At 36.9% G+C, this 111,353-nt stretch overlaps 1 long non-coding RNA gene across 1 annotated transcript; it reads right to left on the bottom strand.

Moving 5' to 3' along the window:
• Nucleotides 1-34,686: 34,686 nt before the first annotated feature.
• Nucleotides 34,687-102,828, bottom strand: LOC116666414. Its single transcript, XR_004323252.1, has 3 exons — nucleotides 102,762-102,828; nucleotides 47,982-48,032; nucleotides 34,687-34,743 (listed from the first exon to the last, which is right to left on the bottom strand). It is a non-coding gene; the product is annotated as an uncharacterized LOC116666414 (long non-coding RNA).
• Between the last annotated feature and the right edge of the window lie 8,525 nt (nucleotides 102,829-111,353).

Genomic DNA, 111,353 nt, shown 5'->3' with positions numbered 1-111,353 from the left:
GCTTTCAGTCGGGTGTATTCACAGTCTGTTGGTCACCCAATGACCAGAGTGAGCTTGTTAAAATCTATGTCAGCCACTTTTCTGCTGAAAACTCTTAAATAGTTCCCTCTGTTACTTAGAGTAAGAGCCCAGCTCCCAGCAATGGTCTTTAGCTGGACGTGATCTGGCTCCTGCTTGCTTCTTGCTGCCTTCTCCTATTATCCCTCCCCTTCACCCCTGTTCATTCTGCGCCAAACCACACAGGGCCATTCCTGACACTTCAGGCGTGTTTTTGCTCAAGGTCCTTCCATAGGCCAACCCCTCTGCCTGCAGTGCTTCTCCCCAGGTATTTACATGTCATGCCCCCCTTTGCCTTCTTTGTTTGTTTATGGCAACACGTCAAGGAGAACTTCCCTTGATTTTAAAACTACAGCCCTTTAACTCCAGTATCTTTATTCTCCTTCCCTGCTTTCTCTCCTCCCAAGCATTTATCACCTTCGGCACATATGATTTTTTCCTGCCTCCTTGCCAGAATGTAAACTCCATGAAGGCAGGGTTTTGGGGCTGCTTGCCCACTGCTTTATACTCAGTGTTTACAAAGGTAGCTGATCTATCACAGACACTCTAACAATAGGCAAAACATTTTCTGACATAAATCTTAGCAATGTTCTCCTAGGGCAATCAACCCAGGCAATAGAAATAAAAATGAAAATAAATAAATGGAATCTAATTAAACTTATAAGCTTTTGCACAGCAAAGGAAACTATAAGCAAAACAAAAAGACAGCCTATGGAATGGGAGAAAATATTTTCAAAAGATGAAACTGATAAGGGTATATTTTCCAGAATATATAAACAGCTCATACAACTTAATAAAAAAATAAACAACCCAATCCAAAAATGCACAGAAGACCTAAACAAGCAGTTCTCCAATGAAGACATATAAATGGCCAATAGGCACTGGAAAAAATGCTCACAATCGTTAATTATCAGAGAAATGCAGTTCAAAAATACAATGAGGTATCACCTCACACCAGTCAGAATGGCCATCATTCAAAAGTCCACAGACAATAAATGCTAGAGAGGTGTGGAGAAAAGGGAACCCTCCCACACTGTTGGTGGGAATGTAGTTCGGTGCAGCTGTTATGAAAAAACAGTATTGAGATTCCTCAAAAAACTAAAAATAGACTTACCATATGATCCAGAAATCCTACTCCTGGGCATATATCCAGAGGGAACTTTAATTTGAAAAGAAACACGCACCCCAGTGTTTATAGCAGCACTATTTACAATAGCCAAGACATAGAAACAACTTAAATGTCCATTGACAGATGACTGGATAAAGAAGTTGTGGAATATTTATACAATGGAATACTACTCAGCCATAAAAAATAATAAAATAATGCCATTTGCAGCAACATGGATGGAACTGGAGATTGTCATTCTAAGTGAAGTAAGCCAGAAAAAGAAAGAAAAATACCATATGATATCACTTATATGTGGAATCTTAAAAAAAAGGCAAATGAATTTATTTAGAAAACAGAAACAGACTCATAGACATAGAAAACAGAATTATGGTTACCAGTGGGGAAAGGGGTGGGAAGGGATAAATTGGGAGTTCAAGATTTGCAGATACACACTACTATATATAAAATAGATGAACAACAAATTTATACTGTACAGCACAGGGAACTATATTCAATATCTTGTAGTAACCTATAATGAAAAAAAGAATATGAAAACAAGTATATGTATGTATATGAATGACTGAACAATTATGCTGTACATCAGAAATTGACACAACACTGTAAACTCACTATACTTCAGTAAAAAAAAAAACTTACCAAATGAACAATGAATTAAATAAAATTTGGTTACTTTCACATGTCTGTCTACTATCATGTGAGCTTCTAAAACCATGAAATATTCTATTTTAATCATTAGCCCAGAGCACACAACTTGGCTCTTTGTGAGGTCTTAATAATATTTCGGACATGAATGAAGGAGAGAACACTGAGTTAACTTTTAGCACTTGTTACACAGAAACGTGTTGTTTGAAGACAGGTTCCAAAGGAGGTGGGTGACAGAAGAGGGAGGAAACAAACATTTGTTGAAGACTTGCTACCTAATCTGCATACATTTTCAAAATAACCACTTGGGATAGAAAGCAGTGACTGCCCAGGTAAGAGATGAGACACCTCCATGCCAGAGGGTTCTGGTAGCCTGTCTACAGTCTCACAGCTGGAGAGGCAATGCTCTCGAACATCCAGTCTGTCACATGGTGCCTGTGTGACCTGATGCTTACTGCAAGCCTAACGCTTGATTTGAACAAAATGTCCCCAAGGATAAACTAGCCTTCACTTTGCCTTAATGTTTAGACTGATCATTTCTTCCCCTTTGTGGGTTTTTTTCCTCTCTACTGAAGGGAGTCGATTGTGTGTTAAGCCCCAATTTAAATTTCACTAGATAAATGTTCAATTCTCTTAAATCACTCACTTACAGCCCAGTCTTTCCTGCTTTTCCGGTGATTTTACCTCCACCACCATCAAAGATCCTTCCTCAATTATTTGCATATTTAGTTATTTATGATTAAATGAAATCATCATCTTTATTTAATTTGCAAAGGCTCGTGGGATCCGGTAGCAAGCCAGATGTGTGCAATTAGGCTGGGTACCACAAGGAACACCCCAATCAGCAGCTTGTGGGCTGCAAGCTTGCTCATTAATGTTTCTCTTTGCTTTCTACAAGTTTGTGCCTGGCAGTTACTCTGCGGGAGAACTGACCTGGCAAAATGAAGGTCTTTATTTATTTTTTAATCCCAACTGATCTTTGAAGTTTTCTGTCTCAGTTCACCTGGTCAGGAATGGAAAAGTCACTGGTTCTGAATTAGAAATTGCTTTACTTGGGTTTTGCTTTTGAATGAGACATAAAAGTTAAACTCCTTTTCCAGCACACCTTTTCCAGCTCGAACAGTCACAGCTAAGAAAGGAAGCCTTGAGAAATCCAGTTATGTGCCTGAAGATTACATCACATCACCTCTTAATGCAATGCATGTAGAGATGTATTTAGGCAGAGGGACTCTTGATCATGATCAAGGCAGTTATGCAGAAGAGAGACATGCAAAAAGGGAAAGGTACTCCTAATTGCATAGGAAATAGCTCAGATATAACTAGAGCATCTCCCTGGAAAAAAAAATCAGAATTAAACAGGCCATCTGCACTATCCCTGATTAGAGAAAAGGAGTAAAATTCAATTTACTTTTACGAGATGACCACGGAAGCAATAACATTGTGAAGAAGCACCTCATTCATAACATGAGTAAGGCAACCCAGCTTTACAAGTTTCTGTGTTTTCATAGACTTAGTGGAGAAAAACAAAAGGGGCTTGATAATATAATTTGTGGCTTATTTTCTCCATGAACTTGTCATTTTTCTGCAAGTGGCTGGGAGTGCTTAGTTGAAGCACTAGTCAGTGGGTCATCTCAGGGACTGGATTATCTCAGAGAGGCTGGAAGATGAGCCGGAGTGAAGACAGCAGAAGAATTAAAACTGCCTCAGAGGTTTTAAGGAAAGTTGAGAGGGGATACCAACAGCAAGCACTGAGCCTAAAAGTCACATTGGGATTGTAAAAAAGGACTATGAAACAAACAAGCAAAAACCCCAGACACATAGGTAGGGATAGATTAAAAGTAGTTAATGCAACAAAAACACAAAGCAATTTTTTAATGCCCCTTATTATGTTAAATATTCACATTTAGAGTAACCTCTCTGTACCTGTGGATGCAGAACCTGGAGATAGCAAGGGCCAGCGCACTGTGCCATTTTACATAAGGGACTTGAGCACCCATGGATCTGGGTATCTGCAGGGGTCCTGGAACCAGTTCCTGGAGGATACCATGGGATGACTGCATTAACATATGTTAATCCTCTGAGGAAATTTATCAGCCACACATATTAGGATTGACCAAGTTATAGCTGAGGAGTTAGGAATTAGAGATGCTAAATAACTTGCCTAAAGGTCATGCCGCTCTGCAGTACCCAAAATGGGATTCCTCCTCAGATTTATTTCACACAAAAACACATGTTTTCCTTCAGCATTTTAAACTATAAGGCAATCTGGGAGAGTCCTGAATAGTTTCTGGGAACACTATTTAGGTGATTTGATATGTCTTAATTTGTGAATGTGTATACCAAGATTGGGTGGGTTATTTTGGTTTAAAGATACATGGTTAGAGTCTACAAACATAAAGATGTTAACACATGGGGCATCTCAAAGGTTAAAAAAAACTGCTCATTTTTATCCCAGATCTATGACAAAAGTGTGTGAGTTTAAGGAATGTCATTTTCCCTTTCTAGTTCTCTGTTTCTCCATGTTTGTTATGATGGAAGTGAGTTTGTTTGTCTCTAAGGACACTTTATGAATATATATTCTATGATTCTGCTATGTGCACTTCTATGCCATGTTTCCCAGATCACTGGGGGTTAAAATAATTGTGAGTAGTCTAAGTGGCTTGGTTTGTCATAATATATACTAACATTTATTATCTTATATATATGACATTGCTTTAAATACTTTATTTAATCCTCTCAACAAAACTATATGAGCTGGAAAAAAAACCAAAAAAAACTATATGAGTTGAGTTCTATCATTACTCCCTTATAACAGGTAAGAATACTGAACAGTCAAATACTGAATAAATTTCCCAGTGTCATATAGTAACGACTGTAAACTCCAGGATTCAAATCTAGATATTTTAGTTCAAGAGTTTGTGTTTTTAATTATTATCCTTCTCTACCTCTGTCATCACGAGATGACTGTAGCCTGTATCTCCGCCAGGTGCTTACACATCCTAATGAGATCTGAGACACAGCCAATGGGGCTGCGGTGCTATTTAGGTGATCTCCTTAGAAAAAGGTACTCCTGAAACATTTTCGATGACTGATTTAAATAGTTATGTGAATTCTATTTGTATAGTCTGAATCAGCTTAAACCATATGCCAAAGGTATTAATATGGTGATTTCTGACCTAGAATTTTATTCAGTGGTAAAATGTTCATTTGTAACTCTAATCTTAATAAATATAGACATAAACCCTGAACAGAATACTAGGGAATTGAATCTAGCAATATGTGAAAAGGATTACATGTGGAATGACATATGGAATCTATTTTAATAATTCAAGGTAGGTAAATTATCTCAAAATAAGTTACTGTAACACAACACACCAACAGAATAAAGGACAAAAACAACATGATCATCTCAATAGACATGGAGAAATTCAACACTCGCTCATGATAATTATTCAACAAATTGGAAACAGAAAGGGAATTTCTCAACCTGACAAAAAGGCATCCAAAATAAAACCAGGGCTAACAGCAGGCTTAATAGTGAAAGATTAAATGATTTTTCCATAACATCAAGAAAAATATGTCTGTCTGCTCTTGCTATTTCTATTCAACATGGTACTGAGGTTCTAACCAGGGCAATTAGATGACAAAATGGAGTACGATGCATTCACATTGTAAAGGAATTAGTAAAATTATCTGCTTGATATAAATGTATGTGAACCCCCAAAATTCATATGTTGAAATCCTAACATTCAGTGTGAGGAGGTAGAACCTTTGGGGAGTGATTAGGTCATGACAGCTCCACCCTCATAACTAAGGTTAATGCACTTACAATAGAAGCCTGAGAGAGCTTCCCTTGCTTTTTATCCCATGTGAGGATGCAGTGAGCAGTCTGCCACCCAGAAGAAGACCTTCACCCCACCATCCTGTCTATAAGCTCCCTAGTATGTGGTATTTTGTTATAGCAGTGAGCAGATTAAAACACTACCTCTATTTTCAGATGACATGATCTGCTGCATGGAAAATCCTAAGGAATCTACTGCAAAAGATCAGAACTAAAAAATGAGTTTGAAGACTGCAGCAAGACGGGAGCAAAAGCGTAAGATAAAAGATAAGCATACAATAAAATCAATTATGTTTCTATACATTAGTAATGAAAATGAAATCAAAATGAATCTCAGAAAAAATTTTCACTAGAGTATCAAAAAGAATAAAATACTTTGGAATAAGATTAACAAAGGAAGTATAAAGCTTCAGTTTGAAAACTGCAAAATGTTGTTTGAAGAAACGAAAAAAAGGACCTAAAGGAATGAAAAGACCTCTGTATGTTCATGTAGCAGAAGCCTTGCTGTTGTCAAGGTGGCAGTACTTCCCAAATTGATCTAGAGATGCAGTACCATCCCTTTCGAAATCCCTGATGACTTCTTTATAGGAACTTATTTATAGGAACAGAAATGCAGCCACAATTTCTTCAAATACATTTTGGGTCCCCTTTCTCTTCTCCTTCTGGGATCCCTACTGTGCATAGATTGGCTCACTTTATATTATCCCATAGGCCGTATAAATTCCTTTCTTTTTCTGTTGCTGTTTCTCTTTCTGTCTGCTCTGTCTGTGCTGATTGGGTGACTTCCATTTTTCTGTCTTTCTGATCACTTATTTGTTCTTCTACATTTAGTCTGCTGTTTACTGCCTTTAGCGCTGCTTTTGTCTTAGCAATGCGTTTTCTAACTTTACTTGGTTCCTTTTTGTATTTTCTAGTTCCCTATTGTAGTGACCTGCATTTCTAACAACAGCCTTTCTTAATTTCTTCAGTATTTTTATTATGTCCTTTTTGAATGCAGGATCTGGTCGAGTGGAGCAGTCTGTTACCTTGTTTGTTCTTTCAGAGACTTCTCTTGATCTTTTAACTGGGAATGATTTCTCTGCTTCTTCATTTTATTTGTATTTCTCTGACTTTGTGAGTTTAGGAGAAACAGTTATCTACTGGGGTCTTGAAGGGCTGTTTCTAAGTGGGAGCATCCCTGTGTTGTCTGCGTGAGTCTAACATTTTTGGTGTGAGGGCTGCTGTTGGTACAAATGCCTGCTACATGTGCTTTCCTTAGTATGTGCTGGCTGTTAGCCTTCAACAGAGGGTGTGATTGGTGTTGTGGTGACCAGATGTTAGGCAGGGCCTCCTCTTTGCTCTGTAGTTGTAGCCCTGTCTGGGGCAGGGTGTGCTCCCCAGCTGTTGAAGTAGTTGTTCCCAGCTCTGTTTCTGAGCTGTGGTGTGAGGTAGACAGTACTGGAGTGCTCCCGCTGGGAGAGGAGCTACTGAGTATTCCTCCTCCAAAGCACTCTGTTGATGCCCCACTGGCGCTGGCACTGAGTTTACAAAGGTACAGGTGGTATAACTCTACCAAAGCCACTAAGAGAGGGCTCAGACTTCAGCCCTGTTTCCAGTGTCCTGTGGCCCCTGAGGATCTGCTCAGGTTTCAACCCTGCCGCGGCTTATGGGCCACGCACTGGGGCTTGCACACTCCGAGAGCCCCCACAGGTGGAGCCATGCCGCTGTGCGAACGCTGACGATAAGGCTGCTATGCCAGGGGCCCTCCCCCTCTGTTGTGCACTGTTGACACTGGGGCTTTCTGGCAGACCCTGGTTTTGTCTTGCACACTCTCCTAGCTTTGGCCTGGGCCACCATCCTTCCCCTTTGGGCTATCTCTGTGCAGCCAGCCTCGGTCCTTTCCCCAGTCTCTCTACTGAAGCCTGTGTGTCAGCACCCAGCCTTGCACACAACAGCAGACAGAGATCTTGGGCTGAGAGGTGCAGGTCAGTGACCAGGGCCACGTGTGTCTCCTCTCTCTGTTCTGCCTGCTGGAAGCTGGCTGCTGAACTCACTTCTGCATCTCTGAAGCTCCCTCTCTGTCCAGGCTGATCTCCCAGCTATTGACAAGGGTTCCCAGGGTGAAGGAACGTTTCCCCTTTCACAGCTTCCTCCCAGGGGCAGAGGTCCTGTCTGGATTCTTTATTTTCTCTTTTTTGTCCTACCTGGTTATATGGTGATCTTTCTTGCAGCTTTGATTGAATGAGATCTTCCATCAGAGTTCAACAGTTATTCTTGGAGAATTGTTCTACATGTAGATGTATTTTTCATGCATTTGTGGGAGGAGGTGAGCTCTACGTTCATCTATTCTGCCATTTTGATCTCTCCTCCTCAATTCTTTTTTGTTCAGAACTAGATCTCTATTTCCATTTCTTAAATGTAATTCCTGTCTTTGCTCAAAGAACTCAGAAAGTCTGGATATTACATGTAGGAGGAGTTAACAAATCTTTCATAGAAAAAGTTGCCCTTTTTAGAAATAAAATCACTCAACTAGGTAGAATTTCAAAAATAATTTCATTGGTCCCATTTTCTATTGACTCATTGTCAGAAGATATCAATTTACATCCCTGACACCAACTGACAATGTAGTGGTTTACGCTTACCTCCCAAGGTGTCTCACTGTCTTTTTGACTATTCTGTGGAATGGTTTGTCCTCATACTTAGCAGAAATCTCTTTCTCAATAATTTGAAACTTAAATGCTTCAGTTTTTATCCCTTAGAGCCAAAAGATCAGTCAAATTTCTCTTTTCATCATGACTACCCTTTATTGATTTGCAAGTATCTATCATGCCCAGAAGCAAGGAGGTGAAATGGAATATGATCCAGATAGACAGACTATGGGCTTTGGGCAAATTACTTAGCATCTCTGAGTTTCACCTTCACATCTGTGAAATGAGAACAATAAAATCTACCTTGTAGAATTCTTAATGAAATTTGTTGAATAGCTTTCATTTTCAAGTGCCTAGTAGACGGCAGGTGTTCTAGAACATTAGTTCTGTTCTCTTCACTATTGCCTGTTTCTACTTTTTTTCCCAGTAATCTTTTTCAGCTCTTTCGATCATCTGCAATGTACAAGTATTAAAAAAAATGTGTAAACTATGCTTGACCTGTAAGCATAGGTTAAAATGGAGAGTGAGCAGATGGGACTCTTCTGACCTCATGGGAATTTAGGCCCCCTACTTTGTAGGAAATTCACAATATTTTTGTCTGTCACATAGGCTGAACATCTATCTTCCGTCCTCTGGTAAGCCATCAGAAATTTTTGTTTTATAAACAAATCCTAACTTGTTTGGCTGAGAAATAGGTTTTTTTTTCTTTTTCTTTTTTTTCTCTCTGAATCCCTTCTAGTTCTAAAGAGAATTTGTGTATTGAACATATGCAGTTCATGTTTTTGCTTTTCTGGTAGTTCTTGCCTTTATTCATTCATAGGCAAGAATTTATTTTAGAAACAAACTTGGACATTCAAGTATGATAGTATGATATTTTTAGGAATAGGAAAAAACTAACCTTTCTCAAGCATGCTCAGTACATGTGATCATTGTACATAGGAAAAAACTGAGCCACAGCCTTGCTCATGCCAGAGAAGGGACTGATATTTCTTCAAGGTTTGCTACAGACATATGTGCTGCCCCACCTCAATGCAATGGACAGCAGAAAACCCTTTTATCCACTATTGCTCCTGTCTCAGTGAATTTCTACCAATTCCCCTATTCCAGGTAGAGGGCATTCACTTCTTGATCACTCACACATACTTATCCAGCACTGATTTAAAATTTCTTAAACAAACATGAGTCCAAACGTAAAACCTGATTAGAGGTTCTGAGAAGTAAGTGAGTTGAAAATATGAAGAACGTATGTCTCACCTATTTAGATGCTGGATTTTTTATATTTTTCTGGTTTTATATGCGGTGCCTAGGAGAAGAATCACTGACCATATGAAAGCCTAAAATTGCAAGCTTCTTTGATAATGTTCTCATTATTCCAAGTCCCAGAGATGGTTATTATGTTGGTAGGAGGAACAATAGGAAGATTGCTTGGAAAATATGATTCTTTGTTGCTTTAGCAGCCTCTAATTTGTTTATTCCTGCTGGTACCAGTGCCCTTACGGAATCCACAAATACTCTTGCTCTGGTTTGGCCACGTGACTAGCTTTGGACAACAGAACAATAGCAAATATGATGCAAGCAGAGACTTGAAGTTTTAACATTTAAGCTTGTCCTCTCTTGCTGATCTTAGAGCCCCAAGTCACCACGTAAACAAGCATGGGCTGGCTGGCTAGATGATAAGAGATATGTGACATATGACCCAGTTACACTCATCACCCCAGCTGAGAACAAGTCAGCTGTCAGATGTGTAAGTGAGGACATTTGGAACCAGCTAACACTCAGCCATTCCATCCGTGATCACAGGTGCATGAGTAAGGCCAGATGAAAACTCCAGGCATACCAGACTGCCTAGCAGAACTGGAAGCCAAATGAAGGGCTGAGGTTTTATGTTTTGGGCTGACTGATTATATGGCTGTGGAGATTTGATATCAAAATTTATTGTAATTTTAATGCTTCTAAAAATACTTAGAGAAACTTCTTTGATACAGGTTTAGTCTGTTGTATTTCCTGACTTCTGCAAGGAAGTAGAGAAGCCAATAAGATCTGTCAAGATTCCTCTCTTAATCTGTGTTACCCCTGAGCCTTTGAAGATTTTGTTGTGAATGTGTCAGTGGTGAAGGCTGTGGGCAGGCTGGGGGGAGGTGGTAATGCCTGAGAGTTTGGAGCAGATGCATCTGTTTGGTTAACTATAACAACTTTCTCATTCTCAGCTTTGGTTTTCTCCAATGAATAAGCTGAATGTCTGAAATTTTCATTTTGTTTCCCCCAAGAAATTTTGAGAGAAATTCTCTGCTATAGTACAGTAAATAATAATGATTGGACAAAGGCTACTTGATAATATAGAGATAAATGGCACATTAGGAATATCAAACCGGTAGCGGAACTTGAGGCATTAAAATGCAAAATGCAGCCATTAGAGAACTGATAGCAGAGATTCAGGCTGAAGATTCAGTGGAAGGAACTACAAAAGCTACTTACGTAAGTCTTCCTTAAGAACATTTTACGAGGGTCTGGCACGGCTGCAAGTGGATGTCCAGATCCAGAGTGATGCACACAGTGAATGCCAGTTACCTTACCCCCAGCCCGACACAGCCTTGTGCGATGAGGAACAGGGCCATTTTCACTCGACTCCTGTGCTTGGGCTTTAGAGATGGTGAGAATCAGAACCAAGCCTTAGCTTCACCACTTACTGGATGAATAATTTTCTCCAAGACATGATCTATAAAATGGGGTAATAAAAAAAGAAAAAAAAAAACCCTACATTTGAGAATTGTGAGAATGACATGCACATTTCTCTCTCTCTCCTTGGTGACAATACAATCTATGCAAAGAAGATGTAACTTCTTTTAGGGTCACTTGATGATGTTTTTGGCCCCTAAGCAAGTTTGCTTTTATGATCCCCTTCTGTCATAAAAACATATTACAAATTATATTTTATGACCACACTGGTATACAGACAAATATAATCTTTGACATTAAAGGTTAATTTTTTTCTTCTATTTTAAAGGAAATTAAAACATTTTTGTGGGGAAAAAAGCCCCAAGATATAAGCATTCTCATCACACTAAAAAAAGAAAAGAAAAGAAAGAGTTAATTATGTGAGGTGATGTGAAAGATATGTTAATTATCTTGATCTTGGTAATCATTTTACAGTGTATATGTGCAGTAAATCATCATGTTGTACACCTTAAATATATACAATTATATTCGCCATGTATTCCTCAATAAAGCTGGAAAAAGAAAAAAATGATTGAATTTCTAAGGACTTCTGTGAAGATGCTGGGAAGGAGAAAAGGTGGGAAGGAGTCCATATGAGAAGGAAATTTTTCTCCTTAGTGGAATATTTACGAAAAAAGAAGGAACCCGTTTGAGAAGGTCGTTGGTAAGTTTAAGGTTAAAGTATTTTAATCGCTCCTCAGCAGCGTGTGCATGCTTGTGTGTGAGGAGGGGGAGGATGAGCATGAGGAAGATGCAATCAGTTGTAGAAAACAAAGAGGCCAGGGTTGACACAGCCATTAGGGACAGCGGACACAGCACCCAGGAACCAGGCTATTTTTTTTCACAAATACTGTTCAGTGCAAGTGTCCTTGGACCCATCCTCCACACAGTCTTCATCTAGATTGTCGACATGAGGAAGTAAATAATAAAGACAAAAGCAGAAAAAACAACTTAAAAAGCAAACCACAAAGATAATAGTTCACCTCTTAAATACATATGGAAGATCTGGATCTTTGGAAAAAATTATTAAAACATGTATACTTCGGGCAAGTCTAAAAAAGAAAAAGAGAAAGAAATAAAAGGAGAAATTGCTGGAATGGTAATAATCATGCAAAAAGGATATAAAATTATACACTGTGGGCACTTACAGATGTGGAAACCTTAACAAAATGAGGGGGGTGGTTCTGTCAATCTATTAATACAAATTAGCAAAATAGGATAAAGTTGAAAAACCAAATATATGAACACATGAAAAGTATTTTAAAGGTTACCTAAGAATTATTTCTACGTCTTTTGAGGTCAGATTTTTTATTGTAGAATGCTTCCAACTTGTGATTCTAATTCCTATGCTATACAAATCTATTTTTTCCAGAATTATAAAAGATGTAAAGTCATTCCATTCACTTCATGAAGCAAGTACACAACTGATTTCAAAACATTACAAAGATGACACATAAAAGGGAACTGTGGATCAAAGGGACTTACAAGTACTCAAAATAAAATGCTACTGGATAAATCCAACAGTGCGTCAAGAGAATAATGTATCCCCCACAGTACTGCAAATATGATGTATTAACTTGGAATCTAAATCATATAAATAGGTCGAAAATAAAAACCCCAATTAATTATGAAAAATCATTTGATTAAGTTCCAACTCTTATTCTGATAAAAACATAGAAATACACACATTACTCTAAAATATTTTAATTATCTATCTGAAAATAATCACATCAAAGTTAAAGGAGAAACATTCAAGGACTAATCACTAAAAAACAAGGATAACTCATGCACCATTATTTTATAATGAAATATTTAATACACTTCAAACTATTTATAGCTAATAATGTAATATAATATAAGGTAACTTGTACATACAATACCACAAAAAGAAAAAGAAGATAGCTGTATTAAGATGATTTCACTCTGATTTAATTTCCCTTTTTGATTATCTTCTTCTCATCAGAGATAGAAGGTATCCTGAATTTTGTATTTATTATTCCATTGGTATTTGACTACATAACGTACTGGCTAGTTTTGCGTATGTTCTGGTTTTATATATAAATTGTATATACTATTCGCAATGTATGTTATAGCCTAATATCATCATGTGAGTCTCTCCTGCTAATAGTTATAGCTGATTATCTTTGTTTTCACTACTGTTTACTATTATAGTGTTTGAATCAGCCACAATGTATATTCCCTTCTTCTATAATGGACACTCAGGTTATTTGCTTGTATGTTTGCTTGATTGCTTTGCTACCAACATCCTGTGTCAATCTCTTGGTACACAATGTCAAGTATGTCTGACCAGAGAGGTACTGTTCAACACAATTTTCTGATGCATTGAAATATTCTATACATTTGTAATGTATAAGACAAGTTAGGGCAATTAAGTATACTATATGCTATATATATATATATATATATACACACACACATACACACACTAAGTATATGGTAATGTTGCACATATGGATTTTTTTTTTCTTATGGAACTACAAATGGATTTATGCTAAGCTTTCTCATTCTCACTTCTATGTGTCTTAATCTGTAATTTTCCATCATAAGCTTGGATTTTTTTGCCTTGTCTTTTCGATGGTTATTTTTTCCCCCTCTTTATTGCCTTCTTTTGGATTTCTCCCCTCATTTCTTTTTTACTTTTATTTCTTTTACAACTCTCTTTTTAAAGCAGTTATCTTATGAAATTTTATCACTTACACTTAATTTTACAAAGTCTAAAATGTATCAGTGTCTTTTGTATACTTCTAAACAATAAAAGGATTTAAGAGTCCTTTTACTCTGATTATCTCATTCCATCCTTACACTGTTTGTCATTGGTATTTCAGTACTCAATTTAGCATTTTAGTATTACTTCTCAAGTAGGCATTAGTTTTGTAGAACTGAATTAAACTAATGAAAAATCTAATTGTATAATTTTTTTGCATGTTGTAGGCATTTTTAGAAGGTTCTATTTTTTGGTGGGCATTAGGAAAAGCTCATTTACATTCATCTTGACTTATCTGTAAGCCTCAGTATAGCTGGATATATTTGTGTAAACTAAAATGAAATTCCCTGAAACTTATTTCAACTAATCCTCAGAATTTAGGAAAAATATCCATTTAGAAATCTTAATGTATATTATAACCTCATAAACCATCAGGAGAACTTAAGGATGATGATTCTGTAGAAAATAAAGTTACATTTTAATTGGCTTTGTCTGCAAAACTATCTGGGCCTTTATTAAATCCTTTTATTTTCCATGATAATGTAGTTGTTTACAAAGGTTCAATAAGAATTTGTCTTCATTTCCACCAAGATCTAATTGCATAAAACAAATTTATAATAATAACCATGCCAGAAACACCACATTTGAGAGTAAGTTATATTTAATTAGACAGGACAAGCCTGCTATTCAGAAATAAGAACTTCACTTGTTATGCGGAAAAGATGTGTATGAAATTCACGGAGGAAATTGGTCCAGTACCTGTTTTATGCTTTGGAGTTAGATGTAGTAAAAAATATCATTTCTTGCTAGACTAGAAATTTTAATAAACTTGGAGAACCTCAAAAATATGTATCCATTTAGTTATAAATTCTGTGGTTGAAGACTGGTGGAGGCATATTGGATAGTTCTTGCTTTTCAGCCTCAAAATAGATAATCAGATGAGGGGAAAAAAATTACATTTCTAGAAGAAAAAAAAAAAGGGATCAAACATCTGACCCTAACATTACCAAGCCCCTAGACAGACGTTTGCTCTCTTATTTGGTTCTGGTAAATATGCAACAAGGGGTTGTTTATATAGTAACCATCACCTCTTGTTGCCTCTGTGTAAATAAAATACACCAAACAGAAGGACAACATGAAATAAATGACAATCAGAATGTTTGTTCAACAAGCTTATTTGGTCAAATCTACTCCTGAGGTGTGGAGGTCAACTATGGGAGGTGGGAGTGAGGTGGGAGTAAGGTGGGAAGTGAAGGGTGACATTGACGTAAGACCAAAATATGAACTAATAATTTCCCAAGAGCTTAGGTCAGACAAGTCTGAGTGAGACACAATACTCTCCCTGGTCTTCTTACCAAACACCATAACCACAAGTAGGAAAAGGGAGAGCCTTCAGCAATGACACTTGCTCCAGTGGCAGGGGTGGTGGTGGTGTTCTTGATTTTTTTTTTTTATACTTGTGAGCTTTTGTATTTTTTGTGTCTTCAACACCCACCCATAACTAGTATTGTCCTGGGCATAACTAGGCATTTTAGCACTTCAGGACAATCTAATGTGGGAACAGAATAACTGACCTGTTTCCTCTTTTCTACTTAAATGATTTTTAGGTAATGGAAGGTCTAGAGATATCTTTGTGGGACTGAGATAGGAATCAGGGCAAATACTTTATCTGGTGATCACTGAGCCAGACACTGTTACAAACATTTTACATATATATATCCGATCCTCCAACCCAATAACCCTATGAAATATCAAAGGCAGATTTACTCCGGAGTAAAGCTTAAATTTCAGAATGAGATATGTGATTTCATATTTATAATTTTTGTATTCCTTTTTTTAAATGATACTTCCAAAATTGTATTAGCCTTTGGCCCCCAGTGCTAGATGAACCCTTGATGTTAAGGAGACGCACAGAAAGTTTAAGCATCTTGCCCAAGTTCATACAGCTAGTAAAGATGGCAGAGCCAGATCTAATCTCAGATTGCCCAGAGCTAGACTACACACTCTGTTTTACTCTGATTCTGCATGGTCTGGGAAAGCTAAAGAGAAAGAAAGCCTATATGTCCATGCCCAGCCCTTCCAACTCATTTTTCTGTAAGTCATTTATCTTATTTATGAATGTGACAAGCCTTAAATGAAATTGAATTTACCACCAATTCCATTTTAATGCTAAATACCTATATGATGATGATTATGATAAATCAACAAATACTACTATAATCCCATTTTTCAAAGTCTTTCTGGTGCTAAATAATTTTCTGAAAATTAGATAAATTGCCTATCTAGGAAACAGAGAATCTGTGATCTAAATTCAGGTGAATCTGACTCCAAAGCCCATGTATTTAGTTGCTATTCAAAACTGCCTCAATTCAAGATCTCAGAATTGGATTTATTACTAATGCTTTTATTTTGTTTTTATTTGCCATTTTTTGAATAACTTTATGTGTTACTTGTATTGTGTATGTTTTTTTTTTTTTTTTAATTGTAGCAACCCTTCAAGATAGTTGTAATTATCTTCATTTCACGGGAGTTAGCTGACATTTGAAGAGCTCAGTAACTTATTTGTTCCAGAGCCAGAAAGTGGCAGACACAGGATTCCCAATGAGGCCTGTTCACGTCTACCTCGTCACGGGGAATTGGCACCACTGACACTTTATGAACTATCGACAGAAACAAGACTCCTTTCTTGTGTCTGAGCCAAATCAAGAATTCCCTGCCCGTGAAATCTCCCTTTATTCTCTGTCTTTGGTTCCAAAAGACTTTGGCATTTTTCAAAAAACAATGAAATTCACTCCTAAATGCAAAAATTTACTCAAGGCTTTAAGGACCTATTCTCCAGTAGGTGTTCCAAAAACGTTTTGAGCACTCTTACCATCACTGGCGTATATGTAGAGGTTCATAGTGTGCCAATGTTGTCATGATACACGTGCTAATGATCACATTGCTGTTGAAATTTACCTTGTACAAGTATTTGCATCTCCCTGGGACTATTCTATGGAGTCAGATATGTTGCTAGACAGAACGGAAGGATTTTTCTTTGTCCCTAAGCATGGCTTGAATTGATTTTTCTAAATGGCCCCAAAGTGCGTGCTTTCATTCTATAATCCATCCTAAGTGTTTCAAAATAAAAGAACTATCAAATCACTTGGCAGAACGAGGCCTATGGATGCCCAGAAAGGCCAATTTATATTCAGTTGGCGCCCTGGTAAGCAGCATGATTGATAGCATTCAGATTTGAGACCTGGAGTGATAAATAGTTACACATGGCCAAGCGCCACACTTCAGGGCTCACAGGCCCCTGGTGAGTTATTGTTTTGTTTTGCCCCTGGTTCTTGCAGGCTGAAAACTTCATTGTCATAAATTAATCAGTGATAGCGTTTTGCATTTCTGATTTGTTGCCTTTCTCAAAGGCCTTTACTTGTGGTTTATAGTGCTGAGTGTCACAGTTTCAAGCTGCCCTAAGAGATATGAAATAATTGGATAATCAAAAGGCTTTCTGTTTGTTATCATGGCAAATAAATATAGGATTCTCTAAAAGCTTCTTTTTCAAATGCAAGGACATTTAAGTACAAAGACACTTAAAATGTTTTTTATTGTATGTTGAATAGATATGAAAGGATATTTATAAAATATACATAAATTAAAAGAGATAAAAACAACGGAAAACCTATATTCTAACCATCCATTTCAAGGAAAATTTTTTTCTTTGAAATTTCTTGTCTGCACTTCCCAGATTCCCTTATCACAAATAACCAATAACCACTGCATTTAATTTTCGATTTAAACACAGTGCTTTTTTAAATTTTAAATGTTATTGAATCATGAATAAATGGAATTATACTGTGTGGACTTTTGTGGCTCATTTTCTTCTACAGCATATTTGCAATATTTATTGTTGATATTTGCAGCTATAATTTATTTATTTTCATTACTGTATGTGATTTTATTATATGAACATGCCACCATTTATTCACAGTCAATGGACATTTAGATTGTTCTATTATTTTGCAGTTCTGTTATGAATATTCTCATATACGAACATTCCCACATACATTACTTGGTGTATATGAGGAAGAATTATATGCATATAAAATTCATGATATTCTCACGGATGTGTGTAACATTCATATATTATGTAGAACATATGGAGTTGCGGGGTCATAGGGCATTTAGATCTGCAACTTTACCATATGCTGTTAAATTGTTTTTTAACGTGTTTGTACAACTGTGTCTGGTCTTCCACACTTTCACCAATGCTTGGTGTTGTCAGACACTGACATTTTTGTGCCCCAGGAGGATACAAAATGGAATAATACTATGGCTTTAACTTGCATTTGCCTGATTACTTATGAAGAAGAGGACATATTTGCATGTATATTGACCATTTGTGTTTTTTCTTCAGTGAAGGGCCTGCCATTCGCTATTTTTCTACTGGATTGCCTTTTATTAGTTTTTATGAAAATACTTCTTGCTATTTTTCATGTATCATTTTGTTCTATGATATTTGCTGAACAGAAGTTCTTAACTTTGTGGTAGGTAAATTTTAAAATAAGTTCTTTATGCTCTGTTCTTTTGCTTATTATTTATTGACATTTTTTCCTGGCCCATGAAATGCCTCTTTTAGATTTTTAAAATTGAATACTTTTGCCTTTCATATTTAATTTTGTTTATCTGTCTGGAACTGATTTTGTATGTGGCATAGGGTTTTGGCCCAGTTTCATTTTTTGTTTGTTATACACAATCACTTGTTCTAGCATCATTTATTGTAAACCCATACTGTCCTTGTCTTCAATGACACCTCTACCATTCATTTGTTTGGCTCATAGTTACCGAGTGGTTAATATGTTCCTGGCACCATTACAGGGGTTAGGGATCCAGAGGAAACAAATTAGATTAAAATTCCTACTCTAATGGGTTTTTATTCCTTTCTATAGCTCTGACTTTACATCTGTAATCAAGTTGTTTCTGCCTGAAGTCTGTGGTAGAATGAAGTCTGGTGGAGGGAAGATGGCTGCAAATTCTTTCATATTCCTTTTATGGAGAAGTAGAGTTAATTTTCCTCCCTTGAATCTGAGCTGGCCTCTCACAGCTTTGCTCAGTAAAGTACGGAAGTGATACCACGCCAGTTCTGGGCATTTTCGAGAACTGGAATCTTCCTTCTGCCATGGTCTCTGAGAGCCCTAAGCTGATATGAGGGAGGTATGCCTACCCTGCCAGAGAGACCACGTGGAGAGGGCTGGAGGACTACATGGAGAGAGAAGCAATTTAGCTAAGCTTAGTTTTCCAGCACCACTCTTACCCTAAAAGCACCAGGAACGTAAGAGAAGTCTTCTGGACCCTTCAGACCTGCCCGCTCACAAGGTATGTATCACTACCTTGCCCTATTTGATGTCATGAATAGCAGAAGAATACCTCTAGCTCCATCTTATTCCTGACACACAAAAACTATGTGATATAATCAAATGACTTGTTTTAAGTCACCATATTGTGGGATAATTTACCATTCAGCGATAGCTAACCAGATCAAATGCCTTCAGATTTTCCTTACCTGGGAAGTATTTATTTTGCTCTTACTCTTGAAATACATTTTTGCCAAGAAATGTGTTGGGATTTATTTTCTTTCAACACATCGAAAGTATTATTTTGGCATTACTCTTACTGTTGAGAAATCAGCTGTCAGTCTATGTCAGTCCTTTGAAGATGATCTGCTTTTTGTTCTGTTTTGTTTCATCCACATTTTTGTTGTTTTAAATCTCTGGCAGTTTGTTAACATCCACTCTCTCCCTGTGGTTTTCCAAAACTTCATTAAGGTGAGCAATTGGGTCTTTTTTCTTTCATTCTTTGTTTAATCCTACTGGGGATTTACTGGTTTTCATCCTACATAGGATGGAATCTGGATTGGTTTCCCTCATCAGTTCTGGGAAATACTTGTCCATAATCTCCTTAAATATTGCTTTTACCTAATTCTCTTTTCTTTCAGAATTCTAGTTAGATGTATATTAGACTCAGTCTTCCTTCCATGTCTATTAATCTATCTTTCATAATTTTTATATACTTATCTCTTCAGATATGTCTACTTTCTTACTTATTAAACTTTTTTCTTACTTATTAAAATCTTATTTAAACTTTTAAACTAATTTCTTATTTAAACTTTCCTGTGATTTTTTTCCCCCAACATTTTATTATAAAAATTCTCAAACTTTCACATGTTGGGAGAATTTTATAGTGAAGATCCACAAACCCAGAATCAGAAAATGTCAAAATTTGCTATACTTTTATTGTTGTATTTCTATTAGTCTACTCATTTTACCATCATCTTATTATCTGTGTATATTACTATGAAGTTACAGACAAAAATACACTTCTACCTAAATACTTTGTCCTGCATATCACTAATTACAATTTAATATTTATTTATAAGTTTTGATATTTGTTCTGAGGTAAAATTTACAAATAATGAATGAACATACCATAAGTGTACTAAGCAATGATTGTGGGGTCAATGAGTTTTTAATTTCATATGTAATGTTTTTCATTGCCAAAAATTCTATTTGATAATTTTTTAACTTACTTAGAAAGTTTTTTCTAAAATTTTATATTGTAATAATTTTAGTGTTAAAGTTACAAAGGTAACACAGAGTTCTCAGAGGTACCTTTTACCCAGATTCCCCTAACGTTACTACCTTACATATCAACAGTACAATTATTAAAACTAGGAAATTCACATTGATACACAACTCTTAACAGACCTACATGCCTTATCCAAATTTTATTTAAACAGTGTTTCTGCTAATGTCCCTTTTATATTCTAGGATCCAGTCCAGGACTCCACATAGCATTTAGTTTGAACATATTCTTAGTGTCTTCCAATCTGTCACTATTTGCCAGTTTTTCTTTGTCTTTTTCTTTTAAACAGAGGTACTGGGGATTGAATCCAGGACCCTGCGCATTGTAAGCACTCTCTCTAGCACTTAGCTATTGCCTTACCCTCTTCTTTGTCTTTCATGACCCAATACTTCTGAAGAATACTGGCCAGTTATTTTGAGACTGTCCTCAATTTGGATTTCTCTGATGTTTCGCTGATGTTTTCTCATGATTAGATAAAACTGAATCCTTTTGTACATTAGATAGAGTTGCATATTTTTGGCGGGAATACTCAGAAGTGATGCTGTGATCTCGGTTTTTATCAGGGGAGACATGACATGACATCTTATGAGTGGTAATGTTAATTTTGTCATTCGGTTATAGTAGTACCTGCCTACAGGGTTCTTTTAAGAATCTGTGCTGTAATTTCATTTTAGTCCTTTATTCTATACTTTAAACATGTAAATATTTATTTTATAATCAGTGCCTTAATTTTAATATTTGCAGTTTTTGCAGGTACCATTTTGTCGCAGGTATTTTTGTTTGACTTGAGATAATTTGAGTGACGCTGGTGGAAGCTATGCTACCTCTACTTGATAGAACAGTGGGGAGATGATGGGATTTGCAGCCAGATTGATGAGAACATAAATCAGCCATTTATCGGCTGTGTGATTATGAACAGCTTACCTTATCTGAACGTCATTTTTCCCATGTGTAAAATGAAAATAAGCATTATCTGACTTATTTGTAGTGAATATTAAAAGGGTTTACAAAATAAAATTGTACTCCTACAGAATTAATTAGGAGACACAAGAGGATAATATTGACTAGCTCCTAAGTTGAGCTGGTCAATTACCAATGTAAGACATTTATCATTGGAGCCGATCTTTAAAGTCACTTCTAATGAAAACAAGTTTAGAGGGCCTCTATACGGAGTAATGTGGGTATCTGTGTTGTTATATTAAGGAAAATTTGTTTGAGCGAAAGTGATTAAGGAAACCCTAGAATAAAGAAACATTCAATAGTCCACAAAACATATTCCCATTCATTGTTTCACAAGATGAAACGTTTGAATTCCACATGTGTGGTAGGTAGATCGTACTGTCCTCACTATACAGATGATAGTAAATCATGAAGATGTAATGTAACTTATCTAAGATTGCTGTACTTATAGGTAGGTAGCACAGGGAGGATTTGAAAACAGATTTCTTGAGTCCCAGACAAGAGCCTTTCCACCAACAATGCTACTTCTACCATTTAAGGCCCATTCATTCTCACATCAACATTCTTCCCTTAACAAAGCTGGATGCCTAGCAACATCCCAGGGCACTTCAATGTATCACTACCTCTCTTCTCTACCAGGCCTACCCTCCAAGAATATTTTTCAAACTCTAATTATTTCATTTATCGCTCATCATCACTTTCAAAGAGATATCAATTAGTGGCATTAGCTAATACAGGACCAAATATTTCCTGATGAAGTATTAATATGTCCCCCAATTTGGGTGCTTTAATGTAGAAAAAGAACAAACAAAATGACTCTTCTCAGACACAGGAATGGCTGGTCGAGCTGTCATTGGGGAACCCCAGACACTGATGCATGCTCCATTTCCAGGTGTGTCTTATCTCCAGAGGGCCTGAGAAGGATTGTGTAGGAGCAAGGACCTGTTGTTTCAGTGAAACTAGAGGAAAACTCCTGAACACGCAGGATAATTCCCTAACTCTCCTGTTCAACACAAAAATACTGCAACATTCATTTTCCTCATGGGAAAACAGTTAAAACAATGATAATCGCCGCTATCTTTCACTGAAATATTATCTATGTATTATGTGCATATATATATATACACACATACATACATATATAATTCTTTTAAGTATATGCAGTAACTTATTTTTTGAGATATAATTGACATATAACATTGTGTAAGTTTAAAGTATACAATGTGCAGAGAAACAGGAAGTTCCCTGAAGTTGGATATCTTTTAGCAGCAGAGCCTGGATTTAGTTCTACAGCTCTATACTATTCAGTAGAACCAGAAAAACACTCAGATTTGGTTTCAAGCAGGGAATTTCATCCCCTACAAATCAACTCCATCCTTCTAATAACAGGAAGACATCTCAGTATCCTCATGGATCTCTTAGAAGTTTGCACTGCCAAAATATTATTTCTATGGAATAATCTAATTTATTGTTATTATTATTATCATCATCATCATCATTATTTACACTGGAAACTCTTATTCATCATCCATGTTTATTTTTTTTTTAGTCTTGAATAATTACAGATTCGTAAGAAGTTGCTGTGTACGCTTCACCCAGTTTCTCCCAGTGGTACCACTTTGTATAATGTAGTACAGAAAATGGGCATTGGTATAATCTACGGATCTTATATACACATAACCATCACTGCAGTCAAGATGTAGAACTGTTCTATCACCACAAGGCTCCCTTACCTACCCCTTTATACTCATACCTGCCCCTCTCCTCCTCCTCATCTATATTTAACAATCACATTGGAAAAAAGCCTATGCACCTACACTTAGGTTGCCCAAATAAAGGCTTAAAAAGAAAAATAAGGCAAGTACAATAAATGGCAGTTAAGACTAGGCAAAAGGACTAACCGACCCTGAAGCTTCTTGGTTTAGGTACATTTTGGGGGGTTGCATTTGGCAACCCAAGTCTTTGCATGGAAAGGTTTAATTCTAAGTCTTGAAGAGAGCAAAGTCAGAGAAAAAAATTCCTCTTCATCATTGGAATAGAGTGGGATGGGCAATTTATCATTCTTTTCTCTGTTGGAGTAGCTACCAGAAAACATGTATATGTGCCCTGGTTCTACCATTTCTGATCTTATGATTATTCATTTAACTCCTGAGGTCTGTTTCCTCCTTTATTGAATGTGGAGAATAGATATGAGATCAGTTTATAAAAGTTAAAATCCAACACTAGTATAACAGAAGTTGTACAAAGGGTCATCTCTTTCTCGTCTACCTACTCCACCTAGCAGTAACCACCCACCCTCCTTTTAGGAAACATCTACATTACTGCTAACTTGAAAACAAAGTGCCCTGCTGGGAGATTGTTGAGGAATGACAGGAATTTGGATTTTGAGGCGTTAGGCTGTGAAATGCCTGACAGAGAAGAATAGTTATTGTCAGATATGCTTGATTTGTTGTAGAAAACTGAAGGACACTTTCCCCTGGCTTAGATATTTATCAATAAATGGAGGTCACGCAGATGGTGTGATGACTTTAGTTTCTGTTAGCTGGTTACACATAAGCAGAGCCCCAAAACCTTAGCATTTGTTGGGGGAGTTAAGTTCCCAATTCTGTGGAAAAACAACAGACAATATGGAGTACACTGGACTACAACATGAGGAGGTCTATTTATTCTCCTGTAATATTATAAATACAGAAATCTCTCTGGTGGAATAAAATAAACCCTGAACTAAGGAAGTAGAAGACATCCCTTTTAGACAGAGCCTTGTCATGTTACTTACATGAAGCCTTGGATAAATCACTTAATCTTTTATAGTCTTAGTTTATTTCAAAGATAGTATAACACTTACCTGTCTACTTATTTTGCATGTTGTTAAGATAAGTAAAATGAAAAAAAACATGTAAAATATCATGTGAATTGCCAAGTGGTATACAGAATATGCATATATATATATATATATTACACATATAATACATATTTAGTATATATATGTTGCATAAGTATGCTATATATACATGATGTGTGTATATACATATAGCATATATTTGGGACATATATACACGTATATAAAATATCACCACAATTACTATTGTCATTTTTCGGGAAAAGACGTATCTGTATGTGAAGTTGTTCTACTTCTGACAGCTTAGCAACCAAAAGGGAATTATCAGCTAAAAACTGGTGTGTTGTGACACTCAAGATATCTGGTAATGACAAAAGGTGCTTTTCCTAGGAGAGCATGCAAGATACAAGAACTCATAGCAATTTTAAACCAGAAGAGAGCTGAGAGTTTTGTAAGTTCAAGTCCCAACTCCCTCATTTAACAAATGATTAAATCACAGCCCAAGCAAGATGACTTACCCAAATTAGTGATGGATACCAAACTATGATCAATGAGAAACAAGATAAAAATTAATGGGTGGTCTATGGTCTAAGAAAAATTCCAACAGGGCAAGAAGATATAAGATGGGAGGTACCATTTGTACAAGGCTTTAAAAGATGCATATCAACAGGTAGAGCCTGTAAGAAGGGCATTCCATTCAGAGGGACCAATGGGAATTGAGGTCAAAAAGTAGGACCCCACTGAGTTTGCCCATAAGGTCTTATACACAAGGTATATTCTGTGTATTTGCTATATTTTCCAGGAAGAAGAGGAAGGCTAGCTCCTACCTGAGAGCCATGAACACACTGAAGTCTGGCCCTTTCCAGGAGAAAACAGAAACACAGATCATTTATTTCTTTCTGCTGTTAGAAATTCCTACTATTTAGGTTAAGGAACTGGTTCCCAATCTTTGCTGTACATTAGGATTGCCTGGGAATTTTTTAAAAATGCTGATACCTGGCTACCACCTCAGACATTCTGATTTAACTGGTGTGCAGTACAAGCTAGGCATGGAGATTTAAGTTCCCTAGGTGCTTCCTCTTTGTAGGAAAGTTGGGAATCACTGGTTAAAGAAGCAAATTAAAGTACAGCTATTTTAATAAACAAGCTAGTTACCTCAGCAAAATAACATTAATACCCCATAACACCTAGGCACGCATTAGTTAATTGATTTGTTTAGCAAATGTTTAGGAATGGGACACTAGACAGTCAAGCTTTAATTGTGAATGGGCTATGATAAACCTTTGAAAATCATAGAAAAAAAAAATCCTACCATGTGGCTTTAGATGAAGCTCCATTCCAGGAGTCAGATTGGCATTTTTGTATTTTAAGTAAAATTAGTGTACTCATTCTTAAGTTGGTAAAGAGATGAGTAAAGAAATTACCACTGGCCCAGATCCAGAATTTATCAAGGCATTAACTAATATGCAGTTGAAAACTCACCGTGTTTTGTATCTGTTAATTTGATCAATTAAATACAGTCATTTATTCCATATATGCTTATTAAGCACCAACAAAGTGCCAAGTGTTGTCTGAACTCCTAGGGGGATACGGTAAGGACCAAAACTTAAAATGCTCATGCCTACTGGAGATTAGTGTGGAATGGGGGAAATAGATAAATAATATATAAGACAATATCTGGTGATGATAAATGGGTGAGGATAAAATAAAATGGAGGTTGATTCTCAGAAACAATCTCCATGAAGAGACATTCTTTGAACTGAGACCTAAATGAAGTAAGAAAGTCAGCTGGAGATCATAAAGAGAAAAAGCCTTCCAGGAAGATGGAATATCAAGGACATCACATTGAGAATGGGACCATGTTCAATGTATTCAAAACAGCAAATAGGTCAGGGTGCTGGACCTCAGTGATGAGTTGTAGCTGAATGAGAAATGCGGAGTCAGTGTGGGATGGGTCTCTCCTTCCTCCCTTCCTCCCTTCCTCCCTTCTCCTTCTTCCCCTTCTCCCCCTCCTCCCCTTCCTTCTCTTCCTTCTCTCTCTCTCTCAAATCTAGTAGAGCAAAAATAACAGTAGATGCAGAGAAGAAAATTGCAGAAACACATGTAAGTACTTTCACAAACAGTCACTTTTTGGTCCAACTTCACAGTGATACTAGTTTTATCCTGTACATTTATCAAATGAGGAAATCTACACCTGGAGACTTTAAGCAAGTTAGTCAAAGGCGCAGAAGTGGCATACTTATGAACTCAGTTAAGTCTTCTGACTTAAGTCCAGTTCCTTTTTTCTTTCTAGACATCATATAAAGCATAAAATATAGAAAATGCAAAGATTATCTCCAAATTAAAAGGCCTGCTCTATCCTGAGTGATGGCTAAGATCTTTTCTACATTCTACTTTATCTAATACAAAGTCAATATGGAGTTAACTGATGCCAAACCCTCTGCCAAAAAGTAAGAGGTTTTGTTTTTAAGGAAAATCATGAAGTCTTTAATGCATAAATATTATCCAACAACCATGCGAGGAGTTTTTGACTTAAGATTTTGAATAGACTTTTTTGTCTTACAGAAAACAGAAGTAGCCTAGTAACAAAAGATACTAAACACTAGTATTAAAGGAAAATGGAGTCATGAGTAATTGGATCCTTGTTCTAAGTCTGAACAAAGACACACTAATTACTACAAAAAATACCAAAGGTTATTTTTGCAACACTGAAGTAAAAACTGGTTTAAAAATCAGAAAGACTAATCATGTAGCAAGGTGATTTTTGATTAAAATATACTACTATGGTGAATTACATCAGTTCAGTTGTGTGTTTAGAAAATTAAAACTACTTCTTCCATTACAGAAATAAAGTCTGTTCAACCCTAAAAAGTGAAGATTAATGAAATGGCTCAAATTTAGCCTCAATTTGGACTTGAAAATCTGTACACCTAGGCTCTGTTGTGTTGTTAGGGCTCTTGCTTTTAGAATATAAGAAATGTCTCCAGCATTCATCATCCAGTTCCTTCCTTTAACTAAGAAATCAGCTTTAAAAAAACAACAACACAAATAAAAAACAACCAGTAAATGAAAACCTGGAAGAAATGTTATAGTTTAACTAAGACCAGAATGAGATGTTCAGACTCTTCTCCTAGAATTGTGTCCTAGTGGAGTGTTTCCATCACCCATGGACTGGAAGACCACACAAGAAGGACAAAAAGTTTTGTGACTGAGTTCACATCTTGTTCAATCTATTTCCAGCTGTGTTCTCTTGGGCATATTACTTCATTTCGCAGAGTCTTCATTTCTTTATCTTTAGAAAAATGGAGATGAAAATAGGGTCTTGCAAGCATGAAACAAGATGTGTTTGAAGTAGACACCTGTCTTCTCAGAGACTTTTGAACACCCTCTCTACATTTTAGTACTTTGCCATGTTATGCATCCTCACATCCCAAGCTTAAATTGAAAGAAGAGAAAGACTCTATTTCCCAGGCTACCTCAGAGCTAGGATGTAAACATGTGACTTAATTTCTGCCAATAAGGGACTCTCATCCCAGATTTTTATTCAGAGGCGAACTACAGGAGGAAACCAGCTGAGCTCAGGTCAACATGAAAAGTAGCAGAGGAAGTGTGTTTCTGAATTGATTTGAAAAAGGCAGAAGTGTCTCTATCCAGGGATGTGGTTCTTGAAAGATTAGACTTGAGCTTCCCCCAACCCTTCCAGTAATTTTATGAACTACTAATGCCTCTTAATAAATTCATTTCTCTTTAACCTGGTAAGAATGGGTTCTATTATTTGCTTCTAAGAACCATTACAATTTCAGTGTTAAAACTTTAATTAGCAGAGTTATGAATACCCCAAAATGCTCAATCAATGTCACTTTGCTTGTGTCTCACATTGGAGGAAAATTGAGTTGGCAAAAATCTGCTCTCCACCTGCATTCATTCAAATTATTTCTTTTTGTCTTTCAGTGATCCTGCATACTGTGCTCATCTTCAGCCTCTATTAAAAACTAGACTGAGGAAAGTCTACTGATGTGTTCAAATAATTAGCTTGTTTTTTAAAAAATGTTAAATTATTTTTATTGCTGTAGGTTCCTGAAAATAACTAAAGCTTTGGAAAAGGAAAGTGAGTCACATATAAGACAATAGAGAGATCGTTGGAAAAATGATGATAGGGTTCATTAGGACACAGGACAAAGATACAGATGGGAGGCCACCTGTAGACTTAGGGTGTGATGGGAATGGAAAAGAGATTCCTCAGAATCAGAGCAGACCCCTGAGAAGACCAACAAGGACAAACAGGAGTGTGCTGCCTTCTCTGTCTGCAAGTCCCAACAGAGTATTCTAAGCAGAAATTGACAGGTAAAAAACATGACTTTCATAATAATTTGTGACCTAATTCCAGTAATTTTGTAGGATAAAGCTTATCTATCTGAATTCTATTTTTTTCTCCCAATGTTATCCTTCTGGTCTTATAAATCTATGCTATTGTTACTGGTACTGATTTTTAAGTTTTATTTTTATCTACATTATTTATTTTTCAATTTTTAAATTGAAGTGACATTTAAAACCAGTGAAATAGACTTCTGTTAGATACATACTTCAGTGACTTTGACAAATGCATACACACCCATCATCCATATCCTAAATGAGATACATTTCCATCACCCTCAAAAAGTTTTCCATGTCACTTTCCAGTCAATCCACCCTCCTTCTATCCTAAGAGGTAGTCACTGTTCTGATTTCCAGCACCAGAAAATAGACTTGCCTATTTGAAAACTTTATGTAGATGGAATCATTAAACATATTCTTCTGTGCTTGAATTTTTTGTTCATTATAGTATTGTTGATATATATTAGTGTTGTTATACATATCATAATTTCTTTTACTTCCTTTTAGTGCTAGTATTTTTCTATTTAAGAATATACCACAATTTGTTTATTTATTGTTCTGTTGATAGCCATTTGGATTTTCAATTTCTATTTACTGTCCTTATTTGATTCTTTGCACATTTAATAATTTTATTCTATTCTGGACATATTGAAAATGTGTTTCTTTGCACATTTAATAATTTTATTGTATTCTGGACTTATTGAAAAAACAGTGTAAAGAGAAGTATAACATTTTGTTTTGTTTTGTTTCTAAGAGACCATAAGGCTTTGTTCTCCGGCAGTTAGGATGAGAGGCTATTCATTCTGATTTCTCCTAGAGATGAGTTAAACCGGGCTCGGCCAGAGTTTTAATTACTTTGAGTCCATCTGTGATTAGTTCAACCCTTACTATGTTGCCAACAATGACCTTGTTAATCTTTTAACCTTGAGGATGAAGTTTGCCTTTTGGTTTCAGATAATTTTGGTTGCTTTTGAATTCAATTCTAGCAGGGAGACTGAATCTGAGCACTAGAAGAATACACTGAAGTACCTGATTTCTTTCTAGTTTCCAGTTCCTTTTCCACTGGCAATTTCTTAACAAAATTTTGCAGGGGGTATAATAGAAGGAAGAGGTGTTCTGCTGAGTGATTAATTTTCTGTTTGGGCTTCTTCAAGGGACTAGTTCATTCCACTAGCCCATGCTATAATCAATCATTAGTTTTTTTTTTTGTTTTTTTTTTTTTTTGGAGGTACTGGGGATTGAACCCAGGACCCTGTGAATGCTAAGCATGTGCTCTACCACTGAGCTATACCCTTCCCCTCACACTATAATCTAATGCTCAGTCTCTCTACAGCATGTCTACTCATCTGTCAAACTGTAGCCAGCCCAGGCATTCACTGCCACCAGTGTGAATGCTGAATGACTTTCTGCACACCTATGAAAGGCTTATTTCTCATGGGTATTTAGTTCAACAAGCTTCTTTGTGTCTACCATGCTTAACTAGCCCTATAGAAAAATACAGTTTTTATTTTGCTGTGCTTTTCTTGTTGTTGCCACAGGAATGGAGGTCATGAGTGTCCTCCTGTACTCTAACTGAAAGAGACATTTCTGTTCATATTCCTATTTAATTGTATATATTTTAATTGCATTTATTTTAATAATTGCATTAATTTTTGTGTTTTAATAAAGGAGACAATAAAGTGATGAAAGAAGAAAGAAAGGAAAAAATGAAGAAAGGAAGGGAGGAAGAAAAAAAGAAAGAGAGGGCGGTAGAAAGAAGAAATGGCATGTGCCTGCCATGAAGGCAGGGATTTTTGTCTGTTTTTTTCATGGCTTTATCCTAGCCCCTAGAACTCTCCTGGCATATAGTAATTACTTAATAAGCAGTTGCTTAATAAGTATATGAATAAGAAAATGAATGAATAATGAATTAGGCATGAATATTTGATGCTTTCAAGATCAAGTATTGGGAAGTATCAAGTATTGATGGGAATACAATTGATGGGGAATGAAATCACTGCTGAAAATACCTTATGGAGTACTTTTTAATTTGTTTGTCAATAATTGAAACTTTGATTTTTCCTCCCACTTATTAAAAGCAAGTGAAAGAATAGGTTTGGTTGTATGCATCATCTCAGGACAGACAAAACTATTCTAATTCTGGTTGTGCTCACTAGTTTGAATAATAATGGCCATCATATGGAGTGTGAGATAAAAGCAGAAATCGGCTTGTCCCTGGCAATGACTGCTCTTCATGGTTGAATGTAGCTGCAACTTGATGCTAAACACCAGCAACATCTGAAAGCAGGGTGAGAGTACTTGCTTTGGAATGAAGTGTTGGATTGCTCTGCTCCAAGTCTCCCCATTTACAGTGTGATCTATACCGAAGCTGCAAGCCCACTGTCAGCATTCCATTCTCCTACTCAACAATCTCTAAGCTTCCTTGATGATTTTCACTCAAACTTAGACTGAATGATGTTCAAGTCTTCTATGTTAACATCTCTCACAAAATGCAACGTTATCTCTCAACTGTCTTCCGCAAATTCTCAGGGCTGTTGTGCTAAATAGCTCCCTGTAAGTTGTATAGCTCACATGGCTGTATATGGTAACCTTAGCTAAGGTGCCAACGCCAATCCATTTTGTATACTTTCCATATAAAATCACTCATTTCCATGTTTGTTTTCTGGTTCAACATTGTTTGCTAATCCTGGATTTCTCCTCTTGCACCCATATTTTAAAGATTAAAGACGATGGGGATGATGGAGTGACCATAAACATTGTGATTTTGTTTGTTAGGACCTACAATGTAAACTCCATAAAGATTTTTCTGGTAAGATAGTTAACGTGTGCAATGTGATGATCTAATATATGCCCACATTGGGAAAGGATTCTCCTCACTTGGTTAACCAACACATTCATCGCCTCAAAATTTCCTCTATTTTATTCTTTGTTATATTAGCAATATGTACAAACAATGTATGACATGTTGTAGGCATTCAACGAATATGTTGAATTTATCATGGAAACTGCTATTAACTAGTTACTTAAATATGTTTTCTCTCTCTTATGAACTAAATGTTTATATTTAAACTTCAAGGATGAGATAATTGAAGAGATTATATGACTTGCTCTCTTAGGACAAAAATGCCATAGATATGGTGCCTTAGACAATAAACACTTTCTCACAGTTCCGGAGATTGGGAAGTCCAAGATCAAGGCAACAGCAGATTCAGTGTCTGAATCACTTCCTGGTTCATAGACATCTCCCAGCGTCCTCACGTGGTGAAAGGGTTCAGAGAACTCTCTAAGGTCTCTTTTATAAGGCCACTAATCCCACTCATGAGAGTTCCATCCTTACAACCTAATCATGTCCCAAAGTCTCCATTTCCTAATACCATCATATTGGGGGTTTAGATTTCAATATACAAATTTTGGAGGGACACAAACATTCATCCATAACACTTGCCCAATGACAAAGAACTGGAAAGTAAAAGAGTAAGGATTCAATCTGTGTCTCTCTGAATCTCATACACAAACGCTTGCTCTGTATTATATTGTCTCCCTAACTCACACAACTCTTTTAGAGACTCAGCTAATCCATCCCCTCCATGAATAATTGATAATAGATCAATGATTTTAGAAAACTTCTACAACATTTAGAATCAGCAACCATTAATGGGCACTATGGTATTTTTTTATTGTGCCATATTATTTCTTCTCTAACAAATCACAGACTCTCTTATGATGGATAAACTGTTTCATCACTCTGCAGAAATTCTCAAATTTCCAGCATGGTAAATAGGTACCACTAAAGGAATCAGGATTTAAAGCTGGTCTGCTCTGCTGCCTGTTTGTGTAAATGCAGTTTAGTGGGGAACTCTGCCATGCTCGTTCATTTATGCATCATCTATCACTGCTTTTTTCGCTCCAACAGCTGAGTTGAGTAATTGTAACATGAATCTTCTGGCCCGCAAAGTCTAAAATGTTTACTATCTGGCCTTTTTCAGAAAAAGCTTTCCAATTCCTGGTATAAAGGAAAATCTTAAACTTGATGTCAGAAAGATATGATTTCAATTTATTCTCACTTACCGATAAGATCTATAATCATAGGCAATTAACCCAATCTAAAATCTTACAGAATTCTCTGAATACTGATGCGCCGGTGTATCTAAAGTACTTGTTATGTACTAGAAACCCAGAAAGATCATGCTGCTGCTGCTGATGCATTATTGATTGTTTACCAGGTACCAGGATTGACCCAAATGCTGTAGATGCATAGTGTCATATAATTCTCTCAAAAGCTCTATGTGGTAAACACTTTTTTCCACTTACAGTAGAACAGCAAAATAATTCGCCTGTAGTCTCCAAACAAGTAAAAGAGCAAAGTCAAAAGTGTGTATACTCAAAAGTAGGTAGTCTAGCAGGAGGCAAGACGGCAGTTGTGGCCGGAGCATTGCTTTTAAAAAAAAAAAATTAATAGAGTATTTTTAGAGAAGTTTTAGGTTCATAACAATATAGAGTGGAAAGCACACAGACTTCCCATATGCCCCCTGCCCACACATAGGTACAGCCTCCCCCACTTTCAAAACCCTACACCAGAGTGGTACATTTGTTAAACTGATGAAACTACATTGACACTTCGTTATCACCCAAAGCCCATATTTAACTTACTTCACCATGTTTGGGTCGACCCGCAGCACTGGGATGCTGCCAGCTGCATGGGAGAACACCTGGGTTGTGCTTTGAGTACAAACAGCCACACTAAGCAGACAGTAGGGACCAGCATTAGGGCTCTTTTTAGGAACTGCTGATACTACTCTGCTCCTGCAGCTGCTGGTTCTCCATGTTAGTAATTCACTAAATACCCGCTTTTGATCTGGATCTAGCAGGTGGATAATTTTAGCAGACTCCTGCGTCAGAAGTAAATTCAGCTTCTAGTTCACTATAAGCCACTAACAGGCAAATAGAGATCTGCAAGGATGAATAAACAGGGAAAAATTCCAGAGACATGAAAAGAAACTGCAGGTCAAGGAATCTTCCCTGAAGTTTCAAAGAAGTAATGGTACACTGAAATAGGCATTTCATGAAATTAAAAAGTTCAGAAAAAATTAAAAAGAAGATACTGAGACAATACCTGACGCATGTGAGAGGGCACTGATAACTGCGTAAACAGCCATTTAGCTAGGCAGAGAGACTTGTGGAGTCACAAACACTTCCTTTCACAGCTTTGTAAGTGGAGCTCCTTTGTTTCCTGATTGTGTTTGCATCAAAAAATTAAGCTCCATGTAACATTAACCTAATCATTTTTAATATTTAGGGGAACTTTATCTTCCAGGTATAAAGATTTAATAAGGTTGTATCCAGAAACATGCTTTAAAAAAAAACATAATGTATATCTCCATTTTTAGACTGAAGATACTTCCGTGGTGAAGCAGAGTTGGTTTTTTGTTTTTTCTCAAACTCTCTCTCTTGTTAACGATGAAACACTACAGGTACTTCTATTAAAATTACAAAGAATAACCATTTTACTTAACACTGTTAGAGGTTTTAAAAAGTAAAGTCAGATATGAAACAAGTAACAAGCAATGTAACTATCTTTTCTTTTCTTCTAACTTTTCTAAAACAACATAAAGAATTATCATTACTTTTAGGAGCTTTAACTGTCTTCTTATTAAAACCAACAGGATAACAATTGTTAGACTGGTCAACACCATTACTGAAATAAAATCTATGCCTAAAAACAAAAACTAAATACTTTACACTAGGAACTAGCAACAGACAGATGAAATAGTAAAAATAATAATCTTAGCAACAGGGCAGAGGAATGTAAATAATTAGTTATATGAAACTATTAGCTGTCAGCCACTGCGGCTACCCTCAACGGTGCACCCTGAGTAAGGGAACTCAGGATGGGAAAGGACTGAGATATTGGCCCTAGAGAGCTAAGGTGCATATCAAAGGGATGATTTCAGTGGGCTCAGACTCTTGCACCTCCCGTATATAGAAAAGTGCTAAATTCATTAACTTGAGATACCTGGTTTTCTTTAATTAACAGTAATATTTTGATGCTCCAACTACTAGGTCTGGAAGGCAGCTATGCTCACCACCGTACCACCAACGCTGTACCCAGCTACTAGGTCTGTGTTGCAAAACCCCCTTACCTCTTTGGAGAAGTCCCTTAGAGCTATTCTGAGAGGCTGTCTTCTGGGCTTGAAGTCCTCAGAAAATCTGCCAAGTAAAACATAATTCTCAACTTCTAGGTTTTGCATATTTTCAGTTGACACTATGAAAATTTATTAAGAGATATAAAGATAGACTCATATAAAAGAGAAGCAGTCATCTCAGAAAAGAACAAAATACTACACAACTTTAAATTCTTTTTAAGTTAATTTAAAAAATTTTTATACTTAATTAATAAAAACTATGCCTCTGATATGCTCCTGTGTGGGTTAAATATTTCCTTACACAAAGATCAATTTCACTCAACTATAATTAGAATTATTTGGTTTTGTTTTATTGGCATAAAAATTATTTTTCTTGGGTGATTAATCACACAGAATCACTTTTGGCTTTTTTTTTTTTTTTAAAGAGTATTAATTGGATTCTTGCTCCCACTGGATTTTAAATTATATTAGAAGGTAAATAATTAAAACTATGATGCTGGTGGAGTAAACACAGTAAACACATCAGTTGATAGCACCAAAAAAGATTCCCTCCCTCCCTCTCTAACAATATATACAATAAGTTACTTATAATTTATTTAAATCACCTTGGAAAACTAGGAAAATTTGTTAAGTATTCTGGAAAAAAAATACAGCCTTTCTGTAAAATAATGCAATAAAAATTCCATATAGTTTAAAGTAGCAGTTCTCAGATTCTCACTTCTTGAAACGGGGAGGTTTCTGACACTTTTTCAGGGATCTGTGAGATGAAAACAAACAAACAAACAAAACTAAAAAAAAATAAAATATAATGACAAAGTTTGTTGATTAACTTTTCCCCCCACTGTGTTGACATTTGCACTGAGCTGCAAGAGTGATAGTAGGTAAAATGCTGGTGCTCGGCACAAATCAGGGCAGTGGCGCCAAGTGTACCAGAAATCATTGCATTCTTCACACCCACACACCAGCAGGGGGGAAAAAGCCAGTTTCACCTAAGAATGTCCTTGATGAAGCACTAAAAAATATTATTTAATTCTGACCTTATAATGAGACATTTTAATATCTTGTGTGACAAATGGAAAATATGCATAAAACAGTCTGCTCCACATGAAAGCATAATTAATGGTGGTATTGAAGAAAATTGTATCTGTGATTGTTTGAGTTGAGAACTGAACTAACTGCTTTTTTCATGAGACACCATCTTTACTTCTAAAGAACAAATGACAAACTGGTTAATAAACAAAATGAGCCTGTCACATCAAGGAAAACAATTGGCCACATATTTTGCAAATGATAACATCTGAGATTTCAAGCAAAAACTAGAATTTTGGAAGAGTTGTGTCTATCATCATGAGCTTGACAATCCCTGTGTCCAGATACCAAAAGACTTGTCTGATAAGATTGGTTATAATAATAATACATGTGATTGTTTTGATATGGTAAAATTAATATGCCAACTTTGAAAAATCTGCCTAAGTCAGGGAACCAATGTTTTCTAAACAAGTAATGTATTATGTTCCAAAATCATGTATGAATAAAAGATCCATTCAAAGTGCAAGAAAGGCCAATAGATGTTGACATAACAGAGTGTAAAAATTAACTGATATGGTTTTAGATTCTACTTTGCAATTGACATTTAAGAAACTGACTTACTGAGTTTTGCTGTAACATCAGAAAAAAAAAATCACCATCATCTGAATAGTCTATGAAAAAACTCCACCCCTTCCCCACCACACATCTTTGTGAGACCAGCTATTTTTCACACTTTGATCAAAGCAGCTTATCATAATTTAATTAAATTCAGATCGAATGCATAAGCAGAGTATGAAAATCTAATTGTTTTCTACTGTCAGACATTGAAGAGATTTTCAAAAATTTAGAGCAATGTCACTCTTCTCAGTAATGTTTTATTTTATAAAATATAGTTATTAGTCCTAAAGTACATCAATTATGTTAATATGTAATGAGTTATTATTGTTTTCAGTAATTAAAATAAATTAATAATAAGTATTTGTAAAATATCTCAGCTTTAATTTCTAACACAGTATATATGGCAAAGTATAAATCACACAACCAAAGCCTTCTGAAGTCAACCATAACTTTTAAGAGTGTAAAGGGGTACTATAAACAAAATATTTGAGAATGACTGATTCAAAATATTCATTTAAAAAAATAAAATCATAAAACACTTGGAAAAAACCCCAATAATTATTCATCTTCTCCCTGTACGGAGAATTCTGATGCAGAAAAGCAACAGGAGAACTATCAAAGAAAAAATTCAGTAAGTCTTATAACATGAAAATGTGAAATGCCTGTGCCTAAGAACCTATCTTTAAAGGTTTTAAGAGTCACACTAAAAAACAAAGGTACACTCTTCTCCAAAAGTTTAGTTAAGATTAATATTTAACAGATAAAGATCTTATATAAATTAATTAAACAAAGGAAAAATATCACAGTATGAAAATAAGGACAAGACAGAGAAGTAGAATAAGATATAATGACTACACACACACACGCCATAGTATTATCACATTTTTACACTCTTGCTTATAATCAAATAAATGCATATAGACAAGACATATTTGCTTTTTGCTAACAAATTAGCTATTTTTACAAAGACAGCACTCACTCTTGATAAAAAGTTTAGTGCAAAGCATGCTCTCAGATACTATTTGTGAGGTGATAGAATGGTGTGAAGTTTATGAAAGGTGATTTGGCAAATTCATGAAAAACCATAACAAGGTTCATACTTTTTGATCCAGTAATTCTACTTCAAATAATTACAGTACTAAGACAGGAAGCAAGGGGACAGGGCACAATCATCAAAAAGGATGACACAGCAATTAGGGATAGGATATAAACTGGTTAGAAGCAACTTGGCCCAAGATGGTGGAAGATTTGACTTCCAGTAGACTTCAAGCCTCAAGATATGCTGATTGTAAAGTATTATAATGCTAAATGACAGACCCACAGGCACCATGACAGTTCCAAGGCTGGCCACAAAAGGCCAAAAAGTGGGCAGTGGCCTAAATCCTGGGAGTCCCCACCCCTTTCTCAAAACAGTTGGAATAACCCTCCTACTTGTCAGCATATGAAATTACCTGGCCCATAGAAACTAACCATACCCACACATCATGGCTGATCTCACTTTCCCAGATTACCCCATGCTCTGGGGCCACCTCTTGCCTTCTGAGACAGCCCTCACTCTGTCTATGGAGTGTGTATCTCCCTGAATAAATCTACTTTCATTTTACTATGTCTCACTCTTGAATTCTTTCCTGCGTGAGACAAGAACCCATTCTCCGGTAACAGTATCATCAAATGTTTTTAAACCAGGGAAAATATATATGTTTATATAAATATGCTTATTATAGAATTATATGTAATACACAAATCTCATAACAAAGTATATTAATAATGGAAGACATAAAATTAATATACTTACTCAGTAAAATATTCTATACCTATTAAACCTATGCTGTAAATAATTTTTGTCAAATATGTAAAAATACATATATTACAATGGTATGCAAACAAAGATAATACAGTATTACATAAACAATATAATCCTAGTTATATGTAGTGTTCTGATGCGGAAACATTTATTTTCTCCTACATGAAAGGCAAACCTCTTTTCCTCCCTATTATTGCCTTCTACTTCTCTCACCATCTATAAATTTTTAATTGTATTGATCAATCTCCCAGACAGTGATTGGACTTCTAATCATCTAATTATACCCTATAACTATTAAAGAAATTGTATTCATAATTTTTTTAAAGTCCCCAAAAGCAATTTCCAAGTCCAGGATTCTACAGGTTCATAGATTCATACATTTATGCTGGGAATGTAAAATAGAACAACCTTTTTGAAAAATCGTCTGGCAGTTTCTGTAAAAAAAAAAAAAAAAAAAAAAAATATATATATATATATATATATATATAAAAAACTACCACACAACCTAGTAATTGTACTTCTAGGCATTAATTCCAGGGACATGTAATCTTATGTTCACACAAAAATGTGTGCACGGATTTTCATAGCAGACATTCATCGTGGCCCTAAACAGGAAGCAACCCAGGTGTCCCTCACGAGTGAATGGTTAAACGAACTATGGTCAATCTGTATCATGGAGCAGTACAGTAAAAAGGTACACAGCAGGGAAAAAAGTATGCACTATTTATATAAGCAACACCTTGGATGAATCTTCAAAAAATGATGCTCATTGAGAAAGGCCAGTCCCTACAAGCTACATGCTATATGATTCCACATGTATTATATTTTGAAATGACAATATGATAGAAATGAAGAATGACTAGTGGTTGCCAGGAGTTAGAGATGGGAGGGGAGCAGATACAGGGCATAGGTAGAGACATCTATTTTAAGTTCTTTGCCCATCTTTGAAATGGGTTGTTGTTTGTTTGCTTTGTTTTGTGGCATCTCCATAATTTCTAAATAATTATGAATATCTTGTCAGGTTCATATTTGCTATCTATATATCTTCTTTGAAGAAGTGTCTGTTCAAATTTTTGACTGTTTTTACTTGGGTCATTTATTTTTATTACTTGCATTTTGGGGGTTCTTTATATATTTGGAACGCCAGACTTCTATCACATAGGTGATTTTCGAGTATCTTCCTCAAGACTTGGCTTGAGACTTTTTTTCCTAAGAGTTTGAAGAGAAGAAGTTCTAAATCAGTGGATTTTATTGTGTACAACTAATGCATTAATAAACAAAAGAGCAGTTGGAAAGTAAGTTGATTTGAAGGATATAAAAAGGGGGAGGGTATGGCTCAAGTGGTAAAGCACGTGCCTAGCATGCACAAGGTCCTGGGTTCAATCCCCCGTACCTCCTCTAAAAATATATAAAACTAATTACTCCCCCCGCCACAAAAAAAGAAAAGAAAGAAAAAGATAAAGTATATAAAGAAGCAAAACACTGCAAAAATAAAAAAAGTTATTCTTGATTCTTGTCCAATTCTGGATTCTGCTCCAACATCCTTATTAAACTACTTGAACCTCCACCTTATTCCTGATGTCAACCACATGGGCATTGTCTCAACCACCTTTTCCTCCTTTGGGGGGATTGAATTGCTTTCTCATTATTCTTAACAGGACCTGGAAAGATTCTTCCTTAATCTTAGTCAGTGGCCATGTATCTGCAACCAAATCAGATAATCTGCAAACCATGCAGATGATACCTTTCCGTTTATCTCTACATGCAACTATCCATCTTGCCTCTTGAAAACTCACTGATTCCTGGACCTTTCTGATGCAGACTCCAGACCTAGATACATTTTGGGTTCTTCCTTTCCCCCTCCCCACCCTCCCCTTCCCTCTTTTCATCTTTCCTTCCTTCTGCTTTTCCTTTCTTCAGTAATTATCTGAGTATCTATTCTGGGCAAGATGTTATAAGCACTAGGAATACAAGAACAGAATATATGCATTCCTTGCCTTCAATAGAGAGCTATGAGAAGAAAAACGAATATGAATTTAGCAGAATTATAGCTTGCTAAAGTGGTATATAGCAAAGGCACATTACTTAACCCAGGATGGGGAGGAGAAGTGTCCTAGAGGCAATGACCCTAGTTTGTTACCTGCAGCAAGAATTAGATTCATTGACACTGTTTTCATCATTATGTGAAGCTGCCTGTGTCCCTGAGGTCCCTCCTCACCCCGGGGATGGATCACTTTATTATTTTCTAGGCCATCAACTCTACTAGCCCAAGCTGCCCTACAGCTTTCTGAAGGCTGGACGACCTACAAGTTCCCCCACCTGACAAGAAGGACTTTCTGAGCCAGCATTTATGATTAGCACTTGACTTTATACAACACACAGTTTCTGGAATAGAGGCCCTGAATTAATTCCACTGTTTTTACTGTCCTATTGCAGTTTTAATTCAGCATAAAAAATAGCTAGAGGTGAGAGAACACATTTAATTAAATATTGCATGCAGCTGATGAATGTACACAAAAGCATCACCCAAGGGGTATAGATTTTTATAATGAGCTTCTTTCTTTGACTTTCTTTGACTTCCAACCTTGTTTGAACTTCTGCTCTAAAAGGCCAGATTGCTCTTCTCTAGCAGTTTCACTTCTACAACAGGCTTTATTGGAAGAGCTGAGTTGGTCCCACTTGCTGTTAGCACAGCAGGGTCCATCCTCATGATGCTTCAAATCTCAGTTATCCTGAACTGCCGGAACAATTCTTGACTGTCTTAATGAGACTCAGCACCCCAGCCCTGATGTCAAAGTGGAGCTTTTTCTAAGGAGTTCAAGCAGCATCCGGTGAAGATCTTATTCTTTGCCTTGTTGTCAGTAAAAAGATAAATATTTCCCATAACCTAAGCAATGACCTTGAATTTACTAAGGAAGTAAACTAAAACTCAGTCAACTTGGCCACATTTTCACTGACCACCAGAGACAAATTATAGATCACATGAAGGATGGTTGCAAGGTGCTATTTATTCTTTTAAGGGAACAAATATTCTCTCCTCACCTTTATCTCCATGAATACATTTTAATGAATTTATTCTGTGACTGTACATACAAAAACTTCTTCACATAAACACTACTGTCCTAGAATACAGGTGGCTTAATTTTAGAAAAACTACATATATTTCCTCTGTCACCACTTTCTTCTACCTACACCATCACGTCCTACACGTGCATCTGTGAGTTGAAGCTTTGCTGTGTTGCAGGCCTACTTATTCTGTCCCTGACTTGCTACAGGATGGTAGATACGACGGTAATATTTACTGAGATGCTTCCACGTGATAGCTTTGACTTCATTACACTGCTCAAAGCAGTGCAATCTCAAATCTGTGTTTCAAAGTATAAGGAATTATAAATTCAACACAGAGAAACTTTGGTGGGAACTGTCAGGGCTCCTGTCCTTCTTGGAACTGATCAAGGAGATCGATGGAGAGTCATGTTAACTGAGTCTCTTTTTCCTGGTAGGATTTTGGACAAAGTTGCCTAACGCTCTCCAGGTGTGCAGGTTCCCAATGGGAAGACAGTTGCTGATGGAATATCTGCTATCTGTTAATGCTTCCTGAATTGTAACAGAAAGAATTAGACCAGCTATCCTTTTGTCCTCCTTAAGAATTTTTATTTACTATTTTCGAATGACATACTTACTTCATAACTCTAGACAACTTAAGCTGAAAAGGACTTTATTAAAAGACATTGAGTAACACAAAGACCACATGGGAAGGTAGAGAAATGAAGTTAGGAAATGGGCAGCAGCTAAAAAACACAGCTAAAGTCATGCCACTGAAAGAGTGGTTAGAATTCATGAGAAGATCTCACTGCTAGATCACCTCTGATCTCACTGCCATGCCATGGGGTGGTGGACTTTGCCGCTGCCATCATGAACAATGTCTAACCTTCCCTCCACCTGCTTTCATTGACAGACTCAGGCAGAGGCATCTAACTGATCACCCCGGCTTAGGCTACATGCCCTTGCCCTGGTGGCTATGGAGGTGAATGCAGGTCCATCTGACCTTCCACCAATTTTCACAGTGGGAAGAAGCCCTGGATTCTACCTCTCTTGGAATTTATCCTGAAGATAAAAGATATCTGAATATTAAACGCCCCAAAATTGAAAAAAAAGAATGAGAGGGAACCAAATGTCCATTACAGGTGACCACTCTCTGCCAAATTTCTCTTGTTGTTTTCAATCACATTTTTTTTCATTACAATGGGTGTTATTTTTAAGGAACACAGCTCCTAACTGTTAGAACTAAAACTTTACCCCAGTTTGTTCCAGTCCCGAAGTCTCAGCTTTTTGCGTTAGTCCACTACCTTGTTGCTCACTCTCTTCCCTTTCAAACCTTGGACAGACTGGGATCAGTCATTTTTCAACAAGAACTTACTTACCAAGTCTCTCCCATATGCTAGAGCCAATGCTACATGCTGGGGAGAAAAGTGATGAACAAAGTACAGGCCCAGCACTTTAGGGTCCCTGAGATCTGGAGCCAAATAAAACAACAGGATATTTCAATACAAAGTTGTTAAAAGGATAACTTTTCTTAAGTTCCTTTAGGGTAACCCTCCTATCTCCCCCGCCACCCTGCCCAGTGGGCATTCCACCCAGAGGAGGAAGGGTGGCTTATCTGTGAAAAGGAAGAGTCTTCTAGGCTCTCCTGTGCAGCTTCCTACCTTCAGCAAGCTTGTGTGGTGAGTGTCGGACAAAGTCTGCCCCTAGGAGTGGGAGCGGCTGTTGCTACAGGTATCCAGCCCAGTCTGTGGAAGGATGGGGGAAGCCCAACACTGGGTGGGATGCAGATGAAAAGCCAGATTTGTCACTTGGTTTTAGCCAGTATCAAGTTGACATTTTGATTTCTGTCTGCCTAACTCCAGTGACTATCTCTCAATTGGTTTCAAACTTGGTAGGAGAATAAAGGGCTGTTAAAACATCATTTATCCAGTGTAAACCCCAATAAAAGTGACAGGAGTTAGGGTGCTATTCGAGTTTCTCTTTCTCTCTGTCTCTCCTTTCCCTTCTCCTATGTCTCCTCTCTAGTCTCTCTTCCTAAATCTTCCTCCACAAAACCCTCCCTTTCTCCCTCTTTCTACCCCATCTCTATTCCTCTCCCTCCTCTCTGTCTCTGTCACTCCTTCCACCTTCTCTCACCCTTATCTTTTCCCTCCCAGCCAGTCTTTACCTTGATTTCCCATTCTCCTTTCTTTCTCTTCTCTCTCCCCTTTCCTCCTCTCTCCAACCCTGCTCCTCTCTCACCTTGACTCTTTCCCTGTCTCTTTCGCTCCACGAATGTTGGCCTAGAGCTTTTGCTCGATTTCACTGTGCACATTGGCTGCTAAGTACAACTGGTGGGAAATGATCACCAGGGGAATTAAATAGATGGAAAGATACATGGAGTGAGTGCAAGAAAAATCAACCGGTTTGAGAGAGGACAGTGTGTCTTAGCAGAGGCTATGGTCTGATAGTGTCACTTTTGGTAAAATCATTGGTCAAGGTGATCATCTGGAGGGTAGAGGAGGATTGTCCCGAGGTGGGAATATTAAGGCATGGGAACTAGTCTAGAAATTCAACTCTTACTTTTTCCCACACCCAACAGGTCTGGTCCCTTGTGTGGTCCAATACTTATGCTGTGTGATGGGAAACTCAAGAATGAAAAAAAAAAAACAAAAAACTTTTATTTATTATTAATATTTTGATCTTACTTTTTTTATTTGGGTCTTCACATATCTAGTCTAGTATCCAAAAAGTTACTTTTTATCAAAGTTGTCTCTTTATATTATTTCTCAAGACAAGTCATATTAATCTTAAAGTTTCAGATAATGTTGGATTAGATCTTTACCCTCTCTTCTGACCATTTCATCTTATCTTAATTTCTTCAAGTAAATTCACTATTTCAGACCTAGAATTTCATATTATTATAGCTCCAATTATTAACTGTCCACACTTTGTCCTGGATGCAGCCTTCTTATCTTTAGGATGGAAAACTTCACAGATGAACAGACTATTTACTTATGACAGAGGTCTTTGGAATGCCATTCCAAACTCAATTATATGAAACAAAACTAGTTCCCAGTGTTGGAGGCAGATATGGAGAAGGAAGGAATAAGGAGAGGTGAGGTTGGAGTTACTTCCTTACGGTGAGTAAAGAGAAAAGACTGTGGACTGTGCTTGCCGTGTGAAAACGTGAACTGTACTTTCAAACTATGTAAGGACTGGCACGTGGAAGATTCAGTCTGGCTGTCCTAACTGACCCGGAGAGCAGGACCAGGGCCAATAAGCGAATGTGATAGAGGGTCATTTTAATTCAAGATAAAGCAGAGATTTCTAGAGCGAAGCTCCCCAAATGTGGAAGAGACTGCATCGGGAACTGGGAATAATATTTCTAGAGTACCTACTATGTACCAAGCACATACTAAGCACTTTTACTGTAAGCTTTATCCTTTTGGGTACTTTAATGGATTGAATGATGGGCTCCCAAAAGACATATCCTTATCCTAGTGCTCAAAACCTATGAGAGGCTCTTTATTGTGGAAAAGTCTTCTTTTAGTTCAGGATACTGAGATGAAGAGATCATAGTGATTATCAGGCTGGTCTCTAAAACCAGCGACAAGTGTCCTTTTGAGAGACAGAGAATAGAGAAGGCTACATGAAGAGGGGATCAACACTGGGGAGATGTGACCATAAGCGAAGGCAGCCTAGAACACTGACAGCCACAGAGCTGGAAGAGGCATAGGAGCCGCCTTTAGAGTTTCCAGAGGGGAGGCAGCCCTGCTGCTGCCCTGACTTCTGGCCTCTAGAAATGTGAGAGGTTACACGTCTATTATTTTAAGCCACTAAATTTGTGGTAATTTGTTATGGCAGCCGTGGGAAACTGACGCAGGTACTAAAACATGCATCAGCCCCACTTTGCCCCTAAAGCGCCGAGGGGCGTGAAAGATAGAGGCTTGTTCACGGTTATGCAGCGACAGTGGCAGAGCCATGATTAGGGAGGAGGCAGTCTGTCCCAGAACCCACGTTCATGCACACAGCACTGTGTTACTCTCCTGGTACTGAGTTCCCTTCTCTCTGTTTTCCAGTTGGAGACTGGAAGACTGCTTGTTGGGGCTCAAGGATTATACAAGCAGGAATGGCTAAATTAAGATTTCCAAATACCAGCCTATTGTACCAGAGCTTAAAAATCAAATTCTGAGCTTCCACTTTAACAGTCCACGACTTAGTAAATTTGTAGTATTGCCCAATAATTTGTATTTTTTAAAAAAAAAATAGACCTCTTTCCAGCTAATTCTCATAGAATATTCACATTTGGGAATGATAGGACTGGATGCCTTTTGCAATCTTTTGCAGCCCTGAGTGTGTGCATTCTATGCCTCTCCTTTCTCTCTACTCACTGTGTGTCTTCTCTCCTAAAGGCAGGAGGCCAAGGTAGATTAAGGCGCTTGCACTTTTTTTGTATCTTCCATGTGGCCTAGGATAGCAGAGTTGTTTTTTATTTTCTTTATATTCTTTACTAGAATGGTCTAAATCACTAGATGAATAAGTTCACTATTTTGGTGTTTTGCAACAAAATACAAGAAAATAAAATCAGACATGTCCTAAAAGTAAGAATAGAAAAGAGAACTATGGGTCCACAGATAAGAAGTTTAATAATCTCGAAGGAAAATTCACTGTAAATAAGAGTCTGAAATGACACAAGCCAAGGCACCAGGACTTAACTGCTCTGGAGTTTTGAGAGCTTTCCAGAAGCCATAAGAGATTAATGTTTTTAGGGGGAGACATTCTTTTCATGCATGTGTAGGCTAAAATTGAATTGGACTCCTAGAATGTAGTGGTTGAGCATTTTTGATACCAGGATTATTATCCTAAAAGTAACGGAATAATAAGCAGGAAGATTGTGACTTTTCTCATGGAAACAGGAAAAAAAGGCCAAATTGAAAGGGCCAATTTGTGTTTAGTCTTCCCAGCCTCTCTGTGCTAGATCCCAGCTTCGAGACCTCACTGACCTTCGCCTAGGCTGCATCGCATCTGCGTTAGGGAGCTGGGATTTGAATCCGTTTCAAAGATCATGCTCTTTCTACTACACCAGTAGGTTCAGTGACTGAGCAAGCATCAGAATTCCCTGGAGGGCTTGGTAAACACAGATTGCTGGGCCCCACTCCCAGAGTTTCTGGCTCAGTGGGCCTGCAGGATCTTCCATACGGAACAAATTCTCAGGTAATGCTGATGCTGCTGGTCCAGGGACCACATTTGGAGAACCACTGTGTTACTACACCACTTGGGGAGGATTTGAGCACTGCAGCCACATGTTCCTCCAGCTAAAGGGTCCCCCCAAAATTTAGAGCAGAAGTTGCAAACTGGCGATATCAGACCTGTTCAATGTGATTATTTTAAAATGATTTCTCTAGTGGTCAATATTATGAATCCAAAGATTTCAGATAAAAATCTTTTTCTGAAAAAGATCAGAAGATCTGGCATGGCAAAAATCAGTTCAAGCTTGACTGAATTCTAGCTTCCCCTTTTAGGTGGAATATGAACCTTCCTATCATTTCAGATACTCGCTTTACCTGATATGCCCCACACTTAATACCATAGGTGGCATTTATTGGGTTGTTAAACTGAATTGTTAAGGGAATCTTGCTATTTGCCAGTGTTCTAAGTGCTTTACCTAAGTTAACTGTTTAACCCTACAACCGATGATGAAGAGTGTTTTACTCAGAGTAAGTTAAGGCTGAAGGAGCACACAGAACAAATAAACTATCATGAGTGAGACACAGTAGAAGTTTATTTCCACAGCGCATGCTTGTAAGCTATAAACTGTAAGCTTATAGACTAAGCTATTTTGCAAATGATAGCAATCACACCAGCAGGCTCTGTTGGTGAGGATTCCACATATATTACTCATTTAACCTTCACAACAACACTATGCGCCAGTAAAACTATTTCCATTTTATAGAAATGGAAACTAAGGCAGAAAGAAATTAAGCAGCTTAGCCAAGTTCACATGTTAGTGGAACCGGTACTTGAATCTAAGCCACCTGACTCCAGAGTCCACACTCTACTTTTAAATTCTTCTGTAGGCATTTATGTTTGTGACTCTCATCCAGACCAATGCCTCCTTTTTGCAGATGAGGAAATTGAGGTATCTTTTATCTAAGAGGTAAAACGACGTCCTCAGAACTGCAGAATGAGTTAGTACTAGAGGTCACGTTTGTACTTATGAATACCAACAAAAGTGCTCCAGGAATGACCCCCGGTGGGAATTTTAGCTCACTATCATTGTAATGCAAATAGTAAAGAGGTTAAGTAAATGTTAATGAGATGCTACTCATTGTTTTCGTCTAAAGGCGATCTCAAGTGGCTGCCTCAGTTATTCTCAACCCTAGCAGCACATTGGAAGGACTCACTGAGAGATTTTAAAAAACATGACGCCCAGTCCCCACCAAGGCTAATTAGATCGATTAAATTAGATTCCTCGAGGGATGGTGTCTATGAGATATATAGAAATTCTTTACCTGTGTGTGTGTGTGTGTGTGTGTGTGTATAATAAAATACATATATATGCATATGTATTATTTATTTTAGGATCCCAGGTGAGTTTAATGTGTAGCCAGAATTGAGAAGAATTAAGAAATTCTGGATTACACTGTCAGGATATGCAGATTGGATGCAATGGTAATTAGACATTGATGTTATCTTCTTCTGGAGGTTGTATAGGTTCCTGTAAAGACATCTGGTTCCATGTTCAATGCCAACTGCGTCCCTATAACCAAATGCAGTAATTGCTTGTTACTGACGTGTGTCCATGAATAATTGAATAGTCTTACTTTGCTCCTGCTCCCGATTAACTTCTGTGACTGAAGGGATCCGAGCTCCTCCTGTAAGAAATAAACAGATTTAATCTGTTGAACTGCGCTGGCTTTTTTGGTTAATTTCCATGTTTATTACTCTTGCCCCTTGTCCCCATCTAATCTGATGTTCTTTCTGCTGCTTACATGTGGTTGACTTGTGCAGTGACACTGCAGAGTGTCATCTGAAAAACTCCAGAATCCCCAGACCACCTCTGCTCCTAATGACAATGATGTGATTGGTCACTGTCAGTTCAAAAGTGGGAAAAAAATTAGGAAATTTTGTACACACAAATTCAGCAAGACAAGTAATTTCAGGTTCTATTTCAAATCATATTCAGCCTTATAGAGGTAAATTAATAAGAATTATTTAAGCAATGCTTTTGGCAGCAAAAAATAACCAAAAAACATTAATTTGAATGAGCATTTATAGAGCACTTTCTTCCTCTTCTGCAATATTTTCCACACTTTTTCATAGTTATCCTTCAGAAGACTGCCTTTTCTGTGAGAATGTAGGCTCTGTAAATTCAGGAGCCATGTCTGTCTTCTCCTTATCATGCCCCCGAGTCCTAGCATATTGTAGGCACTAAGTAAACATTTTCTGAACTCATAAATAATTAAACGAGTGAATATCTGAGCTAAGCATTGAAGACAGAAAGAAAAACAAGACATTATTTCTGTCATTGAGGAGAGATTAAGAGAGAAGCAGAAACATTCAAGAATCACAATCCAATGTCGTTAGGACTTTAATAAAGGTAGGCATCAAAAAAGAAAGGGCTCTGGTATGCTAACAACCTACAGATCAAATCTGCCCCTAGAGTAGGAGCAGCCATAAAAGATAAAGTTTCTTAGATGTACTTCGTTTTATAAATTTGAATCTGATATAAGGTACATAATTTACATAATTCTGAAACCAAATTAAAAAAAAAAAAACCGACCCCTAAAATCAGAAGGGGAAAAAAAAGGAAGTGAACCTAAATGTGAGTCAATTTGACGGCATAGCAACATGGAGGAATTATTGAAAATAATTTTTAAAACCCAGCCATTTAAATGTACATACTTAGTTGAATAGAGTAGGAATGGTCTCCTGTTGATTTGTCTTTTTTACTAGCTGTGATCTATCATTGCAGGAGTGGTCCCCAATTTTCTCTTGCTTTCCATGTCCATGCTTTTAGATAGTCCACTCCATAATGACCCTGGACTCAGTATGTGACTTGCTGTATTAGTTTGCTAGGGCTACAGTAACAGTATCATTTACTGGGTGGCTTAAACCACAGACTTATTGTATCAAGACTACTGGAGTTCAAGCTCTGAGATCAAGATGTCGGTAGGGCCACACTCTCTTTCAAGGGGCTAGGAAAGGATCTGTTCCAGCCCTCTCTTTTAGCTTCTTCATACTCTCAGAGTTAGTAAGGGTCCTAAAATGTCATTTGTTCTAATCTCTTACCAATGTAGGAATATCCTCTGCATCAGTCCCAACAGATAATCTTTCTTCCATATGTGTCTGTCTCTAAATTTCCCCTTCTTATAAGAACACATTAGATAAGGCCGTATTCATAAGATCATATGAATTAGGGACCCACTCTACTCCAGAATGACCTCATGGTAACTCAACTGATTACATGTGCAACAAACTTAATTCCAAATAAGTTTACATCCTGAGGTACTGGGGGTCAGGGCTTCAACCTGTGAATTTTGAGGGAACACAAACCCATGACATTGACTTTAGACAATGAGGTAACAGCAAATGTAAAGAAGCAGAGATCTGAAAAGTGCTTGTACTTTGGGGCTTGCTCTCTCTTACTACCTTTATAAAACTGAAACCGCTACCATGTGAACAAGCTTGGACTAGCATGCTGGATAATCAGAGGATCACGGCCCATTTGTCCCCATGACAAGTTGACAAGTAACCTCCATAAGCAGAGACTGTCAGCCGACTGGCAGCTGACCTCACTGGGGAAGTCTAGGAGACCAGCAGAAGAACCACCTAGCTAAACCCAACTCAAATCACACCGTGAGTTCACAAAAGTCTCTTGTTTTAAGCCACAGAGTTTTGCAGGGTTTTGTTATACAACAATGAATCACATTGTGTGTTAGGAACATGGGAAGACGTTAGTCAATTTCCAACTCTCAAATTTTTAAGCTTTTGTATGAGTAACTTGCTGTTACCAACAAGAAAATTCAGTCTGGTAAATTCAGATACTACTCAGACTTAACTTCCTCCTTTTCACTGTTTCCAAGGGAGCTTCCCCGAGTGAACAAAGGGAGTTTTAAAGAAAGTTTTTCCATAAATTGATTCAAGGAATCAATTGTCCATTCAATTGATTCAGCAAGTTTGTTTAGCATCTATATGCATCAAGGTGTTTATATGAAAGATTTTGGATATGCTAGCCATATGTCTATATATATATATATATATCTTTTAATGTACATGTGTATATATATGTGTGTGTGTATACATATACATACATATATATATATAAATATAAAAACAACATAGATTCATACTCTCAGAGTTAGTAAGGGCCCTAAAATGTCATTTGTTCTAATCTCTTACCAATGTAGGAATATTCTCTATATCAGTCCCAACAGATAATCTTTCTTCCTCTGCTTGCATGCTTCTCATGATGAAAGGCTCATTACCTAATGAGAAAGCCAATTTTATTCTAGAATTGCACTGCTTCTCAGAAAGTATTTCCTTCTCTTGACCTCAAATATGCTTTCTCTGACTGCACGGTTTCCCTCAAGGCTCTGTCCTTCACCCATATTGCTGCTGGTTTTAGGAACAGCAAAGCTATTTCCTCTTCATATGACAGATCTTCAAACACTAGAAGGCAGCCTTGCACCCCTCTTTGGTCCTTCCTTAGCTGTAATAGTAAATAATCTGTATAGACATAATAATGTAATGATAGATCTTCTCTAGGAAGAAAAGTTCTGATAAATTGAGAGCTCACCACCACTCTCAACAATTTCTAGAACAAATGAAGAGATTACTAGAAAGAATGACTTGTGTAAAAGCAGACTTAACTATAGGCAGAAATGTCTGAAATGAAATAATACGAATCATCACTGCTGTGTGTGCTCTTTCTGGGAAAATATTAGTGATGTGTTCAAGAGAAGTGAACTTTAAATCCCATTTAATGTCCTTAAAAAGAATTGTGCCTCAAAAAATTATCAGGATATCTAGGGATTATTTTTCGCTTTGTTCTCAAAGGTGAGCCTGTTTGAGAAGTTATCTGTTAGAGATAATACTGATAAGATGACCTTTATTTCCTGTGGGCTTTTGCTGGATAGTCAGTAAGTAAATGTTCCTCCAGCTCCATTTCCCTAGAGAGCAGATTGAAAGGAAGTTTATGATTCTATCTGCCAATGGAGATCACATTGTCTTCCTTGGTCCTCTCATTTGACCTACATTATGTCTAGTTAAGGACAGCTTTTTTTTGGAATGTTGCTGGGAAAAAGCAGCCACTTTTTGAAAGAATTAACAAAGCTTAGTCAATGGTTTTCTCATCTCCAGTGCTCAAGACACCTCTGAAGAATGTTAAATTAGGAAATGAGTCCACAAATCGCCGTATTAACGTTGTAAGGATACAAGTGCTTCAAACGAGCAGAAAGGGGTTCAAACCCTGGCTCCTCCACTTACCAGTAAAATAAGCACGTTATTGAGTCATTTTAAATCTGTTTTTCCTTACATACAATGCTGATAATTATTACCATAGAGTCTCTTCTGAGAACTGAATGAAAGAATATTTCATTCTAAGAACATACATACCCAACTTGAAGCAAGAAGCAAAGGCCTTGGACTTATAATGATTATAATTACCAATTATCAAATAATGAAAAGTCAATATTGCAAGTAAAGATGGCTCCATAGGATATCAGAAACGTAGTTATCCTTATCTAAGGCAATGGAGTTGTGTCAGAGGTGTATATTATTATACTGTTGAAAAGTGGAGAAGACAGAAGAAAACTTATTAAAGATTGTAGCTCAAATCTGAGGCAGCTTAGCTTTGCCCAAAGAGTTCTTGAACATGTGTCATGTGATTAGGATTTGATTTCCAGTCTCCACCTAAGGGCCGTGAGTTTAGATAGTTCAGATAAATCTAGATTGAAGTCTCTTCATCCTCAGAATGAAAGATTTCCTCTGTATAATATGAAATGGTTCTTTTAATATTCTATTAAAATTATATCTTCTCACTCCTTCTTCTTCTTCTTTTCTTTTTTTTTGATTATCCCCAAAGTAAATATCCAGGCATACATATCCTCATGGTTGTGAGTATGTAAACCTTGTTTCCCTTGGTCCTTGGTGACAGCAATTCTGTTCTGTTTTATGTTATGTCTCTTTCCCACTGCATACAGAATCCAGCTGAGGGCTAAAAATTTTAGGTATTTAGTAAGCCAGTGTAGGAGTCAATTGATTATACCGAGAGAGAAGACTTAAGCACACATTATATTCTCCACTCTTCAAACTCCTACCTATCAATCAATGTATAACCAATGGCACATCTTCATCGGTGGATTCCTCTCCCCACCCCCCAACACACACACACACCAGGCAACAGCCTCAGGATCAGTTGTGCAATTTTCTGTGCGTCTATAAATGTTTTCACTTTAGCAAAGTATAGTTTGTCACCTAGATTTTGAGAGCTTTGAAAGGAAATGCATGTAAATTCTAGTACACAGCTTAGCACTGGGACTCAGAAAATATCTATTCAATGAATAAATAATGATAAGGCTGAGGATGAGGATTATAGCAGCTAACTTTTTTTGAGTATTTTTTACACATTAGGCATTTTTCTAAACTCTCTACATGAATGAATTCATTATATGAATTCAACAACTCTGTGAGATAAATACTACTTTCACCATTTTATAGATGAGAAAACTGAGGCACAGAGTATTTTTTAAGTAACTGCTAGACAGGAAGATTCATGGTCAAGGATTGAAGCCCAATACATTTTTTTTCCAGTGAGTAATCAGTTATACACTGATTCTATGCTGTCTCTCCTGAAAGAGTAAATAAAAAATTAATGAAAGCATAAAATGGTCCAAAAATACCCACCCAATTCACACTGTATATATGCTGAATTATTACCATACTAATCCTAATTTGGACCTGAAATCTCCACATCTGTGGGGGCATGGTTTCCTTAATTAGTCCAACGTTAGCATAGTATGCAAATAATGATCTCTAAATATGTCTGTATTCTAATTCCTGGAATTTATGAAAATGCTATTTTTCAAAGGGACTTTGCAGATGCAGTTAAGGATCTTGAGATGTGGAGATTATCGTGGATTATGGAGATAGGACCAATGTAATCACAAGGATCCTTAAAAATGAAAGAGCAAGGAAGGAGAGGTAGAGAGAATGGAAGAGTCCAGGCAGCTGGCTTTGAAAATGAAGTAAGGTACCATAAGCCAAGGAATGCAGGTGGCCGCTAGAAGCTGAGAAAGAAAGGAAATGGATTCTCCCCTAGAACCTAGAAGCAAAACAGCCTTTCTGGACAACCCGATTTTAGCCCATTGTAACTCGGTTCAGTTTCCTAAATTTCAGACCTGTAAGAAAATAAATCTGCTTTGTTTTAGGTCTCTAAATGGGTGACATGAAAATTTATCATAGCAGCAATAGGAAGGTAAGATGTCAGGGAGAGTGGTCTCTGATAGCATATTCAGTTTCAGCCTTGGAGGAGTTAGGTTTGATAGATTAGCTGCTACTTGGGGAGTACAGAATGCTCTCTTGTCCTATAGGAGTGAAAATAGATACAAACAGATACAAAGAAAGGGGAAATGACTAGTCTTGCATTACTTTCTGGCCAATGTTAGAGGGCAGTCTATACTGGGTGTTAGTAAGTCACTGAGCCCTTGTGTTGATTTGTGGGTGCTCATTTGGAAAGTATGTCACCACTTCAGAGGCAAACATTGCTGAACATTGAGGCATGGCAAGGATGGGTGGTAGAGAAGCTGGAAACAGATATGGCATAACTTGGATTAGGGAACTGATCCAAGAGGAGTGGGTAGTCAACAGTTCCAGAACTCAGGTCCGGAGGCGAAGTGATGAACTCTGATAGAATTCACTTAGGTTGGCGTTGTGCGGGGCTGACTCAGCACACAGAGCACTCTGACAAGAGTGTCAGTCCTGGTAATATCTGAACCTAAGATATTCCTTCCTGTTGGGGCAAACATCACTGTGTTAAAGAAACAGAAATGGATTATCTTCATGATGTGCGTGCGTGTGTGTGTGTGCGTGCGTGTGTTTGTGTGTTTTATGGAAGCATTCCCAGTCAGTGACAAAGAAAAAGATTATTCAGTAACCAGTGTCTGATGCTGGACTGTTGATTAACACTTGGGGAAGAATTGATCCATTTTGGTTTCCACAGTTTATCGAAAATAGAAACTTTGGATGGAATACAGGTTAAATACATAAAAATAATCCATATAATCTTTTTTGCAACTATAAAGCTTCTGAATACCAGTGTTAGTGGGAATTTTTTAAGCTTAAAAGCCACAAAGTAAGTACAAAAGAAAAGATTAACATTTAGCTACATGTGAGTTAAAAACTTTTCCATGCAGAAATAACCAATATTAAAAGAAAGGCAACAGAAGGAAACAACAATACGTGAAGTATGACAGTACATTTCTACTATAGAGAACATTCATACAAAAGAGAGAAGAGAAAACTTGCAACAGATAAATATGCAAAAGACATGGACAATCCATAAGAGAGAAAATAAAATTAGATTAAAAACAAATGGAAAAATATTCACCTTCCCTAGTAATCAAAGAAATGCAAATTAAAATGAGATCTCACTTTTGCATATTAAATTAGTAAACATTAAAAAAACCTTGTAATAGTCTTAATAGCTTTCAAAAACTACTAATGGGGTATAAAATGGCACCACTTCTGGAAATATAGAGTCTAAATTTGAAAATTTTTGTAAATAATCATATATAGAAAAGATTTGTACACAAAATTCTGTCAGAGTATTATTCGTGATATCAAAACATTTACAAATAACTGTAATGTTCAAAAATACAATGAATTATTTAAATTGATAGTATCTAACCAATATATTATTCAACAATTTAAATATTCATTTATAACTTATACGTTAGCAGTTAATTACAAAATAAAGCACACAGAATTGTATCTCTATAATGTTTTAAAAATATTTTTGTAAACCTATGTATAGAAAACAAAACTGGAAAAATATACCAAAATGTTAACATAAGTAGATTTCTAAAAATTCTTGCTTTTTTTTGTTATCTTTTTCTTGGTGGTCCCATTTCATTTAATAAGCATACACAACTTTTATAATAGACAAATAAATGAATATTAAACAAATCTCTTCTCACTTCTATTTTAAAAGGAGATTTCATATAAACATGGATGTATAATAAGAAAAGATATGATTCCATTAAGAAAAGGCAGGTTGAATAAGATGCTAAGGACCACATCTATGTTTAATGGGAACATGTAAGTAATACACATAAATTTCAAGCAGATATTTAATGGAGTCAGGAAAAGTTTTTATTGTGTTTTGTTTTAAAAGTATAATATTGCTTGTTTTGGTAGGAGAAAAGACAGTATTTCTTTTACACACACCAGCAGAACCTGCTGTTACCTCTACTCTCTTTCTGCTTGTTCCAATTATATGCAAAACACCCAGAAGGAGATAACCAGCCTCTTGATTGCTTGTCTTGCAAATTCAAACCTGTAAGTTGATAGCAAATGCCACCTTATCAGGTAGAACCCAAAAATGCTTAATTAAGTCTCTATAAGACTCCCGGAAAGCTACAGTATTTACAAGCACCTTAATTTCCATTCACCTGCAGCATTTTTATGAATTATATCAATTTCATTTTAAGTTATTGCATTTGCTATGATAAGTGGAGAGGATTTTTGCAATGAGACAGTTGATGTGGAAAGCTGGGGTATTTCAACAACTACCTGTTGCCTAATCTTGAAAACAATCCAGTTAGTCAAAGCAAAGCCACATCCATTTGTATTCTTTACAGACACTGCCTGTGATTGAACTCACTCCGTATGGCCTTTTAAAAAATGAGGCACACCCATAGTTTGGAGTTGGTTTTCTTTACCCTCAGGCAGGGCCAGAAACACGGGGCTGTTTAGGGGGATGTTAGCCTCACTGGGCAATGATCTGCAAGCTTTTCTAAGCGGGAGTTGTGGTGCTAGTAATCAGTCAAATCCAGCTGCCCACTTTTACAGCTCCATTTTCCTCCTCCGTGGACTTCAACAGGTGTCACAAGTTTCACAAAGCAGCTGCATCTAAGGGCCATAAACCGCCCACTCTACCCCCTGCATAATCGTCCACCCCACAGAGCTCATCATCGGTTTTTGAAAGCCACAGTCCCTTCTAATGCATCCTTTGCTTGTGAAGAATTGTGTGGCAGAATGGGCTATTATAATGGGCACACCATATTCAATGAGATTGTCACCATCTGTTCCATCTTCCAATTACCAAAGCAAATGGAAATCAAAAGGCAAAGATATCGGAAATCCCAGGTAATATTTTCTGTTCATTATGTCTTTTGCCTGATGTGGGTTTTTAAAATTTCATTTGGAACACATTGTAGAGTGAAGCACACTGTCTTTCTATTACAGAGACACAATTAGAATATTGGGATCCAGCGCTGAAAGAAAATTACTCTGTGCAAGATGCACGCGGGCACATTCAGCATCCTGACCTCTACTATGTAGCAGAGATTTCCACTCAGGCTTGCAGAACTCACATAATGTTAGGCGTAAAGTGAATGAGCAGTAATTCCCTGAGCCACTATTGCCTGGGGAACAGTAAATGGAGTTGTACAAGTATAGTATTGTCGCATTGATGCTTCCATGTTTCTGCCCCGTAGGCAATGGGTTTTCAGCAAGACTTGAAGCAGAAAGTGAGTATTCCCACTAAAGGGATGCACGTGTGTGCACACACAGGGGAGTTTTGAAGGAGACTGAGGCGACAGGTCAGCAGATGTGAAATTAATGTGATTCTAAAAGAGAATTAAGGTGCCAAAGATAGCATGAGTTTAAAATACTCAAGTTGAGGACACAGTGCTCCAGCATCACACAAACATTCTGGAGATCAACAGTAAACGACTAAGAATGAATAATCATACTAGAGGTCCTAATACAAGAAGCAGACATCATAAGAGCAACCACGCCCCAGGGTATCCAAACTAGCGGGATACAGAATGTTTCTGAAATGGGTTAGATCTATAGCCTTAGCTATGTGTGTTAAGAATTCACTTTTCTAGGTGAAAAGAAACTGGAGGTTAGGGTAGAAACGCATGGCATGTAGCTTAAACCTGGTTGTCTAGAAGTCTGTACCATCAACATAATTCTCAACACAGTGTCTTCATCTTCAGTGAACACTTCTGTGTTCTTCCCAAAGTCCTGTGCTAAGTAAACTCTCCAGTTGTCTGTATATAATCTACACACTTGGCCATTCTATCTAAGATTCTGTTACTCAGACTGGGCAAAACCAGAAACCTAAGCCTCATGTTCAGTGTTAATCCATTCTGTTGAATGCTTTTCTGTCTTTTTGTACATAAATTGATTATGCATTTCCAACCTGCTCAGCCTGTCCTCAAAGAACTGGCATTAAATGAATTGTCAATACTTACCCTTGAATTAGCCCGATTTGCAGTATGTTTAGCTAACCAAGAGCAGCATAACAATAGAACTGTTTCCAGCCTGGGTATGCTTGACAGCTTTGATATGCGTATGATACTATGATAGAACCATATGTTCTGTTATTATTTATTTTCACATCCTCACGCAGGAATAGAGCCCATATATATTTCTGATAAGGTTATGGTTAAACACGGATAGTCTAAACATAGGTCCCTACTCATTACTGGATGACTCTATCAGAGTAATTGTTTCTCTCAGCATAGCCAATAGGATGGGCGCTGGTGCCTAGTATTAAAAATATTGATTGTTAGCCTTCCCACCCTCTTTTTTTTTTGCTAATAGTAATAATTACGTTTTCTCTGAATGAAAGGTCATTCACAGCTATGAATTTGGAACCTGCATTTGTTTATTTATATATTTATTTTTAGTTATTTATGTATTTATTTTTCAGTTACTCGTGGATATTATACACAGCTTGATTAAAGTCTGAGATATAATAACCTGCACATATTTAAAGTGTAAAATTTTTATGAATTTTGACGTATTCATACTCCCATGAAGCTATCATCACAATCAAGAGAATAAACATAACCATCACTCCCAAAAGTTTTCTTGTTTTCCTTTATAACTCCTCCTTTCTGTCTCTCCCATTCCCCATTCCATTCACTGATCTGCTTTTTGTTACTTCAGATTAGTCTGCATTTTCTAGCATTTTATCTAAATGGAATCACACAGAATGCACTTCTTTTTATCAGACTTCTTTCTTTCCACATTATTATCTTAAGATCCATTCACACTGTTGCACCTCTCAGTAGCATGATTCATTTTGTTGCCGAGTAGCATAGTGTATCGATATACCTCAACTGTTTACCCATTCACCTGTTGATGGCTATGTGAGTTGTTTACAGTTTGGGGCTATTATATATAATGAAGCTTTGAACATTTACATACAATAGAATGTACATTTTAGTTTTCCATACTTTATATTTCACAGTCAAACTAAGTCAGGGCATTTCTGGCATCTGGAATGGACATATAAGGCTTTCCTAGAATTTAGGAAACCCTATAACTTATAACAAGTATGTAAAGCAGAAATCTGGCTCATTTATTTGCCAGCTCTTTTCCCTTAATGTTTTCTTTTTTTTAACATGAAAACAAAGACACTGCTAGTTAACCAATGAAACAAATATTTATTGGACAAGCCACTAAATCCAGTCTCTGATTCAATCCTGTAAAATAACAGATAGAGGGACACAACTTAGACTGTTTTTCAGTAAATGATCCACTTCTTCAATTTTAAGATGTACATTTTGCCATATGTTAGCCTTTTGAAGATGTGGATGCATTTTTCAGTTGGTATATACATTTAATGTATGTTTTCTGTTCTTCCTCTTAAATATCTATCAACTAATGAATGGATAAACATAAATGGTATATCCCTATGTTGGAATATTATTTACCAGCAAAAAGAGATGAAGTACTGATATATGCCACAATACAGATGAACCTTGAAAACAAGTGAAAGAAGCCAGTCCTAAAAGATCATGTATTGAATGATTCTATTTATATAAAATATCCAGAATAGGTAAATCCATAAAGACAGAAAGTAGACTAGCAATTTACAGGGGCCGAGCAGAGGAGCAAGTGGGCAGTGACTGTTTAACGGGTATGGGTTGCCTTTTGGAGCAATGAAAAAGCTCTGGAACCAGACAACGTTGACGGTTTGCACAACATTGTGCACGTACTTAACGCCAATGAATTGTAGACTTTAAGTGGTTAAAATAATAAATTTTATTCTATGTATATGTTATCCCAATAAAAAGGAAGTAAAAACCATTTTAAAAGGTATGTGACATTCGTGGTGTGGCATACAATTGATGCAATTTAAAACCCAGGAAATGGTGTGACTTAGCATTGTATGAGTGACAGGCTGGTGCCAGTGGATTCCTAAAACAACTCATGTGTATGGGTGTCCACGTGTATTGTATAGTCTACCTAACTCTTAAACACACTGAAGTCAAATTCACGTCTTTCACAAACTAAGAAAAATTTGGCTCCATGGCAGTTGTTCCATTATTTTGATTAAAACAATGAAAACACATATGTCGATCTAAGAACACCAGGTTTATTCCGTTATAGTGCAAGGAGTATTTTAGAGCTGTTCAAATTAGTTTAAAACCCAGGATAACCAATTTCCAGCTCTGCTAAATGGCTGCTGTCTCTAATTTGATGTCTAACCTTGCAACTGTGACATTAGGCTAACATTGCTTACAAGACTGAATGAGTCACATATAAAGCACCCAACATAATGCCTTGGACATAGCGGCTGCTCAATAAATATGGTGTTTTGCCTTCTCCCCTCGCCATCCATCTCCTACAATACTTAACCTGTAATTACACATGACAATATAAAATACAGACAACCCGGGTGCTTTGAGGAATTGAACACATGACTTCCGGTGGGGGTATCCTGCTTGACTCCTGGAGACACTCTTTATTTATCAGATACATTGCCCGCTAACTATTCTTGACATTCTACAGTAACTGTCTCTTACAGTGAAGAAATCCTGAAGCCCTATTACAGGTAAATGAAGAAAGAAAGGCACTTTATTCAAATATCCACAGTAAAATAGAGACTACTAAAGAAATCTAATTAAAATCTAAATCAAAATGGAAACTTGACAGGGCAATAGGATTGGGACGTTCCACCTTACAACAAATGCTCAGTTTCAGTTGGGAGTTAACTACTATGTAACTTAAGTAATAAAGAATACAAGTGCAGAGTCATTTAAAGATCTGTTCTCCTCTGTTCTGAGCAGAATACTCAGATCAATCCAATTCCATTTATTTGTTGTGGTTTTTATCCCCAGGGGAAAGAGGGACTTTCTATGTTTTTGTTAGAGGATTTATAACAGAAAGTCTATTAGTACCCAATCTTCCCACACAGTGAACATTCAGGGCATAAACTTCAGATTTCATAGGAAGAAAATTAATTTATTCTGTCTTTCTCTATAGAAATTAGGTTTCACTTTTTCAAAAGGAAAATTTAGGGCACGTTCATTTCTTTCAGGTTAGTGGAAGGTGGTGGCCATAGAGTGGGCTTTTACTTTAAAACAAAGCCTAAACTCAGAAATACAAATATGTGTGTAAAGGGGAAGCCAATGAACGGCTTATAAGAAAGGCACAGTTCATGGCTTCCCAGTCTTGGGTCCATGCTGTGAATGTCAGGCTTTTGGGTTTGTGGCTGTAGTCAGTCACACCATGCTCTTTCTGCAGGAGCATCAGTCTGGTTTCCAAACTCTGACCCTGTGCCCAGAAGTAAAAACTACACTATTCCTTTTCATCCATGCCTAAAGGAAAATAACAGCTCATTCACAAGACACTGGGACTTTAAATATTGAACCCAAGACCCTTGAAGGGAATCCCCCATTTTAAGCATTCTGTACAGAGCCACAGCTATCATTAACTGTGGTCAGACAGCACTTAATAAGCACTGAGAAAATCATTCACATAAATTACCTTATTTAATCTTCTTAGCAACTCTGCATTGTACGTTATTATCTCTCTTTAAGGATGAAAGAATTGAGGTTCAAAGACTTTCCCAAGGCTACACTCTGGTTAAATTCTGGAACCAGTAAGCAAATTCAGGTTTGTTTAATTCCAGACTACCATAACAAGCAGACAGATATCCTCAGTTCTTCAAAGTTTAGCTAAACTTAACAGTCATCAATTAGGGCATTTACTATTTGTCAGGCAAAAGTTTAAATGGAAAAAAAAAGTATCATTTGTTTCCTGTTTCTCTCAATCACACAACTATTACAATTTCTTTCGGCACCTTGCCTGCTCCCCTGGAATCCATCACCTCACTCTACTTTTTTCCTTCTGTAACAATTATTTCTTTTTCAATATAGTGTGCGCTTCACTTATTTACTGTGATTATGGTTCACCATCTGCCTTCACCAGCATCCCAGCTAGAATATCACCTCCAAAATGGCGGGGATCTTTGTCCCCTTTTGTTCACTGATGTGCTCCAAGTGCCCAGCACACAGGAGCAGCTGCTCACTGATATTTGATGAAAGGATGGCCAGCAAGTAGCGTAAGGCAAAATAATGTAATTTCTCAGTTATATTTCGAGGAACGGTCTTGGATTATTAAAGATTTGGTTCTTTGGAATTCAATCAGAATTCACCAACACTTTTTGTGTGAACACTGGCAAAGTTCAGTATAGCAAAGTCAAGAGCTAATACTCATAAAATGCTTATTATGAGCCAGGCACTGTTCTAAGACCAATAATGTCTTGAGGTAGGTAGCATTCTTATCTGTATTTTGCACAGGAGGGATCTGAGACACAATGAGGTTAATGAATGTGCTCAAAGTCATAACACTAGTTAAGTACTGGAGGTGGGAGGCAAAGCCAAACCATTTGACTCCAGTGACCATGTTCTTGACCTCTAACTTCATAGTGCTACTGTGAGCATTGAACATAATATAGAAAGAAACTAGCAGATTTTTTATTTTGCACATGATAGATGTTCTGCACATTAAATGGCACCAACCTTATGCAGAAAATCAGGAATTAGTAGAACTATGGCAGTCTTGAGGTTTAAAGAAGAGGCAGTGACTTGTATTATCGGAACAGACACTTCCAGTTCCTTGTCCTGTGGTTCCTGCTGCCTGTGCTCATGAGAATCTCACAGAGACCTTTCCCAATGATGCCAGAGGAGGCCGTGGGCTCCTTCTCCACATAATGCTCCTTATAGCCATTCTGTGGAAGTTCGTGCACAAGTTGTATTCAATTCTAAGCATCCTTACAATGAAGTTACAGACAGTGCTTGTTTTATGCTGATGAGAATCAACTATTTTAGGAACATAATGATATATAGCAGAGTCTTCGTATTTCTTTTTGTTTTTTAAAATTGAGACATAGATAGATAACATTATATTAGTTTCAGGTGTATGACGTAATGACTCTATTCGTATATGTTACAAAATGATCACAGTAAGTCCAGTTAACAACCATCACCATACACAGTTCCAAAAATCTTTAGGAACATGATGATGTACTGTAGAGGCCTTGTATGTCTTTTAAATTCTTCATTCTGTTCTTCATAAGTCCCTTGAATGTGAGGGATTTTTCCTGTGGTGCTTGATGTCTGGGTCTCCTGAAGACTCCTCTGTGGAGGCAGCCAAGACCTGTCTAAGGAACGCCTTTCTACATCTGCACTGGGATCTGAGCTATGCATCACTAAGGGCCCTTCTTTTAAGAGTTTTTTACTCCACTGAGTCTCAAACTAATGTACTTGGCATGTAACCTACATCTAGGGTGCCTATAATTACGACATATTCAATGATGATTTATATTCAGAACTGACCTATGGGCCTTGGGAAAAGATGCCCTGAGTATGAATCTTACCTCAACTTACTAACTGTGGGACCCCCCAAAAGAGGACTTTTTCCTCCTGTGTTTCTATTTCCTTATCTGTAAACTGGGAATACTATTAGATTCATCTTACCATGTTTGGGGAAAGAATTAAGTCAGTTAATATATGTGAAGTGCTTATAACAGTGCCTGGAACATAGTAACAGCCTAATACATGCTAGATTGCCAAACTAGCAGTATTAGGCCATTGACTCTGCAGTAAAACTTTCTGGAGTCATATCCAAGTTTGGCTCTTATTGGTGTATAAACTTGGCATGTTATCTAATCTACCAGAGCCTCAGTTTGCTTAGCTGTTAAATGGGAACAATAGCACATGTTATTTTAAGTTATTGGAGAGGAATAAATTATATATTTGATGTAAAATGTTCAGTACAATGTGAGGCACAAGATAATCCATTGATATTTTTGGTGATTGTTGTGAAAATAAAATTTGGGGTGATATGGTAATAACATAAGGGGACTGAATAAACAGAACCTAAAACATCACCCCTTTTTCCTATTGACATAGTCAATAGAAAACAGGATGAGATTTGGGGAAATCAATAAAATATTACGCCTTAGACATTTTGGAGAATAGAAGTAGCTCTGAAAAATCTCCTGAGATTCTTCTATATTCTTTGAAGTTACCAAGGATGCTGATAGAGCAAGGTAATTCAGTAAAGGAGGATGAGTCCTTTAATCTAAATCCTCTGCATCCAAAACTGGGGAAAATGGAAGAAAGAACTCAGAACACAAAGAACTTACAGCAAGGAAAGTAAGATGCTATGTTAATACCATAGACAATGCCTGCGATAACCGGAATGTATTCTTTTTTTAAAAAACTGAAGTAAAGTCAGTAACAATGTGTCAGTTTCTGGTGTACAGCATAATGTCCCAGTCACACCCCCCCCATATATCATTTCATATTCTTTTTCAATAAAGGTTATTACAAGTTATTGAATATAGTTCCCTGTGTTACACAGAAGAAATTTGTTTTTATCTATTTTTACATATAGTAGTTAATATTTGCAAATCTTGAACTCCCAAATGTGTTCTTGTGCTGCTTGACAAGACTCTGACCTAAGAACTTTCCACTTTCCCCCAGACTCTTCTGAATTTAACCTTTCCAGATTTCAATAGCACAATTACATGTTGAAAATTACATTTGATTAGATGCTCTCAATCTTGCTCGACCTGTAGTCTTTTCAGATATTAAATCCCTTATCTACAACCTCATTTTGAAGTTATTCATTTCCTTATATTTTGGGAATGTAAAATTTATTTAAATGAACATTTTCAACATTGACAAGAAGCTTATCGCCTGGACTCCACCATTGCTGCAAATAAGCTAGTGCCCTTATCTTTTCAGATGAAGTTTACGTTTGGTTTGATGTTCTTATTTTCTCATTATTGAAAGTGACTTATGAGACCCTCATGAAGATAGTGCAGATATGAAACGAAGAAATAAATATTTTTGTTTCACTTTAATAACCCAATTTTCTTCCTTTCACCACACACACATACACACACATTTATTAGGGCCTTTAGAGAATGTTTATGAAGCAACGGCCATGGCATTGTTGCTGAAACACTAAACATAAAGAAACCACTCTCCTAAAGAGTAGTTATCTTGCGGGAAAAAAAGAAATCCTGTGAAAAAATAGTAACACCATCTATGTAACCTTTGTTGCAAGATTCAGTAGAGTGAAACCTGTCCTATTACACGACCTTGGATGATACATATGATGTCTCTGTGACTCTCGGTGAAGAAAAGCGATAAAAACCTGGGCTGTCCTATTTGAAGGTATATTACAGATTTAAGGACTTAATATTCATAATATATTTGAATTAATCAGAAGACTCGAGATGAGTAGAAAACTGTTACTACTATATTCTACTATTATATATCTACATAGTAATTTGCTGAAGAAAAACTTAATGATACTAGTTTAAAATTGTAGCAGGATATGTATGTAGGTTTATATGTAGATAAAATGCCTGAAAATGAAGAATATTTAATCCAGTAACAAGAAGACTGTTGAATTGCTTTGAAGAAAGGCATCACTTTCTCTGATATAAGGGACTGATAATATATTGCACTCACACTGAAGACCTGATGGGTTCTCACTCACCTTCTGCAGCCCTGTTTTTCCTTCAGCTGAAGCCATGTTTTTCTTAACTATAAGCTTAGCTTCAGTCGAGTTAGTCTCTGTCAGTTATAGCAGAATATACTGTGGACTCCTTATCATGCTTGCATTAGATCAATCTCAGCAAGCTATGCCACTAGGCTGCTTGGACTTCTGAATTTTTCTTTTCTGAAACTCATCAAGAGTGTCCTAATTCAGATGACTGTGTTTTCTCTGTCCTTAGACCCTCTGAGCATCTCTTACAGTCTTATTTGAACTTCATGTTTTATGCTGAACAATATGTAGCTCTGGAAAAATCACATGAGATTCTTCTGTTTCTTTGAAATTACTTAAATATACTGACAGAATCATGAAAAGGAAGATAGGAAAAAAATGAGTCATTTAAGCTAAATCCTTTGTACCCAGAACTGTGACAAAATAAAAGAAAGACCTCAATTTCCAAGAAGTAGTAGGCTCTGCCTTGTCCTTCCTCTACCACCCAGCACTGCAGTGATGCTCCTAAACTCTAATCCTATAGAAGAGATCTTAATGCACTTTCAAACAAGACTCCCCGTAATCTTTCAAGTAACTTTTATACCAGATTGCTTAGTGTTGTCCTCTGTCCACTTTTTAAACCTTCATGTCTTCTCTGATTCCCTATTTTTGACTGTAATGCAAGCAAAGACTGCTGTAACCCTTGGGCACCACAGTTTGCCAGTGAGGCCTTTCTAGCTAGTGTCAGTATTTTATTGAGTATTGTCAGTGCCTGGTCTGCCCTAGTGAGCTGCAAGCCACACCCAATACAATCTTGAATTAAGTCAAAGATTTTTTTTTTTTTGGAAGGCAACGATCCTCATTTATTAGAATCAATTAATTTGCAGCAGCCCCACTACAATGTGCGAATAAAGTGCACTTCTCTTAGTTATATAATTATATATGTCAATATTCAATAGCAAGTATTTGCTTTTATTTAAAAAGCATGTATGATTTATTTTGAGCAAACATTGTGATGTGAACCAACAGAGACACAATGGTAATTAAGAGATGGTCTTCACTTTCCAGGTGCTTTTAGGCTAGTGACTGGGATAGTCATGTATACAAGTCACTCAAATGCAAGTCTGTCCAACGGAGGTACGAATAGAACATTGATTGAGCACTTAACTTTGTGCCAGGCTGTATACTAAGCATTTAAACATATTTTTTAACTTAAATCATAATACACTTTTAAGATATAGGTAGAATTATCTCACTTTCATGGATGATGGAGAAACTGAATTTTAAAAGTTCATTGACATGCCAATGGCCACAAAGTTCTGGAAACTTAGAAAAGATAATTGCAAATTCCTCTAACACTCAGACTCGTTTTCTAAGAGGCTTTTCTGCTCTAATGAACTGACATCTTAGAGTCCAATTTTGTTTGATGCCTAATAAGATTCAAAACACTCCACTTAGCAGAGTAAAGGCCATCTGTTTTGGAGGGTGGAGCGATAGTAGGTTGAGAGGGTTGAGGGAAGGACCTCCGTGAAGGACAAAGGTGAACATGGAGAAGCAGCTCCCCACTGAAGTCATTTAGCACTTTGTTGTTTTGCATCCCTATTCCCCCATATTATCAAAGTCGATCATATTCTTTGAGGTAACCCTGTCTTAAAATATTTCTTCACAACTGTGGAGTAGGTAAAGATAACATTTAAATGCTCATTAGTCAGGACTAAAGAGAAGTACCATGTTGGGGTACAACTTAGGAAAAACATTAGCGTAAGAAGTTTTTGTTCTCTCACCCACCATTATCTTGTCAAGTACTGCCTCATCAAACCCCCAGTGTATTTCTGGGATCCTCTTCCAACAAGCCACTTGTTATACCAAGCATTGCTTTACACACTTTGCATGTATTTTATCCCTGTAAAGTCTTAGTGAGGCAGATATTATATTATCCCCCTTTTACTGATGAGAAAACTAGAGTGCACGTTTGTTAGGAAATAATGCTCAAAGTTTCAGAATTAGGACATGAGCTGATAAGACATATGAATCAAATAGCCTTGTTTTTAAAAAAAAAAAGGCAGCTATCTCAAAGGAGAGAAAGAATGAGCTCCACTGCAAATGCAGTTACTCTATGCTTGTCCTCATGTGGAAGGTTCCAGGCATTTTCCACTTAGGTAACTAAGGTATCTCATTTGAAAGTAATGAAGCAGGCATTCTTTTTTTTTTCCTCTAACACTTTATATCAAACTTCACTCTTTTGCTTCCCTTATTTAAAAAAGAAGATATGCAAACACAATTAGAACAAACTCCTCTGGATCTTGAGCTTGAACAGAACCGGGTTTATACCACTACTTCTGTCTGTTTTTTTTTTTTTTGGTATTAGAACTATGCATCTGACATTCTTTCCCTAAAATGGAGTCTTTTTTTTTTTAATCATAATGACCATCTTCTGCACTGTAATTTTAAAAAAGAATGTTTATTTCAAGGGTTGGGTCTATAGACCTTCTTGCTTAAGGACTGTTATAGCCCGTTTTGATTAGAGGAATAGATAAGAGAAAGGCAAAGAATCCATTTTTGACGTTTGCTTGTTAGACTGGGAGCATGCACAACAAGAAGGTGTGATTATTCTTGTGCAGGGTATTGGGGATTCTTCATCCAGCAGCCAAAGTAATTGTTCTAATATTAAATTTCAATCTTAACATTACCTCTCTACTCAAAAATCTCCCAGGGCTTTGCATATCAATTATAAAATCTAAAGCCCCAAGAATGGTCCCTAAGATCCCGCATAATCTGTCACCACACTTCATTACCTTTCTAACCTGATCTTCTATATTCGCCATTTCATTCACTCTGCTCAGGTCACACTGGCCTCTTTGATGTTCCCTTTAACATCTTCCCAACCCAGAGCCATTTCATACGCTGTTTCTTTTCATTAAATGCACTCCCCCTCACTAAGATATCTTCCTCCAGATCTTGCTTAAGTATCTTTCCAGTGATGCTTTCTCTTGCAGTATATTTCCTCTCTGGCACCCTTCTTTTTTTTTTTTTCCATAGTACTAATCATAGTGTGACAGATTCATAATCTGAAATTAACCTTCTTTGTTTATTGTCTCCTTACTCTTATGAAGAGGTAAGCTTCCTGAAGGAAGAGGTTTTGTCTCTTTATTTATTGATGAATGCTTATCAATATAATGAATTCTCTCTCTCTCTATATATATATATATGTATATATATCTGCTGAATATACAAATGAATGAAATAGTGAATGAATAATGGTGATGGCAGCACAGAGCTATTGGTAAAGATACTGTGGCATTGGCATCTCCTCTGAAACAAACTTGAAGATATCCTGCGAAACATCATGTTAATAAAAGAGTTGGTGGACTATAATGACCTTTATTTTCTTTGTATCTTCAGGGTCCTAAGGGCCCTAGCAATGGGAGAAGAATTTTGATATGGTAATGTCTTCATCTGTATGTTACAGTCCCATCCCTTGCCAGGTCAAATATAGGAATAGTTGGAGCTACCCCTTGAACAACAAAATTATACATGACAATCTGTTCTTCCCAGCATAGCCATTTTGGACTTTGCAAAGTGTAAATCTGATTGTACTTTCAGCAAGTTAAGCCTTTGATGGTTTCTCCTTGTTTTTATGATAAAGACCAAATATTTAACAAGAGGCACAAGATATAATATTCTACCTTCGTCCAGACCCTTACTGTCTTAGTTTCTTTTCACATTGCTCTGACCTTTGCCCTCCTGCTCTAGTCATGATTTCCCGTTGCTGGGGTATAGAATGTCCCCTCCTACTGTATGCCTCTCTTGGACTGGAGTCCCCCACGCAGCCCCTCCCTTCATCTAAACAGTCCTACTTATTCCCCAGAATTTGGTGGCTCAGTCATCACTTTCTCATGGGAAATTTCCCTCACTTGTTGGTCAAATCCCCCTTACTCTTGCAAACATACCTTCCCCTGGGTCCCTGTTACAGTTTGGGGGTAATAATGTGGATTCCCTCTTTGCTAGACTTTCAGCTTCCTGGGAGCAGAGGCTATGTTTTTCTCTCTAACCATGTCCCCACCCAGCGTAGCGCCTTGCCCACAGCAGTGTTCGGGAGTGTGCTGCAGGAGAGAAGGAACTAACACTCGCACATCTTCACCACCTGTGACTCCATGCAGGACTCTGGTCCGTCAGAGACCGAGGCTGATTAGCCATGCTGATTTTGCGTTTTAATAATTGTTGGGGCATCACGTTTTCTCCAAATTGAGTATTTTCCTTTTTTCTTCGTCTAGGTTTTGTTTGTTTTTTTTTTTTGTGGGGGGGTATCATGGGGAGCTGTGTGATCTTCAAAAGTAGCTTATCCTCTATGATTCTAATTCTTAATACATACTGAAAATTCACCTCATGAGTTTGTAATGAATTTAATCAATGTAAATGACATAATGCATATGGTTTAAAATAATAAGAACACTAACAATCCAGTAATATTAGTTTCTGTATTTGGGAGCTTTCTATGTGCCCAATACTGTACTAGTAATCTGTATAAATAATTTTATTTCATCCTTCTAAAATCTATTAAGTAATATAATAATAACTATAATTTATTGAGCACTTTCTTTGTTCCGGGGCTTGCCTAAATTATTTCCTTTGGCTCTTTCATCTTTGAGAAGTAGGTATTAATATTCTGACTTTGCTAGTAAGGGATCTGAGGCTTGGCTATGTTAGAAAAGTTTTTAAGATCACACTAGTTTATCAGTTGCAAGATTGTTACTGAATATAACTTGTACATTTCTATATTCCTTTGTAAACAAGAAAAAAGAAACTAAATGATAAATAATGTTTAAAATCATGCAACTTGGATGCTGGCAATGTAAGGCTCAAAGTGACACTGGGGATCATTTAATTTAATGTCAAATCCCCATTTTACAAACCTTGGAAATGAGATTAATTGATCTGACCCACTACATCATGAGGACTTTGAAGGTAGAAGACATTTCTTTTTTATTCTTAGTGCCATACGTATCGCTCTACATAATGTAGGTGCTTAATAATATTTATGAAATTAAATCCTTCAATTCATCAATCAAGACAGAACCAAGATTAAATCAAATCTCCTGACCTCTAATATGAGACTCATTTCATTAAATATGGTGCTAATAAATGACTAGGCTCAGTTCAATGCTTGCCTTGTTAAGTAGCATCATTATTAGTAATAACAGTAGCAGTATAGCATTTCACAGGTGATTTTACCACCACTACAATTATTGTAAGAGAATAATCCCCTTACAGACTTTATTGCCAGTCATCTCTTTGTGCCACTGGTTTCCTGACAGAGGCATCCTAGCACCAGGGATCCAAGTCTCCTCGTTAGGCCTCAAAGGCAGCAAAGAGGAGACATAGTTGTGAATCAGTTCAGGGGATGGCTCAGTTTCCTTGGTGGCAGAAGGCTGTTGACATTCATGGAATCCCAAAAATCAAGTGAAAAATAAATGGATATGAGTGGGCGGGTGGTGATGGCAAATCCCCACCGTGTAATTAGCTGCTAAGAGATTAAAATGTTTGTACAGAGGGAAACATGTAAATACAATTCCAGTGGAAGACTTAAAGGGATTGAGTTTGTTCAAACAAGAAAAGGGAAGGGCAGTGAGCAACTTAATTAACGTCTTCAAGGGATAGCCTGGCTTTATGACCACAGCCGGCAAAGTCCCATGCGTCTCAATTCTGTCACTGAGTGAAGAATGTGACATATAAAGTACAGCAGAAGGGACTGAAGTGTGATAGGAGGCATTCCTGTTGTTGCAAATGTTTCCTCCCTGAACTTGAACGTGAGCAGCTGTTAAACATCTTCTCCGGGAAGCTTTAAAGAAAGATACCCTCATGCTCCTGGGACGATGGAAGCACTGTCCCATTCAACCCACTTCACCTCAATAACCTGATAACTTCCTGCCTAGATCTAAGGTTATGCAGCTGCAGGCCTTTTATTTGCTTAAATTCTTGATGACATCCACATTATATCTGTTCAATCAAAGCAATAAGCTACCTATAAAAGACCACTTTACTCAAGAAATCCCAGGAAGATCATCAGAATTGTTGGGTTTTGCTTCATATAAATCCAAGCCTGCCTTTATGCTAAAAACAAATGGAAACAGACTCACAGATGTAGAAAACAAACTTATGGTTACCAGCGGGGGAGGAAGAGGGAAAGGGATAAATTGGGAATTCGAGATTTGCAGATACTAACTAAAATACGTAAAATAGATAAACAAGTTTATACTGTATAGCACAGGGAACAATATTCAATATCTTATAGTAACTTACGGTGAAAAAGAGTATGAAAACCAATATATGTATGTCCCTATAGGACTGAAGCATTGTGCTGTACACCAGAAACTGACACAACATTGTAAACTAACTATACTTCAATAAAAATATTTTTTTCCTAAAGTGGATGGCTTGACATGACAAAGGCATTAGGATATTTGGATTCAGGGCCTATATTATGCATCAATGACTAGGTGGTCCTTGCACTTTTCAGGTTACTGAGAAATTCCATCAGCCTAAAATGTTTACCCACTGCTTGGTTATGGCCCCTGAAATTTCTACCATTAGTCAAACATTCATTTAAATGAAGAAATTACTATTCTTGTGCATGTGTTAAGGCTATAAATGCTTTTGGGATAATCTATCAGACAATATGTGAGCACAGCTATCACTCCAGGCAATGACAGAGTGGGACACTGCACAGGTCAATTCTGATAGGAGACAAACCAGTCAGACAGACCAATAGTATGCGTAGCACTGACTGGAAGAGACTGGGAGGAAATGAGCCCAGAGAAGCCAAAAACAGAATGAAGGCATCTGCCTGGGGTCCTAGAGTTGTCTCATGCCAGTTCTTAGGAGCAAACAAATCTTCAGGAATTTTGAAAGCCAGTTCTTAAGCACAACCATTATTAAAAATTAGATTATATAATGTAAATAAATTACAATAAACTAAAGTTAATCAATACTCAAAACTCATCACGTCATAATTATTCCACTGCATTTTACTGTTATCTATGCTCTTTTCATTATTTGCAAGGACATGCTGTATCATGAGGTGCTAAGGAGCATCTCCATGTTTGGTGATGTCATGTTGATAGCTAGCAATTAGCCACGGCTGGAGTATTTACACCACGCAAACCGGTAAATGCTACAAATCAATAAGCTCCTTTTTTTGTTTTTCAACAGAAAATAATCTATTTTAACTAAACAATGTCTTGGCATTGTTCAAAACATTAGTCAAGCCATTATGTTACCTGACGTATTATCTTTACACAGGAAAATTTCCAATCTTGGTTTTAAAATAGGCAGACCAGTAAGCTACATTAGAGATTAGACAGAACCTGCAGCCTATGCAGCCACATGAGAAGTGGTTTCTGCTGCTTCGTTAGTACACAGGTAGTTGCTTCCTTCAGCTAAAGCCTGGAGACTTGCATTTGCTTTATGCATATTGGGTTTTGTTCTATTACATTGTGGGAGATTGAACTCCCTTGAGGCAGCTGTGCTCATTGGTCAGAATAAATTCCAGCATCAGACATCCCCACTCCACTAATCACAGACAAGCTTGAATGATTGAGTAAGACAATAGAAAGACAAAAATATCTGGTGACTGGTGAACATTGTTTATATATGTATGCTATTCAGTTAATATAGAACAGATTTGAAATATTCTTTTGAGTTCAAGGTGTTTGAAACTATCAAAAAGGATATAGGCTTTTATATGAAACCCTTTATCTCAAGCAAAAGGTTTAGAAACTGAGAAATATATTACTAATATTCTTAATACCACCACCCTGAAAGGATACAGAGAAATTTCTGTGTGATGCCATCCTTGTTATTTCTTTGCCTGTTTATAAATGATAGGCCCCTTAGAATCAAAACATTCTGGGGACATTTCATGATTTTACTATATCATATATCAATACAGCACAGGGTTTGGTTTCTAGAATTGAAATTCCTAATTCAGTTACTTAAAAATCACCTTCTCAATAAGTAAACCATTATATTTTAAAACAAAGTCTGACCAGTTTATAAGCTGCTCTATGTAACGAGTGGGTGCACACATTATACAGCCACATATACATTTAGGTTTTCATTACAGAGCACTGCAAGGGACAGGTTAGACTGACACCTTTGTGATGGGATTCCTGTGTCTAATTGGATAATGTATAGGACTGTAATCATTTATTCACACACCACATGGTTTTTCCACTAGTTCATCACTTTTTTTCAATTAGGACTTGAGGATATAGTAGGACAAAGTTGACTTCAATGAGCAGGTTATTTGAAGTCTTAAAGTCCAAGCTTCAATTTTAAATTTTATCAACATTGTGATTAAAAGATGATTTTAAATCTTAAATTTTGAGTTACAATAGCACATGTGGATGGAATAACCCAGATACTAAAATACACATTATTAAAATATAACCTACTCACATTGCCATTTACTCTTTAATAAAACTTAAAACTTATATAATTTTGCTCTGATCGATGAGCTCTTTTGTAACTCCCATAGAGTCCACTGTTAAGCACACCATGAGTTCACAGAAGTTCATGAAAGTTGCTAGCTTCCCACAGGATTAATAAAGTTTAGCTGGTGGATCTAGAGAAAGACAAAGCTCCCAGACTGAAACAGTTAATTCCAAAACATCTTAAATTCTTTAACACCAAAGTTATCCATGGATGATAAGTAACAGTTTGTAATTTTTACTGTCCACCAGGTCATTGCTACATTGTTAGTATCTTTTCTTACACAAAAACATTGTCTTAACCTACTGAAGAGAAACATCTGGAGACATCTGAATCACCTCTCGTTTTGCATGTTTTCTTCATGTTTTCAGTAACTCTTTCAAGGGTGTTTGCTACGGCTCTCACAGAGACATCTACTGGAGGATACACTTTCCTTAGGTAGACCATTTCATCAGCTGTTCAGCAAAGAAACGTGGGGAGTCAGAACATTTCATAGGTACTAACTGCTGGATTTGAATTTTCACTCTGTCTTGACAATATGTGTGACCTCAGGTGAGTCACTCAACCCTAACACCCAGCTTCCTCTACTTTAAACTGGAGCCAGTAGAACCTGCCTGGCAGTGTGTAGTGTGCGCATCAAGGTTTCATGATATGACATACATAAAAGGAAAAGCAGAAGAATGCCTGAACTATAAAGACATGCACAAAATGTTGATCCTTGTCACTATCCTTTTCTTTCCTTAACTTTTCCACTAGGATATAGAAATTTTTCAGGGCTAGGACTATCCCAAGGGGTGGAAAAACCATGAATTGCCCCAAACCAACCCACTGGAAAAGAGCATATGAATTTCAAAGTCCCATTTGCACACACACAAGCTAAAAGTTACCTTTGATTTCACAAAGCCCCAGAGACAGCCTAAAGAAACATTTTGAGAAGAACAGACACTCTAGAGGTGCTCTTTTTTTTTTCAGTTGAAAGAGACTTTTGAATGTGATCTGGCTTTTCTACAATAGCTTGGGGCCCTGGACAGGGAAAAAAGAAGGAAAATTGAGTTCAAGGTTCTATGATCTACTCATCCAGAATTAGCAGCTTTTAAAATATTTTGAACATTTACCTTAAAAAGGTTATATATATCATGTCAGCCAGGCACAGGGATTTCTTTGACTGCTGTCATGATCTAGCCTCAGAGTTTAAGTGAGCAGAGTGGGGTCTATCCCAAGAGATACTGGTAAAGGGAAGACTCATTTTCATCAAGCCCAGAATGTGGATATATCTCTTCTTCTCTCTTCTCTGTTAAAATGACATATATGCTGCTTTCTTAGCATGAGAAATCAGAGGAAAGGAGATCACACTGACAAATCTAAGACTGTTCAATGATGCTCCCATAAGCCTTTGGGGTTTACATGCTGTATGGCTATTCCATCTCCCAAATTACTGAAGTCAGTTTTTGTTCTGAACAGTGGATAACTTGAATTGCCTTGTATGAATGGTGTCTGTAGAAGGAAAAAGGTAATAAGAAAGACAAAGGAGACAAAGAGAGGAAGGAAAGAGGAAGGGTATGGTAAATAACCAGCCCATTACCCTTTTTAATTGGTAAGATAATTATGCATTTTCTGAAATGTACTTATGCTCCAAAGTTATTATCTCTTTTCTAAATTCTCAGAACATTGCTGCCATAACTCAAGTTTATATATTGTTTTCTCATTAAAACGATCTGTGGTGGGCAGACAGAATGAGCCAGTGATGACCAGCCTCTATCTCTACCTTGAGTCCTTTGTCCTTGGCCCCAGCCACTTATGTTCAAATACGTTTGGGGGACATTTCTACATGGATATTCCAAAGTACCTGCAATTAGCACATCTGACAATGAATTTATCATTTTTCCCCCAACTTTCTTTGCCTCTGCTCAAGCCAGTTTATTTTTCTGGTGTGTGTATGTGTGTGTCTGTGTGTGTGCATGAGAGAGAGACCGATAGAGAGACAGACAGACAGACAGAAAGACAGACAGAGACACAGAATCAGAAAGAGAGAGAGACAGAGACTGAGAGCAAAGCCCTGACGTATACACAGTCATCCAGGTTGGAACTCTGGAAGTCTTGGCAGACTGCACCCTCTCTCTTTCTCTCTCATAATAGGTCACTAAGAGCTGTCTCTTCTACTCCCTTAATACTCAAAATCTACCCTGCAGCACACACAGGACTGCTCACTCTCATTATTGTTTTAGGTTAGGCTGTCATCAGGTTTGCCTGTTATCCTGGAAATAATCAGATTCCTGCAACAATCCTCTTGCTCCTTGAAAACGCTCCAAATCTCTACCTGAGTGATGCTGTTAGAATGCAAATCTGTCTATGCCTCTCTCCTGCTTAAAATTTTCCCTTAATAAGGACAGATTCCAAACTTTACATCAGGGTTGCTAAGCCGTTTTTGATCTGGCCACCTGTTTACCACTCCAGCCCAAGATAGGCTGTTGAATGAATAAAGGGGTGAGTATTTTGGTTTAAATGTATCAGCCTATTTCCAGTTTCCAGACTCTTCTGTGTTCTCTCATGCCTCTAAGAGTCTGAATGTGCTACTTACTGTCTCTGCTTGAAGGATGCTTTTCTTTCCCTCCTTTACCTGCTTTCCTCTCTTCATTGGTATCGGCCACTAAAGCATTCAATTTTCCATCATTCCTTTCTTAGCCAACTCTCAATCACATGCTTACTTGTGGATTGTCGGTTATTTCAACACAAATATAATTTCTTACATGTAACTTTCTAATTTTTAATTAAAAAGTAGATGCCTGGCAAATAATGAATAATCAAAGATGTATGTAAAGTAAATAAATGAATAAAATATAAGATAATATCATTGCTACTCCAATTTGTTTTTCTATATCACCCTTTACTACCATTCCACCTATCTGCACTTAACCAGTGGTTTTATTTGCAGTCAAAATAAAACTACATTAAATATTTTTAGAATTTCCTATCCTTTAAATACTTTTTGATATTGATATAGCCGATAGTAATCTCAATTTCTTGGTTTAGGGAAACAACCAGAGCAAAGTGAAACACAATGTAAGGAGGGAAAAGAAACAGAAGGCCAGAGGCATTAACTGCTTCTTAAACTATTAAGCATAAGAGTTTTCAGATGAGACCATCATTCTTTGGAAAGACTCAACAGAAGGCAGAAGAGCAATTACAAAGATCTGACGTGGGAAAGAGCTAGGAATTGAACTAAACTAAACGGCTAAAGGAACTAAAGGCTAGTTTGGCTGAAATCTGCTGAGATTTTCACTAATATTTAAATACATTTATCAGATGACAGAACTCAGAAGAAATTACGTCCTGTTGTTAAAACGCTTGTCAAAAGAAAACCAGATTTCAGCTTCTCCCCAAATAGTATCTTTTTTTTTTCTTTTCTCTCAAGCTCTAAAATATTTCAAAACATTCTTATTTTTGAATACATAAATTTTACTAATTCTCAGCAATCAATTTTCACAGTCTGTTTGCTATACACAGGCAAATGTAACAGCTTGCAGGTTGGCAATCTGTCATTCCAACTCATAAACAGTTTCTGATTTGGATCTTCTGAACCACACTGGAAGTGGTGGGTTAGGGTGTAGCTGGTGAATGAAAACTGATTTTTTTCACAGCAGGAATATTGCTTGCCAGAGATAAAACTTCATTCAAAATTGCTTAAGCAAAAATGGAAATTTATTGGAGACAGGGGCATTTCATGGAATGCAGTATTAGAAAGCACACAGTCTGGATTCAGAATGAAGTGAATCATGGAAATAGAAAGTTACAAGCTGGGGTAACTCTTTCCATCCCCCTGAGGTCCCTGCACTGCCGAAACCTATGCCATTCTTCCTTTAATATCTGTTTATCGGCTTTCTTTATTTCTAATTGTGTCAAAGTGGATCTGTGGGATCTACCAGCCCCAACAGGCATTGTGGACTAACTAGACTTTTACATCTTGATCTGAACCCCTAAGGGAGAAAATACGGCCCATTTTGTGTTAGGTTAGGCTTGCCAGATTGAACAAATAAAAGTGTGCCAGGTAACATTTGGGACATACTTATACTAAAAAATTATACATTGTTTATCTGAAATTCAAATTTAACCAAGTGTCCTATATTCTATATGCAATTTTGTGTCAAGTATTTTCTACTGGTCCAATCAGCTGTTGTAGGCATGGGGACAGAGTAAGTGGGACAAAGGATGAGCTCGCATTTCAGCTAGCTAACTGCATGGTAGAAACATTCTCAGGAAGGGAGATGTGAGCTCAACATGTACGTGAAGAAATCTACTGCATGTAGGACACAGCAAATGAGAGAACATTTTGGTTCCTATGGAGGGGGCAGGGACCGAAAATGATTGTAACATTCAGACAATAAGTAAAAGATTTGCCAGTTGACTGAGAAAGAACAAAATAGTTTCAACCAAGTAAAAATTTTAAGTAATATATATTTTTGGTAATTCATAAGATGGACTGAAAGGAAATACCATCAATATGTTTGATTTAGATTTTATTCCATAAAGATTATTTGAATGTCTATGTACTAGAATCTTAAAAGTATGTGTGTATATATATGTGCATGTGTGTGTGTGTGTGTGTGTATATATATATATACACATATATGTTTTTCAATTTAGAAAAACATCCTGAAAGGTGACATTATTATTATTACGGTTTTGCAACTGGGGATATTACAGCTCCAAGAGGATAATTAACTACCTAAGATAACCTAGCTAGAAAGAAGCAGGAGCAGAATTTGCATCCAGGGCTGCCTGAAGCTGGAGCCTTTCCCCTGTGCTGTGTTGCTTCTGATATTGTGGCTTCATATCCCCAACATCAGCACCACTCTGAGCTGCTATCAAGATTGCTATAGCTCCTCTGTTTGGGCTCTTACACTAGCAGCTGCATTTTATTTAATGAAAGGCCTAGGGACCACTTCCACGTGGAACACAAGCAAGAGTGCTTGGCTTCTGCCCAATAATTTCCCCAGAATTGCTTTCCAATATCCCCGTCTGTTTTCTAATCCTAAATGAGTGTAGCATTGGTTGAGGTACCTTCTATGCTGTTGAGAATAACAACTGATGCAAAACCTATGCATATTCATGAGTGGAATTATAGCAATGCATGGATGCTCCACATTAGTGCTTTATAATCAGCATCTACTTCCTCTCTTTTTGTCGCTGTTGTGTAAAATAAAGGAAAGGGGGTTGGTAAGCGCAGTCACTAATCAAAGATAATTACATGATTGCCATTCCCAACGTTTATCTGGGCCGCTGTGCGTCAAGCAGGAGTGAACGCTTAATGTACTGTTTTAAGATAGGCACTATGAAAACTGTAGTAAGGGTGCTGCTGGAATCTCCTTGTAAAAGCAAAAAATCAGAGATACTCTATCTGGAAAACATAGGTAAAATTATTTCAGTGGTTGGCAAAGTCTTTTGCAGTTATTAAGTGCTAAATAAATACTATTCAAACAAAGGAATGAATGAAAGAATAAATAAATAAGTGATTTGTTCTGAATAAAAGCAAGATTTCAATATCATTGAAATATTTAAAAAGCATGAAGGTAAGGTTGTGATCCTCCCCTCAAAACCTACGTTTGTATACATGTAGGCCAATTCTTTTCAGTTCACACTGGACACTCAAACAACATTGTTGATGGACAAGGAATAAACTATATCATGGCTCTTAACTATAGCATGAAAAAGAGTGCATGTTCATCCTAAGCTAGTCATACTTTCTCAACAAGAGCAATTTTTAAGACCTTTCTATATGTTAGGCACCGTCCTAGGCATTGATGACACAATGTTGAGCAAATACGATCATAATTCTAATCCCCATGAAGCTTGGGTTTAGGGTGGGGAGACAATTCTTAACAGAAAAATCAAACAAATACATGTATAATGTGAACCTGGGATACAAACAGTGAAGAGATGTTATATGGTGCAATGGGGGCACAGGTGGAGAGGAATCTGATGAATTCCAGCTCTTCAGAAGGTTAGGAGACAGCCTACCTGGGGGTTGGTAGTAGAAGTAGGTACCATTTTAAGTGGGTTGAGATGTATGATGTGGGTGAGAAGTTTGGCATTACCAAGCATAGATAACTTTTCAGATATTTGTCTCTTAAGAGGCAGAGAGGTAAAATGGGAGAAAAAAAATGAAGTTAGGCAAGTTTGATTTAGTTTAGTTTTGATAGAATTGACTTGAGGATTTAAAAATATCAACAGGAAGAAACACATTAAGAGGGATAAGCTAAAATTAGGGGAAAATTAATACTGCAAAAATCCAGAAAATCGGAGAGAAGACAGCCTCCTAAGAAGAGTGGAAAGGAGGAGGAAGAAGATAGACCTATTTTAATATGAAAAACTAAGGAAATGATGGGTTTGGAGCTAGTTAAATTAAAGGTTGTAATAGCAAGAAATGGAAGGAGGTCTTATCTGATGACTGATTTTCCTCGTGGAGTAGGTAAGGACATCTGCTGAGGATGAGTGACAAGTTGCAAAGGCTGGAGACTTGAGAAGCGAGAATGTGAAAAAGTCGCTGCAGTAAGAAAAATCTAGGCTGACCAGCAAAATGTAGTGGCATTACCTGAGAGTATGGAAGGTGTATTTGCTGCTGTCTCTCATAAAAATGTAGTGGTAACAAGGTGTAACGGGAAGTAGCATTCTCCAGCATCACTTAGCTATTTTAGTTCCAACACACACAAAGTGGATGGTTAGGTTCATGGGGCTGGGGTGGGAATTGCACAGATATAAGAGAGTTGAGGTTACTGGTAAGAATCTTACTAGAACCCTAAGCTCTGGACTCTAGCATGGCTTAAACAACTGTTACTTTATCCCTGTACTAAATTTTAAGAAGAAGAAGGTCTATAACAAATTCTTTTCATTCTGCCCCAAATTGTGATAGGCAACCTTCATGTTGCTTTTGTTAAGTGTAAGTTTTATTGACAGACAGATGACTTAAACACTTAAATAAAATGTCTAGTTTGACCTTTTACAAGGATACATCCGTGATTTACATTCTGCCTTGCTGCTACTGGTGCCCCAGTACCGACATTTTGCTGCTCTCTGGCTCCTTTTTCTGAGTGAATAGTCTGATTTTGCTCGGTGCCACTCTGAAACCATAGCTTCCCACCTTCTTCTATTTTGCAGAACAACTTCTCTATCCTCTAAAACATTTGTATCAGTGTAGACTTTACTAAGAGTCCTTTAGGGATACAGGGTAGGAGTTTCAAAGCAGGTACCCCGCAGGAAACCACTTCAAAACCTTCTCGGTCATTTCTCCCTCGAAGTCTTTTTTCAGCAACTCACTCTATCATCACTTCTATGACATTTTTTTCCTTCTCATCATTTCTTCATGCAGATTCAAACTCTCCCTTCTTCCTTGTTTTTCTCTCTTAGGGACAAGAGAAATCCCTCCGACCAGTCTCAAACAGAGAGCCTTCTGACTTCTTTCAATGAAGGTACCAACCGATCTACATCCAGACCCCAGGGGCTCAGCTTCTACATGGAAGCAGGTTTATCAAAACATCTTCACAAACATCGGTCCCTCTACAAGAAGTTCTCATTCCTTTTTCAAAGGGAATGAAATTTTCTCCCAATAGAGCCTTCACAGGGAAGGCAGCCCTGCTGAAACCTTGATTTCACAGTCCTGGCCTCTGGAATTGTGAGAGAAATGCATTCTGTTGTTTTAAGCCATGAAGTTTGTGATCATTTATTGCAGCAGCCCAAGGAAACTAATTCACATATGGAAGGACAACAGTTGATGTAACATTTGGGCTTTTCTCTGCCTCCTTATTTACTCATCCCTTGGATTAGTACCTAGGTATGCAAGGCATCACCCCTTCCTCTTCCTTTTTGTTTGGGAGCTAGTTGCCACCAGGAACCCTGTCTTTTGATCTGCTCCTCCATGTTCTAAGTTACAGAGTAGAGTTGTGTCTGTGTACACTGTTTTCCAGCATTGCCTGTGAGTGGACAAGTAAATATGCTTAATTATTAGGTCTAGTGTTAGGAAGCAAACTGTTGCTGCACACACATCTAAGCCACAATCTTGTATTTCAATGAAATTAGTAATAAAGATAATATATTTTTCGACACCTGTTGATTCAGACGTATTTGTCACTTCAGACCTTATTTTCACTTTGTCAATTCCAGAATCTTCCAGAATTTATTTCTCTCCGTAACTAGCTCAAACTTTTCTATAGCTCCATCTCAAGATCCAGCTCACATGAGATGACTGAGAAGAAAAGAGGATACAGATTTGTGTCATCAGGAGACTATTTTATAGACTCACATGACACCAAAGGAATAAGTATTATCTTTGAATTCTTGGTAGCAATAATGCAAATCTAAAGACAATAAAGCCACATGTTTAAAAAAACCCAAATAAACAAATAAAATATCTGTTGTTCTACTAACATCAGATTTTTTTGTCTCCCAAATAAAAATTTGTCATTTAAAAAAAGCCACATATTTAAAGTTTGGACAGAAAATGTTTTTCAGCCTGGAATCCAAAAACCCAGTCAAAATATTCTTCAGATGTGAGGGTAGAAAAAATCATCTTTCTAACAGGAAAATGGAGTAGCTGAAGAGTTTATTCCTGGTTGAGTGACTATCTTATCTGACAGATTTGATTCCACAAAATGTTGATTGAAAGTTTTTTACAGAGTTATTGAACAATGTAAAGGTATTTGACAAGAGGTAAAAGAACATTAAAAAGTATTAACTCCAGGAATAAATCAAAGGATGCTCCATAAAGGGAAATTGGTTCATCAGTAAAAAAATTTAGTTATAATGATAAACACACTGAAAACTGATGTAATTGACACTTAACGATGCAGCTATAGTGAATGGATGAGGAAGAGGAGTAAAAGATAGAAGAAAAGTAAAACTACTTTTATCTTTCATATTATAATACTGTGCCAATCAATGCAGTTGATAATTCAAGAGATGAGTAGGTGTGTTCACCATTTAAAAAGTAGTAAGTGAAGAAGTCCAAATAAATAGTTGGGAGGAGCATTCCCAAAGGCAGGAGTCAGACAGTGATGGGAACGACTATATTTGTTATAAACTTCTGTGTATTACTTAACTTTCTAAAACCTCTACATGTATTACCTGAAGAATAATAAAAGGTGGTTTAAAATGGGTAAAAATAAAAGTCTATGAAATTCACCTTATAAACTTAATTTATTAATATATATTCATGAAATAAATCTACTAACTATACACTGAAAACAAAATAAACCTCACCCTGCAGTTATACACTGGTATACATTTGTGTATAATTTGGAGATGAGAAACAAATAAGCATGAAATAAAAATTGAGGCCTTGGGCTTCAATATAGGAGCAAAAATTAAATGTACATGTAAGTAAAAATATAAGGAAAAACAAAATTGAGCCGAAATACTAGGCAACAGCAAAATAAAAGATGGGAGATTGTAAGTAAAGCCTTGGGAACTTACATTTTCTGAACAGGAGAAAAAAATTTTGATGAACCTTACATTATTTAAATATAACATGCTGAATTTATATATACAGCTGGTAGAAAACTTATTATTAGACTTATGTATATTTCAAGAGCCTTTTGTAAGTGAGGAACTGTTATTGTTGCTGAGAACAAAACAAATAAAAATCTCTGCCCTTAAAAAAAAAACAAACAGAAATTGACACATTGTAACTGACTATACTTCGATTAAAAACAAAAAAATCCCTGCCTTCATGGACATTATCATCTATACAAATATTGTTCAAGTACACATGGAACACTTGTAAAATTTGTCACACATTAGAGCCTAATGGTGAGTCTAAAAAGAAGCCTCAAGAAATAGCAAAAAAAATCAATATATTAATGAGGTGGCCATGACAAAAATGCTATTTAGGTAAAATTAATTTTAAAAAAGGGTCAGAAAAATGTCATTATGTTTGCAAATAAAAATGAAAAAGCCACATCACTTGTAAGTAATTCATAATTATCAAAACAATATAAATTATTAAAATTAGATAAAATAATGAATGAATAATATACAAAAACTTTGGGAGGGAAGCAAAACCATATTTATAAGAAAAATATATTACACTAAATTTACATTTAAAAAACAAGAAAGTTGCTAAGCTGCTGTAAAACTAAAAAAGAACAGCACATTCAATTCAAAGAAGGAAGGAAATAATAAATGCTAAAGTAATATTTCACAAAACAGAAAACAAAGAAATTCTGTGGAAGATGATACAATCAAATGTTATTTAGTTCTTTGGAAAAATATTCATGGAATTGGCAAAATTAATCAAAATGTAATGAGTAAATGTATAAGGTAACAAAATTAGGAATGTATTTCATATGTGGTTAACATTTTTTTCCGTCTCTCAAAGAATAATGTGTACAACTTAATGCAAAAAATTATGACTGTGATACATTAGCTGTTTCTTAGAAAACTATGAATTACCAAAACAAACTTAAGATCAAAGCGCACAGTATATTTTTATCATCTACATTTGAATTCAACTTCATATTTGGGGAAGTTTCTATTTATATTTAAAAACCTGGATCAAAGATCTTCTTTCAGGGAGACTCCCGTAATTGCGGGGGACAAAGTTGTTTGTATAGTGAAGGCTGGTGCCAGCAAATACAAGCAGTTGACTTTACGCAAATTACTTTCGTTAAATGTACTTTCTCTCAGTAGCTCATTTCATAAAATTGTTGTACAGATTATGTGAGATTAACTTAAGTAAAGCATTTACCCTGATTCATAGTAGAAGTGCATCAATTCATAACTATTATTATTTGAGCTAATGGGGGATTAATTGGTATCTATAAATATTCCCTCCTCTGTGCGCTCGTTGCACATTGTCCATTTTGCATTTAACACAGTTAATTGCATTTTATTTCTTTCTATGTCTGTCTTTCCCACTATATTAGGAGTTCAAAGGCAAGGCAGAGGCCTATGCATTTTTAATACCTTGTGTCTAGCAATGGATATTCAGCATTTGTAAATTAATTACTAAATGAAGAAAACAGGCAGTCAATCGTTCCATCCACCTATCCATCAGTTTGTGTGTCCACCTGGTACGAAATCCGGCATCATTTGCCTTTGCTTTACTGATTAATAAAAACATGAGTATATTAAAATTTTTGAGGTGTTAAGTGAAAACTTAATTGATGAATACTTCCAATTCCTGCAAAAATGGTTTTAGGATGAGAATTTAAGCATTCTTTTATATTTAAGCCAAATTTTGTTAATCTGAATGATCTATTTTAGAGAATACATATATATATATAAAAATGTATATATAAACACACAAATATTTGTGTAGTTTAACACATATATAAGTATATTTATAACTTTATATATAATTATACATACAAATACATGTTTTGTATCAACAAATATAAATATAAAATATATAATATATGAATATAAAAGTTTTATATAAACAAATATATATAAATGAGCATATTTATATAATGTAGATATAAAAACTGTACAACTTATATGTAAATATATATGTATTTAGGAAATATATATGTATACATACAATTTTTATATTCTGTCTACATCAGAAGATTTGAGGTGATTAATAATAAAATGCAGATATTCACTGGGATTATTAAAAAGAATTATGCAGTGATGAGATCAGGATTCTAGGTGTTTCAAAAACATAGGCTGACTTGAGTTTTACTAAAAATTTACCTTTGAGCTTCCTGGGAACCAAGACAAAAGGGTAATATATTTCTTTGTGTCTTACAGTAATAAGTTCCTCTGTTTGGCTGTCTGTAAACACAGTGGTAGCATTAAAATCGAAGAATTTCTTTATGCATCGTAGGGTAGGATACATTAAATACTAAGTTAAAAATTGTCTTCAGTAGCAAAGATACCAAAAGAAATCAGAATGATTTTAAAGGAATTTTTTGCTTTAAGTTATATAAGCTATTCCACTGAAAAGGTGATTAGTGAAGGGTCCAGCTTTAGTGACTAGAGTATAAAGAGGCATGATCTAGCACATCAGTTTGTAATAAATAAATCTCTAAAATGTTTGAAATCTTTGCAGAATAATTTGATAAGCTTCCTTCACTATTTTTTTAAACACTAGTAACCCAGATTTTCTAGTTCATGATGGCAGATTGGCTCAAAATTTCCCTGTAAATTATACCATCATTGAAATCCCAGTTTCTCTAACATTTAAGATTCAAGCAGTTCTGTCAGAAGCTCAGCACATCCTAGTCATCCATCCCGATGTAGCTGGAAGGATTTTACTCTCCTGTGTGACCCCCATTGCCTTTTGCTTTCTGCAAATGATGCTGCTAATATGGTGGGCAGCTCTCACAGCTTCACTAAACAACCCAAGTAAAGGAGTCTCCAAGTGACCAAGACTTTTAAATTTGATGCTATCTCATGCTCGCTAAGGTTACACTTTCTAAAGGCCAATAAGATGGAAGCAGAGTAGTACCAGAACTCTGAGGCACTCAAAGTCATAATCAGAGAAAACCTGTTACTTATTTGTAACAGTAGGTACTGCTGATGGCCACCTAGGTCTCCTTTCCTGCTTCAGGGCACCCAGCCGCCAGCTGATAGCGGCTCACCGCTGTGCTCCAGGCCAATAGAACTGCCTCACACGGAAATCGCCCAGAGGCTAGGCAGTCCCATGGGAGTGGCACTTCATCAATGAGTGATTGATACGAGGGTAAAAAAGCTCAACCCCTTCACCTCAGTGTGGGACCTACTTCTGCAGCACTGTTCATGCTCCAGGTTTCTCTGATGGGGGCCAACTGAAGCTAAATTTCAGTTCAATCCACATTTTCCTCATCTTCTTCGTTCACCTTGGCTTCCTTAAAGGTCTCTCCTGAAAGCATCAGGTTGCATGAATCATTTGCAACAGAATGCCCATCTCAGACTCGTCTAGGAAACGTAACCAAGACAGAGACCTCGTCTGAACTAGCCTGCGGGGGCAACTGGATTTGACTGAGTCGAGTCTGGCCACTAAAAAGTTTTCTTACAATTCATGTTATAATGTCTCTTCTTTCTGAACTAGAGATCCCTAGTGGTTATTAATTTCATTTTGTATTTCCTTTTTTTCCTACAACGGATCAGTAGGGCAACGTTGGTAGTTCACAGGTAGATGTGTAACTGTCTGGGATTGGGGCGGGGGCTGCTTTAGCCATCCCAATCTCTCTGGCCCTACCAAGGGGCCTCTTAGCCCTGTGCTACCCTAGGGTGTTCAAGAGACTACGTACTGTGGAGTGGGAAGTTGTTGCTCTCGATTATTTTTTTTAATATACAAAGGGCTTATGGTTAAAAAAAGGGAAGTTACATTTAAAGCTATAGTTCCCTAAATAGAATACTGTTTTTAGCTTAGATTACATGTTTACTTGGAGAGACCTGAGTGCCTTATAATTTCTATGAAGTAGCCCCTCTCCCCATTCATCTTCTGCTGCATGACAGACTTAACTCTCTTTGTATTTAAACTCAGATATTTCCTGTTATTATTTTATTCAAACAACCCAACTCAAACTGCTTTCTATTCTAGTCACTCGTCTCCTATTTATCCAGCGTTGAGTCAGGTAGCAGCCTCTGGAGAGGACAACCTGTGTCCAAGACCAGGCTGAGCATCTTCTCCTCCTTTGGGGCGAGTTTCCCCCACTCTAAATGTTGTGTGGCTGATGAAGAAGAGTCCACAGCCCTTGCTTATCTGACCGTCAGTCATGGAAGCCAGTCATCTGCCCAGTGCTTTCTAGTCACTGTTTCACACAGAAAGCACATCAAACTTCCATGCCTGCAAAATAACTGTGTCCTCAATTCCCCTGAAACCCATTCTCATGGTCTTGTATTGCCATGGCAGGCAGCACAGTCTCCACTGAGTACTTTATACACAAAACAGCCCTCCTTTCCATTCCCAGCCTGAATCAGGTTGTATGTCTCCTTTGCGTTCAAATCCCTGTCAGCTTCTGTCATTTTGGTCCTAAGTGATTTGGGTGCATAATTTTCTCCCCTTAATTGAGAACTCCTTATGACAGGAAACATATCTTAGCCATATTTATATACTCAATGCTTAGCAGAATTGGTCCTCAGCAGATGTTATATGTATAAATGTATGGACAGTTGAATGAATGAATGAGTGAATGGACTTCTTGACCTTCTATTCACAGTTAAAAAAAAAGGTTGCTGCCTCTTCCAAATAATGATCTATTTAGAGATGAGAATTTCTAAATAAATTGTTACTTTTTTATTTGCATGAAAATCTCAGCTCTTTATGTAAAGTGGAGACCTATAGGATTGGCAACGTGTTCCCATGAGATGCACCCACTCCTGCAGGACTGTTAGCCTTCACCCTGGTAAGTGAAGTCAGGAGGAGCAAACCTTAAGTAAAGGCATGGGAAAGTGGCAGCAAATTATTGAATAATAATCATAAATACTGCAACTCTGGGATTTGGAAATTAATGATGGTGGTGGGGGTTGGGGTTTAAACATGAATTGCATCCATTAGTGCAGCGTAGGCTTTTTATTGCCATTTTCCACCCTTCTTCTGAGAATGTCTATCATTCATGGGCATCATAATTAGATTCTACTGAAAATGATGAGAATAAAAAAGGAATTTCAGAAATCAGAGCAGCACCCTCTGCATACGACTGTTTGTATTATTTTCTATGGGCACTGCTTTTTCAGGATTATTTACATAATTTGTTCCTATGACATCAGATTCTGTTGCATTTGGGCTCTTCATGTAAGCCCAAAGGATTGATGAAGCAATCTATTACTCTTGACATTTTAGACCAATAATAAATTTACTGGATAAAATCCAAAAAAATGGAACAGAGACTTGCTTTGTTGTTCACACACTGAAATGTGATAGACGTGGTTTCTGCTGAAATCAAGATAAAGCCCAAAAGAGGAACTTCTCATAATCACAATGTTTCTAGAGTCAGATTTAAACGTCTCTTTTCTATACTGTGGAGTCAGTGTAGAACCCTCCTTTCTCACCACACACTTAGCATCTTTTTCATCCAACCTTTATTGTTCACTTGTATTTTTTCTAAATTTACAAACATGTCCATCCCACCCACTAATTTGTTAGCTCCTTGAAAGGCAAAGTTCAAGCCCATTTAACATGTCCATTTTGGAGGCGTTGGTTTATTAGCTGTATAAGAGCTGCATCATGTTCTAATTGGAAATGTACAATGTGCATATAAATGTTCAGCTATGGTACATTTGCACCTACTCAGGTCTTTAAACACGAAGCTCAAGATAGCACATCTGCATTTCTTTGTCTTGAGCTTTGCATTGATTTTCTATTGCTGAATAAAAATTACCACCAACATAGTGGCTTAAAACAAGACAAAATTAGTATCTCATATTTTCACAGTTGTCTTCAATCAAGAAGTTTCTGTGGCCCAGGCATCTGTCATGGTGCCAATTCACTGGATGTGTCAGGAAGTCATCCTCTTTAGCAACTAATCTAATTTTTCGTGCTCACTGACCTGAGCTCCTGAATATATTAGAACCAGGAATGTCTTTTGACTGATGCTTCATGATCAGAAATGCAAACCAAATTTCAATTCAATCAGTATTTTTTTAAATAGCTAAAAACAATAATTTACATTTTTGAGCCATTATTTTCTTCCAGGTTCTGTGCAAACATTTTTATAAACATTAAGCCTCTCTGCAAGATGAGGAAACTAAGAAGAAAGAGGTTTCATTATTTGTCTAAGTCAGATGGCTAGAAATAATCCGAGTCCACATTCAAGTCTGAGGCCCTCTGAAACCAAATCTCTACTCTAGTGTCATTCATTATCTCTTCTTATGATTTTTCCATCTTGCCAAATATCAAAAGACCTGTCCCATCCTCCTGCATAGTCATTCCTCAGGCTTTCAGTTATGCAATCAGATCAGCTCCTGGTCAACCTGGTAAGTTAAAGTTGGATGCACTGATTTATACTCACTAGACTTTTCAGTCACGAATAGTTTGGTTATCTGGTAAGTTAGAAATATTTAAGCTTGTCATCAATATTTTTATGCATAAGTATGTTTAAGTACTCAGAACCTAAAATTAGAACCTAAAATTAGCTATAAATTAAAGAAGTTCTTAATCTGACATCGAACATGTATAGAATTTTTTGTATGTAAAAATATATACATGAAGATGATTAATGTGTGTGTGTGTGTGTGTGTGTGTGTGTGTGTGTGTGTGTGTGTTCAAGTCAGAGGTTCAAGACCTGAAGGACCTCAGGCAAATGACTTAACATCTGTGGGCTTAGCCTTCCCCTGTGTACAATGGGGATAATGTTACCAGCTACATCTCAAGATTATTCTATGTACACACACACACACACACACACATATATATAATCACTATCACCGTCATCACTAGCAAACATAAACTCTCCTCTGTGTCAGATATGGTGCTAGCTTTTACATAAATCATCTGCTTTCAACTTCATAAAAATTTTCAAAATAGATTTTAATAAGGCTCATTTTATCAATGAAGAAACTGAGGCCCATAAAAGCTAAATAACTTAATGAAAGTCCTATCACTAGTAAGTATTTGTGCTAGAAATTGAACATTTTCTACTTTTTTCATGTATGTCATATAGTCTGGCAGGCAGCAACCCTGCTTTTTAATCCTTCAGTATTTTCCCCAGTGCTTAGCCTCGTGTTCTGTAAATCTGAGGTGACCAAGAAACATTTTTTGATTGCAGGTGAAATTTCATAGAAATTAATCTTGAAGAGAGAGAAGACTAGAGAAGACTACAGAATGTTCACATCATTTGTTTCTACAAACTGTGTCTTGAAAAAATTTGGAGAATTCATCCCAGCAAAGATCATAAGCATTATATTAGCAATATCAACTTGAGGAATGAAAATAAAAATTTGCATTTGGAAAATTCTTTAAGTTTGATGTATTTTTACAATTGTCTTCAATCAATAAAATCAAAAATGGTTTTCATTAATAACATTATAGGTACATCTCCCTACAATACTATGCTAATGAACAGGAAGGACTGACCAACCACCTTAAACTGGAAAACTTTAACACAAATACACTAGTTTAGAAAAACTCAGCCAGCAACAGGGTATAGTTCACCTAGTTTCTGTAACGTTTTGTAAAGAATGGCTTTGGAAGTTCTCCTGCTTAGCTAAGTAGGCATATTTGGGTGCGGTGAGCTGTTTCAAGCAAGCCATTTCAATTATGCAGGAGTATAAACTACTTTATTTTACATTGTAAACAGCATTTTCAATCTTGTACTGCAATTATACATTGAATGTAGAATCAAATCAGAATACAGAAATCCCAAAGACTGCTGGCAGGAATAGAAAAGGGACCTGATTCTCTAAACAAGGGCACAATTTCCCAGCAGCTGGCTTGGCTTTCCCAGCAGCCAAGTTAAATTCTTGCTACACGGGCAAGTTCTACAGACGTCAATTGTGATCAGTTCATTCATGGAAAAACCCTGGCACTAAATATGTCCAGCAGTTATGTCTTCTTTTCTCACTCTTCAGAATCAATTCTTCATGCAGAGTAGTGGAGCATGGGACACAGCCATGATGATGTGGCGAAAAGCATGGGTATTATTAGAATGGATCAGTCTGGGTTCAAGTCAGAGGTTCAACACCTGAAGGACCTCAGGCAAATGACTTAACATCTGTGGGCTTAGCCTTCCCCTGTGTACAATGGGGATAATGTTACCAGCTACTCCTCAAGATTATTCTATGTATAAAAAGATATAATATGTCAAAAGATCTTATCTCAGTGCTTGGCAGCATAATTCCTCAACAAATATTAATATTTCTGGGTTTACTTTCTGAATGGTGGTGTAAGGATCTCACCAATGAAATGACAATAACTGGTGAGAAATGTTTTTCAAAAATTAAAATCCCTAGAAATAGTCCTAAAGACATAAAGGACATGAAAAATTATTTTTTCGAGTCTACTAAGTCAGGGTGAAAACAGTGAGAGACTATGTCACTGGACCACTCCCAGCTCCCAGCTCCCACTCCTGCAGCTCAGAATGATGGAAGCTCCACTCTGGGCAGGTTGAGCCAAGAACACTAGATTCTCTCACCCCAGATCACTGTCAAGAGATGTGGTTTCTAGTCAGGAAAGGGAGGCTGCTGGTATACCTCAACTGCTATTTATGAGGCCAAATAAATGCCAGGCAACTGCCTCTAAGAGATCAGAGACATTTAAGCCAAAGGATGTTGTTAAAAAAATGGAGATTTTATTGATAAACAGTTAAGAAGAGGCTAGTAGCTGTATGAGAGCCACAAGCTAAATCATACACTAACTAGGAGTCTATCAGAGAACTGGAGAAAGAGACAGCTAAGAACCCTACAGGAGACAGAGTAAGCCCAAGACCGGCCTCAAAAACTACCCTGCATAGTTATCCTGAGTTTAAATAGGTCAGACTGAGAGCAAATTATGCCTTACCACATTGCTGTAAACAACACAGCAAACCCGCCTCGATTAGTGAAGGCTAAAAACTGGGTGTGATGCCAACAGAGGCAGCCAGTGTAAGAAGAAGAGATAGTCAAGGGAGTCCACTTAAAACCCGTCACCCCAGGCGTGCCCTCTGAGGAGTGACATCAGAGGTTTCACACAGCAGGGGAAAAGAATTCACTAAAATAGTTCAGCCAAGTCCACACACACACAAACACACACACAAACACACACACACACACACAAAGTCAACAACAACAATCACAAGCTTTGAAGGAAGATTAGTATCCAGATTTGCTACAATATATTATCTAGCATGCTTAGTTTCCAAAAAACTTTTCAAAATATGCAAAGAGACAAGAAAGTCTTATTCATACAAAGGGGGAGAAAAGAGGCAACATAAATGGTTTTGAAAGGGCCCAGAATCAGCTGTAGAACACAAAGACTTCAAGGAGGCTACAGTAGATGTGTTCAAAGTACTGAAGGTAACTCTGCTTCAGAGAGTAAAGGAAGGGACAAGGACAAGGACTCAAAAAGTAGAGTAGACAAGTGAAGAGACAAATAAGAACCAAGTGAAAAATTTGTTGCTGGAAAGTAAAATATTGAAATTAAAAAATCACGAGAGGAGCTCTGCAGTAGATTTAACATGGTGCAACAATCACATAGCCGTCCAACACTGGGATGCACATTCTTCTCACGCGCACGTGGAGCACTTTCAGAGGTAGAGCGTACACTGAGTCATAAGCCCCAATAATACAATACACTTGAAGAAAGTTTGACAGAGATTATGAAATCTGAAGGATAGAGAAAAAAATGAAGGGAAATGAACACAGATTCAGAAACACAGCATACCATTCATCAGAACAACATACATATAAAGGAAATATCATAAAGAGAGGTGAGGGGGGGAAGGGAGCAGAAAGACTATTTCATGAAATAGTGTCCAAATACTTCCTAAATTGGAAGAAAAATATTAACCAACACTGAAGAAGCTCAATGAACTTCATGTGGTACAAACTCAAAGAGGGTAGCACCCAGACACATCACAGTAAAAATGTTGAAAGTCAAAGACAAAAAAAAAAAAAAAAAAAAAAATCTTGAAAGCAGCAATAGAAAAATGGTACATCACATACAGGGAAACCACAATCAGAAAAAAATTCTGACTTTTTATCAGAAATAAGGTAGGCCAGACTGCAGTGGGATGACATATTTAAAGTTCTAAGAGGCAGAAACAAACAACTCTGTAAACAAGAATTTTAAATTCACAAAAACTATCCTTCAAAAATAAAGATACTATAAAGTCATTCCCAGACAAAGAAAAAACAGGCATTTTTGCTACCAGTCTTAGAGAAACACTAAAGGAAGTTCTTCGGAAAGTAAGTGACCTCAGACGTTAATTGGAATCCAAAGAGCCTTGGTAAAGGCAATTCTGTAGGTAATTTTAGAAGTCAGTCCAACTGCTGCTGCTTCTCTTTCTTCTTTTAACTAATTTTAAAAGCAATTGTGTAACACTATACATATGTAATTGTGTTGCTGGGCCTGTAACACATATAAGCACTGTGTCTGACAATAAGACAAAAGGGGGAGGTGGGAGCAAAGGAGCATGGGAATGGCACCAGATGGTAACTAGAATCCACCGGAACGAGGAGCAGAATGAGACAGTAAATGAGAAGATAAACATAGCAAACTGTAAATGTGCACATGTTCTCCTTTCTCTTTTCTCTTCTTTAAAAGACACCCATTTATGTAACATAATATTCATAACATTGTATTGTTGGGTTTATAAGATATAAAAGAAAGGTGTATAACCATCATATCACAAAAGGTGGGAAGGGGATCAGAGCTGTGGGAACACATTTCTATGTCTCACCTAAAGTACATTCTGGTAAGTTAAGATGAGTATGATAGGCCATGAAGCAATCACTAAGACAAAAATGTCTTAAAAAAGTTTTTGTCTGGCTTCTTTTACTCAGAATAATATTTTGAAGGTTCACCTATACCATTTTGTATTTTACCAAGTCTGTTACTTTTTAATGCTTAGTTGTATTCCATTGTATGAATGTACCACAATTTGTTTACCTAGTCTCTCGCTTACTTTGAATAGCATGATTCACTTTATTTTTATTAACTAAGTCTACTGATTGGTTAAACATTAGGCCAAACTGTCTCTTTGTTAATTGGATCAAAAGTGGTGGTTAATAATGCACTCTAGAAAATAAACTTCTTACAACTCAATTTAACAATGTGTATTCTATGGAAAACAGTCTTATGAACTGATTTTTTACAAAGAAAGTTTCCATTATCAAGTAAAATTGAAAACCTCAACAATCTCTCTCTCACAGGCACATCATCTTATTACAAGTGTTGAGATAACCTGCAGATAAAGAACCCTGTTTATCTTAGCTTGCCCTAGGATGAATAGTTGTGATAATTCCAATGTAATATTCTGACATTTCCAGAAACAGAAAGTACATATGTAGCGTGATTTAGTGTTGCTATTTACTGGAAAGATGCAGTATAAACATAAAAGAGTGTGGAAATTAATATCTTCGGTGATTCAGATGTTTAACTATGACATCCAATCCAGGTAGGGAGGGTAGTCTGACCAGGTGGGAGCTGGCAAGCTGAGAAAGGATGGAATGTTTACCCATTAGAGGAATGAGGGGAAGGGAGGACTCTATACAGTGGAAGAATAAGTCAGTTTTTCTTAGGAGTCCTAGAAGGACAGGAGGTTGTAGTTAAACTTTGAAGAATCTTAAGATTTTGTAGGCGAGAAATGGCGAAGTTTAGAATTTATATGGTTGAAATAGGATAATGGTCTCCAAGTGAGTTGGAGAAGAAACTGAGCTGAATGTTGAATAAGTTATTCAAGTAGAGTTTTAAAGGCCCCAAGAGTATGGAAATACTTGAGGAGGTAGATGAATACATTAGGCAGCAAAGTATATCAATAGAAGATGCCAAAAAGCAGGGTGAAGACTCATGGAATGTGGCAGCATACACCTCAAAGGAAGAGAGGATTTTACAAAAGAGAGGAGGAATATTGTTCTGGAAAGTATGCTATAGTAGGAGGTATGTGGACTGAGGGAGGAGGAGCAGTTTCACCTGAAACGAGGGTAACGGGGACTGGGTTTGCAAAGAGGGAGTCAGATTTTGGTCAGAGCAAAAGGGAAAGTAGACTGTCTATCAAAAGATTTGAAAAGTAGGGGTGTTTGCACTGTAGCGGCTTCAGGGGGGCATCACAGAAATGGATGGGAAGGAGAGGAGTGGAAGTCAGCCAGAGAAGAGGAAGTAGAGAGAAGCACTGGGTAGGGAGTCTAGGGGAGAACAGGTGATGAGCAGGAGACAAGACTGTGGTTCCATGCATAGGCGCTCGAGTTAATCCATCTTGGTTCAGATCCTAGTTCCACTGAGTCGCTAGTTGTGTGTCCCTTGGAAAATTGCTAAACTCTCTAAGTCTGTTTCCTTATCTCTCAAATGGGAAGAACTCAATGAGATAATAGTACAAATTTTCTATACAGTGCCTTAGACACATATGGGCCTAATTAAATTATGAATACATGTACATTGTAACTTCAGGAGACCAAGGATGCCAAGTAGGTGAAACATAGCAGAATTAGATAAGCTAAAGGCTCAGGGTTTCAGCGAATCAGCCCTTTCTCCTGAGGTTTGTGATGTGGCATATTTGGTATATGTAAAAGGGCTAGGGTGGAGATAAGGGCGGGTGGAGAAAGGGGATAAAGGAGAGAAACTAAAGAGCCATGGAGAAGAGCAGAAATGGCTGAGTAGGGGGCACTTTGAAGGTCAATGTCACATCCCTCAACAGAGCATGCCTGTACCTGTGTGACTACGGCCTCCCGGTAAAGGGATCTTAGACTTTTCAGCTCAAACAATTACATAGCTGAGACTTCCATAAGAATTTTCATTTCTTTTTTTTTTTTTTCCTTTTTAGATTTTCACATGAGGATAGTTAACATAGGTCAATAGTAAGATTTTCCTACAAGGAACTGTGAAAAATTACGACCTCTGAGAGTTAAAATGTAGAATTAACGTATAATGCCAGAGATCCAAGATAAGCAAAAACATCTTAAAAGATGGAAAGCCTCAAAGGACTTGACCCAAGGGATTAACTTCTCTATAGAGAGGAAAGTGTCCATCAGGAAGCAGCTCATCTGCCAGGAGTGCAGAAAGGAAGAGCGGAAGAGGTAAACCTTGGCAGTACCTGTCCTCTACCATTCACTGTGAAGGGTGTTCTGATACAAAGCCTCAAGATCCCAGCCCCTGTGGCAAACTGATCTCTACTGTGGAGATGGTTTCATGAAGACATCAGAGGTTATACCTGGTGCTGTTAAACACAGAGCAGTGCAGCTCATCCGCTGACCTGGCCCTCTTCCTTGCTCAGCAGACAGACACAGGTTGTAATGTGGCTTCCCATGTAGATCTGTTTAGTGTGAGATTGCACTGGTCAACCTGATGCAAATATGCTCAGCTTTATGACAGTCATATTTCTCACTGTAAATCAATAAGATAGCCTTTGCTTTTTACATCTTGATTTGTGAGAATTCAATCCAAAAAGACAGATAGGTTTTCAAGATGTTAACAAAATAGTGTCTCTGAGTTGGCAAGGGTGAAGGCTAGACTGTGCACTGTGGTGAATTCTCCAAGCCAAGGACATCTTGTGAGCCAGCCAGCTTTTTCCTTGGAGCCTTTGATCTTTCTGTGTGATCTTTCAAACTTTTACCATCTCCTACTCAGAAATATATGCCTAAAGCATTGGAAAGATTTTGTTTACTTTTCCAAGCAAAGATAAAATTCTCTTAGTAGGGTTCTTTTTCTCTCCAAGCCCAGGAAAATGCTAAATAAAGATCACATCAATTATTAAAGGAGTTCTACAGAAAAACAAGTGAATTTTTCCTTTCTTTAAGCTTTCAGTCACATTTACTAAGGTGTCAAACCAGCTCATTTTTACTGTGGTACATTATTTAGAAGGGAGTTCAGATGCAATAATCTATATTTCCAATGATGCACACTAATGATTTTAGTAAATTGCCATATTATTATTGTTCTGTTTTAGCAAACACTGTATCTAAAAGGTATCCTCTGTGTTTCAAGGCAGATAAAATAAGCTCATTTATGCTAATACCTATCTTCTTGACAGTAAATTTTCCTAATGCATTAATTATGACTCCAGATAGACCAATGATTATTTCATATATTCTAATTAGGGATCACTTTATTCAGTCAGCCATACACATCAGTAAACAAGTGGAATGAATTCCCCAGGGAGATTACAAAAAGACAATGATTCCCTTTCCACTACAGCCTGGAGAATTTACCCCACCATCAAGGAGTAATTAGAGGAGAAAATGAAGAGTCAGAAAACATTTTTGCAGGTGTGAGCACTTGGCAAGACACGTTTCTTTGCAAGGATGAAATGAAAATAGACATCTTCATTACTTATCATATACAGGGAGATACATTAGCTATCATGGCCTCCTTTCAGAAGTAAGCAAGAAATACAATCAAATTAGTTGCTTTTGTAGGAGAACAGTTTGGAATGTAAATATCTCATTTAAATGCTAGATTCCCAGAAGGGAGAAAGATGAAACTAACTCAGCATTTTTCTAATTATTTATTCTTTTATTATAGAGATTTATCCCCTCAAGATCAAACTAACTAATATTAATTTTTGATGCTACCATGTGCAATAGGAGCCCTCATTCCATTTTTTTTGGTCCATGATCTTGTGATTAATATAAAGAGAAGAGGTAGTAGTGGGAAGAGGGAGATTCATTAAACTGGCTGATTTAACTACTATCTGTATTTGGATTTCCCATTTATCATCCTATTTTTAGCTCTCAAAGACATTTTCAAAAATTATTGTGTAGAAGAAAATGGTATGGCTTTAAAATACATGCATTTGTTATGTATGTTTTTTCTTATCAAGGCAGTGTCATGAGTGCAAACTGCATTCTTCCAGTATTGCTTCTAGACTTGTTTTGAGCTAATTTGCTCATGGCCAGCTATTGTTACGCAGCATCAGTAAATACAATCTCATAATTAACAATGATCCACATTACTTAAGGTGAAATACTCAGAGGTCCTTTAGTTCACGTTAGGGGCTTGGAAGTAGAGCATTTTAATTATCTGAAAAGCAGTCAAACAGCAAATCAAACATTAAAAGACCAAAAGCTTCTTTATAAAATCACAATTCAGCTTCTGGGCTTTCATAATAATTTGTTTTTCTGACCCTGAAGCCTCTGGAAAAAGTCAGCAAATCATTCTATTAGTTCTAATGGAGGAATGAAGTCTTGAACTCGTGAACAACTGAGTGAAGGAAGGGATAAAGGTCCCAGCTTATTAAAATTAGTGTCAATCAGCTTAGACAGGTAATCAATACCTGTCCACTTACGTTGTTCAGCCAGGCATAGTACTCAGAAATCAGCCCCATATCTATTTTAGTTTGACTGACACTTCACTAGGAATAAATTGTGGGTGGGTAAGTTGGGTTATTTTGGAAAACACCTTGGGAAAAAATTTGCCTGAAGAGTTGTAAGCCTTAAGCAGTTAGCTGTGGTTCTCCTGTTACGCCAACCTGGATTGATAATGAGAGGAAGTTATAAAAAAAGAACCTGGAAGAGTAATGTTCAAGAGCATAAACTTTGACAATATCTTTTGAAGCCTAAAAATTTTTTTATTTAAACATGTTTGCTAATGGGTTATGGGTATTTATGACATCATAATAAATGCTTCAAGAGCAGGGATTATTTTTAAAAGATCATAATTCTATTCCTTAAAAAAGGTCCATATTTAGACATAGGCCAATCATTTAATATTTAATCCAATAGCTCATGGATGCTGTATTGAGTGGTTATGGCAAATGACTGTCTCCACATGGTGGTTAGGCTATCATATGGTTCACTTCCTCCCCAATACTAAGTCCTAATTTCCAGATGTATGTTCCTCAAAAGCCATTAGAGGGAACCATCTAGAAACTGAAATTCTCATTTAATCTTGAAAGGTCCACAGGCATATGAGATTCACACACACACACACACACACAAACCAAGGAAAAGAAAGGGGAGAGAGAGCAACAGATGTATGTATTGTACACTCAGCATCTGTGAAAAGTAAATATTAGAATAGGTGTTGGAAAGGACAGTAGAACAACTAGCTCAGCCTTTTTATTTTATAAAAGATGATACAGATTTTTCCCAAGAACATCAGCTACTTAAAGGCAATGCACAAACTTGACAGGATGTTCTTGTTCAGTGTTCATTCCACTGCATTCATAAACCATATTTTTTTCAGGCCCTATAATAGATATTTTCATTTTCCCTTAAAAATTTTTGGTATGCAGATAAATTAATAAAATATGGATGTATTTAAGCCTGGAATGAGGTTATCTCAAGCTTTGGGTCACTTTGAAACAATCGTTTATTTTGGGTGTGTAGATTTCTCCTCTCAGATTACTTGTATAATAATAACAGATATCATAACATATCTCCATAAGACGAAATGCTGCTTATATTCAGTGAAATTCCATTACAACAGCATTTAAGGAATGACCCCAGCAAGCTTTCAGCTTTAACCATCCAATAACTCTACTATAAAGGAAAAATTAACCATCCCTTTAAAGGGTAAAAGCCACTTTCAGAACTATAATCTCTTATTAACTTATTTCTTATTTAGTTAGATAGGAGACAGCTTTATGCTTTTCCAGCACATGTAGAAAAGTCTCCTCAGAAATAAATAAAACAGTCATAAAAATAAACTCTATTATATGTATTGTAATACATACGCCCAAGGCCTTTTAAAAACAAAGACACAAGAGATGCTAAGTGCCAAGAGACAGTAAGTCCACTGCCACCTAGGAACAAGGTAAAGGCCATTCTTATATCAAAGCAGCAGTAGTGGGTGGTGTCAAAGCACAGATCTTGAATATGTGGCCATGCTAATCCCACTACTTGGGGGTGAATCTGGGCTACCCACTTACTACATGTGGCTCTGCACAGGTAATGCAACCTCTACTTCAGTGTTCTGATTACTGGTGTCATAGAACCAGTAATGACACCTCTCGTTATCAAGATTTCTGTGAGAGTTAAATCCATCAAAGAGAATTATTTAAATAGCACACAGTGAGCACTTGATAGTTATATGCTGCTATGACAATTATTACTATTAACTTCCTTTCTTCTTGGTACTGGCCCATCTTTCATCACTTAGGGAGGTCAGATCTTAGCAGCGGAAGTCTGAGACATTGGCCAAAATTAATCTTCATATTTCAAAAAGAAAATTAGGGACTGCAAAAAAATTTGATTCAGTTGAAAGAAAAGTGGGTTTTTTTTCCATTTTCAAGTCATATTTGCACTGCTAAATTACCTATTAGGGTGAATCATCAACATATTAAATACATTATGGTAGAAGACACAATTCTAAACTTAAATATAAAATTCCTTGGCTGAAATATCAATTCCAGGTTAAAACTATAGGTTTGCTTTGGGCCTAAATAAAAATCATAAAAACAAAAAACCAGTTTATGAGGCATCTTGAATTAAACAATCTCTAGTTTAAATTCAGTGACAGTTTAATTCTAGGGCTGCATTCATCTAACAGACTCAAAAACATTTGCAAACATGTACTGTATCATTATCCTCATTTTACGGAGACGCTAAAGCATAGGCTGAGATTAGTGTTTTGAGGCAACTAACCAAGCATTCCCTGGCCTGCTGCTGTGTACTGATGAGTGTCCTAGGAGTTAAGGTAAATCTGAAAGTGTCTCAATTACTGCCATTTTCTTAAAAATGCTAATTGAAGTAGAAGACGAGTGGGCCCTACAAATCCTGTCTAACATACCTGTGCAATACCTAGCACTATGCCAGTTGCAATGGGGGATATCAAGGTGATTGAAATAGGATGCCTCTCCTCAAAGAGCACGTGTTTTGCTGAGGAGATAATCACAATGATAATGGCTACTGTATTCTGAGTGCTTGCTGTCAACCATTATAGTAAGTTCTTTGTATGAGCTGTGTCACTTTCTTTTGATAACCACCCTACAGTTCGGTACACGTTTACCCAATTCATTGTAAGAAAACCGAGGATTAGAGAGATCGGGAGATTTCCTCAAGGTTACATAATAGTGGTTGGGGGGAGGCTAATAACTCATTCGCCTCACCGCATGTAGGCCTTCATGGTTCTCCCTGTTGGTGGGGCTCTGAAATCCCCAACAAGACAGCCCTGAGCCTCTGGTGACTGGATGCAACATTCCTTCAGGAGCTTCACATGTAAACCCTCATAGCCTCCTCTCTTTCTGTTTGCTCCTTCCTTGAAGATTTTTGCATATAGGTAAGTATCCTGGCTTTTGACAGATTCAATAGCCTACTCTCTTCCAATGATCTCATCCTCCAACTCTCTCCAGCAATCCATTCCCTTAACTGGGATCACTAACACTGCTTTCATTATGGCAATTCCAAGGATCACAGTCTGCAACCACCACCTCCTATCTTTCTTGCCCACAGCCTCTACTCCAGACTCACAACAATTTTTCAAACCCGTGTAAATGCAAGCCGTTAAAAATCCATCTTGTTGCTCTCTTAGGACCCTTATGTTCCCACTTCCCTCTTCATCCAGCTTGAATTCCACTGCCCAACCTAACCACTTGCTCCTCTTCCCTCTGATGTAGTTGCTTGGCAAAATCTAACCCCAGATAAGTTCAGTGCTTCATCTACATTGTTTTAGTTTAAGGTGTACAACATAACTATTTGATTCCCTACTGGTAACCACTAGTTTGTCCTCTATAGAATCTTATTTAGGCTCATTAATTCAAATACCATCCAAATTCACATCTCTAGCCTGAACCTCTTCGCTAAACTCCACACACACATGGCCTACATTATATCTCCAATTAGATAGTTAATATAGCTTTCAAACCTTAAGATGAACTCATGAGTCCCTATTTCTTGTTTCTCTACTGTCTTCCCTGATTTTGTAAGTAGCAATGAATCCTTCAAGTTGACCTAGCCAAATAAAATCATAGAGGATTCCAAACATAAATCAGATTTTTCCACTTTTTCTCTCAAAATCACTTCATTGGCTTAAAGCCTATATGAGAGTCCCACACAGCTGTGCTGACCTCTGGCCTTATCATCTGCCACTTTTCCCCTCCTTCACTCATCTCCAGCAACAATGGACTTGTGTCTGGTCCCTGAACATCACGCCACATGCTGAGGGGTCTGGACATATTTTATGAGAAAGGGGAAGTTATTGCAAAAATTTTACATCATACAATTTCTTCAAACAGGCCAGTCTTTGTTCTCTTGGAGTCTGGGAAACAGACAGCATCTAAAATTTGACACAGCAATTCCAATGATCTAAAACTTCCAATTCCTTTCAAAAAGACATTTTCATCTTTCAATGGATTTCAATACCAATTATAATCACTGGGCTGAGTTTTGGGCAGTCAAAGCTATACTGAGAGAATTTGACTGCATACAGTAAAAATACATGTGTTTGATGAGTAGTACAGAGAATGAAGGCTGTAGAAATTTCATAAAAAAGGATAAATGAATATGAGGTCAGGAAAGGTTTTATGAGAGAGACAGCTCTGTCGCTGTATTTTGAAGAGTAGCATCTGGATAAGTGGAAATAGAGGGATACTCACAGGAGGCAGGATTCCTGGGCAAGGAGGCAGGATTTAAAGAGCAAGACATCATGAACGGTCAAATTGACTGGAAAAAAAAAAAAAAGAGCTTATATTAGAAGGTAAAGTACACAAAATGTTTACACTTGGCTCCTCTAAATTTGATGAGCTTAATCCTTCTACATTCTGTAGGGTCTGTAAATTCAAATCCACATAGATTTCATGATAAGATTGTGGTAATTTGTGTGTATTTACAGCATCTTGGTCTGATTGTAATTTTTAGAGTAGAATATATTTACTCTCAAACTATGCAAACACTGAGTTTCTAATAGCCATTTTTTTTTTCTTTTTAAGTGAAATAGCATTCACATGTCATGTTGTTTAGTTTAAAAATCAGGCAGGTTATCAGGTAGCACTTTCCTACAATGTATTTGATTTGGTTTTAAAGCATAAATCAAATCATATCTGATTACCATTCAACTTGTGAGTAGTGCCATTGTAGAATAAAGAGCCAACAGAGAAATATGAACGAAGTCTCATCCTCTTCCCTAATGCCCTCAAAATTTCACTTTCCAATTTATTGTCTCAGATTAAAAAAATAAACAAGCATCCACGCTCGGAAACATTATGTCAATGATTTAGTATCAGCATCCTTCACCACCATTCATCAATTTTTTGCTCTATGCCAAGTCCTGCTTCCATAATCAATCTTCGGCTGTTTGTGATTGGGACTAAGCAACTTTTGTGCTTCCAAGACACTGTAAGTGAGTACAAACCAAGCAGAAAATAGATTATCCAAACACAAGTTTTATTTGTGTTCTGACACAAGTACCCTTGCCATCATTTTTTTTCCATGCATAGCATGATTTCCCAGTATCTCCTCAAAAGATAAAATCTCACTATCTCAGATTTTCAACAGCACAATGAAAATTGGCTTCCAGAAGCAAATTTGCCCAATTCTTTCGCTAAATTATTACAGCTTAAGCCATATTTGCTAAAAAGGAAAGAAAAATTTCACTTAATAGCCATTTAGGATATGTAGATTTACTTTGTCACTTTTGTCTTTTAAGCATGAGAGCAGATGATCACATTTAGAGACAATAGGGAATTTTAAAATTCTTTTGAGATAAAAAACCTCACTCTCCGAACAAGGACAATATCAATTAAGGAGAGAAATTTTAGAAAATCCTACCTAACAAATGATAGTCTTAATTACTTAGCTACATAATTTCTAAGTTCTTCTTACCAGTCATAATTATGTTCTTTTTTTAACTGTACCAGACACCTAGAGAATGAAAATCTGAAGATAATTGGTTATTTCAGTATATTGCATTATATTTGAAAAATGATCCTGCATAATATCTGATGCCTTTTTAGTAATAAATTCTATTTTCATATATTTACCTTTAAGTTGATTTTTTTAAAACTAAATTTGACCCTTACTCTTGTCCAAAAGTCATTTCACTCAGTTTCCATGAAGGCATTTTTCTAAAATGTTAATGGAATTTTGAGTTTTGTTGCTTGCTTTCAGAATTTACGTAACTCCTAACTTTAAAACTTTGGATAAATAATTATGAAGGAGGAAACTGGTGTTACAAAGACTTAAGAAGCAGAGTTTAATAGATGTATGTTATGATTCAGTCTTGGAAGGAATTAAAAAAAGAAAAAAAAAAACTGGAGAGATGTTTCTTGAATTGAAACTTCATTCCTTCCCTGATGAATTAGAAGAACCTCAAACTTCTGGAAGAGAGTGGCTGACAGAACTAGATCATGGTGTTTTTTTCCATATCCTGTGAGCTTCTGGCAGAAAGTAAATTGAGGTAAATCTAAGCCCATAAAACCCAGTATGTTGGGGAATATCTTTTAGAAAAAATCCTCAGATACACTGGATTGTCCATTGGCTCTACTAAACTGAGTCAGTCAATCAAGGATAATCAAACCTGAGAACACACCAGAGGAGTCAGTAAAATCATTCACAAATTTAATGAACATACGTCTGATTACTTGATCCTTAGTACTAGTAAGGAGACACTAGGTTATATAACTCTATGATGAGCCATTTTTCCAAGCTAATACACACAAAAAAATAATAGTTAGTATCTATTTGGAAGTGATCTTCAAACCAGTTATTGAAATATTTAATATCTGCATGAACAATATAATGAAAAAAAAAACAGGACAAAATTTAATTCTGAAAATCAGGTAGTTTAGGAACAAAAAGATTTTTTGAGAAAGAGAGAGGGAGAGAACATGTAGGGGGACCCACAATTCAATAACTCAGTGCATTTACCAGACATTTTATGCTTACACTTTGAAAAAAATATTTTTTTTTTTTTTTGCTAGCCAATTCTTTCTATTTTAACATCTAAGTCACATGCTTAGTTGCAGGACTTACTATTGAAAGATAAATGATACAGAATGCCAGGAGGCATGACTACTTTTCCCATCTGTACTAGTGTAACCTGGGTGGACTCAGCTGAGTATTGAGGAGAAAATCAGCTTGGGGGTCTACTGGACTTCCTTCCACAACTCAGGGCAAATTTACACTAATTGATTGCATAACATTTGGGGAGAAATATGTGCTATTTGGAAGATACTCAGTGACGAGAACTCTTGAGTACTGCATCATTATTGCTACTATGTTGGTTGTAGAGAAAGAAAGTAATTATTTGGTGTATAGATGGCTAGGAGAAATAAGAAACCAGTATGGTCCTTACACAAGCAAGATTGAAAAGAAACATTAGAGCCTGTGGCCTTTGTAGCAGGAAAGTGGTAGTTTTAATAAAAGCACCAAGAGAATTGTCAGCCCTGACAAAAGGCTCTGATAAGAGTTTGTGAACTAACTAACCTTTGATGAGATGGTGAGAGTGCAAAAGTATTTCCTGTTTTGACCAGCTCCCGATCCACTCTCCCTTCTTCTGGTAACAACACCCTGAATTTCCTTTGTAACCACTCCACTGTCAACTTATATTGGGACTTCCCTTATCCCTCAGGAGAAGGGATTTAACCCAGACCTGACAGAACAGAGCACTGTAATTTTTTTTTTTTTTTACAATTTCTTTTACAAAATTGAGACCTAATACACATACCATAAAATTCACTCAAGTGCACAGTTCACTGATCTTCAGCATACTTACAGAAATGAGCAACTATCACCAATATATAATTCCAGATTGATTTTATCATCCCCAAAGAAACTTGTAAGCAGCTGTTCCTCATTACCACCCACCATCAGCCCTTGGCAACTGCTAATTACTTTTCATCTTCATGGACTTTCCCGCGAGGACATTTTCTACAAAAGGAGTCATACATTCATACATGCAGTATCTTATGTGTGTCTTCTTTCACTTAGCATAATGCTTCTGAGGTTCATTCATGTCATAGTATGTAGTTCATTCTTTTTTGTGGCTACATAATTTGCCACTATATAGTTATACCACATTTTGTTTATTTATTAGTTGAGGGACATGCTGCCTTTTAGCTATTATGACTGATGCTATTATGAAAATTCATGTTTTCATGGGAATATATGGTATCAATTATATTGGGTATATACTATGAGTGGGATCACTGGGTCATACTGTAACCTTCGGTTTACATGTAACAGGGAAAATAGTAACAGTTCTCTGGGCAGGCCCTGAAGGAGCTTTGAGCTCACTCTTTTCCTTCCAGTGGGTCCAACGGTTGTTTTTCTGCATGATTGTGGGGTGTTAACTTTCTAGGTCACTGTGCTCAGAAGAGAAGAACAGGAATAGCAGAAATATATATATATAAACACTATAAATCTCATGTTCTTACCCATATTGAGATGATTTTCTTGAATAAATACTCCCGGATGGTTGAAAACTTAGTTAATAACTAGAGTTCTGAAAACAATTGATTGTGATGATTTCTGCCAGTGTTCTCATGGCTTTTCTAATGACGGGCTCTTGGGAGTTCCTTACTCTGTCATTTGTAGCTGACAGCAGTATTCCTCTAGTTTTTGCAGTGATTGATTTGGTCAAGGCAAATCTTATCCTAAGAAAAATAATTGTCCTTTTGTACATGTTGAGGGTTAAGGCTTTGGGCTCTGAGTGTAGGAGTTATTTTAGGTGCACTGCCCATATTCCTGGAGCCTCTGATTTCACTGTATGCCTGCCAACTTCCAGTCATGGGTATTTGCATATGGTTGCTGCCTAAGAACTTTCTAAAGCCATTTATGTCTGTTCTAACCTCAGTTACATCAGTCTGGAATGCTTCCTGTAGACAATGGCCAATAACAGTTGGTGTACAATGTCCACCCTTCCTGGCCCTTGCAGTGTATCACTTTGAGATGTGTGTTTTACATTATTGCCTTCAAGGTTAAACTGTAGTTTCCAGAAGCAGCAGTTGATTTATCATGTACTCCTTATCGGCTCCTTTACCTTCCCTATCCTGTTCCCAACTATCCTACTAATATATTGTGCACCTCTCAGATAAAGTATTTGGACTTGAATCTTTTTCTCAAGGTCTGTTTCCGGGAAAGCCTGACTCAGAGAGAAGGTAAATCTGGAACCAGCTGCAAACAACATATTCTACAATAAGAATGCTAACCTAGGAAGAAGCCACCAAGGGGTAAAACCTGAGAGAGCAGAGCTGAATTCTAGAGACAATGTTGAAACCTCTCTATTAAGTTCTGACTCTTTCTTAGGACCTTCAGTTATGTGAGCCAAAATATTCCCTTTGTGGTTTTAAATGAATTTGAGTTGTGTTTTTTATTTCTTGCTTTGAAAGAATTCTGAATAATATAATATATTATTCTTGATTATAGACTTTAATTAAAGAAACACCATAATACCCTCAGATAAGCAAAGCTAAGTTTATGAAACCAATGGAAGTAACAGCACCTTGATAGAGTCTTGGTTGCCTCTCACAAGGAAAGACTAAAGATATTTATAAAGTTTAGGATCTAAGCTCTGGTGATTTAAACCGGGTCTTTCAAGGTAGGTACCCAATTGTGATTTGAACAAAAACAGAATATAACTGCTTAAGATTGGTGGATACAGAATAGTGAGCACCTTGAAGCAAGTCTTAATAAGTAAACTATGTGTTTGTCAGTCAAGCTATTTGCCCAGTCGAGTAATGCATTGTCCTGTGAGAACTATTTGCCCAGATGAGCAAACTGTTAAGATAAATTGATATGCAGGAATATCCTGAAACAAACAGTGAAGTTATTTATTGGTTTAAAATCTTCCCGCAATAAATAGCTGTCTCGTCGACTCAGGTGTTCTCAGTTCTTAATTCTGATTCTTGAGCACTATAATACAGGTGGCCTTAGTTCTTATAAAGATAAGTAGGCTTTGTGTTTATTGGGGGAAGGGTCAGTGACATCAAAGGAATTCTAGGCAAGAGAGAATAAAACAACATAAAGATGATAAAGAGTGGGTAAAATATTAGGAACAATGCTGTAGTCAAATGAATAGAAAATTAGCTAAGAAAGGGAATTTTGGTGAGATGGTAAACAACCAGGAAGAGAACTTTGTTCCCTCTGTAATGAGGAGACTTTGAAGGTTATGCAAGAACTCACTCTTGGGAAATGTTTATGTTTGAAACTTTTTGTTTGTGTTGCTTTGTTTTGCTAGGAAGTCTTGGTTTTTTAAGTCATCACTATATAATGTATGATCAGTGGAGGAATTTGTTATTTCAAACCACTTCTGGGTATTTATATCTTTTTGGTATAATAATGCCAAGCCCTATGCTTTGAAGATTGACTGGAAAATGAAAGTTAAATTATTATCTGAAAAGAATAACAGGAGAGTGAGACTGTGAGCATCTTGGCTTCCATCACTGCATATATTATGGGGGCTACAGAAAGGACATTATTTATTCACTGCTAAGGAAGGAACAGTCCAAAGTTTGACTTATATTTGTCAAATAACACTGCCAAGATTTATGACCAAGAGCTGTGATAGTGACCGGTATCTTGTTTTTTTTCAAATTCTGAGAAACCCCAGCAAAAACACAACAGCAATCTGATATTCTTAGACTAATCATGAACTTCACATTTGGACCAATCTATATTCTTATTCTGACTCAGACACTTAATAGAAAGGTGATTCTGGGCAGATAACTCCCTTGGTTTCCTTATGTAAACTGTGCAAAAAGAGAACACTGCCTCATGAATATGATGTGAAAAGTCAAATGAGGGAAAAACTAGGGAGATTAACAGAGTCTGGCATAAAATTGGAAAACGTTAAAGATTAAAGAAAATTCTTTTTTGGCTTTTTCTTTAAGTAGGCATCTATAAAAATGTGCCTGAGGAAAGGGAAATAAAATTCCAGGCCAATTTGGATGGAGACGATGGCTAACTTCCAAGCTCTGGCTTCCCATGCTCATTTATTTGTTTCACCTGCAAATCGGCTTTTGGATTCTTCATTCACGCTACATTACAAGGAAAGTTCAAAATTTAGGCTTATTTCTCCTGGGGAGATCTACCCTTTAATCAAAGCTTTAATCTGAAAGGGAATGATCATGATTGGACATTTGACACTCGGGCAGAGGAAGCCCTCTAGGAAACCAATCCATGAATGTACCTCCTACACTCTGGGTAAGCGTGACGAGTTTGGGGGCTAAAGTGGAGGGGTCAGGCAGTGAACTAGGAGCTGGGAGACACAGGCTGTGTGACTTTCTGTAGATATTTAACCATGTGCCACAACTTCTGGCAATCTCAATTTCTCCATCTATACGTATAGTGGGAGACTTTACAAGTCCCTCGAGAGAATTACATGAGACAATGCTGAATGAAGTAACTTAAAAACTCAAAAAAGATGTATGAATGTAAATTTCAATAATTTGCATGCTACTTCCCTCTAGATATTAAAAGAACTGTGAAATAAAAGCAATCAAAATATGAGGCAGCAGCAGCAGCCAGGCTAGTAGGTAATCTCTGAGAAGGTTACTGCAATGTCTTTCCTACCAGGGGCAGTAATAAAACTAACTGAAGATTAGCAATGGTGTCACTAAAGATATTCCTGGAAGTTTGCAAGTGCTCAGTGCATGAGATGGCACCAATGGAAATCACCAGGCAAGAAAGCAAGCCTCTTCTCTTACATATTCTGTGCCATGTGAAATGAGAAATTTGAAAATTTACTCTCAATTCTGGTTTCTTAGGGAAGATATTCTTTCATTAAACAAAAGTCATTATCGAATACCTACTGTGTTCCAGGATGTTAGTTGTCCTTTATGGAGAGCCATCTATGTGCTAGGGATTATGCTAAGCACTTAACAACTTTAATTATCTCTTTCACTCCTTATAACAATGTATAAGGGCGGTATTAATACACCTTTTTAATATATAGGGAAAATGAGACTCAGAGAAATAAAGTAACTTATTTAAGGTAGAGACTAGGTAGCTTTTGACAAAAGTGTGGCTCAAATCTAGGTCTGTGCCTTCAAACACAATGCTCTACTGACAATTAAGTCTTGGGAAGTCTTCACTCTTACTCAGCTGATCAATTAAATTCCATAAAGTTCTCTAAAATAAAAACAGAGTAAAATTTAGTTCACTCCAATTTTAAAATGAACTTGTTTCATCCAGCAATTTATGGACCAGGATGAGAATGAACATGCGATACACAGATAATTGAAAGTTCTCATCCAGAGAGTACTTAGGTATTTTTATTTTATATTAAATCCTGAGAAATAGGAATTTAAAAATTCTGCTTTACATCTAAAAGTGTTGGAGCCAGACATCATATTTTCAGAATGTTTCCTTTGTGCTTCAAGACAGAGAATTGTTATCTGATAGTATAGCTGTATTTCTTGCATTCTGGCCTGTTCTGCTGAAGTACTATAAAATATGTCTCTCAGAGTTACAGAAAAAGTCATTCTTGCTATTTCAAGTTTCCATGGGATAGAATGCCTGAGAATATCAGAGAGTTGTTGGAAGTGTTAGAATGAAAGGCAAAGTAATGTTAAAAAAAAAATCAAGTGAGGGAGGCATTAGGTTTCTATTCAAAATTCTGTCATCATAATACTGATGTACTCAGATTTGAAATGGAAAACCAATAAACCAAAAACATTCAAGTCTAGAAACTGCAAGTTGTAATGTCATCAAAAGACTTGATTGTGTGTCCAGTTACACATACAAAGAAAACCTGCAAGTCACTTCAAAATATGAATAACTCTAGATCTTAAACTTGGTTCCTTAAAATTCTTTTTGAAAGTGAGTATTACAAGGGAAAAGATTTTGTATCTATCTTAGACCAGAGATAGTTTTGGAGGGCTACAAATGCTTCTCATTGATATCAACATATCACACAGGCAGGTAGCCATACCCCAATCTGGCTTTCCATTTATCTGACAACATTTTTGTCACAGCAGAGGATCTCAGATGGTACAGAAGTGTTTGTATCCCAGCAGCAGGGAAAAGCCAAGGGTTGTCTGCCAAAGTTGTAACACATGTATTCAGTGGTGTAGCTGCGGATAGCTGCCTCAAGAAATCTGTCATGGGGAATTCTAAGGATGAGGAGGCCAGACTCTGCTCTGCATGGATTCACAGCAGGTAAGCACTGGAATAAATGTGGCTGGCTGCCATCAGATGTAAGAGATTCTTTGCATTTGAAGCTGAGCTTTTAAGAGTATTGCTGGCGAAGA

Source organism: Camelus ferus, chromosome 10 (genome assembly GCF_009834535.1).
Source record: "Camelus ferus isolate YT-003-E chromosome 10, BCGSAC_Cfer_1.0, whole genome shotgun sequence".
In the NCBI taxonomy this organism is placed as follows: Eukaryota; Metazoa; Chordata; class Mammalia; order Artiodactyla; family Camelidae; genus Camelus; species Camelus ferus.
Note: the sequence above shows the minus strand (reverse complement) of the source record. Positions and strands in the feature narration are given on the sequence as shown.